This window comes from Nannobrachium achirus (genome assembly GCF_963921795.1).
Source record: "Nannobrachium achirus genome assembly, chromosome: 6".
NCBI lineage: Eukaryota > Metazoa > Chordata > Actinopteri > Myctophiformes > Myctophidae > Nannobrachium > Nannobrachium achirus.
The window spans coordinates 27,464,797-27,608,975 of record NC_137815.1 but is presented as its reverse complement, the minus strand read 5'-3'; the positions used below and the strand labels follow the sequence as shown (position 1 = coordinate 27,608,975).

Below are 144,179 nucleotides of genomic sequence, written 5' to 3'. Positions count from 1 at the left end.
CCAACAAAGGGTCAAACTCTTTTTTCTGCTATACCACCAAAATGTGGAAAGCCTTACCGAAGGTCATAAAGGAGTGTGGATCACAAGCATCCTTTAAAATTGCCCTGAAAAATCACTTACAGGCAGCAGCCGTTCGCAACTGGTAAAAAACTAACCTAGCCCAACCCTACCCTCCCCTGCCCCTTCTTTGTATATACTGTTTGTTTAGACTTACTGTTTTCTTTTTTCTTTTTCTTTACATATCTACTGCATAGTACTGTGTTCTATTTGTCTGTCATTCAATGTTATATGAGATACTTCAATGGTTTCCAGTGGAAATAAGCTTAGTCTTTTCATGGATCTCCTTTTAGTAGACCTTGTACCAGTGAACTGTACCGTCATGAAACTGTACCTTTTCCTATGCAAACTTCTAATAAAGTCTTCAATCAATCAATCAATCAAACAGACGAACAAGCAGCCCCACGGGTTAAAAATGGAAGATTAGTAGTAGCCTACAGTACTTAGCTTTATAACATCCATGTCCGCTGCGCTGATTGCTGTCACAGAGTGATATTATAATCAACGAACGGCCGTTTCTAGGCGAATCTCCGACGGTATTGATTGAGATCATTTTGTTAAAGAAAGCTCATTACCGTATGCAACTCTCTTTCTTTCTCTGCTGCTGTTCTGGGTAAGACACCTCATATACTTCGCAGTACAAGGGTGTCACACCTAAAATAGCAGACCTACAAGCTCACGTGTCGTGGATGCGACACGCTGTGAGCTTGTAGGTCTGCTATTTTAGGTCTGTTTTTAAAACATTTTGGCAAAAAATTGCATAATCCTGGATTATATTAATATAATATAATATAATGTCATATAATAATACAAACCAGGGAGGGACTTTGTTGTTTTTTCAGGTCAAGGACCCCTTAGCTCAGAGAGAGATCAAGCAGGGACCCTCACTGTAGGCTAGGTATTATAGCCTACTGTAGGCTATTATATAAAACTGTATCACACAAATATTTGGCAGCCCCCCTGTAATAATCCTGAGGATTGAAGACATGTACTAATAATGACATAGGCCTACTATTCAGTATGATTAGTTATCAAACAATTCTACAATAGCCAGCAACGTTGTGTTCTCCCAGAATACTATATGTTGGGTTGTTAGACAGAGCCTAGTAGTGAAACAATAAATTGCCTTGAATTTAAATATAATGCATTTTTAGTAGCACGTTTTGTGAAATTAATGTGGGATGTCGGCTTGAATCGTGGTGAATCGTGAATCGTATCGCATCGTATCGTGAACAGGGGTGAATCGTGATACATCGTATCGTCAGGATTTCAATGTATCGCAAATATATCCTATCGCTGGCAGTGTATCGAGATGCGTATCGTATCGCCACAGTGATGGAGATTCACACCCCTAGTCCGTAGCATAAACAAAGCTAACTATCGCCCAAACGGTTCGATGGATTCATGTGCAGTTAATTGTCATCCACTCCGTGGCACGGAGTGCGTGTTGATCGTGCACGATCTACTCTACTGGATGTTACTTGAGATGGATATGCTGTGACTACTTTTAAAAGGTAAGAAAAACTAAAAAGCATTGGCAGTGAGTGAGTTAAAATGAACCCGATCCACTCTCCTCGACCAGACTGCAGCCATTTCTTAAAATGCCCTGAAAAAACCCGGATATTTTTAGCTGGTGGTGTGCCCAAGGTCGAACTGGTGACATTTTCATATTTTCCAGAAGCTTACACAAACTTGTTTTACAGAGAAATGCAAAAGTCACTGCAAAGTAATCATCTCATACTTGCTAGCATTTTTTGGCGTACTTCTGTGGTTATTGTTTTTGTGGGGGAGGTTGATTGTCTTGGCTAGATCTCATTTCCTCACTGTCAGGCAGAAACCTCATATCTCCACAAGTTTCAAATTTACACATTATTTCGTAAAGTAAAGCCCTGTGTCATCATACAAGACTATCGCACAAAACTAGTGAAAATGGCAGATCTACAAGCACACAGCGCCTCGCGTTGCGATGGGTTGTGTGCTTGCAGGTCAGCTATTTTCACTAGCTTAAATCATTTTTAAAATGATAAATACAAAAAGAATGGTTTTGGACATACAAGGTTTCCACCCGACAACAACGATTTGTAAAAGAAGTTTCCAATCTCAGGGTGACTTCCTACTATCCAAATAAAGGTGATATCCAAGAGGCCCGGCGGGGGGTGAATTAGTACATTAGTACATGATCTCCATTACAAGCTGTTCGCAGCACGCAGCCAGACTCATGCTCCCATCCCCAAACAAGACGTGTTTGGTAACATGAACGCAGCATGCCACCCCATGCATCTCATTTCAACAGATAGCACACATGCTGATGAGAGGAGAGGGCGGCTTAGGGCAATACCACAATATAGAAATACTCTGCTACAAGTAAAGTGACATTCAGAGGGCTCTATTTTGATTGTCTTGAAGTTCCAGCTCTTATGCCTTAACTTAAAGGCCTGTCCATACTGTCTCCGACCACCAAACTATTTGTTGGAAAGGTCTGGTTCAATTACAAAATGACGTCACTCGCATCTTCTGAAAAGCATTAGCCCAAATTAGAGTTTGGAAAGCTGTGCGTCGGAAATTCTGGACCCGACAAAAAGTTTGTGGTCGGACACAGTATGGACAGGCCTTTAAGTTAAGGCATAAGAGCTGGTACTTAAGACAATCAAAATAGAGCCCTCAATATACTCATACATAAGAGCAACGAGGAGCAACCCCAACCCTTTTTCATCAACAGCAGCACCTCTGCAGCATCCAAATCAGCGTCAGACGAGTGAGTCTAAATTTTTTCCAATAATAACAATTAACACGCCGTAAGGGCGAGAAGCGACCGTTAGGTCGCAAACAACAACCCGTCACTGAGCCAATCAGTGACGGGGTGTATTAGTGTGACTCACGGACTCACAGACATGTGCTGGATGTTTTCATACTAACTGCGACCTGACGGTCACAACAACACGTTTGGCTACAAGCAACTACCATCTAGTGCAGAGGTCTTCAACGTTTTCAGCCAAGGTCCCCTTAGCTTAGAGAGAGATGAAGCAGGGACCCCCACAACCTTTTCATATAGTTTCATCGTTTGACAGCACAATCATCAGTGTATTTTGGATTCATGTCAATTTGTGTTTTCAGATATTTAACCACTTGAACCATCATTAATTAATAAACTTGACCTTTCACTCTGTACTTAGTCTGCTTTTTCCCCTCTACACCAAAACTCTTTGCCAAAAATTATCGATCTACAAGCTCACAACAAATCGCAGCACAATGTTAAAAATGTGTCAATCTTTCGAAATTAGCTGATGTACAAGCCCACAACATGTTTGATTTTTTTTTAAGTACTTGACATTTGACAATTACAACATATTTTCAGATAGGAGACATTGAAAAACTTTTCAAATTTCAAGGTCTCCCCTTAACTCTGACAGTTTACAAATGAACCGGGTTCATTTGGTTCCATGTGTACACTGTCAAAGTTACACACTTGTATGGGTCAAATTAGACCCCCCCTAAAGGACTTTGAGAACCACTACCCTAGAGCAACTCTGTTTTCAATATACTGATATCATTTATTACCTTCATAACAACTTAGTACAAGCGATGGCAGAAACAGTATGATGAGAATGACATTTCCTGGAGTCACAAGGACAGGTGTGAAGCGTGACAAACAGGGTTCACAGGGACCCACCCCCCCAGGGTTTTTTTTTTAGTACTGCGGACAAACAGAAGGACAACTCTGCAGGAATTAATGGACACAGCCAAATAACCCAGAGTCCTAAAGACCTTGAGTCACGCACATGCACGCACGCACACTCGCGCACACACCTCCCACCAAGAGGCTGTCCTAAATTAAGGGCCATTCACACACCAAGCACGGTAGCAAGAACTAGAACGATAATTAAGTTCACACTGAAGAACGACAAAGCCTATAATACCTGAGGTAATGGCATTACCTCATTACCTCAAACAGAAATTGCTTCTAAAGAAAGAAAAGTACTTCTAAATAAGGGGTACTCTAAGATGGCTCAGGGGCCCCTCAGCAAAATACCAAAAGTCCAAGGGCCACAAGCTAAAGATGACGGCCCTATTTTGGACATTTAAACAATGATTTTGTAACACACTGCATGAGTAGTCTAACAATTAAGGAAACAGAAAACAGCCACATTTCTTTCGATAAGGCCAAACCTCATTGAACAAAAAGATTGTCATGGAATGATTAATGATGAAATGATGACGTTTTTTCTTTTGGAACCAACAAAATAGCAAAAAAAAAAAAGAAAGTATTTTATAAAACAAGACAAAAAATTGTTTCCTAGCGGTATTGGAACAACTTAAAAATGACATCAGAAATTATTTGTCCACACCAAAAGTAGACAAAAGAATCCTTTATTGCTATGACCATGACCGGCCGCATAGACATGCACATGCCACAGGGGCCGCATGCGGTCCATGGGACACAGGTTGAATAGCGCTGTTCTAAATGGTAAAGGCCCTGCATTTATATAGCTCCTTTTTCCCCAATTAAAACTCCAAATGTATTTCACATTCACACACAAACATGAGTGGAGGAAACGACGCAAGGAACCAACCTGCTCATCGAGATGGCAGGGGTTTAGTGTCTTGCTCAAGGACACTTCAACACGCAGCCGGGAGGAGACACGGGGATCGAACCAGGAACTCTACCTCCTGAGCCACTGCCTTCCTTCTCTCATAGACATCATTGGTACGGTATTGAACAGTCTGGAGGAAAAACTCCCTATAAATTCTGTCAATATGTATGCAAATTGCTCCAATATATTGTCCGAACACCAATGACCCCAAGCCTCTTTACCCGTGACGTACAAAATTAGCCAGTTAATGTAATGACTTTCGACACAACCCTAATTCCATTGATGTCTCTCTCTCTCTCTCTCTCTCTCCTTTTGTGTGTGCGTGTGTGAGTGCTTGTGTGCGTTTTTCTTTGGCAGCCGGCTGCACAGTGTGCCCTGTCGATGCCAAATATTGTGAAACAGAATTTTTAAATGATGTTACAGCGCGCGTATCTCCCTTGGCACCGGAGGCGTGCACTTCCACCCTGGTGTACAAAATAGGTCAGTTGGCCTCGTTTTAACGCTAAAGTGCTGAGTGCAGCCGTAATTGATAGGCTGGAGACGCCGGAGAACACACTCCTCTCCTCCTGCTCATAAAGTGGAAGCGTGTAACTACGCCTCATCGTATGTCTGTGCCGCGCGCCGAACACAGCCGATCCACAAGCCCACAACGCGTCGCGTCCGCGACACGTTGTGGGCTTGTGGATCGGCTGTGTCCGGCGGCGAGCGACCTGGTCCAGTCATACGGCGAGGCATAAATCAGGCATTTACCCCCTCTGGGAGGCTTGGAGTACAGGCGAGATTCGAGATATATGGCCCCAGGAAGCTGCACCACCGGGGAAGTTTAATGAACCTGCCCGGCCCCGTCTTATCAGAAAATAGTTTATGATAATATTTTTTAGGGAGATATACTGCGGAGCAGTGCTTCTTAACCTTGAATTTTAAGTAGCCAGTTTGAAATGATTTTTTTGGGGGTGTGTATGTAGGCTACCAGTGAAAGTTTAGTGGACTGATTTGAACCCAGCAATGCGCTGACACTCTTTGCACATTAATTGCTTATTTGGGTTGTTAAACCTGAAATCTAGAAGCTCTCTAATGGTTTTGCATTTTCTAACACCTCTGGCAGCCTAATGGGTGTGAACAATACGGCATGCGTGCGGTTGCTCTAAATCAGTGTTTCTCAAATGGGGGTACGTACCCCTAGGGGTACGCAGGGGTACTGCAGGGGGCACTTGAGGAAAACTAGAAAATGGAAATATGTATTTTACTGTTTTACTGGTTAATGGTGAAACATTGGTAGTTTGTGTGCTCATCTGTAAATGTCTCTAAACCAAATGACATCAATAACTTGACTAGTAGTAACAGTTACTGAATAGAAAGCAATGTTTATTTTTCCATTATGCTGTATTATTTTGAATGTATTGGCATTGGAACTGGCCTTTTGATGTCAATGTTGATGTAGTCAGGGGAAGGGGATACTTGGCTTCGGAAATCAGTATAAGGGGGTACTGCAGCCAAAACAGATTGAGAACCACGGCTCTAAATCATCTGCAGCCGCCAACAACTGGTGGCCCGGGATTCTTTTTTTTTTTTTTAATGAGCAAAAATAGCAGATCTACAAGCTCAATAGATCGGCTATTTTTGCTACTTTTGTGTGACAGGATGACGAAAGTAGGACTTTAATTACAAACTAGAAATACTGTTCCTTCGAAACAGTGTGGGCTCGCTTCCATCCAAAAAATAATAGTAAAAGGTGTCAAGGTCCCAGGCAATGCTCTCTTTCATTTTACTGACGGGCCCAGGCAGTGCTCTCTTTCATTTTACTGACGGGCCCAGTCCGGCCTGTTCGAAGTGGAGCGGTGAACCTGAGCAGCTATACCCTGTGTATGTATGTATGTACAGTACTGTACCTTACTGTACTGTACTCTACTGTACTGTACTTGACTGTACACTACTGTACCTTACTGTACTGTATCTTACTGTACTGTACTCTACTGCACTTTACTGTACTTTACTGTACACTACTGTACCTTATTGTAATGTACTGTACTTTACTGTACCTTACTGTACTGTACTGTACTTTACTGTACCTTACTGAACTGTACTTTACTGTACTCTGCTGTACCTTACTGTACTGTACTCTGCTGTACCATACTGTACTGTATTGTACTTTACTGTACCTTACTGTACTGTACTTTAATGTACTCTACTGTACCTTACTATACCTTACTGTACTGTACTTTAATGTACTCTACTGTACCTTACTGTACTTTAATGTACTCTACTGTACCTTACTGTACTGTACTCTGCTGTACCGTACTGTACTTTAATGTACTCTACTGTACCTTACTATACCTTACTGTACTGTACTTTAATGTACTCTACTGTACCTTACTGTACTGTACTTTAATGTACTCTACTGTACCTTACTGTACTTTAATGTACTCTACTGTACCTTACTGTACTGTACTTTAACTCATCCACTGCATATGACGAGTTTGACGAGCTATAGTTATGGGTCCACTCTGCTTATGACGAGTATGACGAGTTATCAATTAGCTTTAATTACTATAAAACAAAAAAGTATGATCGCCGATTCGCCGTCCATAGCGCTCTATGGAACGGCCCTATTCACAAAAAAACGGATTCAGATCTTCCAGAACGGAAATAGGGGGGCGGGACAACGACGCCTGTATCCTGTCTGCCGAAATCCCATCCTGTTTAATGTTATGCAACGGCCACGCTGGACTCGATAGGTTTCGCTTTGGGAAATGGCAGGCTGTTGGGTTTTGTAGCTTACACTGACTGGATCGTATTGTGAATGGAATTGGTGAACCATCGCGCAATGGATTCGCACGCGCGCCCACGTTGAAGGTAGGCAAAATCCTGGCGGTGTGGACCCTCAGAAGGGGTCTTAAAATGGGGGTGTTAATGTACTCTACTGTACCTTACTGTACTTTAATGTACTCTACTGCACCTTACTGTACTGTACTCTGCTGTACCGTACTGTACTGTATTGTACTTTACTGTACTGTACTTTAATGTACTCTACTGTACCTTACTATACCTTACTGTACTGTACTTTAATGTACTCTACTGTAATGTACTCTACTGTACCTTACTGTACTGTACTTTAATGTACTCTACTGTACCTTACTTTACCTTACTGTACTGTACTCTACTGTACCTGACTACCTTACTGTACCTTACTGTACTGTACTTTTATGTACTCTACTGTACTCGACTGTACCTTATTGAAAAGCCTGTCAACTGATCTCCCTGACAACCAACAACCACCAACACAATAGCTGACTGTCCCCTCAGGCCACTGGGACCTACAGTAAAGTCCTTAAATTCTATAGCCTGAAGGGACAGTCGGCCATTCTACTGGTTGCCGCTGGTTGCCAGGGACATATCACAACCAATCAGGATGCTAAAACGTTCTTCTTTTCTAGGTTAAATTTCTCTAAAACTACAAAACATTTCAAAAAGAAAAATACAAGCACACGTGTCCTCTGTAAGCTGAACACATAACCATTTGAATGGTGTTGAAAGGTGTAAGCGTGTAGGAGATGAATCGCGCCAAAGTTTTGAGGAGATACTGACTGACTGACTGATAGATAAATAAATAATGAAGATAACATACGTGTGCTCGCCTTCCAGGCGAGCCCACAATAAAGTTGAAATACAGCGATAAGGTGTTTTGGCCCTCTGGAGTGAGTGTGGAAATATAGCGGCCCTCTCCATCATCAAAGTTGCTCACCCCTGCCCTGCCCTGAATGATATTAGAAACGTTTCCTTTGTACTACGGTATATAGGTTTACGCCTAGAGATCGATAAAGAACCGACGGTCCTTGGTTATCGTCTTCCAGTTTTGACTTTGCGCTAAGCTACACTTCCGGGCAATCCAGTCAATTCCGAGCATTCATGAAAGAAGGACAGTGCTGCAACTTGTAAGAGGAAGGACGCTACAGTCAGTGTGTCCAAATGTTGATACAGCAGCACTCTATTTATGCCTGTGACTGTAACCAATGCCAACGGAGAGCATCATTTTCCAAAACGTGGGACTAGTTAAAAATAGACGAGATCTACAAAACACTCTGAATCACGCGTCTCTGATGTCCACTGAAAGGTGAATTTCTGAGCAAATTTGATTTTTTACCGGCCTCGTTAGCAGACTAGAAATCTATCCATTTACAAAAGCTTTTATAGTGTGTGTTACCTTATTCCATTTAGTGTACTGCTACTTATATTGCCACTTTAACGGTTATGGAGTTGTCCATCAGACAAAATGAAAGAAAAACATCCATAGGTAAGAATAGGCCTATTATGATTGTGTAGATTGTGTAGAATTATGGCTATAACGTGCTGCTGTTTATTGTACTTTATATGGGTTTGTTTTCTTCCAGTATTCCACATAGTGGTTTGGGTTTGTGCCTCTGTGGTTTGGGAGTTGTGACTGTGCCAAATTAAAACAGGGAGTACTGCACCGCATATGTTTTAAAAGCTGTCACCTGCTTGCAGATGCACAGTGAAATGTTTTTCTTTCTTTTTTCTGTAGCATTGCTATTTGTGGTAAATACTCTCACTTTGTATTCACAGTTGAATTATTATGGACCGAAACAAAATTTTCCAATTTTTGTGTTCTTTTTCAGTCATAACCTTTGACTGTACTACTTTTAATAACCTGCTAATAAAGTATTTAATCAGATCGATCAATCAATCGATAAAACGATCAATCAATCGATAAATCGCTCAATCAATCGCTCAATCAATCAATCAATCAATCAATCAATCCTTCCTCTGCAGCCTATATTGCACACCACAAAGCTTCTGTCCGAATGTCTATATCACATAAGCTGCATTTCAGGTTTGTCAAAAAACAGAAATACTCCAGTAAAATACCTCTAAACTGTACTTAAAGGGGAAACCACACATTTTCAATATTGAACTATGTCATTAATGTACTTTATAGGAGATTAATGACATAGTTCAATATTGAAAATGGGTGGTTTTCCCCTTTAAGTATAGCCTGGTTCAGACCCTGAATCACACCCCTTTAACATTTTGTTTTGGCAATTCAGGGAGTCTGGTGTTGCTTTCACTGAAGAGGTTTTCCTCGTTTGGAAATCCGTACGGCGAATCAGCGTTGTGAATCAGCGTCTTGTGATCACCTGTACGTGGAAATAAGCTTAGTCTTTTCTAGGATCTCCTTTTAGTAGACCTTGTACCAGTGAACTGTACCGTCATGAAACTGTACCTTTTCCTATGCAAACTTCTAATAAAGTCTTCAATCAATCAATCAAAGCGTGGGTGGGGATTTCCCAGAACTCATGTGCAATTCGCAGCCGCCGGACAGAACCGCACACATCGCGTTGCGGTAAAATGCGGTAAATTGCAGTAAAATGCGATCGAATCGATCTCGCTATGAAACATCAGTAGCAGACATGTTATGTTGTGTTTGAATACTAATTCGTTGTCCTCCTATTCCTGCTGTTTCTTTGGTTAGCAAGTAGCACTAGCAAGCAACAGGCTAGCCACTAGCCAGCCCACACATAACAACACTACGTCATCTGCTTTGCTACTGTTGTGTTGGTCAGACGGTGAACCAATCGCAGAAGACTGCCTCTTTGGCAACGCCCATCCCAGAAATTGCCTTAGATGAAAGCAGTTTCAGACTGAATAATGGAGTGAAACGAAATGTCAATTCAGGCTGAGTGTCAGGCTACTTTAATTACCTTACTTGAATAAATGTATTTAGTGACTTGAAACAAGTAATCAAACAAGTTGACATTATTTATAGACCAGTGAACGAGTGTAAATGTCATTCTTTTGTTTTGTTTTCCCCTCGTCTGCATAATGAGGTTAATCTGAACACTTCTGACAGCCACAAGGGCTTTTATTGCTGAGAGAGAGAGAGAGAGAGAGAGAGAGAGAGAGAGAGAGAGAGAGAGAGAGAAGCTAAACGTGTGACAACAAATCTTGCATGTATGCAAGGAAATGGTAGTGGTGGAAAAAGTACTCACATCTTTTAGTATCAATAGCCTACTGCAATGTAGAAACACTTTGACTATTACAAATAAAGGTCAGTCAGTTCAAAAGTATGGGTTTCAAAATGTACTTAAAGTACAACAAAATTGAAAGTAGTATGCAGAATGTCCTTGTTTTTCTGAAAACTTGAGTTAGGATTTGGAATTGGAAGGCCTCCCATGTCCATGTCCGAGGTCCCATGTTCGTGTCCTACCCCAGATTCCTTTTTTTTTTTTTTTTTCTTTTTTTTTTTTTTACTACTTAGGTGCACTCATAGAGCCTGCCTGCTTGCTCAGGGGAGAAAGAAACAAGATTGTGTCAAAGGTTGTGTCCAACCAAGACACAGGATCTAAATGTGTCAGTAGAAGAGCACTGAGACCAAATACAACCACCCTCAGTATGTTGTATTAACATATACTAAACCATACAGATTGGACACATCATTCAAACAAACTTACATAATAGAGCTTTAAGTAAACATCTCAGTATTTGTTCTACCACTGTTGGAGAGCTACTAAATCAACATTAGGAGACACAGACTGTAGCTCCTTCCTCTTATTAGAAGTGGCAGAAGACAGTGACCTTGCTAAAGTTTTCTCATTTTCTTCAATAAAGTCTCAGAATTGTACAGGTTTTCGGCCATTAAATCTTTCTCTGGCCAACCTGCGTATTTCTTCTGGACATAAGCCGCTCCTGTATGAACAATTGATCTTGTACGTAACGTGGCCTTGGTCTGATGCGTATCAAGCTTCTTGAAATGAATGAGACAGATCGGAGAGTCACTTGATCCAAAGCACTTTACGACGGGTGTCATCTTCAAACATTTATCACACACTGAGGGGCGGAGGCAACCAGGAAAATCTCGATAGTCCAAGGTCCCATTTGTCTGAGTAAGGTTAGGGTTAGGGTTAGCATTCACCAGCACTAGCAGGTTAGCATTTACCAGCGTCGGCAGGTTAGCATTCACCAGCCTCGGACTAATGGGACGCCGGACTAATGACACATCGGAACAATGCTACGCGCCCGCGGCAATGGGGGGGTCATGGACCTAATGCATATCACACTGTCCTTGACATTAAAAAGATTTGGTATGCTCATATCTACGTTATGCAGGGATGCAGAGAATGTTAGAGAGGCAGGGGCTGACATTTCTAAACAGGCCTTTTGGTGAAAACATCGAAAATAGCAGACCTGCAAGCGTCCACGCGTCACGTTGCGACGTGTTGTGAGCTTGGAGGTCGGCAATTTTCTGTGCTTGATACTACACTGAACTAAGCATAATCAAGTCAATACTGGAGATGTGGTGTACAGCATGGATTTCTACACAGAGAGGGCAAGTCTTTCAACATAAGATGCTGCATTCAAGTTCAGGAGATTTTGGACATGGAAGGCAATCGTCTTGAATGCTGCCTTCAGGTATGGCATGGAAAGAGGGCATTTGCATTTCTTCACCATAGTGAAAACGGCATTCATGGTCTGGAGAGGGCAGAGAGCTTTTTTACAGACGGATAAAAGGGCAGGGGCTCAAGCCCCCTCTGATGTCCATGTGTGCACGTGCCCGACGCTATGATATCGGAGGAGCAGGGGATCAAACCGGGAAATGTCCCAGTTCCCAGCTTGTGTAATGTACCTCCTGCCGCCCCATGAAGATTGCCCGGAGATGAGCTGCTTGCTGAGCCATATAGCAGTGCTGAGCCTCTCATTTATTTCACATTTTCTTCACTGTGTACACTCTGTACATAATATACTGTACCTGTAAAGGTTTCCTATTCCCTGTCTTAGTGGAAACCTTGTATGTCCAAATACAGCTAGGTTTCAGGAAAAGGGGGTGAAAAGAACCTTGTTCATTACGATAAATCCAATGTAGTTATTTAGTCACAAGCTCTCGTTATTTAATACTTTTCATTTCATTGGCTAGATACGTTTAAGGAAACCCCAGACACTCTTAACCACTTTCACTTTAATTAAAAATGTTTCCGAGATAGTAGATATACAAGCTAACAATGCAACTCATCGCAATGTGTTGTGAGCTTGTAGATCAGCTATTTTCACTACTTTTGTTAGACACTCTTGTACCTCAAAGTAGGGCATCCATTTTCCATGCGGAAAAAAAACAAACATAAAAAGGTGAATTATGGATTGGAGATACAAGATTTCTGCCCGACAGCAACTGTATCCAATATCAACCAGGCATCACAGGATGGAGCTGCCAGCCACACAGACAGAGGAGAGGAAAAAAAAGAAAAGAAATCCAATCTTTAGCTTTCAATAGTAAGTTACTATGTGTGCACTATGTGTGAACAAAGCTACACAAATCACATTGTGGTGTTCAGTGCTGAAGCAGCACTATACCGAGACTGGCTGCCCGTGTTCAAGACCTAATGCAGTGGTTCTCAACCAATGCATTGTATAGAGCATATATGTCAAACTCAAGGCCCGGGGGCCAAATCAGGCCCGTGAATGAATTATCTTTGGCCCGCGGGATGATGTTTAATTGCTATTACAACTGACTCGCTGTTATATTGCACGCACCACAATAATACTACAAGACCCACATTGGCGCGTATCGAGGGCCTGCCAGCGCAGAGTACATGTTCACGGATGTAAAGGGCAAACCTGTGTGTCTTCTGTGTGGATTTGATTTACTTTCTCATTTTACTATATGAAAGCAGTGATTGGTGAGGATCATAGGGCAGCAAACGGATATTTCATTTCCGTTTTGAATGCATTCAGTTTCATGTTTGCATTTATTAAGGGACATATTTGATTTTTGATGGAAAATTCCTTTTTTGCTGTTTGCCTGTTGAAAAACGTTTTCACTTGAAATTACTGACAGAGCCATAAGAAAATATTGCAACTGATTTTATTATTTATGTTTTACTTTATTCATTTAATGATTAATGTTAGTGCAATAATATTTTATTGGAATATACGTATTGGAATGATTGCACATATTGCAATCATAGTATTGGAATGATTGCACATATTGAACCGGGACCTAACACATAGGCTGTTAGGTCCTGGTTCAATATGTGCAATCATTCCAATACGTTTTAAATTAACATTGAAACTGTCTGGCCCTCGACTGTACAATTTCTTAAAATGTTGGCCCACTGTGTATTTGAGTGACATCCCTGGTACAGTATACAGTATAGACACCCTCGTTCGCGAGGGCCACTCCGACCCACTTGCACACATAAATGATATTTTCTTTTATTGAGCGACAATGAAATGATGAGTCATTCGTTGATGTGTGAGTGGCAGACTATGATCCTCTTTCTGGTTACATGGGGTACAATGGGGGGGATGGTGGCTCTGGGGGTTCATTTGCACGCTAGGGGTCATCAGGCCTGACCTCCCCATCGCTGGGTTTACAAGACAGGCCGTCACTGGTCCAGATACGCCTCCCTCCACCGATACCCAGCAGCCCACGGGAGAGGCCAAAGCTCACACACACATGGCCAGAGGAATCCGTTGCATTTCAACACCGGTTCACAAAGTGGGGTCCTTAACTCTCCTACTGCCAGATTATTTTTTTATTTATTGGGTCTGGTGCCATCAAAAAGCGGCTTACCTTTGCGACGTTATAGTAGACAGACAGACATTTATTTATTTATTTATTTATTTTTTGATTGTGCAATAGTGCACTTTGGTCTGCCAGGCAGCAGAGGGCGGCGTCATGGGAGAATGAATGTGAATTTGCCTGTTATGTGTTGCCGTACATTCAGACCAGTCACTGGCCACAGAGCCTTACAGCCAGAGGAAATCAACAAGGAAGTGAATTGGTCTCCGTTGATGTTAACGCATAATGGATTTTTTACACCATCACCGCGGAAAATGTGTTTACAGTACACGACGGCGCGACCCCTCATCAGCTTCAACAAGGTAAACGAACGAACGAACGAACGTGAACGAACGCCGTATTGGCGCGGAGGTCTCTTGAGAATTGGGGCGAACAGGAACGTCCAAAGCAGTATAAGAGTTAAGGGGGTTCCAGGGGGTCCCCAGCTCTTATTGGTGCGTAGTTAGTCAGTAAAAAGAACACCACAGAATTTGTGGAGATTGGCATTGCATAAAAATGGGGTCTATTGCCTAATGCAGATCAAACTGGGGGTCCTTGAAATTCAGAAGGTCGAGAATCACTGCATTACAAGAGTCTTAGCATGTCCTTCTCCACCACAACAGGGTCCTCTAATGGCCCATATCTCTTGACCACCTGCCCCTCTCTATCGATGAGAAACTTGGTGAAGTTCCATTTGATGTTGTTTCCCAACAACCAGGTCCCCTTGCCCTTGGGCTGTGCCTTCATCCACTTCCAGAGAGGGTGGGCGTCGTCTCCGTTCACATCGGTCTTGCTGAAGAGGTCGAACTCTGCGTTGTACCCTTTGGCAAACTCTTTGATCTCGGCTTCAGAGCCCGGTTCCTGTCCTCCAAACTGGTTGCAGGGGAAAGCCAGGATGCGTAAACCTTCCTCAGCGTACGAGGCGTGCATTCCCGCCAGCTGAGTGTAGTTCACTTTGGTCTTGCCTCATTTAGAGGCCACATTAGTGATGATACAAACCAAGCCTTTGTATTTCTCTAGGGACACTTCATTGCCATCTATGTCCTTAGCAGAAAACCCATAGATGGACTCTCCTGCTTGCGCATTCTCTCCTACTTGCACATGCTCTCCTGCTTTCGGACTCGTTGCGCTGTTCCCCATGGTTCCCAGCTCCTAAAACAAGCGTTGTTGGTTTCAATAGAACTTAGTACTTCGAGGCCAGTCAACGTCAGCACTATGACCTCATATACTGATGACATCTGTGTCCCATAAAAGGGACACAGAGACAGATGACATCAAAGTAAGGAATCCCCATAAATGGGAAGTTGTGGAAATACTGATATATTGGGAGAACTGCTAATAATGGCCGACTTCCACACCAGGCACAGCAACCCTGCGGGTCAAACGCCTGTTGTACCCATGCTCAGAGTGCTTATTAAAGTACTATTAAAGCCTACTTGGAGGCCCATCTATGATGTCAGTTCAATGTATGACATCAGGGCACTCCATATGGGGATTGGACCGGCCACAGCTCTCCACTTAGTTCTGGGAAGCCATTCGGTTGGGGTACAATCTCCTGTATGTGTTAAACAGAAAGTCAGGTTTGGCACGTCTTCCCCCTTTCAGTCTTCTCCTGTGTTTATTCCTACTTCATGTTTAAGGCAGTAGCACTAATGGTTCCGCTCTTGGCGCAATCTGTCTTAAGAGATTCGGTTCTTGGTAGCACACACGGAAAATGTGAAGTCTATATAGACTTCAAAAACACATCGCGACACATTGAGAGCTTACTGTAGATCGGCTGATGTGGTTATCGGTATTACAGAACAGATTTTGTAATATAATCAAAATCATTAACTACAAGTAACTAAGGTTTTCAAATAATTGTCGTGGTACAATATTTGCCTCTGAGATGTAATGGATGTAGAAGTAAAAGTACTGAAAATTGGAAATATTCTGGTAAATGCTGGGGGCACACGGACAGACATGCAGAGCACAGAACGCCGCACCCATTATTATTATATAATTATATTATTATTATTATATATTCATCTTCCTTTTTGCATCAGTATTTGCTTTATTTTTTGGGGGGGAAGTAATACATATCTCCCTGCCGAATACACATTCCCTTCTTTATTCCAATGGCCATTATTTCATCACGAGCATCTCCGCTGTTAAAGTATCTCTGGCCTATTCTCACACACAGATCGCCATCGTCAAGGTAGCGAGCAGGCTCCTTGACGTATTCCCTGTAGGGGACGTAGTGCCTTTTGAACGCTTCATAAGCTGCCTCGGGGTCGCTTTCGTCGACTGTTCCGCACATGGAGATCGCGACCTGCGGGGGTGGCGATTGGGGTTCACCTGTAGATGCTGCTGTGTCCTTCGGCGGCGAGATGCTCGCATCTGCAACGTTCAGTTGGGTCTGCTCCTCCTCCATGTCCTTGCACCGCTCCCACCACCTTTCGAGGTTTCGAGGTTCCTGAGCGAACACCTTCACGTCGGTCAGCCACTTCTTCAGTATCTCATTCTCTGCACTCTCGATTAAGGAGTCCAGCTGTGGGACGATCTCCTTTAACTCGTCCTCCATGTTCCTTTGCAGCGGCATGGAGGTGACGTGCCAGAGTTGAACGATGAGAACACATGAGCCTGTTGTACTTATGGAGGCCAGTCTATATGATGACATCAGGGATGACCATATATGGGGATTTGTGGATTTATTTCACACCAGGCCACCCCCTTATGCCTCTGCAACACACACGCCGAGTTAGAAGTCAATAGATAGGACAGTTCTCGAGATATGCAGGGAAAACACAGAAATGCACAGGCATGCTCATAGGCCTATATGGCCATATTGGTCGGATTGGTGGTTCTGAACAACCACCTATTCCAGCCGGGTACCGCGCTCTCTCAGGCCCTCGCAGATGTATGAGCAGAGTTTGAAGTCGGTTGGATCGGCGGGTCCGGACAATGGGATCTCCATATATATGCCTTTATATGGGCATATCGTTCGGATCTGCGTTTTCTGAAAAAAATACAATCCAACCGACCCCTTGAGTCATCAGCAATGTGCACGTCAGGTTTTAAGTTGGTCGCTCCAGGCGGTTCTCGATATACACAAACTACAGTACGGACGCATGCACACAAGCACAGATGGACCGTCTTTTTGCACATTTATAGTAGGATAGACCAGGCCGACACCCGTTGCCAACAAGGGCGAAGTTTTCTTGGTCGATAGATGACCAGGTGATGTGCCAAAGCATGCTTGCTAAACGGAATAGGGAAACTCTTGAGATGTTGTGCTTCAGGTAACCATCCAGTTTTGTGCTGACCCCATTGATGGGGTCTCAAAAAACAAAATCCCTCATAATATGGGGCCGTGGTGTAAAAAAGTTTGAGAACTCCTGCTCTGTGATTTAGGTCGTGACCAGGCTTTGCTCTTCGGAGACGAGTAAAGGCTGCGAACGAGGCTAGGTCCATCCATCGCATAGTTTAATGTGAAAGTGGCTGCATGATTCATTCTAGGACTTTCATACTAGGAAAATGTTTAAAAAGATATCAATTTATAACAGAGCTTTGCCACATAATTTGCAATTTTTGTCTATCATGCAATTTGTGTCTATCATGTGTTCTATTTCATCCCTCCTGACCGCCAGAGGCGGTGCTTTAAGCACTGAATATTCCCCCTCGCGCATGCGTAGTTCGAGTGTTTATACCAAAAAAGTCACCTGTGACCCCCGTATGACCCGGTAGTGGTCTATATGTATCGGGGACCATCAGGGAATCAGTCCCTTTTCTTTTCTCGCATGCGAAGTTGTAACTTTGCGTTATGCTTATGCTTAGAGGATTAAGCTGCATTTCTATATAAATAAATCTACTTTTTGAAAGTTAAGTTGCTAGTAGTTCCGCGGCCATATACATTGGCCGGAGTAGCGAAGCGTTCGCCCTCCGGGGACTGCAACTTTATCAACAACAAACAAAGCGTCCACGCTATGGCGTTCTCAACTCCTCTCGCCGGTAAGGAAGGGTCTTCTTCTCCGGCCAGAAGGTAAGGTTATTAGCGGTGCTATCCGCATTTAAGACGACGCTCGGTTGAGTTCAGTCTGACTTTGATAGTTGTCCACCTATGTTGGTAAAAGCCGCGTCCGCGCCGCTTCCCTCCAATGTAAGGTTGTTTGGTCCATCGTAAACGGTTCCGTTATCGTGGCGTTATTATTATAAAGGATAAAAGTGTTTTTCCTTTTTTTCCTCATACACGCTGTTTATAGCGATTGATTTTCGTTGTTTTTTGGTCCCCGCTGGTGACAACGGCGAGCGTTAACGCTCCACGCTCCCAGCGTGAGGGTTTAGCCTAGCTAGTAGCTACTGCTCATTTAGTTTCACTCTTGTTAAAGGCTTGTGCCTAATAGCTATTATTATAGCAGCTTTTGTTTGTTGTTTCCCCTGCTGGGTTGGCAGCTAAGTGCTCCCTCAGCTAAGGGCGTTTGATTTAATTAATAACCAGCTAGTAGCGTGGCGAATCTTTTTCCCCAATCTAGTTTCTTTTTTCGTTAACCTTACAGGGGCATAGGCAGCTACGCGCTCCCAGCCCTAGTTTACAGCTGTTACGGTATAGCTAATTTTCTGAAGTTTATTGTTTAATTCAGAATATATATTTTTATAATCTTTGTTGATATTTCTGGTTATATTAGCCTCTGCTGGTGCAGTCGGCGTGAGCGCCCACTCCCCCCAGCTTAAGGCTTCTGCTGTAGCTAGCTTTCTGTAGAACTAGCTACTAGTATATTTTTCCTAATTTAAGAATTTATATTTCTAATTACAACCTTCTGGTTATATTAGCCTCTGCTGGTGCAGGCAGCGTGAGCGCTCCCTCCCCCCAGTAAGTTGTCTTCAGACAAAACCAACGACCTCTGCTGGAGCAGGCAGCGTGAGCGCTCCCTCCCCCCAGTATACGGTCTGAAGCAGCAACTGATAGCGCTTGCGCTCAGTGCTTAGCTGGTGTAGTAGAACTTGTGCTGCTGCAATGGAGTGCTCAGCCTCTCACCTGTGCACCAACTGTCAGGCCTCTCTTCATCCTGCCCTAAGTGCCTTGGCACTCAACATCTGAAGGAGGCACTTACTGATAAAGCCTGCATGAACTGCGGCTACATGACGCGGGCACTGAGGGTTGCCAGGCTGGCAGAAGTAGATGGCGAAGGTGAACTCTCAGCAGGTCAGTCAACTTCACGCCAGACTAGGCAGGCTAAGCGGCGAGTGGAGGCGGCCGCTGCTAGTGCTAATGCCGGCCCCCCTCCCAAGAAGAAGACAAAAGACTGAGCGAAAATTAACCTCGAAGGTTGATCTGCTGACCGCTGAATTGGCCGAGATGAAGGCAATGCTTATGGCTCACCGGCCTGTGTCCCCATCAGAGCAAGCTCAGGTTCCCGGTCTACAAATGCCACACCTTGTCCCAGAGGATGATACGCTCTCCCTGACGGCATCAGACACGCACTTCGGGGAATACCACGGAGGGGCGGGGTACCACGGAGAGGCGGAAGATGAGGAGGATGCGTCCTCTCGAACCTCAGATCCGGGCTCCCATTCCTCAGGTCGGGGCTCGCTGGGTGCAACGGAGAATTGCTCTATGCGCGAGATTCTGCGCATGGCCTTAGAGCGCCTAAATGTCCCTATACCGCAGCAGGCTGATTCAGCTCCTGCTAGCGCCTTCTTCAGGCGCAGGCCACCCCCTACAGCCTTTACCGTTCCTCATTCAGAGGACTTCCTGAGGGAGCTGCATGCCAGCTGGGCAGATACTAAGGCTGGCGCCCGCATGTCTGCTGATGCTCGCACCCTGGCTGCTATGCACAATGCCGCAGCAGTGGGTTTGGATCGAATGCCGGCGGTTGAGCCGTGCATTGCATCCCTCGTATTACCCCCCGAGGAGTGTCTGGGCCAGGACACAAGGTGCCCTCGTCCCCAGTACAGGCTCACCGACGATTTGCTCATCAGAGCTTATGACACAGGGTGTCGTGCCGGGCGTATAGGCAACTCCCTCTCTCACCTGATGCTTGCCCTCTCAGCCAGTCTACGTGAGGGCAAAGAGGGGGTAGACGACAAGACAGAAGGAGACAACATCTCCCTCTGTGATGCGGCCCTGGAGGCATTTGGTCACATGTCCCGGGAGGTTGGACGGATGATGTCCCATCTCGTCCAGGCTCGACGCCAGGTGTGGATATCCCAAGCGCCGATCAGAGAGAAGTCGAAGAAGACTCTACGTGCTCTCCCAGTGGAGCCTGGAACCGTGTTTGGCTCACATGCCCAAGAGGCATTGGATAGGACAATCCAGGCGGGGCAGACAAGTCAACAGCTCGCAAGCCTGCGACGCATGCCTCCCCCCAGCAGAGCTCCCCCCGGTAGGGGTAGGGGCTTTTGTTTTTTGAGACCACAAACTTACACACCACCAACTCAGGCCAGAGGCCAGCGCCGCTACCAGCAGCCTGCACAGTTCCGGGACTTTCGGTTCTCTGCCCCCGCGCCCCCTGGGCCATCTAGGCAGTTTCAGACCCCGGACCCTGGACGACCCCCCCCCTCCAGGGCCCCTAGGGGTCGAGGGGCTACTAGATACTGAAGCCACGGGGCCGGACGTCGGATATTTTTCACATCAGCAGCTCAGGTACTGGGCTGCTCAAGCTTCGGACCTGTGGGTGGTTTCCACTCTAACCCACGGGTACAAGCTCCAATTCCGACGCCGGCCCCCCACAGCCAGCCGGGTCAAAATGACTACCATCGGCGACCCGGCAAAAGCCATCATTCTGGACCAGGAGCTATCCGCCCTCCTGGACAAGGGCGCCATAGAGCCCGTAGACCCCCTCTTAAAACCTCGGGGGTTCTACTCAACATATTTTCTTGTTCCAAAGAAAACTGGCGGATTCCGTCCTGTGTTAGATCTCAGGGGACTAAACCAATACCTAAAGGTCATGCCATTCCACATGCTGACCCCGGTGGACGTAGTCCGGTCAATTTCCCACGGGGAGTGGTTCACGTCCGTGGACTTAAAGGACGCTTATTTTCACGTCCCAATTGCTCCTCAACACCGCCATTTCCTCCGGTTCGCCTATCGGGGACGACACTGGCAGTTCAGAGTACTACCGTTCGGGCTCTCCCTCTCCCCAAGGGTCTTCACCAGATGCGTGGCAGCAGCACTGGCACCGTTGCAGGCCCAGGGAATGAAGGTCCTGCCATATTTGGACGACTGGTTGATATGTGCACCATCCAGGGCACAAGTCGCCGAGCAGACCAGACGTCTTCTGTCCCACGCATCCCGTCTAGGATTAAAGGTAAATCTGCAAAAGAGTTGTCTAAATCCAATGCAAACTGCGACATTTATTGGCCTGGCCTTGCACTCAGGAAGTATGACAGCCCGTCCGTCCGCCCGCCGGGTGGACGACATTCTGGGACTTCTGCCCATTTTTCAGAGAGGCAGGTGTCTGCCATATCTCTCGTTCCTCAGCCTTCTAGGCAAACTAACATCCGTTGCGGCTGTTGTTCCGCTTGGCTTGCTGCGGTTGCGCCCCTTGCAGAGGTGGCTCAACAGTTTACATCTGGATGCCGAGCGGCACAAACACAAGAAGGTCATGGTGTCCCGACGGTGTCTCCTTGCCCTAGCTCCATGGAGGGACAGGGCTTACATTTCGAAGGGCGTCCCTATGGGGTCCCTTCCGTCCCGCAGGGAGAACGTGTCCACCGATGCCTGCCCCTTGGGCTGGGGTGCGGTGTGGCAGAGAAGGATAGCTCACGGACAGTGGTCTGCGAAAGACAGTACCGACCACATCAACGTGCTGGAGCTGCGAGCTGTGTATTTGGCCCTGCAGCATTTCCTGCCATTCCTCAGAGGCAAGCACGTTCTGGTACGTTCAGACAACACCTCGGCCGTGTGTCACATAAACCACCAAGGTGGGACCAAGTCGGCACGGCTCCTGGAGGTGGCCACGGAGCTCTTGATGTGGGCAGCCCCACACCTGGCCAGCCTACGGGCAATACATGTGCCAGGGGACCGAAACCAGGTGGCAGACTTCCTCTCCCGTCAGAAGCCTCCTCCGGGAGAGTGGCGCCTCCATTCGGAGGTGGTGCAGTCCATCTGGGACCACTTCGGCAGGGCGGAGGTGGACCTGTTCGCCTCGGAGGCGTCAGCCCACTGCCCATTGTGGTTCTCCCTAGCGGAGACAACCAGTCCCCTGGGCCAGGACGCACTGGCTCACCCATGGCCGGATGCGCTTCTTTACGCATTTCCACCTCTTCCTCTAATACAGTTAGTTCTCCAGAGGGTTCTTCAGGAAGGTCACAGAGTTCTCTTGATAGCACCTTTCTGGCCGGGGAGGATTTGGTTTCCACTGCTCCACAGGCTCAGCCGTGGGATGCCATGGTGCCTCCCCGACAGGCGAGACCTACTGTCTCAGTTAGGGGGTCAGATCTGGCACCCCAACCCTCAATTCCTCAAGCTTTGTGCTTGGCTGCTGCAGGGCCCGAACCGCTCCTGAGCAGCTGTACAGGCTCCGTTCAGGAGACAATCTTGAACGCAAGAGCCCCTTCTACTAGGGCACAGTACAGCAATCGCTGGAAGCTCTTTTCCAACTGGTGCAAGGTCCGCAGCGAAGATCCAGTACGCTGCTCTATTCCGATAGTCTTGCGCTTTCTACAATCGCTTCTTGGTAAGGGCCGGTCCCCGTCGACCTTAAGAGTTTATTTAGCGGCCATATCTCTCAATCATGTGAGAGTTGATAATGCCACAGTAGGGAGCCACTGGATGGTGTCTGAGTTTCTCAAGGGGGCTCGGAGGCTGAACCCCCCAAGAGCCCCAAGAGCTCCAGCATGGGACCTTAATTTGGTATTAGATGCCCTATGTGGGCCTCCATTTGAGCCCTTGGCCAGGGCACTGCTGAAGTGGCTGTCTTGTAAGACGGCCTTCCTCCTGGCCATAACGTCAGCAAAGCGTGTCGGGGAGCTCCATGCCCTCTCCGTGAGTGGGTCATGTCTGAGGTGGAACGCAGACGGCTCAGGCGTCACCCTCTGGCCAAATATTGCGTTCATCCCCAAGGTGCTTTCAACTGCACACCTTAACCAGCCTATACGGCTGGCTCAGTTTATCCCTCCAACAGGAGAGCTTACAGGCAGGACGGAACTATTGTGTCCGGTGCGGGCCCTTAGGGCCTATGTTTTGGCTACTAAGAGCATTAGGCGCTCTGAGCAGCTGTTCGTTTGCCACGGTGGCCCAAAGAGGGGTTGTGCGCTGTCAAAACAGCGCCTCTCCCACTGGATTGTGGACACGATCAGCCATGCCTATGCGGCAAGCGACCAGCCCGTACCATCGGGTATTCGCTGCCACGACACAAGGAAGGTCTCCACATCGTTGGCTGCCCTGAGGGGCGTGCCACTGGAGGAGATCTGTGCCGCTGCCTCTTGGGCGGCGCCAGGTACATTCATGAGATACTACAAGGTTAACGTTGCCACCCCACATCCATTGGGTGTGGTCCTTCGCCCGGAGTCCTCCCATTCTACCCACTGAGGTTTGTATTGTGGATTCTTCGTGACTCTGTTGGTATACGTCATTCAGTGCTTAAAGCACCGCCTCTGGCGGTCAGGAGGGATGAAATAGAACGAAAGTTACGTATGTAACTACGGTTCTATGAATCCCGAATGACCGCCAGAGTTCTGGGTCACTCAGAATCCTCGCATTCTCGCGAGAAAATTCTGTAGGGACTGATTCCCTGATGGTCCCCGATACATATAGACCACTACCGGGTCATACGGGGGTCACAGGTGACTTTTTTGGTATAAACACTCGAACTACGCATGCGCGAGGGGGAATATTCAGTGCTTAAAGCACCGCCTCTGGCGGTCATTCGGGATTCATAGAACCGTAGTTACATACGTAACTTTCGTTTTAGAGCTAAATATGACAGCTTCACTTATGTTTGTAGATAGACCGATTTGAGTTAAAAATGTTCGCTTAAAATAAATATAATATATATTCAAAGATTTGCACACATTTTAAAGATATTTCAGAAATAGCAGATCTACAACTCATAGTCGGTGCTGCACTATTAAGCTTGTAAGTCTGTTATTTTTGAAAAGCCAAAGTATTAAATAATGGTTAAAATGGTTCAAATCTAAAGTAACACATGCTTTCCAGGTCTTAAAGGGTTAATGTGAAAGTGGCTGCATGATTCATACTAGGATTTTCATAGTAGGGAAATATTTCAAAGATATCAATTAATACCAGAGCTTTGACACATAATTTGCAAATGTGTTTTAGAGATGCATGTTATATAATGGATGTAATAAAGTCTGGGGGGGAAAAGCCCTTTGGTTATAAATGTCCCTAAATGGGCAAATATGACAGCTTCACTTATGTCTGTAGTTAGACCATTTTCGGCGTGCGCCACTGGTGCACAACAAAGTATGAATAAGGCTGAAGTCTGCCATCCACGGCTTGGCTCTGGGAAGCTTTACCTGTAGCTTCAACCTATATCAGTCTTCACGCACACCGCATGAATGATTGGTAGCTACTCTGCCCTACAAAGGCAGAGTGCAGAAACAAAATTTTTGGAAAAAATTGAGTTAAGGTCTTTGCACACTGCTGTGTTTTTCGGGCCGAATATCGGAGTGAATTTCGGAGTGCGTGAATACAAAAATGAACCTCACGTTATGTCAATCACGTTTGCACACTGCCGCCCGTTTCGTATTTATTTTCGGACCAGGGTTGATTTTTCCCGATTTTCGCAGTTGTCGCACTGAGTCCCTTGCTCTCTCTCTCTTTCCTCTCTCTCTCCCTGGCCTACGGCTTTCGGATTTCCAAAACGCAACGAAAACACGCAGTGCAGTGTGCAACCACCTTTAGAATGAAAAAATGAACTCCTTGATGGCTGTTTTATCTTGTGATAAAGTTTCAGAGTGAAATTTTGTTTAGTTTTAGAGAAAAAGCATTATAAAAATTGCAATAACTACAAAACATGTACCAAAATCAAGGCAGAACGCAGTAAGTGTAGTTACTGCGTTCTGCCTTGGGAATGGGAACACTTTTTTTTCTCCCCCATTTCGCGCCGTAGCCTGCATCCCCGCAAAACTGTCCTTGAGCATACCGTAAATAACCTACTACACATCCATCAAGAAAGATGTCACTATCCAGGGGACAGATAATGGTGGAACTGGCATTAAAGAGAAAATATCCAGGTAGGTTTAACATGACATTATTTCATTTAGTTATATTTTAGAACCAATCAATCACATCACATAATGCTCGAATGGTGTTTTACAATACCTGTTAGTGATGATCTGCTCCATGAAAGCTGTGGCATAATCCTGTGTAGCCTTTAATGCAGTGGTTTTCAAACATTTTCATTAATTCAACTCGGAGAGTGTACAAATAGAACCAAATGGACCCTAACGGGTCCATTTGGTTCTATTTGGTTGAATTGGTACTATTTGGTTCTATTTGTACACACTCTGAGTTACAGACCCAGGGTCCATTTGGTTCCTAACTATCATTTAGCTCGGGACCCCCTGGAACTCCCTTAAGGACCCTGGGGGTCCCCCGACCCCACTATGAGAAACAATGCATTAACGTGTTCATTGATCGGCCGATGCCGTCATCTTTGTTGTTTGTCCACTTGTTAATTAAGTTAATCCAGCTGGTGGAGAAGATTAGGCTATATGCCAAAATCTCGAAGGGTTTCATTTTATGATCACACAAAAAAACAAGCAGCAAGAATGATCTCTGTTGGTGTTGATTTGTCTGCTGCTGTTGTCCATGATGATACAAAAGTGTGTGTTAAATCAATGGTTCACAAAGTGCGGTCCGGGGACCCTCAGCTGTCCTTGAGGCTGTTCCAGGGGGTCCCCAGCGAACTGATTGATAGTTAGGAACCAAAACGGACCCTTATGGGTCTGTAACTCTGAGAGTGTACAAAACATGGTCCATTAACTTTCAGAGTTAAATTGGGGTCTCAGAGATAGAAATCCATTAAATGGGGGTCTGTAGCCTAAAGCCCCTGACACACGTAGCAATTTGTTCAACCAGCAACGACCAGAGGCGTCAATTGGGTATGGCCAGGTATGGCAGTTGCCATGCCTTGGCTAAAGGGGGAAAAAATAAGATGTACCTAAAATAAATTCATGCCTGTTGATAAGGTATGGCAACAAAAGGCACATGAAGGCACATTTACTAGTCTGTTGGCTAGTAAATGTCAAGTCCTTGACATGAAAAAGTTCTGTAACTCCAAGAGTGTACAAATGAAACCAAATGGACCCGTATATGCATACTGTGGGTCCTTGATATTAAAAAGTTTGTGAACCACTGTTATGTGACCTCTATAGTCAAACATTCACATTAATCTCTCTCTCTCTCTTTCCCTGGTCAGAATTTAATGGGAGGTAGATTGGGTCTCCCAGACTGTGAAGGGCTCGTCTGCCTTCAAATGAAACAGTTCTCCACACCTCTATTACACTAATGAATTAACAATATGCTCCTGCACCAATTAGGGCTTTTCAAGCCACTTGGTAGCCTGAGCGGGAGGTAATGGAGGATTATTATGATCCCATTCTGGTTGAATGGAACTCGCCATGTTGTGAAATGAGAATATTAGCAGGATTAATCCGTGCACAGCAGCCCGCCTCGCTCCGAGCCACAGTCATTAAATAAATTGGATCAAACAACTGCTATTAGAGCTACAGTATTGTGTTAGGAAAGAAAAGTAATGAAGTATATTTAGGCCTACTCAAGTATAGTAACCTATTATTTTACTTTACTGGCGTTTCCATTTTTACTACTCCAACACGTGGCAAATATTGTACTTTTTCTCCATTACAATTATTTATCAGCTTTAGTTACTAGTTACTTTGCAGATTTGGATAATTAAGACAAAACATAATACACTAACCAACTAAGCTCTAGTTCAAAAATTTGAAAATAGCTTTGCGACGCGTTGTGAGCTTGTACGTCTGCTATTTTCAAAGGATTTCATATTTGGAAACTTTGTGAAATGGGACATTCTGCGCAATTAGTACTTTTACTCGAGTAGTAGTACATTTTGAATACCGGTATTCGGCACATTGTGGTACTTTTACTTTAAGTACAAAATGTGAGTACTCCTTCCACCACTGGCCATTTAGCACTGAAGCAGAGACGTCCCCAATAACGTCTGTGGTAGTCCTGCAGAAACTATAACGTATTTTCTTAGATTGAATACTCGAGAATCATGTGTTTTCAACATGGTTGCACACTTGAGAGTAGGGATGGGACTATATGAAAATGTCATATCACGATTATTGTGACCAGAGAAATCGCGATTTACGATATTATCGCGATAATCAATATATCCCCAACATCCATTATCCTGTGGCGGAACATTTGCCAAAAAATAGCAGATTTACAAGCTCACAACGCGCCGCGTTGCGACGCGTTGTGAGCTTGTAGATCGGCAATTTTTTGGCAAAGATATTTGGTAGAGAGTGAAAAAGAAGACTGTATCAAGTATGGATATTAAAAGTAAGTTTTACCAATATGGTTTAAATGGTACCCGATATGCAGCTCGGTAAATAAAAGGTGAATTGATCCCAGTGCATGAACGGAGGACGATATCACGATAAATTAAATGTCCACGATACGATTATCGTGAGTGTTTTTTCATCACGATAAACGATAATATCGCGTATCGTCCCATCCATACTTGAGAGGTGCACTGAACAAGGCCGATCTGCAAGCTCACACCACGTCACACAACACAGCAGCGGGTACAGCAGCACCAGAAGCCTGAACGGGATGAGTCTCGCTGAGAACACCGAGGCTGAATAATTCATTTCTTGCCTGTCAGTCGGGAGGCCACACATTTCAATTGAAACGTGTGAAACATATCTATAAGGCCGCCTCGGCACCTGGGAAGCAGTGTTGCCATGTCCCACTTTGGGCTAGTTTTTTTCTGTAGTCGCTTATTTTGGGCTTGTTTGTTCCTACTGTTGTTTAAACCAGTGGTTATCAAACATTATGTCAAGGACCACCCCCCAAATTAATATGTGTTTGTCCTCATAAAAAACGAAGTTGTCCTTTAAGAAGGTGACGCTATAATCGTCGCTTCTTTTGGGCTTGTTTTCATAAATCTGGCAACACGGCCTGGGAGTGGGCAGACGGCATGCGTTTTAGAGATGAGATTGAAAATGTATTTTTTTTCCTTCCACAAGAACATGAAAGATGTGAAAATAAAATGTGAAATATGCATATGCCTACATTCTTTAATTGAATTGACATGCAGTGTCCCAATAGATCCACCCATGCACAAACATGTGCTCCAATTAAGGACGGCGTAAATAAAGATCAATCAAACCATTATTGAATTCATAAGTCTGTTTCACACTCCACATTTTTTTTATAATAAGGATGCAATTTGTGAAAAAGAACAGAGGGGGAATGTCGGACGGAAAATACATAGGGAAAGTACTTTTTATTCTTGACATAAACAGCGTTGAAATGCAACAAACAGATCGATGGGCCTTTATTGATCCCGAGGGAAATTCAGTTGTCAGTTGTCAAACCAGTGAAGTAGTAGTAGTTCCGAATTTATTGAAACGACACCCCCTTGAGATGCAGCATCCCATCGAGGGGGTCCCATAAACTCATGCTCAATAAGACAATAAGACAAGTTCATACAAAGTAAACTTACTGTGAACAGATATATTCATACACAGATAGCTTGCTCACCCTCTCCCCCCCTGCATCACCAACCATCAAGTGTTAAACAACAAAAGAGAAAGTAGGATACAAGTTAAAGAATAAAGATAGGTCAAATCAAATACATCAGCATATCGTCGTTGTCGGGTGGAAACCTCGTATCTCCAAGTGTCAAATGTGTACATTCTTTCGCAAAGTAAAGCCCTGCTTCATCATACAAGGCCGTCGCATAAAAGTAGTGAAAACAGCAGATATACAAGCACACAACGCCTCGCACCGCTTGTAGATCGGCTGTTTTCACTAGTTTAAATCATTTTTAAAATGATAAATGCAAAACGAACGGTTTTGGACATACAAGGTTTTCACCCGACAACGACGATATATATATTATCAATGTACATCAGTGAATGACCTATAAGTACAGGCAATTTAAAAAAAAACATGAACAAGTTGCATCAAGAGGGAAACAGGCTATAAGGAAGTCCCGAAGCGACAGAAGCTTTCAACTACTACAAATAAAAAACTGCTGAACTGAACAGCTTTGACTGTCTTTCAGAGAATTCCAGCATTCCTCTTTTCCAATTTAATCAAGTGGGACACTTTCTATCTGTAGTATCAGAGCGCTGACAATGACTTTCATCAGATAGGAGAGGAGGAGGGGAATGTGAGGAGTGTATAAAACATTAACCCTTTAGCTCAGTGTTAGCTGTGGGAGGGTGGGGTTGAGCATGTGGGCTGATGCATGATGAATGATGATATGTGAAGCGCTCTGCAGGCTTGGAGAACACGGGAGGGAAAGGTGAGAACAGGGATGCATATTATTCACCGCTGTAGGGCAGAAATCGCCAATCATTTCTTTTTCTTTTCTTTTTTTGCGTAAATTAATGGCCTGCTGTACTTGTTCATACTACCGTTTCACTTAAAAGTATCAACGATAGCAGATCTGCAATCCGCAATTCTTTTCTTTTACATCTTGAAAAATAACAGTTTAGTCAGGAACACTCACGTCAGTTAATTTTGGAGTTAATGGGCTCCGCGTTCGGAGATGTTCCCTGAATGTTGTGCATGCTTCTTGAGCATGCTAAGCAAAACCAGGGAACGCTAAGCAATATACCCCCCATAGGGATACAATAGCATTACAATAGCAATATATTGACTGAAATTCAGTCCCCCATGATGCAACGGGTGCAAGCGGCACGGAAGCAATGGCGGCGCGCAGCAACAGCAGCGCGCCCGGCGCGTTTAACAATTTATATTAATACGCTGCTCTTATTAGTAATAGTTTATGCCTCAAAATGTGCGCGTGAATACAGCCTGACCAAGCTGGAGAACGGTTACTGGAATATCTCGCCAAAACTCCACTCTATGGACCGGGATACAACAGCAGCCACCAACAAACAGTTCGGCTACGGTTCCATGGCTACATTCATCCACCTTTTGCGTTGTGCGTGGCGACCGATCATCGCAAAAGGAAACGGCGGAGATTACTGTGGTAAAATCATCACTATATGCCTCCTGCTGTCGGGCGACGTCCATCCATGCCCAGGCCCTACACCGGGGCCCCTCTTCACTGTGGCTAGCGAGGCTAACGAGGCTAACAATGTGGCTAACAACAACAACAGCCACCGGCAAACGCCGCCAGCTCGGCTCCAGACGCCCCTGCAATCACAACAAGCGGCCACCGAGCTGTTAGCTTGGCTCCATCTACCTCCACCAGTGTTCCGATGGCTGCTCGGTCTCGACCTGATGACAACAACGGCGACAAGCGGTCCAACGTTACCACCAGCTCCCGAGGCTGTGGCCACCGAGCCTAGAAGTCTCATAAAAGGAGCTAGACCGCTGGACATCGGCCCCGCTATACCACCAACGCCTGGAGCTGTGGCCACCGTGCCTAGAGGCCCCGGGCAGCGGGACACCGGCCCGAGGACATCGCAGGATCCCGAGGCTGACTACACCGAGCCCAGAAGTCTCTTGGAAGGAGCTGGGCCGCTGGACATCGGCCCCGCTATACCACCAACACCTGGGGCTGTGGCCACCGTGCCTAGAGGCCCCGGGCAGCGGGACACCGGCCCGAGGACATCACAGGCTCCCGAGGCTGACTACACCGAGCCCAGAAGTCTCTTGGAAGGAGCTGGGCCGCTGGACATCGGCCCCGCTATACCACCAACACCTGGGGCTGTGGCCACCGTGCCTAGAGGCCCCGGGCAGCGGGACACCGGCCCGAGGACATCGCAGGCTCCTGAGGCTGACTACACCGAGCCCAGAAGTCTCTTGGAAGGAGCTGGGCCGCTGGACATCGGCCCCGCTATACCACCAACACCTGGGGCTGTGGCCGCCGTGCCTAGAGGCCCCAGGAAGCGGGACAGAGGCCCAAGGACATCGCAGGCTCCCGAGGCTGTGGCCGTCGTGCCTAGAAGTCTCATTAAAGGAGCTGGGCCGTCATCTGGGACATCATCATCATCATCATCATCAGCTGGGGTGGCCACCGTGTCTAGAAGTCTCTGCACCGGAGCTAGGCCGGTGGCCACCAGCAAGAATAATCCAGCTCTGGACAATGACACAACACGGTCCCCCCCTCACCCGCAACCCCCAAAGCCACCTATGGCTAAGGTAAAATACAGAAACCCAGTTTTTAAAAAACACAGAAAATGTAAATTGTTTCTTAAAACACTAAACCAAGCTAAAATTGTGTGGGACCCCTTATGTAAACCCAAAGGTTTGTTCTGTGGCCATCTAAACATCCAAAGTATGGTAAATAAGCACAGTGAACTAGAAAATCTGCTTGTAAACTCTAACATTGACTGTTTAGGACTGACGGAAACATGGTTAAAGCGGTCATCCCCAGATGCCTTAGTGAGCATGCCTGGTTACAAGGTGTTCAGAAGGGACAGAGTAACTGGGAAGGGTGGGGGGGCCTTGCTTTATATCAAGAACACCTTACAATGTAAGCAAATTGTATGGCCCACTGAGATCCAGGCCGAATATGTAGGTGTAGAAATTACACTATCCACAGAGATGAAGTTCACTCTAATTTGCTTATACCGTCAGCCATCAGCTAAAGTAGAAGTATACGACCAGCTAAAGACCATCCTCACGGCGTGTGATTTTAATCAAGAAGTAATACTAATTGGTGATACAAATGTTAACTGGGACGATAAAAAAATAAGAAAAAATCTTAAACTAGTAACAGACCACTATAATTTGACCCAATTAATAGAGCAACCTACAAGAATAACCAGTCACTCAGCAACCAAGATAGATTTACTGTTTTCAAATAAAGTGGAAAGAATCGCTAAAACATTTAACTTCGTGACAGGTCTCTCTGATCACAACATCATATTCTTTTCCAGAAAACTCTCAAAACAGGCGTTCAGCAAAGCTCAGTCCCAGCCTATAGTCAAAACAATCCCAAAACATCTGCAACATAGCCTTGAGGTCGCCATACAAGGGCTTGAGTGGGATGATTTACACTCATGTGATGATGTTGAGACCGGATGTAATATCCTTCTTTCCAAAATTGGCAGAGTAATGGAATCTTTCACCAGAGGTGGTAACCAGAGGAAAGGGAGAAAAATTACTCTACCTTGGGTCGATAAAAAATGCAGAGATCAAATGAAAACCAGAGATTTACTGCTTAAAAAGGCATTAAAATCTGGCCTGACAACGGACAGACAGCTATTCACACATGCTAGAAACAAAGTCACAAATTTCTTAAGGAAGGCTAAAGCTGGATTTTATATCTCCATCATAGAGAGTGCCAGAGGAAATGGGAAAAAAGTTTGGGAATACATAAATAAACTGACAGGGAAATACTATAAGCAGGATAATAACAACTTAGAACTTAAAATAGATAATGTCCTGGTGAAAGATCCCCACACGCTTGCTAGCAACCTAATGCTGTTTTTTCTAAACTCTGTGTATGAAATCACACAATTGTTCAGACCCTCTAAGTTTGTTCCACGCCCTGTTCAAAATGATCTCCCCATTTTTAATTTGGAGGAAGTCACAGAAAACGAGGTGACAAACATTGTCAGATCACTAAAAGCATCCAAAGCTAAAGATGCACATGGGCTTGACACAAACTTTCTTAAAACAAATATTGACTCTCTGGTGGCACCAATCACACATCTGGTAAATCTGTCCATAAGAAAATGCACTGTCCCAACTCAGTGGAAAGCTGCTGTTATAACACCTATTTTCAAATCTGGCTCAAAAACGGACATATCAAACTATAGACCCATAAGCATCTTACCTGTTATATCAAAAGTGGCTGAAAAGTGGATTGTAAAGTCTATTGTTAAACATCTAGACAAAGGCTACACCCCTCTGCATCCTATGCAGTTTGGGTTTCGAGCCTTCCACTCCACCGAGTCAGCAAATTGTTTATTCATTGAAAAGTTAAAGTGTGCTTTGAACAAAGCCCCATGCGCAATGGCAGTATTTTTGGATTTCAAGAAAGCATTTGACTCTGTCAGCCATCAGGTCCTCTTGTCCAAACTAACACATTTCAACTTGTCCCCAGAGGCCATCAAATGGTTTACATCATACCTATCAAATAGAGAACAGTGTGTTAGTATAAATGGCATCAAGTCTCCTTATCACACTTGCTCGGTTGGTGTCCCCCAGGGATCAATAGTAGGACCAATTCTGTTTTCTCTGTTTATAAACGATCTACCTGATGTATGTAAAGATGTACATATTCAGATGTACGCAGATGATGCTGTTATACTGACTCATGGAAAGAGCTATGCAGAGGTGTCAACGGTTTTAACTTCTGTTCTGACCAGCGTTCAGGACTGGCTTACAGACTCATGCCTGCTCCTGAATGCAAAAAAGACGGTCTGCATGGCTTTTTCCAAAAGACCAGTTGTGATGGAATCATCAAATGTGTTTCTGGGTGGAGAGGAACTTGAACTTGTGTCAGAGTTCAAGTACCTCGGGGTCATGTTAGACTCAACCCTAACCTTTAAAAAACATGTAAAAAAAGGTTACAAACACAATCAAGTTCAACCTTCAGAACTTTAAACAAATCATACCTTTTTTGGCAGTTAGTGCTGCTAAATCGTATCTCCAATGCATGATCCTATCACACATTGAGTACTGTTTCACAAACTGGTCTTGCGCAGGTATAACGACTCTCAAACCCATTGAACAGCTATATAAGAGTGCGCTTAAGGTATTCGATAGGAAACCCCACTCATATCACCATTGTAATATTCTTCAGAGGTACCGTTTTTTGAGTTTCGCTAATTTTAAGGTTTTTAAACAGGTCAGTATCATATATAAGACCTTAAATGGTCTATGCCCACCTCCCCTAAAGGAATTCATAAAAAGGAAGCCTGATAGAGGACTCAATACTAGAGCAATCACTAGAGGGGATTGCGAAGTACCGTACCGGGTAACCGCTTTTGGAAAAAACACCCTTTCAGTGCAGGGATGTTCAATCTGGAATGACCTACCTCTAACAATAAGAGACTGTTTGTCATTTCCATCCTTCAAGTTCAATCTAAAAAAATGGTTAGTTGACAATCAAACCTGTGACCATGTATAGTTCTAAGAGTACAGCTCATGCCATGTACGTATATTTTTAACTATCCTTTTTTAATGTAGGGTACTGTTAGTAATATGTGTTGTTTTGTTGTTTTTTCTTGGTTCAGGAAAAATAGTATTTGTATGTATGTTCTTAGGCGCCCTCTCCTAATGTAGGGTTACTGTTTGTTGGTATGTATTTTTGTCTTCATGTGGGGACTACGGATGAAATTTAGCATTCTTGCTAATTCCGGCTTATTTACATTGCATTCATGTAGTGTTCATTAATATGCATTGTCCCGTCTAAATAAACAAATAAAGTAAAGTAAAGTACATGTAACTTAGTCAAAGTCACAATATTTGAGCTTAACAACATTGACATGTAACTTAATCACAATCAGACAATCACAAGTATTTGAGCTTAGCCAGACTGTTCGTGCAAAGGTAGCAGTGTGCCACAGAGAGCTCTTTCAGTCTGGCTTGGAGGATACATTATTGATCCACACAGGGGAGGGAGGAAGTGCTGGATTCTGGCTATTACTGTGTATGTCAACAAGAATGGATTGAAGAAGGGATCAAAGCTCTGATGAGAGACAGTCCTCTGTGACTCTCAGTGGTGGAAGAAGTACTCTGAATAATCACTTATAGTGATGTGTCGTTCATGAGTGAACAAATCAGAAAGGCTGCTCTTGAAAGTTTCGTTTAAATCCCTGAAATGTGTCTTTCGTGCTTTCGTTCATACCCCCCGCCTCCTCCCCCAATAGCCCCCGGCACACAGGACGCGACGGCTGGCTCTACTCGCAAGGTAATACAACCGCTCCCACGATAGTGTTTTCACTGGACGATCACGCTGAACATGAACTAAATGATTCGTTCACTGAAATGAACGGGATTGCCCATCACTAATCACTTACTCCAATAGACCCCCAGGTGTGGTTATAATATGAAAATGTGTGTTCCCTGTGTATTTGTGGTTTCTTCCTGAAAGCTGAACTGAGTCAAAAGGCCCAACTGAAACACACTGATATAATGACATCATAAAATCATCACCTCCCCTTATTACCATGCACCAACATCTGTGTGGCTAACTTCAGCTGGGCCACCACCCACCTGACAACCAGGCATACTTAATGAACAGGTGGGTGTGGCCACATAAAAACATAATTTTAACACTTTCTCTACACTTTTTTAAAGAGTATAATCAAGTATAATCATAATAACTGATGATTATGTTGTAGGGGGGAAAGATCACGGCACAAAGTAACCTTGAACCTTGTAGATCGGATATCTTTTTGGCAAATGTTCAGGCATGCTGGGGTTCGTACAGTACTTGAGTAAATGTACTTAAGTTATACCTTCCACCATTTGCCTCTGGGATTCTGAAAAGTGTCTTCCAGGCTCAGTTCACTGGGTGTATATTGACTACTAGATTACGCTAAGCTCAGGAATATGGCTTTCAAAGTAGGTTAAGTGGTTCTGGCCCGACGTGCGTGACAGGTTGCAGGAAGTATCGGATGGCAAAGAGAATATAGTAGACATTAAGTCCACCCAGACTGATTTAGAAGGAAATCAATGTGAGCTCTTTCTTCATTATGCTAATGCGGTAGATCAGCCATTACCGAGCTGTGGGCCCGCGAGGATACTGGCCCCCAAATAATTGGCAAGATTTTAAGGATGATATAACGTTAATATGAAAATATAATGTGAAATAAATAAATACATTTCATGTTTCTCTTTTCTTTTTTACCTTGAAAAAAATTATAATATTCTACTATGTGTGTCAAGCCGAAACACAATCGATTGATTGATCATTAGAATAAACATGCCCATGGGTGGGTCGCGATGCTTTCATGATGTGCAAGTGGGTCCTGATCCCAAAAAGGTTTGGGAACTGCTGCAATAGATGCATACTGTGTTCTAAAAATACAACTAATTTAAAAATTACATAAATGTTTCTATAGTGTCTGCCGAGTGAGACCAAATTTGAACTTGAACATGCATGATCAATCAATTTAACCACGTGAACCCTATTCTTGACATCTCATAAGCAAACATTCAGGGAAATAACAGATCTACAAGTTCCTGAGCTTGTAACTGGAACACTATAACACTGAAGATGATAAATGGGTTTTCTGATTGATTTTTCAACCCACCTGAAAAAGTACTTTCTGTTTATTAAAGAGCTACCGAAGAGTTACTGAAAAAAACAACAACTCTATAACAATGATTACTATCAGAATACATTGCTTTAATCTTATAACATTTAGAATTTGATGTATGTGTTTACCTTGCTTATTGCAAGTTGCTCCTGATAAGAGTGCCAAATATGCCTAAGTTGTAAATTGGTGGCCTTACTGGCCTACAGTTTCCACTTTCCAGACAACCTCTAAAAATCAATGCACTCAGAGCTATAGCCACAACAGAGAAGATTGATTGCTTTTTATCGATACCGATATCTGTACTACTACCACCCTTCAATCAATCGGTTTGTAGGCAAAGTAGGGCATAGTTCACACACAGTGTAGTAATGGATGAGCACTTTGGCTACTGATGGACCACACGTTGAAATCCGGAATTGCCAAAACCAAGGAAGAAATGCAGTGGTGGTGGAATACTAATAATTATTTTAGTTAAGTAAAAGTATCAATACTGCAACGTAAAAAATACTCTGTTAGGCTGCACCCACACCAAAGTACCTATGAGGGTGGATTCACCATTACCAGTAAAGTAAAAATACCTAAAAATTGTACTTGAGCAGTAAAATCTAGCCTAAATCTGATGTATTTCTCAAATCTGATCTTTTGGCCCAAATGTTCACATTGCATTTGCAAGTGACCAGATCTGATCTGTGTGTTCAGACTGATTTTATCAACATCAACCCAAAGTCGCCTGTGTCAACATATCTGCTTTGGTTACCGTGGTAACAACGTTGGCGTCATGAATTTTCTCTCTCTGTTTTTCAAAATTTTCCTCTGACTTTGCAGATAGGACCTTCTGAACCCATTTTCTGCCATGCCGTGAGATATGTCTTCATATATTGCCTTAATTGTTCCTGTACATTTCTATGAGACATCGCCCAAAGTGCTAGGAGACGTTGAATTTCTCCCTCTCCCTTTTTTCTGTAGTGTAAAACTTATGCTGAACTATTGTTTTATCTTCATAACACGCTCAAAATGCAATTCTTGCACGCTGTAATGACATCAGTGGCGCTTGGGTCAAGCTGCAAGTGACGTTTTGGACAGTTTCATAATATGTGACTTGGCTCTTTAGATCAGGTTCAGGGTTTCCTGCAGCAATTTACAGGCCAGGCGCCCCGCCCGGCCAGAAAACCCCCCCGCCCCCCCAAGGGTATTAAAAAAAAAAAAAAAAAAAAAACTTTTTTTTTTTTTTTTTTTTTTTTTATATTTTTTTTTTCAAAAAAACTTTTTGGACCTCCAACAATGTACTAGGCATGATCGCGATCGCGAAATTGCATGAACTATTGTTTTATTTTCATAACACGCTCAAAATGCAATTCTTGCACTCTGTAATGACATCAGTGGCGCTTGGGTCAAGCTGCAAGTGACGTTTTGGACAGTTTCATATGTGACTTGGCTCGTTAGATCAGCTTACTGCGTTCAGACTGAGACACGTCTTTAGAAATCTGATTTGAATCAGATTTGAAACCACCTCTGGATGGGGTTTCCAAAAATCGGATTTCATGTGACCTGCATGTGACCTGTCTGCATTTAGACTAATATAAGCAAATCGTATTCCAAACTTGATGTGACACACAGATCTGATTCAGGCTGGTAGTGTAAATCAGGCCTAAATGTACTACTACACCACTGGAGAAATAATTAATAGAAGATGAGTGAAAAGCAAGGCTTGGAGGGCTTTTTGAAGCAAATGTTGACAGAGGGCCAACTCTGGTAGCCTGCTATGCGCTAAACCACAGAATTCTTAAAAGGATCCCTGGGTAATGAACCTTATATGCCTTAAAACATTAAAAACGAAACAGTTAAACACTAAACAGTGCCCAAATTTAGAGATGACTGACATCACTGATACGTCTGGATACTCCAACATTACTTCTGAGACTCCTACATTCAATCCCTCATACTGTATACTACTCTTCATACCCCATAACCCAAACTCTGCACATAATTCGGAGCACATATGTTCGAACGGGCAAGGACTAGTTACCGTAATTGCCGGACTATAAGCCGCAGCTTTTTTCCCATGTTTTGAACCTTGCGGCTTATACAACGGTGCGGCTTATCTATAGATTTTAAAGCTAACGGCCACCAGGGGTGCTCTATATGACTATAAGTCATACTACCGGACTGTAAGCCGGCCTGTATATGTACAGTGTACACTGTACACATTTGTTTTTTGTTCTAAATTTAGCCAGTGGCTTTTAGTCCGGTGCAGCTTATAGTCCGGCAATTACGGTCGTCATAATTTAGTGTGTAAGACTTCTGGACCATTCGCCCACCAAAGTGTCCTAAAGATTCTAGGCAGTGGGAAATTAACAGCACGGGGGGTGTTGTGTCAATTAGCGTCCAAGCCATAGGAGCAGATGGGAAAGCTATGTCAAATGAACAGGTAAAGGACTAGAGGCACAAAGTATTTCTATTGCAGTATTGATACTTTTACTTAAAGGAGCTATTGTCAACTTTTTCTTGAAAAACTAAAAAAATAAAAATGTTTCAAAAATGTTTCAAAAATATTTTATAAAAAAGGATTAAGTTTCATTATGTGTTTCTATTCAAAAATGACCACAAAAAGTACAAAATAATGGTAAAATAATCATTTTGGTCATTGTCGGGCCGACTTTGTTTACATCGGATGTAAACATTTTGGGCCCGACAATGACCAAAATGATTATTTTACCATTATTTTATACTTTTTGTGGTCATTTTTGAATAGAAACACATATGAAACGTAATCTTTTTTTATAAAATATTTCCGAAACATTTTTATTTTAGTGTCTGTTTTTCAAAAGTTGACTATAGCTCCCACCACTGCTGGCTACACATCAGTCTTCTCTTCTTCTCTGTTTGAATAATGTTTACTTTGCCATAGATCAGTCTGTCTCCTCTTCTCTGGTCCAGTCATTTTGGCTACAGATCAGTCTTGTTCATCTCTGGTCCATTAATGCTGCTGCTACAGATCAGCACAACAGGCAGGCAGCCCAGCTATCAACTGGTTTTAGCTGGTGCTCGGCAGGCACGGTGCCTGCCCGCCACTGCAGAGGCTGGGTCCAACGTGTTATAACCCATTTAGGCCTAGAATTATTGAATCCTTTAACCAGTGAAAAATAGCAGATATACAAGCTCACAGCGCGGCACCGAGTGCCGCGCTGCGAGCTTGTAGATCATGAAAAGGTGTGCAAATCTTTGAATATATGTATTTTCAAAGCGAACGTTTGTAACTCAAATTTTGCTTCTGGGGGGTCCCTGGAACTAAATATTTTGAGTTGGGGGTCCGTGGTCAAATAAATATCCTTTTGGGGCTCCTTCACATGAAAACGTTTTAGAACCACTGACATAGTAGTTTCTCAAGAACAGACTAACTGAGCTCCAGTTAAGTGAAAATTACCTTTTCTTTGACGATGGCTGGCCAGATGGCTGACATAGAAACATAGGTTTTTCAAAAAACCTTAGAAGGATTCAAAAGACACGGGTCAAAATTCGAGGTATGTGTAGGTACCGTATGTGTTCGAGAAATGTGTTTTGCAAACATCGGCCTCATGGTGGCGCTAGAACAGGGCCATTTGAAAAATGTGGGGCAGAGGTTATGAATTGGCATCCAAGGAGTGTGTGTGCTCATTTTGGCAGCGACCGGGCCAAAGGTGCCGGAGATTAGCTGGTAACAAACTTGGAGGACGGACGGACAGGGGCGAAAACATACTCTCCCCCTGCCTTCGGCTAGTGGAGACAATTTGTACAAAAGGACACCAATGTAAACCCTCGGGTTTAAATCCTAATAGTAGTACCCAGTGAAGAATAGGAGAATAAGAGAAGATTTATTTCTAAAATAGCTGAACTACAAGCTACAAACAACGTTATGTGCTTATAGATCAGATATTAAAAAAAGAAATAATAATAAACAGGGTTTCAGTGTCTGGTCCTCATTCTGCTGGGGACCCTTCTGGTACCTTCTCAAGGACCCCTGGGGGTCCCCGGGCCACAGTTTGAGAACCATTGCCTTCCACAGACAGTAACACATGCTGTAACTGCATGCATGAATGCAAGAATAGTTGCAGACTTCAGCAAAACATGCATGGGACCGCCGGGGGCATTAAGCCATTAAGCCTTTATAACTGGCACATCAGTATTAAATATACAGCGAGGCATACTGTCAGGGCAGTCATTGTGACTTAACATCAGAAGGTAATTAAAGTCCATGTATTTTATGTCCATGTAATGTCACCCAGCGGTCAGGGGGTGACATTCGATCAAGAAATGTTGCACATTTATAACGCTTTTTTTTTTAAAGGTGGATTTTCAGGGCAGGGGCACCTGATAGCTGGAGCGGTTAGGGAGCGTGTACCACATAGGCTCGGGTAACTGACAGCGACTCCCGGTTCGATTATTTGCGGCACGCCACTCCCCGCCTCTCTCTCTCTCCCTTTTTCTCGTCTCTCTAGTCTACTCTACACCAGTGGTTCTCAAACCTTTTCATGCCAAAGACCCCCACATTGACACTTATTAGCATGCGGACCCCCATTTTCAAAGACCCCTGGTAGTCCCCAGACCCCACTTTGAGAACCAGTAAATGGTAAATGGTGCATTTATATAGCGCTTTTCTCCAAGGCGCTTTACATAGATTGTGCATTACATTCACCCATTCACACACACATTCATACACCGGTGGCAGAGGAAACCATGCAAGGCACCAACCTACTCACCGGGAGCAACTAGGGGATCAGAATCTTGCTCAAGGACCCTTCGACATTAACTCAGGAGGAGCCCGGATTCGAACTGGAAACCCTTCGTGCTCTAATAATGGTTTATCTACCCCTGAGCTATGCCGCCCCATCACCCCAACCAGTAATCTACACTGTGACTATTAAAAAAGCCAGAACTACTGCCCAGTTAATAGACTGAGAGGACCCATTCTACCACATCAAAAGTCAATGAAATACCTTAAATGACATCAGTGGTGGTAAAATGGGTCATAAATTAAGACGTTGGCTGTCTGAATGATTAATTCGGGTTGTCGGGCAGCCAGAGACCTCTTATTAATCTCCATATTTTAACTTTGTTTTTTCGTAAAGGAATGCCCTACTTCATCATACAAGAGTGTCGCACAAAAGTAGTGAAAATAGCCAATCTACAAGCTTGCGGTGAGCTTGTAGATCAGCTATTTTCACTATGTTCTATCTCTTTTTTTAATAATGATTAATAAAGGAACAGTTTTGGAGATACAAGGTTTCTGCCCGTCAGCAACGAAGTCTATTTAATTCCCTGAAGATATTTAAGCAGTAAAGCACTAATGAGCAGCAAGCCAGCTGTTTTATGCAAAATACCTAAATCCCAGCAGGGTGCTGCTAGGGATCACCCCAAAGGGCTTCATTTGATGATAACATGGTTTTACTTACGATTAAAGCAAGCATATTACTGTGGCTCACAAGTTTGCACTTCCACTAACAGATAGCAAACAGAGGCAGAGCAGTGATATTCTAGAAATGAATCATATACCCTGAAGAGCATTTATTATATCAGGCCCAAATATTACTTCTACATTTAATATATCTTTGCATCATGGCTAACAGCAGCGCGGCTCCTTCCTTTCTTCAATGTCTCCAGCACCACGGTCAGCTCCTCAACTAGGCCTGTCAAAATGATTACATCGTCGTCTAAGGCATGGGTTCCCAAACCTTTTTGTCTCAGGGCACCCCATAAATATAAATATATTTTTAATCCGAGGCACCCCTACATTATAATTTTCACTCCCCGCACCTTATATTTATAGCATATCATCGTTGTCGGGTGGAAACCATGTATCGCATCGCGAGGCGTTGTGTGCTTGTAGATCGGCTGTTTTCACTAGTTTTGTGCGACAGTCTTGTATGATGCTTTACCAAAAGACGTACACATTTGAAACTTGGAGATACAAGGTTTCTGCCCGACAGTGACGATATTTTAGTGATTATTTTGCGAGGAAAGCGTTGAGATAATAGCCATTTTGGTTAGAAATTACTGAAAATAACTTTGTACTTCAAGTTTAAAATTATACTGAATATTTTTTCAAGTGTCCAAATTCCAAATATTATCAAATGATCTCGCGGCACCCCTGGACTGCCGTCGCGGCACCCCAGGGTGCCCCGTCACCCACTTTGAAAAACCCCAGGTCTAAGGGCTATTATTTTGTCATAATCGTCATAATCGTTTCCATGTTGAAAAAATGTTAATATATTTTCAAACATTTTCAAAAATGGTGCAGGAAATAGCAGATCTAGAGGCTCACAACGCGTTGCATCGCGACACGTTGTGAGCTTGTCGATCATGTTCCTTTTTAAGTATAAAGTTGTCAAATATTTCTATAGGCTATATTTGTGTCATATCTACCATGTGCAACTTCAAGGCCTACAAGCCAAACAGAAATGTACTTGTCAATGACAAAAACACAATTAAAACGTTAATCGCAATTATCTGAGTGAACATTTATCGTTGTGTAAAATGGGTGACGGCACCCCGTCGTTGATACCTTTCATTGGTTTACTTTCAAAGCCTTTCAAATATACTGTAGCAAAAATAGCCGATCTACAAGCTCACAACAGATTTTTGCTACTTTTGTCTGACACTGTTGTAAGTTGAAATATGGAGATCCAAGGTTTCCACCTGACAGCAACGTTATGTAATGGATAATGAACAGGGTGATTATAGACTCCCATGTGACGCAGACGAGTCTAATTACACTGAAGGGCTTTATTATTTTTCAGTAAATTACAGGCTGACTGTTCCTATCCTGTTCATTACACGGATACTCACAAATAAGTCCATTATATGGCAGGTCTGTGCAGTACAACAACACTAACTCCCGTTGGAAGTGATGATCAAAGTGTGTGCGTGCGTGCGTGCGTGTGTGCGCGTGCGTGCGTGCGCGCGCGTGCGTGCGTGCGTGCGTGCGTGCGTGCGTGCGTGCGTGCGTGCGTGCGTGCGTGCGTGCGTGCGTGCGTGTGTGTGTGTGTGTGTGTGTTTGTGCATGCGAGCTGTACTTGTACTGTACTATATTTCTATTGTAACTATTGTGACTATACTTGTACTGTTCTCCATTTTTGTCTAATAAAATAATCAATCAATCAATCTTGCACTATTTACTATTATTGTTGCTGCTATTAATTTGCCTGTATCTCTCTCTCTATCCCCCCAACATGGTCAAGGCAGATGGCCACCCACCCTACTGTAGGTCTGCCTGACGTTTCTTCCACTTAACTCTTTTACTGCCACAGAATTGAACAAAAAGCTCCATCCACTGCCAGCTAAATTGAGAATTGTCGCTCATCTTTGAAGGCCTACTGGAGAAATTTGGTTTCGACTATAAAGACAACAATTATATGGCAACGTAGAATAGAATGTCTACTTTGCAACAGAAAAAGATTTCGAGCTTTTATCTTGTTCTGTTCATTAGCTAGAAGCTGCAGAATGTGGCCTAAAAACAGCTCTTTGAGAACATAAAGCTGAGAAAAATGCATTTTTGTGAAGAATACATTTTCAGGCAGAAATCTCTCTTTAGCCTTTTATTGTTGGCTTCAGTAACATCACACCTATGATCAGTGGTTGTTTACAAACAAATTCAAAAAAATAAAAACAAGAAAAAGTGTCTTTTTACACACTTTTAGTGTGTAAGAGAAGTAAGAGCAGTAGTAAGAGCAGTGCAGAACATTGACACAGTGACATGAGCTTCAGCCTGAATCCTGCTTCAGCTTTCAGGGTTCTCTTTATCTCACTGTGACACTACATGTCTACAGAGTGTATATGTGTGTGTGCGTGCGTGCGTGCGTGCGTGCGTGCGTGCGTGCGTGTGTGTCATTCAGCCTGCACAGGGCCTGGGGCTCCATTCTGTTTCACTCCAGCCAGGCTCCTCCGGAAGGGCTCCACCGGGTCTGCTGAACTCGTACACGAGCCCATGGTCGATCTGTAAATTATACAAATACATAATTACTATAAAATACATGAAAAATAGTACACCTTCAAGCTCACAACGCGTCACAGCAGAATGCGTGACGCCCTCTCTCTCACACACACACACACACACACACACACACACACACACACACACACACATCCTTGTGTGACTCGTACACGAGCCCATGGTCGATCTGTAAATTATACAAATACATAATTACTATAAAATACATGAAAAATAGTACACCTTCAAGCTCACAACGCGTCACAGCAGAATGCGTGGAGGTTGGGGGCCTACTATTTTCATCAAAAGGCCGTTTTAGAAATGTCAACCCCTGCCTCTCTAACATTCTATGCACTTCCTGCTTACCACACAAATATATATATATATATATATATATATATATATATAGTAATTATGTAAAAACAGCATTCATGGTCTGGAGAGGGCACTTTTTACAGATGGATAAAAGGGCAGGGGCTCAAGCCCCCTTTGATGTCTATGTGAGCATGTGCATGGTGCTAAGTCTGATTTACAGAAAAAAGTTTGTTTTTTCTTTACCTATCCTTGTCCTTGGACGACCACGATGTGGAAATGAAGAAGTAGGCTCATCATCATCGTCGACTCATCATCTAAAATCATAGCCAGGAAAATATCAAATAGTTTATATCTAAACAAATCAATTTACAATTTTGACATTTAGCAAATGACTTACAATAAGTTCATATATAACATAAAATGCAGTTATAGTAAATAGTTACCATGCATTTACTGTCACAGTGAAATTCCCTTTATACCCTGTATACCTATATAAAATGTCACAATGCAACATAGCTCTGTTTACACAAAGCTGTACTCCCTCCAACTATGTTCCCCATTTTCAACAGTTTTTATTTGTAACACTTGCTTTGGCAATGTAAACGTATGTTTTCTCATGCCAATAAAGCTCCTTTGAATTGAACTGAAAAGCTACATCATCAGCTACTGATGATGATGATGATGATGACGATAAAAAGAAACCTCTCCCTCTCTCTCACACACACACGCATCGTACGCACGCACACACAAACTAAGCCAATAAATCCTAAATTCCCATCAAATAATCTTAGTAGGCTGTGCAGTGCACGTACACTACACGCGGTACGTGCACGCGCGTGATAGGAACTCCACGTGTGTCCTGAGTAGCGACAAAAACAAACAAAGCACGTGGATCCTAACTGCTTGGATCAAGTTACTGATCCGGTCCGGATACGGAAACATTTCTTGCATGTATGTGTACGTGTAAATAGCCGGATGCAGTAGGCGGGCTCTAGACCGGATCCCAATGTCGGAGTGGCAACACGTCGCAATGGAAAACCGTTACCCACTGACCATCCCCCCATCCCAGGCTTCCAGTTCCACACGGATGCTCTGTTATCACACAGTATACAACTATATACAGTATACAACTATACAATACATACATGCACTGGATTGGAAGTCTTACTTTGGACAGTAGAATCGTGGCCTCTGTTCTCCGAGGGGTCTCTACGCGGAAGCCATTCTTCATTGGCCAAATCGCCCAGTTTGTCCGTCTTTTCGCGGCGGTACATGGGTCTCTGCTGCTGCGGCGATGTGAGCCCCCGGGCGGGGGGATCCATCCTACACGGGGGTCGAGCTCCGTCGGGATCGGTTTCCACAATATCACGAGGCTCTTGATCCATTTTTGGACCCCGGTTCTTCGCGACTGGCACCATCTTAGTCTGGGATCGCTTCCAATTTCGGGCTTTTGATCCGGTCGGGAGCGGATGACGTCCTACGTTCTTCAATCTTTTTATCTTCAATAACAATGGCTACAGTGATCTTTTTCTCTTCTTCATCATCATTATCATCATCATCATCGTCATCATCACGACCACCACCACCATGGGCGCTGGTCCTGGGTCACCAACACGGGTAGGTTGTGTAATCCTAATTCTAACAAAGTTTATTTCTATCGGTCAGGGGGGGTTGGGTCGCACTTCGGCGGAATGATACCAGCAAGTTGAGGCTGAGTTGGCCTAATACATCTCAATATTCTAGTACTGCTAAATACTACTACCTACTACAATTACTATACTACTAATACTATAAAACAACTGATTTCCGACAAAATGATCGCTTTTACCAACGTTTCTCTCTCTCTTTCTCTACTAACAGCCCGATGCATAAAACAATATAGTCCCTCAATGCTGCTAGCAGCTAGCAGTGGCGTCAGTTCAGAACAAGCTAAGGTATGGCAACATGACTGGTGTCTGGTGAAGACACCAGTCATGTTGCCATACCTTAGCAACAGGCACGATGAAAAGTACATTTTTATTATTTCCCCCTGTCAAGGTATGGCAGCTGCATACCCCTGCCATACCCAATTGACGCCCCTGGCAGCTAGTCGCTCTGGGCAGGCGGAGCCAGGACAGTCTGTTTACTTTTTTTTTTATGAAAGGTTTCCGGCTGTCCTCAAAATGACACAGACGACCAATTATGCATTCAAAAGTTGCGCAAGGACGACTTTTATCATAATCCATAAAAAACATCAAACGAACGAACGGGCGTATTGGCACAGACGTCCCTGGAGGATTGGGGCGAACAGGAACGTTCAAAGCAGTATAAGAGTTAAGGGGGAGTTGCCACTCTCCCTTAAGCGCCCCCGCCGCCCCTTATCTTTTCTGAGCAGGAGTCACGCCTCTCCTGCAAACGGACATGCATTAATGCCAAAAAACCCCAAGTTCACACCTCGCCAATGTGTCTCAACAGGGTGTTTTAACAAAGACACGAGCCTGTATGCATATCACTAGACCTGTATAGTAGGTGTTGAGCGACGTGTGCGTGACGTCTCTAAATAAGAGACCCCCCCAAACATTGAATCACCAATGCACCACTGGTCTCTGCACTACATGTAAAGTGTCTTGAGACAACTTGGTGTGATTTGACACTTTAATAAAATTGAATTGAATTGAATTGCATTAGTTGCAAACTGCTGTTGCTGCGCACTGGAAAACAGCCGATCCGTCATAACTCACAACGCAAGCTTGTGCAGTAGATCTTCTATTTTTCGGCATTAGGCTTGTGGTCTTTTTTTTTCTTTTTTTTTTTTTAATGGCATTCATAATATCACAGTCATAAAATCTTTATGTCCTCACGAGTGTAGTTAATCAGTGTGTGTGTGTGTGTGTGTGTGTGTGTGTGTGTGTGTGTGTGTGTGTGTGTGTGCGTGCGTGCGTGCGTGCGTGCGTGCGTGCGTGCGTGCGTGCGTGCGTGCGTGCGTGCGTGCGTGCGTGCGTGTGCATATACATGCGTGATAGACAGGAAGGGGTAAATGGTCTCATTTACAGGGTGTGGTGTTGGGGACCGTCCTCATGACAGTGACATGGCTTCACATTCTCTGGAGCTTTTTGTCTAAAGGTCACCGCCGGGAAGCCATTTCACACTGACATTTACACATGCTGCGGGGTCACAGAGAGGACATGACATCAGTGGTGGATATAAATGGCACCCCGTTGCATAGTTTAATTAGTGCACCCCGTTTGTTCAGTAGGCCTGGGTGATTGTAAAAGCGATATATATATATATATATATATACCGTTTGTTTGAGGTACCAGTAAGATTGGGGTTGGAGCGCTTGTTTTAGTTCACCTTATGGGCAGTCCCTGGAAGAAGTCATGCCCATGTCTCAGTGGTATAAGCATTTGACTGCATTGGTCCCACGTCTCATTGTTCCTCCATTGTTCCCATTAGTCCCACGATGGTGAATGCTAACCTGGTCAATGCTACTATGCCTAAACCTAACCCTAACCTCAGTAAAACTATGCCTAAACCTAACCCTAACCCTAACCTCAGTAAAACCATGCCTAAACCTAACCCTAATCCTAACCCTAACCTCGGTCAAATTATTCCTATAGTTCCCCGAAGGAGGCACCGCCTGCTCCACCTTGTGCCCAAAAAACGAGCGCTCCTGGTCTCAATCTTACTGAATCTCAAAAAAACTGTGACATATATATATTTTGGACCAATTACCTCCATATCATAACGATAATATCATATTATGACCATACTATCGATGTCCTTTCTTTTCCTGTTTTACCAATATTAGTCTCGCAAGGGAAATGCACGCACGCACGCACGCACGCACGCACGCACGCACGCACGCACGCACACACACACACACACACACACACACACACACACACACACACACACACACACACACACACACACACACACACACACACACACACACACACACACACACACACACACACTCGTGCGCAGGTCAGCTGTGTTAGCTGTGGGACACCATTGTCCACCGAAGCATACAACAGGCACTAGTTGAGCCATGTCGACAAGAGCGCCCAGTCATAAAGTGATGATTTCAAAGCACTAAAAATGGCTCAAACACAGACAAAAGAGCGATACACAGCATTTAACATTAAATGAAAACCTGTGCAACGCGAAACATCCAGACAGCGACCGTCCTTTATTTCACTGCCGGGTCCTTGTGTTGAAACATGCATACATGTGAAACCACGGTCCCATACATTACCACTCGAATTGAAAAGTTATATGAGGAGGCAGCCTGTACAAGACAAAAGCTTACTCATCAAAACTGGTTACAAAACTATAACCACTGAAGCATGGACAGGACTTCACAATGAACAGACGATTTACACTCTCGTACTCGGAGATAACAAACACTTAATGTTGTGTGACCATGTGAGTACATCATATACATATATACACGCATGTATACTATGCCACTGAATAAATCCCCCAGCTGACATACCAGCTCTCTATTTCAGCCTCACCTGTGCTTATACTGTACCACACTCTGGGACAGAAATGAACACGCTTCTATTCATGCATGGCACATTTACTGTATGCGCTTGAAGCTCTGTGTGTGTGTGTGTGTGTGTGTGTGTGTGTGTGTGTGTGTGTGTGTGTGTGTGTGTGTGTGTGTGTGTGTGTGTGGTGGTGTGTGGTGGTGTATGTGTGCATGTGTACAGTATGTGCGCGTGCCCGGACAAATTTCACCCTACTTGAAGTTCACTGCCATAAACACACACACACACACACACACACACACACACACACACACACACACACACACACACACACACACACACACACACACACACACACACACACACACACACACACACACACTCACTAGTTGCCATAGCTACAGTGCTAGATTGGCTCAGCCACTTCCCACCAGCACAAGGACATGGACACAACTCAGTCAGCTGACACTGGGACTGCAGATCTGACACTGTTCTGATAGTGTAGGGCAGATGTTCCCAAACTTATTTTGTCTCAGGGCACCACATGAATATTTTTTGAATCCGAGGTACCCCTACATTATAATTTTCACTCCCAGCACCTTATATTTATAGCATATCGTCGTTGTCGGGTGGAAACCTTGTATGTCCAAAACCGTTCGTTTTGTATTTATCATCTACAAAATGTACTAAACTAGTGAAAACAGCAGATCTACAAGCACACAATGCCTCGTAGATCGGCTGTTTTCACTAGTTTTGTGCGACAGTCTTGTATGATGAAGCAGGGCTTTGCTTTACCAAAAGACGTACACATTTGAAACTTAGAGATACGAGGTTTCTGCCCGACAGGGATGATATTTTAGTGATTATGTTGCAAGGAAAACGTTGAGATAATAGCCATTTTGGTTAGAACTGACTGAAAATAACTTTGTACTTCAAGTTTAAAATGATACTGAATATGTCTTCAAGTGTCCAAATAAATTCCATTTATTATCAAATGATCTCGCGGCACCCCTGGACTGCCGTCGCGGCACCCCAGGGTGCCCCATCACCCACTTTGAAAACCCCTGGTGTAGGGAACAGAGAGAGAGATGTGTGTCAGATGGTCCATTTTGTGTGTAGGGTCGGGATCTTTTTAACCGTGTTGGAGATCCTCTATTTTTTGAGAACTTTGATAAAGTCTGAACATAAAATATCAGTACATTTGCTTTGGATATTGGGATTTGGGTTACAATATTATTAGAAGTGATAGAAACAGATATGGGGGAGCAGTGGCCTTTTATGTACAAGATCATATTCCAATAAAAAGGAGACAAGATCTTGATTTGCCAGATGTAGAAGCCACCTGGATTCAAGTTCACCTGCCACATCTAAAGCCATTACTAATGTGCTGCTGCTACAGACCACCTACCTCTGATGCAGCATATCTTTAAAAAGTATGTACATCTACAATAAATATGAACAACTCAGGTGTATTGTCTTCAACTTGCACAGATCATCTTTTTACTAATTCAGAAGATAAATGCACAAAGGTTGTCTCAATGCCAATTGGATTCAGTGATCATAATACGATTGCTACTGTATGGCAAGAAAAGTGAAAGTCCCCAAAGTGGGACCTAAAATTATTTATAAAAGACTCTATAAACATTTCCGTGATGATACCTTCATTGAAGACTTGCACAACATAAAGTGGGACAGTGTATTTGAGTCTACGAATACTGAAGCTGCTCTACATGAATTTATGAAGTTATTTTCATTTGTCTGTGATAAACATGCACCCATCAAGAAGCTCACAGTCAGATCTGTCAAAGCCCCATGTCATGCAGATTTCTAAATGGGTCACTGAAAATAGATTGAAACTTAATAGTTCCAAAACCAAATGTCTTGTCATCTGCTCAAATCATGCTCAGAGAAAAGAACACAGATTAAGTGTTTCTTTGCATGGAGTTCCTGTACAAGTTAAAGAGGCCAACTTGCTGGGGGTCACAATAGATGAGAGACTTTCTTGGGCCACTCACATTAATAACATAGTAATAAAAATGAGCAGAAGTATATCAATTATAAGAAGGAGTGCCTATTTTCTAACTAACACAACTATTAAGCAAGTTATACAATCCCTTGTCTTGTCACATCTTGACTATTGCCCAGCAATCTGGTCAAATGCATCTAAACAAGAATTAAATAAAATCCAGCTTACCCAAAATAGAGCTGCAAGACTAGCGCTGCACTGCTCATTTAGGACTAGCATGTAGCTTGATTCTGTTCTTTAAAAATATATATACTTTACAAAAGCCTGTTTATCTGTATTCAGAGTTATTGCTTGCTAGTGATAGCCATAACTATGTCACCAGGCAAGCCCTGAGAGGTGCTTTCACCTATCAACTTAAGCCCAAAAGTGATGCTTTAAAAAAATGGTTATGTATAGAGCAATAGAGTATTGGAACATACTTATTTAGTTTTAATTCACAGCAAACATACCACACGTTCAGAATCCATATATGGCCAAGACAGCCCAAATCTGTGTGGCTGGTTGTACAGACAGGGATCTCCATGTATGGGCATAAAAGGGATTGTATGCCATAGACGTCATAGCACTTTCACATAACAGTACATGGATCTCCATATATGGGTACCAGGGGTCTCCATATATGGGTAACTGGTTCGATATACATCACTGGCCAGATGGCCAAGACATGGTGCGACCTTACATGTCGCCCTGAGGCGTCTTACTAGTACTGTTAGTAAAATGTTGAACACAGGCAATTGAAACACAATTGTTTGTAGTGTGGATTGGAATTGTTACTTTTACTAGTAAAGTAAAGGCTTCCACCGATGCTCATACTCATACTCGAGAAAAAAGTAGAGATATTAAGCTATAAAAGTGAGAGGTAGCAGCTATCCTATACTGTACATTCACCTGCCTGATTCATTGAGCAATATTCCTGCTTCACCGCCTGCGAGAGTGCTTTATTGGTAGCATCTGAACTACTCAGCTCAATGTCCATTTCCACAGCATTCATCTAGAAAACAGCACCTCGGCAAGTATTAAATCAGCTCTGAACTACATCTGGCAATGTTGTGGATCAATAAACTATTAACCGGAGTTTCGAGTTATTTAGAGGGATACTGTGGCACTTCAACTAAGACATGAACCCTCTATGCTGCATTATGGCGTGGTGTTTCCCATAGGCAACAAACAACCTTTATAGGCCGGAATAAGAAATATATACATACTAAGACGCCTCAGGGCGACAAGCGACCATCTGACCAGTATCGGACCAGTTACCCATATATGGAGACTCCTGGTACCCATATAAGGAGATCCATGTACTGTATATGGAGATATGCTGCGAGAGCCCAAACATGCTTACTCAGTTATTCGTTATGTGAAAGTCCTATGACGTCTATGACATCTGACATCATCATACATACAATCCCTTTTATGCCCATACATGGAGATGTCTGTAGAACCAGCCATACATATATGGGCTGTCTTGGCCATCTGTCTTGGCCATATATGGATTCTGTTAGTGTGGTATGTGGCCGATGTGGCCTCCATATATGGGCATTCCCATATGAAGTCCTGTTAGATATGGGCTTAATATTGATGACATCGGGGAACTCCATACATGTGCATAAAAGGAATTCTGTTAGTGTGGTTCCCCTGACATCACAGTGAAGTCAAAGCATTATGTCAGAGTGGCAAACCCATTCTGTTAGAATGACTGACTGACTGACTGACTGACTGCCTGACAGACATGAGGCGGAGGTTTTGATACTAACTGCTCCCTTCGGTCACAATCACCAGACATGGTCGTGTCCGATAGAATGAGACTGTCCATAGTATCTCCGAAATGTTCGGGGAGTTGCGATTCCCGAACTCTCATTTGGTGCTTTTCAGAAGTATGCGTGGCCACATAAAAACATAACTTTAACACTTTCTGTACACTTTTTTGAAAAAAATCTTCCTCCAAATACGATCATAATACCTGATGATTATGTTGTGGGGGGGAGGAGGGGGGGGGGGTCATGAAAAAGGTTGAGAATCACTGCATTATCACTACTCCTATTACATTAAAGTATTAACGGGAAATCCCAGCCACCACTTATATCATCCACTTCACTGTATGTCATCATCCCTATTCAATCTCACCAGATCCATATGAAGAAAGAAATAGGGAAAAAGGGAGATGGAAAATTATGCAATCATTGCAACGTTAACATGTTTATTGGAATGGAATTGCTAAAGCCAACGGAGCAGGTTTACTTAGTAGACTTACTCTGAAATCACCCAATTCCTGAAAACATGCCGTTTCCTATTAGACTATATGAATAACTAGAAAAAAGTGCCCCTAGGTGCATAGGTCTCCGACATGCATGTTATTGTGGGCCAGCACCAGCAATGTTCAGAATCCATTAAATCAGCACTAATACATCATCCACTCAATGTCCTCTCTATTAAGTTCTCTTGGAAATAACGCAATGTTGCGAAGTTAAAACACGGGGGGTATTTCCCATTTATTTCATCAGATACATAATTATTTTCCACAGAATGTCTCTCGTGGCCTTGGCAGCAGTGGCACAGCATGGGTAGAGCGGCCGCTTGGGAAACTGAAGGTTAAATCCCCGGATCCTGTCAAGTGTCATTAAGCAAAACACCGAACCCAATGAGCAGGCTTGTGCCGTGCATGGTTTCCTCCACTATCGGCACATGAATGTGTGTGAATGATTGAACATGCACGTGCACACATAGACATCAAAGGGGGATTGAGCCCCTGCCCTTTTATCCATCTATAAAAAGTGCCCTTTCCAGACCATGAAAGCAGTTTTTTCCTATGGTGAAAGAAATACAAACGCCCTCTTTCCATGCCAGGCAGCATACAAGAGAATTGCTTTGTCCAAACACTCTTATGTTGAAAGAATTGCCATTTCTGTGTAGAAATCCATGCCGTTACGCCACATCAGTATTGACTTGATTATGCTTAGTTCAGTGTGGTATCAAGCACCAAAAATAGAGAAATAACCGACCTCCAAGCTCACAACGTGTCGTAGATTGGATGTCTGCTATTTTTGATATTTTCACCAAAACGGCAAATTTAGAACTTTCAGCCACTGCCTCTCGAACATTCTCTGCACGTCCCTGTGGGTGAATGTAAATTCACATTGTAAAGCACTTTAGATAAAGGCGCTACTGTATATACAGTAAATGCACCATTTACCATTTATTACCTCATAAAAAGCTAAGAGGCGCCAGCTGAGTACTTAGCAGTTGAAAAACACCATCTGTTAGATAAATTAAATCATTAGTAATGCTTCTATTAACCACATGAAGCCTGGTGTCCTTATTATGGGCACGTCATAATAGGCAAACGTTCAAAGCAACTCTCCTATCAACATATACTGTACTCAGTAGATCAACTATTTTTGGCAAACATATTTTCTGTGTAGGGGAAAAAAGCAGGGGGGCCAAGTAGGGTTGGGATCTGTTTGTGCACATTTGCATGCTTTTTGTTCCTCTCTTGTAAAGTGCAACCACACTCGTGAGTAGTTTTGCTGCTGCGTTAACGTTAGCTCCGTCTGTCTCGAAGGACGCTAGCATTCTGATCCTCGTTCAGCGGGCGTAGAGTCTGCTCTGAGTGGGCGTATACACCTCACTCACACATGTAGCGAGACGTCACCACAGTGACCAGTCGCTTGCAATGCTCACAGCTGGGCCAAATGAACGCTCATGAGAAATTCCAGGAACCGTTATAGGAAACGGTCATAAAAATGTGATGAATGTGACGGTTCTTCAATTTCGCAAATGGGTACCTGAAAGAACCGGTTCCGGATCCCAACCCTAGGGCCAAGTACAGACCCCTGGGGGACAACAGTCAATGACGTCGTACATTACATTATATAGAGTTTAAGTGGTAAGTTGCATTGCGAGGCGTTGTGAGCATGTAGATCTGCTATTTTGACAATTTCTGCCTCTAATATTTGACAATTTTAACAATGTTTGACCAGAGGTACTAAAAAGGTCTTTAAAGTCCTTAAATTGTCACTTTAGAAATGTGCAGATACCCTGAATACACTTATACTGTATATTTGTCTGTTTACTGTTGAGTGAGAAAACAATGTTAACATTCAGCTAAACATCTGGGGACCCCAACAAAATAATTTGGGGACCCCTGTGGGGGTCCCGACCCACAGGTTGAGAACCATTGCAATAGAGTTCCATTTCCCCAGACTGAGGTATTTTGAGTTCATCATACACGCGCACACGCACATGCACAAGCACACGCACACATACACACCGTTCATAAATCAAGTCAAACTCTGGCTTATCTTGCCCAAGGGCTAGAGCTGGTTCTTAAATAGAAGTGTGTAACCCAGGGCATGCTAATGAGCACATTGAGCAGCCATCATGGTGGAACAAAGTCATAATCAGGGACGTGCAGAGAATGTTAGAGTGGCAAGGGCTGACATTTCTAAAAGGGCCTTTTGGTGGAAATATCGAAAATAGCAGACCTCCAAGCTCACAACGTGTCGCGCTGCGACGCATTGTGAGCTTGGAGGTCGGCTATTTTCGGTGCTTGATACCACACCGAAGTGACTGAACTAAAGCCCTTTGCACACAGGCGCGTTTATCCGCACGGATAAAACGGACAAGTTTATTTTTTTAAAAGAAAACAATGATTCTCTACGACCTCATGCACACCGTATCCGAATTAGCCGTGCGACGAGGGGCTGCGGCAGTGTGTTTTTTCTCTCGATCGAACTCAGTTCGATTCGTGCATCTTGTCGCATACGGTAAAAAACTCATCACTCCGACACCTTTTGGGATCCGCAGCGCCGATTCCGCACAGCATTGCACACCAAATCCAATGCGTTTTATTCATGCAGCAAACGAAAAAAAACGCAACTGCCCTGTGTGCAAAGGGCTTAAGCATAATCAAGACAATTCTGAAGATGTGGCGCACGGCAAGTATTTCTACGCAGAGAGGGCAATTCTTTCAACATAAGATGCTGCATTCAAGTGCAGGAGAGTTTGGATAAGGCAATTCTCTTGAATGCTGCCTTCAGGTATGGCATGGAAAGAGGAGCATTTGCATTTCTTTCACCATAGTATAAACTGCATTCATGGTCTGGTTAGAGGGCACTTTTTACAGATGGGTAAAGGGACAGGGGCCCAAGTCCCCTTTGATGAGGACAGATACTCCCAGGTAAATATTTTTCGACTACAAGTGAAAGTTTCTCACTTTCAAACTTCCCAATGTATGAATGAATGAACCATTGTAAAGCGCTTTGAGCACTTGGAAAAGTGCTATAAAAATGCAATTCATAGTATAAACTTGTATTGAGTTAAAGTGCTACTAAAAATACACAAATTAAAAAGTACAAATTACATAGTAGAATTTCTTTAAACATTGCTGTATTGAAATGGTAAACAAATTCACAGGGACATTATTTTTTACAAGCTCACAAAATATTTTTAGATGGGGATCCGTGGACAAATATACATCTGGGGGGCCTTGACATGAAAAAGTGCCCTGGGGAACACCCGTTACTGCCTACCACTGCTGACTAGGCTGTTAATATCCAGCAGCCAGTATAGAACCTTTTCTCACAGTCTGCAATAGGGGCAATAGACAAGTTGACTCCTCCGAAGGGACTGTTCTCAGTCAGTCACAAAGGAGAATATCATGGCTGTTCGGCGGAAACCTTATATCTCCATATTTCTACCCCCAACATGGTCGCAGAGAGAAGAAACTCGAGCTTAATCAAGCTTACGGGATGAGTAAAGATCACCACGATACGATTATTGTGAGAGTTCTTTATCATGTGCGATTCTAACGATTATCGTCTCATCCCTATGATAGAGCACTTTCCTTTCAGTGACAAGATCATGGGTTCGATCCCACGCACCGCCAACTCAGCAAGTTATGCGGTAAGTACTGGGAGCTGATTGTAGGCGTTGTGCTCCACGAATCCATCTCCCAGGGGTCTCTAGTTCACTGCAAAACGGGGATAGGCTCTGGCTGATACCGACAATCTAACTAATTATTTCACCATCTGTCAGAAAAGATGACAGCCAACAATCCCATTCTCTTTCAGAGCCAAACTCCCTCATCATTAGACCTGCGGTCCGGGCTCAAGAAATAACGAGCGCCGTCGGGTTGACACGCGACCCTGTTCAGTGGTGGAGAATGCTGGATTTCAACATTTCATTCTAGAACCACGTTACAAAGTGTCAAGCAGATCACATTTGAGCGCAAGTGCGTTGATGCGGTGTATGAGCACGTGAAGGCAAGAGTCACTGAAGGGTTGAGCCATGCAGAATTTATTGCCTCAGCTGTAAAAGTCTGCTCCTCAGAGCACAGATCTCCCCCAGGCCGGGTTGCCTACCCAGGGCCCACAACTTTGGAAGGCAGTCATAGCCACTTAACTCATGGGATGCCCACGAGGTGTCTACACGCCAATCTCTTTGATGTCTCTGGAGGCCCACGACGCGTTGACGTGTTTACTGTATTTACAGTATTAACTTTAAATCTCACCGTTAGGTTGGGGCTGCGCCTGGATGTAGCCCATTAGCCGATAGTTGCTTCGAGTCGACGCTGAGAGCATCGCGCGGCCGTTTTTCTCCGTATACTCCAATGCATTTCCCCATCTTTAACGCCCTTTATCTCTGATGTTTGTTTTATGGCTAAAACTGTGGCGGGGTGCGGCAAAATGTCCAAATTTTGATCGGCAATGAACAGCTATGATCAACACTGGTCTATACAGAAAGTTACACAATAACATCCTGTCTGCGCTCATGTGACCAAGTGACGTCATGACGCATGCATTGACGCAGCAGGGCCGGATTCAATACGATGGTGGTGGGCCTGGGCAGCGAGAGGGGATAAATAAATCCAGGGGCACCCGATGTGTTAAAAGTCTTAACTTTTCAAATAATTTTTAACCCTCTAAGGCCCACGGTTGTAATATTACAACGTTTGTATTTTATCCAAAAAAAGGTTTAAATCATTTTATTTTAGCTCCCCCTACCACCTAAACACCACCATTGGATTCTATTGTTTAGTATTACAATGCCATTGGCCACAATATTTGCATATAAATACCCCCCACAGGGGCTGACATTCACACCCGCCACACCCGCTGAAATTCCAGAGTTTTGACGAACAACATCTCACTTTTTCATGGAAGCTATACCTCAAAAAAACATAAGTAAAATGCCTGTACTATTCTTTTTGGTGATCATTAGAATGTCTAGAACATGTACATATGTTATTATTTTGAAAAATATCCCCCATATGTAAATTAGAGCATGATTTATGATTTTTGATTTATGGCTATAAAATCTTACAAAAACATTTTTTTGAAAAAAACATTACATTTTCCTCTTAATAGGACTCCTACAACACCATCTGATTTTTTTCAATTTTTTATTTCAAGTATTTCTTAATGCGGGCCTTAGAGGGTTAAGGAAGAATATGAAACTGTCAATGACTGTGTTAGGGAATAAACCCTAAGTTTATCTAATTTGTTACACTTCAGTCAGTGCTGTAAAAAAATATGTTTTGAATATTGAAAATCGAATCGAATAGTGACCTTAACATTGAATCGTCGATTAGGCGTATCGTGATACCACTAGTAATAGTAATTATTAAATATTATATTACTATATTTACGTTATAAGCAAAAAGATGATGTGCCTCATGCAAACAGAAATATAATTTGTATTTATGCAGTATCAAGTTCAATGCCAAAAACACGATTAAATCATTAAATTCATTAAAGCATCATAAATTGTCAAGTAGAGTATTTCATGAGGCTGACTGCCCTGTGTGAGGGGGTGCAAATTTGCACACACCGATTCTAAACAATAACACTCATCAACACTTAATCTCTGACGTGGGTTGACTCTCTCACTTCCTCAGGCAGCGAAGTTAACACTCTGCTAGGTGTCATGTACCACCACCATGCACCAGGCAATAATTAGAACCCACTTCCCAGTTCCCACTATAGCCCACTCACTGACTTTTCATTTAGACCACCAGGATATAGTTATAAAACATGATAATAGATTCTATTGTGTTATAACCACAATTATAATCTATTATAGTGTATTTTAATTATCATATTAATACATTAATACTTTATAATGTATTATAATCACAGTTATAATCCATTACACTGATTTATAATTAGGATAGTTGTAATACAAATTTATTTTGTATTATAATCACAGTTAAAAGGGTCAATTTGTTTCTTACCGATAGGGGTACTTTTTTGTAATGGAAAATGTAGATATTTTTATGTGGTGCGGTGTGGTGTGGTGTAGTGTGGTGTGGTGTGGTGCTAAAACTGCAGTCGAAAAGGGGCCTATGTCTACCACACAGGGGTGTCGCACCAAATTCTGAGCCCTGGGTTCAAGGATTCACTGTGGGCCCCCTATATGTTCTAACCCATTTAGATTGGGAACACATTATTATTACGCATTATTTTGTGTTTTAACTAACAATAGCAGATATACAAGCTCACAGCGCGGCACAGAAGCTTGTATATCTATTATTTTTGAATAATCTTGAAAACTTGTGCAAGTCTTTGTCAGTGGTGCTCAAAACCTTTCATGTGAATGACCCCCAGAATGATATGTATTTGGCCACGGACCCGCATCTAAAAATATTTAGTTCCAGGGATCCCCCCAGAAGCAACATTTTAGTTACAAATCTTCGCTTAAAAAAATACATATATTCAAAGATTTGCACACATTTTCACGACTTTTCAAAAATAGCAGATCTACAAGCTCACAGCGCGGCACCGCTGGCAAATAAAAGTAGGCAACAGATGATTACAATATAATAAAATGAATCAAGAAGGAAATGGTCTATGATACAAGTAAAGGGGGGAGGAGGGATTATGTAATACAATGGTTCTCAATGTGGTGTCTGGGGACCAGAAGGGGTCCATATGTACCCTTATGGGTCTGCAATTCTGAGAGGGTACAAATGCTACCAAATGAACCCTTACTAGCTGGTCCATAGATTTGGGTCCCAAACACATTTTCACTTGTTGAGAAAAGGTTGAGAATCAATGCTGTAAGATATTTTATGAAAAATGTAATGCATTGCCAGAGGGCACTGTCTAACCATAATGTATGACTGATGACCTGCTCTGAGTCTACGAATGGATAAAGTTAATTAAACGTTGGCTCTGATGCTCTCACATCACATTGGAACCGTTGCTATTTTTGGCACAAGGAGAACATTAAATATCTGGGCATTAAAACAGGGGTTATTGAAAAGAGCTGTGCATTATGAAAAGGAATTAGCATTATGTTTATTCAGCATGAAAATATCACAGCAATTAAATTACATTTTAAAATTATATATAGAAAGAGAGAGAGAGAGAGAGAGAGAGAGAGAGGGAGGGAGAGAGAAATATTATATTTTCGCTATTGTCATTATACCTGTAGATTGTTTTAAAATAATTGTTCCATAATTGAGGCAAAAGTCATATCGCAAAAATGTGTCTTGCAAGAATCGGCCTAATGGTGGCGCTAGAAGATGGCCATGTGAGAAATGAGGGGTGGTGGTTGTGGTTTGGCAGCCAAGGAGTGTGTGTGCAAAGCTTGGCATGGATCGGGGCAACGGTGGCGGAGATATGAGGGCAAAAGTGTGACGTGACAGACTGACAGACAGACAGACTGACATCCGGTGGAGGTTTTGATAGTAACTGCGACCTGATGGTTGCAACTACTTTATCAGATACACCACTGGTTCCCAAAAAGTGGGTCAGGCCCATTTGTGGGTCACGGATGAATTTTTCTGGGTCTCTTTTTTCAACATTTTTCAATTGAATTTCAGGGTTAGGGTAACGCTAAAAGAAGTATTGAAAATAGCCAATCTAAAAGCTCACAACGTGGTGGGAAGCGACTCGTTGTGAGCTTGTAGGTCTGCTATTTTTACTAGTTAGGGTCCCAGTGAGACATTTAAGTTCTCTTTTGGGGTCATGGGCTAAAAGGTTTGGGAGCAGCAATGATACGCGATGCATCAGTTGTATTCCTACTCATTCTAGTCCATGTCTCATATCTCATATCCAAGATCATTGAAGACTTTGCTGTGGCCAAGACCAGAAAAGTCCACTTCTATGGGGGTGAGTCAGTCAACCACCTGTTATTTGATTATGCATAGGATGTGTGTGCGTGCGTGTGTGTGTGTGTGCGTGCGTGCGTTGGCGCTGTCCCCGGTACTGAATGGAGCAGAGAAGAGGAGAGATAGAAAGACACTTTGCCTTGCGTGCTTTTCTTGTTGTTAAGGTTTTCAATAAATGTAGTGGAGTAAAAGTACAATATTTGGATCCAAGATGTAGTGGAGTAGAAGTAGAAGTATTTGAAATCGGAAATACTCAAGTAAAGGCCAAATACCACAAAATGACTTATGGTAAGTAAATGTACTTAGTTACTTTACACCACTCCAAAAATTCTACCAAATAAAATAAAGTTTTGAGGAAAGAAGGAGAGAAAGACATGCTATCTTTGGTTTTATGTAGGAGTTGATATTTTATGAGGGATTAGAGGAAGCAGCTGCTGGCTAAGCACCGGCCCTGACCTAAACTCCCTATAAACAGATAAAAGGATACTTATACTGTATCCTCAATAAACATTTAATCACATATAACCTTGTACAGTAGAGATGCTTGCAGAGCATTGCAAACAGCATGTTTTTAATGCTAGACATTCGCAATATACATTCACAGGCCAATATTGTACAACACAGCAAGTACCGTAACTTCCTCCCCTCGTGATGTCATCACTGCGAACATCCATTCTGCTACGGTACAGTCCTCCGTTTTAAAACTTCAATTTCCATGTAATTATATATGAAAAAATTAAACTCATGTTGCTGTTTTGATATCGACTAGTATGTAAATATCAGAAGAGTGGCCCCGTATCTGTTACCCTGCCGTTAATTGCCGTAACGATTAAATAGGGAGACGGAAAAAGGGTACTACTATTACTCTAAATTTAGAACACGTAAAATAAGCTTTTTAATGGAAGATCATCACCACAGGCAGTGGACTTAATAAGAAGGGCTCCAGTCGATATCTCACTGTGGATTTTATGACTGCATGGTAGATAGCCTACAGACTCAATTCAGTCAATCGGCAAGAACAAAAGGCATGATGGAACAGGCATACTGCACAGCTTTTGACAGTCTGTGATGAAAGACAGGCTTGGCCACATGCCACAAAGTCTTCAAAAAGGTTTGACACGCCACTTTCATGCCCCAGTGGCTGCCGCTACACCTTGCCAGGTTGAGTGGCTATCCACTTGCATAATGTAATCTCTACTTTAGTAGTAAGTTGTCAGCCCAATTTGTATGTGAAAACTCCATTTCGCCTTCTGACCTCCAAATAGCATACCCGAACATCTGAGTATGTTTTGGGCTTGTCAGCTTTTTTGGGCTTGTCAGCTTAAGACTGAGCTGGATTGAGGAGATGAATAAAACTTCATTTCACTTCAATTCCGTCAATTTAAGATATAGCAAAACTAGAAGCAGTGCTCTTCCGAGCAGAGATCTCCGCCTGGTCAGGTGGCGCTATAATAGGCAAATGTGAAATGTCATCTCTTACGGCCTGTCATGATTTGAGGTTTTACATAAGAAAGGTTTGAAAAGGTTTTGAAATGAAAGGTTTTACACTGATCAGTGAAGTTATTGGTAAAAACACGAATCGGCCAGTTATATAGCACCACCATGAGTGGGAATGTGGGTGTCCATAAAACTTTACGGAAATCGCACTCTGTGTTCATGATTTGAGGCATTTTGTTCAAAAGGAAGCACTCTTGCAAACTTTGAAAGCCAATCTTAGCAAGTCAGGATGGAATATGAAAAATCGGAAAGACCCGTTTCGTTTAATAACTATAAAGATACTGTGTACCGATTTGCGAGATGTTTTGACAAAATCTGTAGGAGTACTGTCCAAAAATGTATTTAGCACAAATCCGCCTGATAACAGGCCTATTGGGCAAAACAATTGGGGGCAGAGGTTCTGCTCTGGCACTCAGGGAGTGTGCTTCGCTGCTATCGTGCCAACGGTGCCAGAGATTAGCTGTCCACAAACACGCGGAAGGACACACACGGGGACAGACACGCAGACGGACGGACATGGGGCGAAATCGGCCTGGCGGAGACAACAGAAGCAGATCTACAAGCTCACAATCTATGCATGGACGGATGGACAACATTATGCCTCCGCCAACGACCGCATAGGCCGGTAGAAGCCGGCCGTGTCAGGCTTAGCACCGCTGTACTTCATAAATCACTGTGCCGCTGAAATGGCCCAGGCTTTTACCATCATTGAACACCTCTTAAATGCACCCTGTCCCATCATATTTCAAACTCTCCAGAATCATCCCTGTGGCCGTGAAAACATCTGCCAGCATACTCCTGCCTCAATGATTTCAGTCCATCTTACTTCTGTTGCTGTAAAAATATTTTTCCCATTCTTTTCAGACCTCGAATTCTCCTCGTCTCTGCATCCGTTCAAATTTGCATACCGAGCTGGCTGTTCTGCGGAGGATGCGGTCATCTTTGCACTCCATCAATCACTAGAACACCTGGACTATAAGAACACGTCTGCATGCATATTTTCCTCTGTTTTCAGTACTAAACAGCCCCCTCAGCCCCCTCAAACTTAGAAAAGAAACACTGCACAATGACTCTTCCATCTGTCTCTGGATATAGAGCTGCATGTTAAATGGACGTCAAAGGGTGATGTTGAACAACCACAGTGAACAATCAAGCATCCGATTCCGCCCCCTCTCACTGGTGCCCATCAAGACTGTGTCCTCTCTCCATGGCTCTTCGTGCATCCAAATGCACAAATTACACCATAATAACTGGACTCATTACCAAAAATTACAAGACCCAGCTCCACACACCATGATTATCACAGGCAGGCAAAGAAAATGACTCATGGCGTCTGAAATACAATAAAGTGCCTATTCACATCAACCGCAATCGCATCACATAAAGTGTTTCCAATTCCTTGGAACTCGCGTCAATAAGTCCCTCGGCTGGAATACTCACGCAGTCCACCTCATCAGCAGCAAACGCATGCAAGCTGTATTTCATGGCTGTTCTTCACAGCCATCATTCAGAGGATTCTCTCACCATCCATCACTGTTTGGTACAGTAATATGGGCCCTCACTCACAACACAACATGAAGCACATTATAAACGGAGCATCCACACTCGTTAAGAGTCAGCCCCATACAGTGGTTTGACCCATTATTGCGAAAAGACCTCCAAAAGACCTCCATATGACGTCAGAGTAGGACCCGACCCCGAAAAGACCTCCGAAAAGACGTCCGGCCGGCCTAATGTACCGGTCGGCCGAATGTACCGGCCGGCCGGCCTAATATAGTTCATGGCCGGCAGAATCTACCGGCCGGCCGGCCTAATGTACCGGTCGGCCGAATGTACCGGCCGGCCGTCTGAATTTACTAGCGACCGTCCGAGGTACTACCGGCCGGCCGGCCGGATATACCGGCCGGCCGCGGCCAACGGCCGGCCGGACTTTGGCACTCGCCCTTACTGCATTATTGGCCATTATTTGACTTTTCTTGACAATATCTGATCTGCAAATATGTAGGCAATGTGGTCTAGGACACCCACTGTTTGGGTCTGTTTCCCAAACAGTGGGTAGGGACCCTTTTGTGGGTCACAGACACATTTTTTCTGGGTCACGACTCAAGTATAAATCCCATATCCCCCCAGTAGAATCCCTCTATATCCAACGGATGATTAAACATCTCAACATCATAATATCTGACCCTTTTTTTTTTTTTACTATGGAGTCCACATATGGTACCGCAGCGCCTCAAAGGCCATAAAAACAAGGCTCCAAACAGCACACAATAAACTGGTTAGGCTATACTGCTTAACCTTCCATCTCGGGCTCGTCTTACTCTTAACGTTGATCATTTTTAAAGTTTGGGATGGCTCATGGTAGCTGACAAAGTACAGCATCTGTCCTATGCAAACTTCTAATATAGTATTATTCAATCAATCAATCAATCAATCAATCAATCAATCAATCAATCAATCAATTCTCATTCAGGCTGGCATCTAGTCTAGCTACTGCCCTCAGGGAAGTGCTGCAGAACCATGCACATCCCTTGCTTTTGGGCTAATACATTAATAGAACGGGTACACATTATTGTGTATCATTATTTTACGCTTTAACTATTGAAAAATAGCAGATATACAGGCTCACAGTGCGGCACCAAGTGCCGCGCTGCGAGCTTGTAGATCTGCTATTTTTTTTTTATCGTGAAAATTAGAATTTTGACCCGATTCTATAAGTGTCTTTTGAATCCTTCTAAGATTTTTTGAAAAACCTGTGTTTCTATGTCAGCGATCTGGCTAGCCATCGTCAAAGAAAAGGTCCTTTTCACTTAACTGGAGCTCAGTTAGTCTGTTCTTGAGAGACTAGCAGACTACTATGTCAGTGGTTCTCAAACCTTTTCACGTGAAGGACCCCCAAAAGGATATGTATTTGGCCACGGACCCCCATCTCAAAATATTTAGTTCCAGGGACCACCCAGAAGCAAAATGTGAGTTACAAACGTTCGCTTTGAAAATACATATATTCAAAGATTTGCACACATTTTCACGACTTTCTCAAAAATAGCAGATCTACAAGCTTGTACATGTATATCTGCTATTTTTCACTGGTTAAAGCATTCAATAATCTTAGGCCTAAATGGGTTAAGTCCCCCCTCAGCTACGATAATGTTAAACAATTTACAGATAAATGGTGCATTATATAGCTCTCTTATCCAAGGCACTTTATATAGATTGTGCATTACATTCACCCATTCACACACAAAGTATTTTGTGAAAGTAGGAAGTATTTTGTCAGGTGGCCTACATGGGTATCTTAGTGGTGTAGTATATCTTGTACACCAGGCCCATTGCAAGATGCTGTACTCTGTCAGCTAACCTTCAGATACTGTATATGCAAAGTGTCAAAACAGGAGGTATAGCCAGAAAATAAACAAATGAATAGACACAGGACAATTTGCATTAACAATTAGCCAAATCTATTTTAAATCTATTTAATATGTTAAGTGTTATATCTCTATATTCTGAAGGTAATGATTGCAAAATAGTGTTTGTTCAGTAAGTCTCCCTTCTCCATGTCTCTCAAGCTAAACCAGATATGTGTGATGTTTTTGGGGACGGGTCTCCATTCCGACACATCCCCATTCCCATCACCAGGTTAGCATTCACCAGCGTCGGCAGGTTAGCTACTCAGCAGGTTAGCATTCACCAGCGTTGGCAGGTTAGCTACTCACCGCTTAGCATTCAGCAGCATTAGTTGCACTGAGGTTAGGGTTAGGGTTAGGGTTAATGTTAGGTTTAGGTGGTCGGCATGCCGACGTGTAACCGATGTTTTTAACCATCATTTTATATTTTCTGGCCATCTATTTGACAGGCAGTCTGTCAATCTAACGCCATCAGATTATGGCTGGGAGGCGGTTACTGACAAGTGACAACCCACTCAACTTCCCTTCCCTCCAGGATGTTTGTTTAGACCAGTAGTTCTCAACCTGTGGGTCAGGACCCAGGGGGCTAGCTTTGTGTAACATTGTTACTCAACAGTAAACAAACCAACATACAGTTTAAGTGTGTATAGAAGTGTATAGAAGGTATCTGCCCATTTCTAAAGTGACAATTTAAGGACTTTTAAGACCTTTTTCAATACCTCTAATACATAAACCTCTAAACATTGGCCAAATTGTCAAATATTATAAGCAGAAATTGTGAAAATAGCCGATCTACATGCATGTAGATCTGCCATTTTCACAATAGAACCGTGTTAAACAAAATGTAATGCCTCAACTCTTCCAACTCAAAGTAGTGCTCGTCAAGGTGGTGGTGGGGGGACGGGGGACGTGGGGGGTGGTGGTCACCAGTTCAACTATGATTATTTTGGGGGTCGTGGCCTGAAAGGGTTGAGAACCACTGGTTTAGACCAGTAACACACACTGAAGTTTTGAAAGCACTTTCACAAATCTGCACAAAGACGTCAAAGGGTGCAAATTATCTCAACCCATGTCTACTGCATCTTAGTGCATGTAAAATTGCTTCACCGCTTGCCCACATCTTAATTCACCTCAGGCACAATTCCTGAAATACGTAAAGATGCACAAGTTATACCACTACAAAAAGGTGGTGATCAGTCTGATTTAAACAACTATCGGCCAATATCAAAATTGAGCTGCTGTCTAGCCAAGATCCTAGAATCTCTAGTCAGTTCCCAGCTACTCATTCAGGCCAACAATCAACAATCAGGTTGCAGACCACGTTACAAACAACATACTAGACCAGATCTTCTAGATAATTACCAACACTGTGCTGATATTTTCATTGATCTCTCAAAAGCGTTAGATATCTCTCTGTCAGATGGTTCTCAAATTGTTGTACACAAGAACACAGGCTGTTGTTGCTGATGATTTTAAATCCAGTTTTCTACAGGGTTACATTTTAGGTCCTCCTTTATTCATTATCTGGGCATTTGGCTAGATGCCAAGCTCTCATTTAAGGTCCATGTGGAGCACCTAACCAAAAACTAAAACAAACAGATTGGTTTCCTCTACAGAAACAGGTATTGTTTTTCTCTTGCCAGTAGAAAGACTATATTGTTCACTTCAATCTGTAATAATTTCTGTCTTTGATTATGGTGATGTGCTGTACCTGCATGTTTTACTCTCCACACTGAAGCCTCTTGAGGCAGTGTATCACATTGGTTACGCTCCAAAAAAGTTTATTACTCGTCAACGTTTCGATCAATGGATCTTCATCAGGACAAAACTTTTGTCCTGATGAAGATCCATTGATCGAAACATTGACGAGTAATAAACTTTTTTGGAGCGTAACCAGTGTGCAGACTCTACTTGTCCTTCATGATTCTGCTTGTCTAGCACCTGGGCCACGGATGTGCGTGTACTATTCTTTTCAGTGTATCACATTGACCTGCGATTTATCACTTGCAGTTCGTAGAGAGCAACATTGTATTTTATTTATTTATTCATAAGGCCTTGTGTGGTAAGCTTCCTTTGTACCTATCCTTGCTTTTAGATCCAAAAGTCACTGGACATTCAACACGTTCACAGGCACACAATATACTATACCAGTCCACGTATGAACAGTGAGCAAGGAAAGACTGCCTTCGTTTATTATGCTCCACACAAATGGGACAAACTTCAGGACTCTCTGAAACTGGTTTTGGTCTCAATCGAGAAATTGGTGTGATGACAAGAAGAAATTGGCAGACAAAATTGGAACTGGAACACTGGTCAAATGCAATCTGATAAATGGGTACTCTCTCCTGATTGGCTGAAATTGGCAACCCGCCTGAAATTGTATTTTCTGTTTATTAAAGAGCTGAGGAGAACAATCACTCTAAAGCAATGATAATGATGAAAATATCACTTACCCTACCTTTAATAATATGACAAATTGACAAATAAAGCATCATAATTTCTCTTATGCCCCCCCTCCCCCCACCACATCATAATTTGTATAGTGTGCCGTGTGTGTGTGTGTGTGTGTGTGTGTGTGTGTGTGTGTGTGTCTGCCTGCCTGCCTGCCTGCCTGCCTGCCTGCCTGCCTGCCCGCCCGCCCGCCCGCCCGTCCGTCCGTCCGTCCGTCCGTCCGTCCGTCCGTCCGTCCGTCCGTCCGTCCGTCCGTCCGTCCGTGTGTGTGTCAGGGCTAATCTTGAAAACCACCAGACCAATAAGGGTCAAATGTCCTGTGCAGTGTGCACACTGACAGTAGGCCAGTAAATCCCCCTATTTTCTTGTTGTGTGTGTGTCTCATATAAACAGTCCCACCATCCCTATAACATCCCTATTCTGCAGTGATGGAAAAAGTGCTCAAATGTTTTACTCAAGTAAAAGTATCAATACTGCAATGTACAAACACTCAGTCACAACTCACAACTAAAAGTCCGGAATTGAAAATGTACTTGAGTAAAAGTATGAATGTACTTAAAGTAACAAAAGTAAAAGTCCCAAATGTTTGAAAATAGCAGATCTAAAGCACACAGCGCATCGCATCGCGGCACGTTGTGAGCTTATAGATTATTACAGTACTGTACAGTACTTGAGTAAATTACTGACAGACACACACACACACACACACACACACACACACACACACACACACACACACACACACACACACACACACACACACACACACACATTATTGGTGCAACAATTGCACCAACAATTATTGGTGCAAGTCCACTGAGGTGTAAAAGTATAGTTGGGTAGAGAAATCAATTTGGGCCAAACCATTAGCATGGAACACTGGCTCTGAATGTTGATTGAATTTAATTCCCAGAATGAATTATATAAAGAACATTGTATGAAAGAGGAACAATAAAAAAGGGCCACGCCAACAATCCCAAGACGTAGTTAACCAATAATGATTTGTAATCCACCAAGTCCAGTGACACAGCCTACTGTGTCACAGCCTATACTGTAAGAGATTGTAATCACAATTGATCTTCAGAAAACAGACAATGCCTTGAGTATGTACCAGGGGTTGACACTAAGGTCTGAGAGGCACTTGCCCGTTGGGCAAGTACAGGTCATGTTCTACTTGCCCACTTGCCCGAAAAGAGTAAAGTTTGAATTGCCGTTCAATTTAACACTTTAAAAATTCACAGTGAACAGTGAAAACAGCACATTATAGGTGAACAGTGCTTTTACTTTACATTCCAAAGACCAGAAGACTTTGGCCATGCACGTTCAGGTGTTTAGACAGATATCTGGTGTTGTGTTTATAGAAGGTTGCGTCCCCTTTCAAACTAGCACTTGCCCGGTCGGGCAACCTGAAAGCAAACTTCACCTGCCCGAAGGTTTTATTTACCTGCCGGGGGCAGGTGGGCAGGCCTTAGTGTCAATGCCTGTGTACTGACGTTTGCTTGAAAGTTGGGGAAAATGGAAGACACTGGGGTATGGGCACTGATGATGTGGAGGAGAAAACACACCCAAAGCGTCCCCAGCGGGAATCAAACACTGTAATATACATAACACCTTTGGAGAACAGGAGAAGACTTTTCTAATGGCGCTATATGTACAGTACAGCCAACAACTCGTACAGTACCTCCCACTTCCAGTGTAGTGTACAAACAGAAATATAGTGTTGTTCTTCTTCACTTCATAGTGTTCTCATTCTCTTCATCTAATTTCACAGGCTACATCAATATTATTTTGGTGTCAAATTAAGCCAGAGTCTTACCACTGGTACTGCATGTATTAACACATTAAGATCCAAGGGTAAAAATGCAACTGTCATGTTGAGAATGTGATTACATGATGCCATCAAATGTCTTGGATGAACATGGACAATGGAGCTCAGATGGAGGTGTGTGTGTGTGGGGGGGGGGGGGGGGGCTTTAAACCCAGGTCAAGTGGTTTCACAAACTTCGTCACCCTAAGCTATCAATGCATGCATATATGTCATGTCAATGCATGTAAAAAAAAACATGGCTAGGCTTAGCCATAGGCTTGATAGAGTAGCAAAATTCGGCCTCCTAGAGAGATTTGCCAGGAGGATTCAGGAATAGATGTAGATCGGCTATTTTCACTAATTCTTAAACATTTCATGGAATTTCTTTTTTCTTCAATTTCTTCATGAAATTACTGAAAAATGTGTTTTTTTTTTTGTTTTGTTTATATTTTGAAATAATAATAATAATTGAAAATCTAAAAATGTAAGAAACAAAAAACAAAGAGACCCATAAAAATGTGTCTGCGACCCACAAATGGGTCCCAACTCCCAACCCACTGTTTGGGTACAGTATCCCAACTAAAGTTGACATAATGATTCTACAGGATGATGACAGCATCCCTACAGTGCAGCCTGCAGGGCATCGTCATTAGGCTACCAGCCCAGATGTTTCCTAATTGCAAGTGGTTTAACTTGATGTCCCCATATATCCTTTAATGGAGCAGCCTAGCAGTGGCAGCAGGGTTTAGAGACAAAGATAAACGATGCTCTTTCGCCGGTTCAAAAGAAGCTACAGAATATAACTTACCTACCTAACAAAAGCAGCTTCACTTCCCTCGCCGCCTTGTCGCCGTCCTCGCGGAGGTTCTTGTCGATCATCTTGGATCTCTCGACGGCGGCTTTATCCTCGGCGCTCACCGTGCAGCCCATGGTTGACGGTTCCAATCCAACAGCAGCACAACAGGGCACAGGCGGCGCGCAAAACGCTGCTGCTGCTGCTGCTGATGATGATGATGATGACCGACCGTTCCCTTGTGACAGGCAGCCCGGATGCCAAAAAACAATATGCAGCCAGTCAGTCCAAATAAGATAAACCAAATGCACCTCTGGGGGAAATCCGTGACACTGACAGTGACACAGACAATAGTAAAATGTTTTAAGACCAGACCTCACCTCCTGAAGTCAACCTGCTGTCGGAGTGTCCAATAATTCGGCTATATTCGAGCTTGAATGTCATTTGACTCAAACTATAGCCTACACCGATCGAATTCGAAATCAAACCGATCGGAGGTCCATTTGGTAATCCCACCACTCAGAGTCGCATCCATTCAAAGAAGATCCATCCTGATCCCGCTCTCTCTTCCAACTGTTCTTTCCACAGGACAGGCTGCTAATGAATGTGTTGCTGTATACTGGACTGTGCTCCTCTGTGCTCAATTAGATAATCTGGCACTTCTGGGCATGCTTATGAAGATTGAAGCCTATAGGCTATTGACAGAGTGGTAGCCTAGGCTACAGTTGGACACAATTAGACGCGTCGCTATTTTCCAAAGAATGGGCATGTCATTAAGTGTTACTGTTACTTAAACCAGTTATGTGTGGACAGTTCACTCTGCGGACTGCAGCGGGCGCTGTGCCAGCCTCATTCCTCTGCATTATGGGAAATGTATGCTTTTAGTTTTAGATTATTACGAACGGAACATCATTGTGGACCTAATACTTCACTTGGATCTAGCAAGTAGGCTGTGTAATTGTGTGTAGCTAGCTATACAATAGGTCACTTTTTACAATTAGGCCTACACTAGAACATGACTTGTGTGTGTCATTTGTCAGTGTGGTTGATTGGAGTAGACATAGCTCTGGCAGTAGACCAGTAGACTCTATCCCTGCGTGCCAAATGCCAATACAGCTGATCAACATTGCCCCCAAGTGGCCAAAGATAGCTATTGTGCTCAAAGTGTGCCAACAAGTCTCAAAACAGCGGATCTGAATTTAAAATCCAATTGATTATTCTATTAGGCCTACAGATGGACAATTACACACTCTGATGCCTTTCCACATAATTTGTAGAAATGACTGTAAGCTTTGTGATCGGGCCAGGCACAAGTAGAAGAAACAACCAACTGTCATACCTTTATCTCCAAATGGAGTATTGTAGCCTACAAAACAAATAAAAATCGTCTGAAAAAAAAAAAAAAATGTGTAAAGAATACAAACAAGTAAAAGTGACTGAAATACAGGATCATCAATTGGATCATGACGCAACTCCTCATAGGCCTCAACCTAGCCCTGAATACATGACTCTCATATGCATATGAGAGTCATGTATTCAGGGCTAGGTCTCAACCATGCTTTGGCATGGGTATGGCACCTATGCTCATGGGCAAATGGCCTGGCACGTCATGGTTGATAGACGCATTTGGCATGACATCCCATGTTTTGGCTGTCTGTCTCAACGTCTGCCTGACATGAACTCTTTTTTTTTTTTTTTTAGCTTCCAGAGCTGTTTGGCATGACATCCCATGTTTTGGCTTTCTGTCTCGACGTCTGCCTGACATGAACTCTTTTTTTTTTTTTTTTAGCTTCCAGAGCTGTTCTGCCATGTATTTAAAGGACAACTTTAGTGTTTTACAACAAGGGTTCATATTTTAGATTGTAATTAAAGAATATAAAAGATGAGTGTTAAAATTATTTAATTTACTTCTTTCTATTGTTTTAGAGATTCTTATTTCAGTGGTTTGGGGCATGTGTACAATTGGCTAAATATGTCATTTTACACAGAATACTGTAAGCCCATTCCCAAGATGCAACGAAACCTTTCGTGGTTGGATGTGACTTATGGGGGCTAGAAGTGTTACTGTAAATAGCAATAATGAAACTGCTGTCTTATTGTGTCTAAAAGACATATTTAGCCACTTGTACGCATGCCCCCATGCATACGCATGATTGACTGCTGTCAATCAGTGGACTAACCAGTGGGAGAAGGATGGGTGGTGGGAAACGCCCATACTGCTACATTTAAAAGCTTGAAATGTATTTCTCAGACATATCAGTTCTCTATTAAAATGACTTTAAAATATTGAAAGAAATAGCAATTTCAGCACAAAGACCTTTTAAGTTATTTTAGCTCACAACCTTGTCCTCATCTAACCTATGCATTTAAACCGGGCCAATGAAGAAAACATGCTCTCTATACTGTGGCTCTGGGCATATCATTCTGGGTCTCATTAAGTAGCACAAAGAACCCGGCCAATAACTTTATGACATAATTATGATGTGACAGTACACACCCTTGGGTCCTCATGCTGTTGACTATAAATATTGGCTCATTAATGGGGGGAGGATTCGGTGGGTACATCAAACAAGATAAGTTAGAAATGACATAGGGGTGCCTGCTGGCCTACCGGTCCAGGCGCATATCACATAGGCTCTGATGACTGCCGCGTGTCGCAGATTCGAATCCCGTTCAAGACCATTGCTGCATGTCTCTCCCCATCTCTCTCCCCATTTCCTGTCAGTCTAACTGTCCTATCAATAAAGGCATATAAAATCTCCAAAACAAATCTTAACAAAATAAAATGACACAAAGCTCATGGCTCATGCAAAGTAGAAGGATCTATTAATCACAATAAATGCACAGCACTGTATCCGCAAGTTTCCAGCGTCCCATCGTGCATTGTGCAGAAGGTGGGCGGCAGTTCCGGCATCGCAGCCAAGCCAGTGTGATCTACAAGCTCACAATAGTTGCATCTGCGTCGCAAAGTGAGCTTGTATGTCAGCTGTTCTCCGGATGTGTACCACACATAATTCTACAGTAAATTAGATTCCCACGGAAACAGGTGGATACCTACTAGCTACTGATTCGTTATGACGTTAAACATCACAGCACCTTGATTGATTGATTGAAGACTTTATTAGAAGTTTGCTTAGGAAAAGGTACAGTTTCATAACGGTACAGTTCACTGGTACAAGGTCTACTAAAAGGAGATCCTAGAAAAGACTAAGCTTATTTCCATAGGAAACCATTGAAGTATCTCATATAACATTGAATGACAGACGGATAGAACACAGTACTATGCAGTAGATATAGTCAGGAAAAAAGGGTGAAAAAAAGCCATAGGTAGGGCTGGGCTATGTTTGTTTTTACCATTTGCAAACGGCTGCTGCTTCTTTGAAGTCACATTGCTTCTTTGAAGTCATTATTTCAAAGAATTACTACTTGGATTATTTTGTTAACTTGCTTTTCTTTATTATACATGTAATTTCACAACAATAATAGAAACAAACTTTCCATGACAGCATAATGACATTGGATGACATGAAGAATGTGTGAAGTTATGTCACCCTGGCAGACCTTGTTGGCTTGTATTTCCGCAGAGATGTTTCATGTTAATGTAATTACAGTCACGACGAGCACTTAGAACTGGTGCACCAGAGCACTTCAACTGCAAATTAACTCACTGTGTTTTATCGGCCAGGACATTAATAGCTTGTAAAAGTATGCATTGGCAAGTGTTGCAAGAGAGCTATACTCTCTACACTACAGTGTGAATGTGAGATACAGTATACAGTTAGGTAATTGTGTAATAAGGCCAATCCTGTGTCAATATTGCGGCTGGACCTCCAGAAGGCATTTGACACCGTCAATCATTCTATTCTGATTGATAAACTCATAGCTATTGGTCTTGACAGCACAGCAGCGAGATGGATGCACTCTTACTTGGTGGGGAGGGAACAGATGGTGGAAGTCAACGGAACCCTATACTAGGACCACTGTTGTTCTTAATATACGTAAACGACATGTCATCTGCTTGTGACTGCAATCTGTTTCTGTTCGCGGATGACTCGGCTCTCCTAGTCTCAGGCAGAGACATATTGCAGGTTGAAAAGGCCCGTTACTGTGAACTAAACATGATCTGCACCTGGCTCAATGACAACAGACTCTCAATTCACCAAGGTAAAACTGAATGTATCCTCTTCATATCTAACCAGAAACTTTTCCAAGTTGAGACACTGTGATAGAAAGAAAAAAACACATCTGCTACCTGGGTTGCATCCTGGAGGCTAACCTATCCAGTGAAAAAATGACTACCAAGGTAATCAATAAAGTCAACCAACAAATGTGTTTCTTGCAAAGGGTTGCCCCGCTGATCAGTATTACATCTCGAAAGACACTAGGAGGTGCTCTTATTGGGCCCATCGATGATTACGGAGTCCTTGTCTGGTATCACGATGCCCCAGCTGCCTTAAAGTTAAAGCTCCAAACAGCCCAGAACAAACTCATTTGTAATTAGGGTCGTGCTTGGCCTTCCTCCTCTGGCCCACCTCACCGATCATCACCACGAAAGCGTGGGGTGGCTCAAAGTAGCTGACAGAGTACAGCATCTTGCAATGGGCCTGGTGTACAAGATACGCTACACCTCCAAGATGCCCATGTACCTGACAAACTACTTCCTAAAGGTCAAGGATGTTCACAATCACAACACCAGAGGCAGCTCCACTAATCATCATCAACGTAGATTTAACACTAAACAAGGCTCTAACTCGTTCTCCTGCTATACCATCAACATGTGGAACGCCCTTCCACAAGCCTTAAAGGAGAGCAAATCCCTAGCCTCCTTCAAAATCGGTATGAAAAGTCACCTTCAGGCGGCTGCTACCCGTGACTTGTAAATAGACTAAGCCCCCATGCTTCCCCCACCCTTTTTTTCTGCCTTTGTATTTGATGTTATGCTTTTTCTGCTTTTGAAATTGATATTATCCTAGATAAAGTACTATGTTCTATCCGTCTGTCTTTCAATGTTATATGAGATACTTAAAGTGTGGTTCCTGTGGAAATAAGCCTCAGCTTTCCAGGATCTCCTTTTAGTTGATCTTGTACCAGTGATTTGTACTGTCATGAAACTGTACTTGTTTTCTATTGCAAACTTCTAATTCTTCAATCAATCAATCAATCAATGCAGACATACACAAGTAATAGCCTACTCTGAAACGTATATTGTCGCTGTCAACCTGTACAGGTTGTTTACCTTGTCATTTGTCAACACTCAGAAAAGTAGCGACTTGCTGTGAGCTTACACATCTAGAACAGAGTAGATTTGTTCTTGAAATATATTTTTTTGGCCTTGGGCTTGGCCTTGCTTTCTTTTTTGACAAGCTTTTCCTTGGCCTGACATTCTCCCTTGGCTCGCCTTTCTTGCTCTTTTGTGATCTCAACCGCTGGGCATTTGTAGAGTCTGTTGATCCTAAGAATGTCTAGATGTCAGACATGCCCTTCCTCTGTCCTATCTGGACGGATGCACTGGGTGGGTGGCCTACCGGTAGATGCAGGGAGGTCGACCAGTAGTGTGGTGACCTTAGTAGTGGACATTAACAAAGTACATTTACTTGAGTAGTAGCTATACTGTACTTATTCATTGAGTATCTGTACTTTTGGATACTTTCACTCCACTATTTCAAAGACAAAAGTTTCTCACAATGCGAAACATGTAGGCTAGATCGGCAGAATTATGACGTGCCTATACCGGTATGTTTATGCGGTTTGCCTAGTTTCTACTTCAGATTTTTTTTCTTTTAGTTTCCTAAAAAAAATCTTATTTCATCTGATTTTAAAAAGTTAAAACAAAAGGAAAAAGAAAAGAAAAAAAAGTTGGTACATTTTTCAAAAGTACATTTGTGTGTGTGTGTGTGTGTGTGTGTGTGTGTGTGTGTGTGTGTGTGTGTGTGTGTGTGTGTGTGTGTGTGGGTGGGTGCGTGCACGCATGCGTGTGTGTGTGTGTGTGTGTGTGTGTGTGTGTGTGTGTGTGCATATTCTCCAAAAGGTATATTTGAATATTGTGCCATTATTTAATTATTAAAGGTAGGGTAAGTGATTTCACTTAAGTTTCAGATTCAGTTTTCATGCAGGTGACAGGCGGGGGCCTTCCTCCAATCATGATCAAGTGGGGACAGGCCTTGGTGCACTTAAGGCCCCACTCGACCATGATTGGAGGAAGCCCCACTCTATCCTGATTGGAGGAAAACGTGTCACCCAACATTTTGAAACTGCTTTTTTCTCCTCACAGGAGATAAAAGTCCAAATATGGACCAAACACTCTATAGTAACTAGTACTGCCAGAACATAGACCCATTTTGTTATTGTTTGAATTAAATGAAATCACTTACCCTACCTTTAACAATAACAAAGCAAATTATATTGTTGATGTGTTTTGGAGTGACCTTACAAGTAAAGAAATGATGGTGGGAGGGGTAACAAAAGAATAGCAGACACAAGTGTAAAAACATCTACAATTGTTTTATTGCCAAACTAAAACTGTCCCTGCTATTTATTTACACTTTACAAGCAGCATATGCATCACAAATATAAATGGTTTACATTTATATACATTATTTATATAAAGCCAACTCTTACCGTCCTACAATACATAACATTTTTTTTACTCATAGTCCGGTCATCCCCATAGTTATATAAACCTCTGAAGAACTTTAATAAAATAGTGTTGATTCGGATACATAAAAAGGTATGTTTGATATAATTGGTTCTAGTATTAAAACTGCTCTACTAGTTCAGTTACAAAGATAGGCATTTCAAAGTTTTAGGTAGTAAGTTGCAGTTTTGGCACAATCCCAGACAGTGAATGATAACGCTTAATGTATAGCCTAGGCTTACTCTGTTGTACATCGATATTGCACCCATAAATTGGCCGATATCTATAAGTTGAAGCTTATAGATCGGTTATTTCGTAGCACAAATAGCCATTTTGTTGCATGCTGAAAAGAACAGACCTACAGGCTCTCAACGCGCCGCAATGCAAAGTAGAGACAGACCATTATAAAGGTTATTATATAGGTCTGCCATTATTTAACTTTTTTGACAATATCGGTATCGACAATAATGCAGCCGACATTGTCACCAGTTCTAACCATTTTCAAAATTGTAAAAAATGAAAAAAAGAAAAAGAAAATAGCAAATAGTCTGTTGATCCTAGTTCTACAAGCTGACAAGTTGTGATCTTGTAGATCGGTTATTTTAAAATGTTGGGCTTATCCAAATTTTACAAATCGATTAGAATTGATCCTTTTTGATCAGAGACATCTAAATCTAGCATCGGTCGGGCTCTAATGCAAAGCGTTGAGAGTTCAGGCTTAAATTATTCCTTTCCATCATAAATCCACTGAATACAAGGGTGGGAAGCAAGGGACCGAGTCTGATAAACACACAAAACATTTCTTTGTTTACATTAAAAGTGAAACAACATGATTATGAAATAAAAGAACAGGGAGACAAAAAAAGAAAACATTTAGTAAAAAGATGCATTGGTTTACACTTGACACATGACATTTGTACTATTTTGGCCGGTCTATGACCTCGTTGTGCTTATTCGTGTCTACTACGTCTTGTTCAGCATGGTCACTAAACCAGTGTTTCCCAAAGTGGGGTCTGGGGACCCCCAGGGGTCCCTGAGTGGTCCCCAACGAAATGAGGAACAGTTTAACCACTTTAATCCTACTTTATAATTCGGCTATTTGAGAAATCGTCAGTCTACAAGCTCCCAATACGACACAATTGAGCTTGTGAAATATTTGAAATAATTTTGGAAAATGTTAACCTAACAAATGTCCTCCGATGGGGGTCCGTGGCCAAATAGATATCAATTTGGGGGTCCTTGACATAACGTTGGAGAACCACTGGCCTAAACGACCAAGAGCTGTCCGTAATGTGTGAGTGTGGCAAACAGTGTTCTGCAGTTCATCGGCTGTGCAGTTTATGTTTTTAACCCATTTAGGCCTAGAATTATTTAATTATTTAGCTATTGAGATCTGCTATTTTTGAAAAAGTTGTGAAAATATGTATTTTTAAAGCGAACGTTTGTATCCCAAATTTTGCTTCTGGGTGGTCCCTGGAACTAAATATTTTGAGTTGGGGGTCCGTGGCCAAATACATGTCATTTTGGGGGTCCTTCTTATGAAAAAGTTTGAGAACCACTGACATGGTAGTCTCTCAAGAACAGACTAACTGAGCTCCAGTTAAGTGAAAAGGACCTTTTCTTTGACGATGGCTAGCCAGATTGCTGACATAGAAACATAGTTTTTTCAAAAAATCTTAGAAGGATTCGAAAGACACTTATAGAATCAGGTCAAAATTATAATTTTCACGTTTTTTCAAAAATAGCAGATCTACAAGCTCGCAGCGCGGCACTTGGTGCCGCGCTGTGAGCTTGTATATCTGCTATTTTTCAATAGTTAAAGCATAAAATAATGATCCGCAATAATGTGTACCCGTTCTAAATGGGTTGCATCTCAAGTACAAATCACCACAGTACGACACTGCACGGCAAAAACACTGCACTGCACGATGTCATCATGCACAGTATTACAATAATATCGTCACGTGTATTAAGCTCTAAGACATCCAATATCACATTCACAGACAGCGTCACAGACAGTTCACCATGGCAACGCCTAGAACACCGACTGGACTAGAACACAATATACTTCAAAAGCGTAGCATTAATTCATTATTAATTAATTCACACCAATAAGGAGCAGTGAACTGCTAGGGAAAACTGAGATCACGAGGATCACAGGTTGTTACTGGTGTCACATTAGTGTCAAATCATAAAATTATTTTGGCTATATTTCTCACATTTTCCTAATAATCTTAATAGTTATTATATCATAAAATGACAAACACAAACACACATAAAAAAGTATCATAACAAACCATTAATCAAAGATCGTATATACTGTAGTTAAATATTCTGTTCATTGGCATATTTCGCTTGTGGTTGAAATTAAAAACATAGATATAGTAGTTAAATAAATATAAACTTCTATTATTTATTTTTTTCTCCAGTATGTGTGCGTGCTGCTCCATATGTTAAAGGCACCAGGGTTGAAGTAGAAAGTTGGATGATATGTGGATTCACATGTTCTGTACATGACACGTAACTTTGGTAAAAGAAAACACCACAGGTGCATTGCATTCTATGCCAGCATTACGTTAAAGCAATTATCCTGTGTTACATACTACTGATAGACAGATAGTGTGCTGTATGCCGGTTGGGGTTCAATTTGTAAAAACAGGGGGGGATCTTCTCAACCACTTAAGCCCAAGACAAATAGCTAAAATAGCCCATCTAAAAGTTCACAACGAGTCGCGATGTGACAAAATGTGAGCACTTTTAACGAGTCTTGACCAAAATGTTAGCAAATTTGCTATAATCGGGACGCCAGCGTTAATGTGGTAAAGTATCAAACACACAGACCCCTCCTGACTGTAGCCTAGGCCTACTACAGACGTCCCACCAACACACAGCAGCACTAGCTCTGGTCCATAGCGTTAGCAAGTTCTCCCAAACGCTATGCAAGGGACTACGAATTGTCACATTGGTGGGTTTATTTTGTCAACTTCAGAAGACAATATAGTAAAACACAAGGACTATACCATAATACTTTACTTAAAGGTCAGGTCTATAATGTTGCATTATAAGCTCAACGGAACAGCACAATAACTACTTAGTAGGTTATAAAGTGTCTTCTAAAAAATACACTAAAATCCACTTTTTTCTTTGGCCATAAAATAAAATATATCCATTCCATTCACTCAAAGCTGCCATCTTCAGGTCAATAGAAAATGTTCTGAATGAATGAATGAAAGATTCTCAGTTCTGAGGCTCACCTACAACCGTCTTTGTTTATGTGAACTGTCCACTAAAGTACAGTAGACATAGTAAACCCGACCAATGAGGAAAAAACACAGTCCCAGGCAGAGAAAAGCCGCTAACGCTATGGACCAGAGCTACATCAGCACCCTATGCTACACAGTCACATCCTGACTGTCAGTTTAACTCAGTGTCAACATTTACCTTTATAAGTCTTATAAGTCCAGTTAAACTGACAATTAGGATCACGCTGAGTAGCGCAGGAACACCGCACATTAAAAACTATGAATTATTCAGTCATATATCGTCGTCGTCGGACAGAAACCTCGTATCTCCAAGTTTCAAATGTGTACGTTCTTTCGCAAATTAAAGCCCTGCTTCATCGCACAAGGCCGTCGCACAAAAGTAGTGAAAACAGCAGATCTACAAGCACACAACGCCTCGCTGTGCGAGGCGTTGTGTGCTTGTAGATCGGCTGTTTTCATTAGTTTAGTTCATTTTTTAAATGATAAATACAAAACGAACGGTCTTTGGACATACAAGGTTTCCACCCGACAACGACGATATAGTATGTATGTATGCTGATGTATTCCTGTCATCAGTTTTACATAATATTATATTGATGAGTTCAACCTACAGTACTAGCTGCAGTTAATGTGTAAAATGGCACATTGAAATCCATGGTTTTGATATAGATAAATAAATAGGAAGCAACAGGAGATGGGTGGATCAGGTTGACCGCTATAAGAGATGTAGCATCAATGGCTACAGGATAGACCTCTTTTAGCCTATCGTGGACAGATTGGACACACTGCTAAGTAATGCTAAGTCACAACAACTTTGTTTTAAAAACACCCTGCTTAATCACCGTTATTCCAAAAGAAGCATAAATCCATACTTGGCTATATAGACAAGAGAACGTGACATCACATCATTGAAAGTATAATAGCTGAAAACCTCCCAAGATGGCGCCACCCATCCATTGAACTCAATGGAGTTACGTTCGTAACTCCATTGAGGTCGTTTGTTCTAAATAGAAAAGGATTTCGATTTTCTTATAGAGTCATTAAGATAGTGGTTCTCAAAGTGGGGTCCGGGGACAACCAGGGGTCCCTGGGAAGGGTTCAAGGGGGTCCCCAGCAAAAAATAGGAACAGTTGTCAACACTTAAGCCCTATTTGATTTTTTGGGCAAAGAAATAGCCTATCTACTGTAGGTAGCCCCCAATGCGGTATGTTACAATGCTGTGAGCTTGTAGATCTGCTTTTTTTTATGTTGACTAATGTTGACAAAACCTCTCTTATGGGGGGACCCTGGAACACAATCTTTTCAAATGGGAGTCCACGCCCACATAAATATAGATGTGGGGGTCCGTGACATGAACATGTTTGAGAACCACTGTTTATGAAACGTGTTTTTGTTCAAATATGTGTCGCGGTTGTAGCGGGGCGGTATATCGAACAGGATCTCTAGCCCAGTGTGATTCAGGTCCGTATGGTTTGTGTAGTGTGCTCTGCAGTAGTCATCGTCACCCATCCCTATAAGTCTACCCAGACACATACGTATGAGAAGAAGAACAGCGGCCTCTAGTGGCCACCCACAGAACTGCCACCCCCTGTTGTCCAGTCGATGATGATGAAGCTCAGGCTCATCACCATGAAGGAGACGCCCAGCGCAGCGAAACAGGAAGCCTGTGCATTAGAGAAAAACAGAAAGCAGTTCCCTCTTTTAAAACATGGCTGACAGAAATTACCAATCTGTTGCAAATGGCAGAGATAAGATGTGATGTTTCTCTTAAAACGACAGTGTTTGACAGAATGCGGAAAGCATTTCTCTCTCGCCTATTAGACAATGTATGTACATGTGTATTATCATTTTTACTTTTTATTTTTTAATTGTGATCTATTGCAGTGTTTCTCAAATGGGGGTAGGTGTACCCCTAGGGGTACGCAGAGAAAAATAGAAGTAGGCCTATAAATCACTGTTATGTTTAATGATGAGAAACATGTTGTGAGCCTTATAGTTGCTAATCCAAATTAAGGTACCAGGCAACTGGGATGTGTTTGAATGATGTTTGAATGTAAGTCATTGACATGAAAACTGGACTGAAATGTTATGGCCACAGTGTGGCCATAACATAAATCTGTTAATCTGTTAATAAATCTGTTCAGGAGGCACCGTTTGAAACTCTTACTCCCTATCTTATTTGTGATGGTTTTATGGTTTTAATTGCAGTTTTATAAGGAAAACTATTTTGTCGGGTTAAGGGGGTACTTGGATGCAAAAATCTGGGAAAGGGGGTACTCAAGCCAAAAAAGTTTGGGAACCCCTGATCTATTGCAATAATTTGCTATTTCTTTATGTACTATCTGTTTATATCCTTGAAGTGTATTATGATTCTTACATTTTTATTCTCTTTTTTGTGTAAAAGAGTTTAACATGAAACTAAAAGTTTCATTTTACACACAGTTAAATTGTTGTTAAACAGCTGCATCACTTAATTTACAATTAGTCTACACAATTAATAAATGTTATTTTGTTCAATATGTACCTGTTATCTCTCCTATGGCAGTGGTTCTCAAACTTTCAAATTTGAAGGTCTCCCATTAACTCTGACAGTGTACAAATGGAACCAAATGAACCTTGTTTGGGTCAATTTAGACACCCATAAAGGAACCCACAGAGTCCCTGGAGTCCACTTTGAGAACCACTGTCCTATGGTATGAATACAGCATGGAATTGGGGACCAAATCTTATCCAACGATAAAAAAATATATTATTTTTGGGGGGTCTGAGTGGCTTCATCTCACCAAATGGTGGTCCGTGGCTCAAATGGAAAATAAATAATGGACCTTGATATGAAAAAAAGGTTGAAAACCACTGATCCAGACGTTTATGGAGTGCAGTGCACATGTTAAGGCAAGGGTGAAATGCTCACCACTATCTTGGGTGTGGACGTCATGGGTTCTTCATCTTTAGGAACGATACGGATGTAGAACACAGCTGGGAAGATGAAGATGAGGCAAGGGGCAGATGTTGCACCTGTTCAGAGAAGGAGAGAATTTAACTACTTAATCTGATACATTAAAAAAAAAAAAATCATTAGCATTTAAGAATTTTCTGTTAAAAGATTTGATATTGTTACAGTTTAAAATTCATTTTTTATCACTTCCAATTTCACATGTTTATTATCTACATAAATTCACCACATACAACAAAATGACATTTATTAACACACAAACAAATGTTTCCAACATGCTAGCCAATATAATGAAACTATATTTATTTTTTTTGAATTTATTTAGAATCCCAACCTCACACAGATATGCATTTGTGAATGTTGCTATCAAGACCTAAACATGTATCAGAATATAGAACGACGAATTTAACAACGACAACAAAAACACTTACACTCCCTTTAAATTATTGTAACTTCTTGAAAATGTTCGCCTATCATAACAGGGCAAAAATAGGGGCACCAGGTTGAAAGCATTATTCAAAACAGGCACACATTGTTGTTAGAGTTCAAACGCGGAGCTGAGGTCACAACAACAGCTGTCTGCTCTACTGACAGTGTGTATGTGTGAGTGTGTGTGTCAAGAGTGTACGCAATACATATTTTTTTGTACCGGTATGTGTGTGTGCGGGAGTGTGCATGTGCATATGTGTATCCACGCGTGCGATGCGTGAAAGCAAAAGTCCTATTGCTGCTGGGAACAGTTCCGTGAACTGTGTGGAACAACAATATTTACTCTGTCCATGTGTTTACCGGGCTGACGCAACACATGCTTTTTTAGTTTTCCTTTTAAAGACAAGGTCAGAGGTAGGAGAAAGTAAAAGAACCCAGCCACAACCAGGCACCCTCAACCGGGTGTTGGGCAATAGCTTATAATATTACAAGGGATTAATATAGAAGCCAAAAATCCTTTTTAGCAGATCTTGTATTGCACTGCACTTCCCTGTATTTTCCTTTGCAAACTGTTCATAATAAAGTATCAAACAACCTCTTGCAACACATTGAGAGCTTGTTTGATTGATTGATTGATTGATTGATTGATTGAATTCGTTATTTCGGTTATCATTTTAAGATTAGAGCATTTGAAGTGGTCAACGTAGCAATATGTTCATGAAGCACCTTCCATATAACCCCATGGTAAAAAGCCTCAAACTATGATTTCATCACAGGGTTGCCAGTATGTAAACAGCAGGAACACATACTAAAACATGATTTTCTTTAATCCACAAGCCCAAAGAAGCAGCAGTTGGGATGCGGTACTAACCGATGATGCCGAAGATGCCCAGGATGTTGGGAGCGAAGATGACCAGCATGTTGATAAAGCTGAGCAGGATGAAGGCGATGACGACGTGCCTCAGCCAGTTGAAGCTCTTGCCCGGGAACAGCATGTGCTGGATGGCTCTGCGCACCTGCACACGCAACATGAACAAGATCATCAGCGCACTTCATTTACACTTTACAATTCCTGAATTTGGCCCGCTTTTATCGGAAATAAAGAGTAAGCGCTAGTCAATAAACAACAAGGTACATACAGTCTAGTGCAGAGAAAAACATTGTAGTGCCTCAAAGAAACTAGGATACCAGCTAAACAAGGAATCTATCAAAATAAAATAAATTACATTTGTAGTCGAGCAAAACAAATCTAAATAACACAAGCAGGGGAACAAGTAACACAGATTGATCTGCATGGTATACAGCAGGGTTCCCCAATTAGTTTTCCCCAAGGGCCGAATCATGTCTAGGGTACCAAGCCGAGGGCCACAGCATTGCAGGGGACGACGGTGGCGCTCCGGCTACTCCAGCGACAGTTCAGATATGGTCGTTGTCGGGTGAAAATCTTTTATGTCCAAAACAGTTTATCATTTTAAAAACGATTTAAACTACTGCAAACAGCCGATCTACAAGCACACAACGCCTCGCACCGCGAGGCGTTGTGTGCTTGTAGATCTGCTGTTTTCACTACTTTTGTGAGACAGCTTTGAATGATGAAGCAGGGCTTTACTTTGCGAAAGAACGTACACATTTGGAGATACAAGGTTTCCACCTGACAACGACGATATACTAGTGTTGTTGCTGCTCTTATACCACCATTATTACTGGGGTTGGTGTGGGCCAGACAGTAGCCCCCCGTGGGCCGCAAATGGCCCACGGGCCGCCTATTGGGGAACCCTGGTATACAGTATCTATACTCGACAACTCAAAATGGCAGAGGCGACGTGTAACTTACAGGGAACAGCACGATGGGGACAGTGAGTGTGACGGCGGTGAGGACGGCCACTCTCACACACAGGATCAGAGTGTCGTAAGGGTCGATGCGACTGTACGTGTGCAGGAGTTCAGGCTCCACCTTGCCTACGGGGATGGAGAGAGACAAGACATATTTATCTGTGGAACCCAATATGTTATGCCTCAACTCCCACAATTCACCCTTTGTTAGCCTTCTGGTTGGTCCCTGACTGACCAACCAGCAGGCTCTATCTGCCTTGTCCCGCCCTGGTTCCGCCTTTTCTATGTTGCATTTGCTAAAACATCATTTTTGGAGAAATAAAAACATTTAAAAACATGCTGAGTCACTATACTGCCACTGAGCTGCTCCATTTTACTGAAACCAAGTTTGAAATTAGAATTGAATACACAGAAGAACAATACGAAGCAACTGAATTACAATGGTAGTGGATGGAGTGTCCCACTGAATGTCCCACCAAGACAAAGCAACCAATGGCTGTGAAGAGGGGCGGGACAACGGGCGGGACTTGACAAAGGGTGAATTCCAAGTGCTTATCAATAATATGATTATTTCCGGGCGTCACGGTCTGAAAAGGTTGAGAACCACTGCCTTAAATGGTATTTTCTGAACACTGTAAAGCAGTGGTTCTCAAACATTTTGATTTCAGTTGTTGAGTTTGATATACATTAGTACCCTATTGCACAAACTCTTAAGAAAATTTGAAAGTGAAAGTGGTTATTTCTGTTAGTGGGTTTCATCAATATTGAACCAATGAAAAGTATTGCCAGGAATATTAACCCTGTGAGCTTTGATTAAAACAACAACTACATTGGATCCATTGGAACACACGTTCTGACAGGTCCCCATGTCCTGAAAAGGTAACGGTTGAGGACATGCTAAGGTTTCCTCCCGGCAGCAAAGATATGCATTTGTGTCAGTAAAAATGTCAATCAATCACTGACCCATTGAGAAGGAGAGATATTGCGCTTTGACCAGTAGTGTTCTACACATGCCATGCAAATAAGGTTACTTTTGTATGGGGGATGTAAGAAATTCTTTATTGTTTATTTGAAAAAAAATCCAGGATAAGAATCCAGATTTTAGTTTTGGATGCCTATTAATGTCGTATGTTAAGTTGGCTGTTCAGTGTTCACCAAGGATCTTTTTTTGTTTTAGGAGAATCTTATAGAGAAGGCATGGCAGTTGCGTTGGAGAACGATGTATTTCATAACTGACAGCCAGGACAATCAATATGTTTATGTATTCTATGTGTGGTGTATCTTGGTGTATCTGCATTTTGTAAGTGTCTTGTAAGCCTGTGTGGGCTGGGCATCTTGGTGCAAGACACAATAATATATAAATAAACCAGTAAGACTCCCTAATCGGGAGATAAGCGACCGTAGGTACCAGGAGTACCAGGAGTACCGGCCCCGGCTCTCCCGGTCGCTGCTAGCCCGAGTTACGGCATTTTATGTGAGCTGCAGTGGCAGGGGGTCCTCCACTGGGGGCGCCACCACTTTTGCATCCGTTCTGGAGCACCAGGAGTGGGTGGTCCCCGGGAATGCCCCGTGAGCAGCTCCGTTGGGGTGGTCATTTGGTAATTTTTGCACATGTGCTCATTTTTTACACTTGGGGGTCCCCGAGGGAGTTGGGGGTCCCTGGAGCTCCGGGGGTCCTTGGAGGTTGTAGTTTGGCAGGTAAGGAGTGTGTGTGCAAAATCTGGCATGGATCGGGGCAACGGTTGCGGAGATATGAGCAGGGCAAAAGTGTGACGTGTGACGTGTGTGACGGACGGACGGACGGACAGACGGACACCTCGAGCAGCTTTCTGTAGTAAGTGCGACCTACGGTCGCAAAAACATCTATCTATAGTATTATTTCGTTTTTAAACAATATAGATTCACCACTAGAGGGAGCAAGGACCTTTTATTTAGACAGCAACACAAGCCATTGTTTCATTATTTGCTAAATCTAAAGAACAAGGAAACAAGGAACTGCATAATATGCAATATGACTCATTTTAGAAAGCCATGGTTTATTTTATGCTACAGTGTTATGTAAATAAGAATAATTATAGTAATAGTTTATACTGTTGTTTGGAGGTGATGTGAAACCACATAAATTCACCACAAGAGGGAGCAAGGACCCTGTATTTATAAAGAAACACAAACCAAAGAATAATGTCCTGGAACTACATATATAACCTCATTATACTGTAGATATTGTGGCTGTTGGGGCGATGGGGGGATATGTTTTCAAGAAATGGAAATGGAAAAAAATAACAACCAATTTATCCAATACAGTTATTATTTAGTCACAAGCTCTTATAAATACCTTTTTGTTAAATATTTATAACACCCACTGACAAACCTAATCACTTTCACTTACCCTTTCACAGTGAAACAGAAATACTTTGTGGAAACTTTCAACCTACTGTCCCTATTTTGACATTATAGGTGAATATTTTACCAAATTCCCCCAGAATAGTCAAAATAGCCGATCTACAAGCACACAACGTGTCACACCACCACGGCACAACGTGAGTTTGTAGATACAGTAAAGGCCAGGGGTGACGTGCTCTTACCATAGAAGGTCAGGTAACCAAAGAGGGCGGCCAGGAAGTACATGGTGTACATGACAAGGATGGAGATATTAGACACCTGTTGCATCCTCTTCTGAGTGGGGCTGGAATGACACCACAGATTGGACGGTTAGGGGAATTCTGCTCCGCCATGCAGGGAGCCGAGCCGAGGCGGCCGTCACATACCGGTATACATCATATCGTAGTTGTCGGGCGGAAAACTTGTATCTCCAAAACCGTTCGTTTTGCATTTATCATTTGAAAAATTATCTGTAATGATCTGGTACCACAGTGCCACATTGTAAATGAAGCGTGTCTTACTTGCGGAGTTCAGTGTAGATGGGTAGCACCTCTGGATGGCACACAAATGCAAAGGCCAGGATGGGAACGGTGTACGCCGTCTGTAATGACATGCCCATTGCACAACCATACGTCATGTATCATTAGATGAGACAAGACTGTAACAAGCTGTCTGTTTGTATGTGAAGTACAGTATGTCATTCTGTTTGTAACTAATGACACACTACACTGTATCGTCAAATCACAACACAAGTCCATGAAACTTCACATGCACATTTTCGGATGGATTCAAGGATAAGACTGATTGGTTACCTTTGAAAGATTGTAAGTATTTCTATTCCATCATTATGTTTCCTTGGTGACATAAGATTACAATGTGAATAGTTTGGCATTTGGTTGCTCCAGTAGTATGTCTGAAGCTGGGTTCAAACCTGGATGGTTCGAGCGGCACGATTACATACAAAGTCAATGGAAAGACGAGAGGACGTGTGACCGGGCGCGATGCGAACGGGCGCGGCGCGAACGGGGCGGCGCGAACGGCGCAAAAGGTCGCCTCGTATCTTCGCCCCACTTGGAAAAATCCAACTGAAGCGACCTTTGCTTCACCCCCACTCCACCCATCGCGTCCTGACAGCCAATCAGCGTTGATGTTGTCCAGAGACACGGAAATGTTTTTGGTGTTTGGTGTTGGGACTCCCTTTTTTTACAGGTGTTTTGCCTTGATTCCAACGGGTTCCAATGATTTTTTTTACCAACGCGGACCTGCGCGACCAAAGTGAAGCAATAGAAGCGAATAGCTTCAGGTTTGAACCCAGTTTGAGGGGTGGTCTGAGCTGGCACATGCCACCCCTGGAATCTGAGGTGCCAGCCCATCGCACAGTTTATGTGTTCGGAGTGTTCCCTGGTGCTCTCGGTTACAACAATGGAAACAAGTCATGTTATGTCTACCTATAACTCTTAAAAATGTTGGGTCAAATGTTCAACCCTTTTGCTGGGTTGACACTGTTGGGTCAAAGGTTGGGTCAGTTTGACCAAACATTGGATTAAAAATACTTAAAATTAGTAAACCATCTGTTGGGCTATGGATGGCCCGCCCACATCATCAGATAAAATGCATTGAGTTCATAACCCAAGTGTTGGTACAGGCTTTTGAATTCGAGTTTACCCAACACATGGTTCACTGCATTGCACCAACTTGGGTTAAAATAGACCCGCCCTCTCTGTCTATCAACACATTGGTTTGTGAATTGCACCACTATTGGGTTAAACTAAGTGGGTGGGCAGTTACCCAGCATGCAACTGTGCTCCCATACAGATATTTTTTACAAACTTTTCCATTATTTTATGGTTTTAGATAGAGAAAACAACATTGTATTGTAGATGATCGCAGTGGATGTAGCCCAGTCATAATCCCTAATTAAAAAATATATAAAAAAACATAGTTGCTTACAGAAACAGAAACCATGACTAAGATGGTCCAGACTGACACATACAAACAGGTTTGCTGTTCTTTTAATGTGAAGCACCACATAATCTGTTGTGTTCAAAGTTGTGATATATTGCCACGACTAAATGCACAATTTACTCCGCATGCATTCTTCCTTGAGTAGATTAAGCATGAAAAATGTCATTGAAGAAAATGCTGTAAAAAAATGAATAGATTTAATGTGAATGGGCGTACAATCCCAACAACAAGGTCACTTTTAAGCCATTTTTGGGTGTTAGATTCCAACCCATCAGCAGTATCACATTAACCCAACAGCAAAGTCACTTTTAACCCATTACTTGGTTGTACAATCCCAACCCAACATGCTGGGTCACAGCCTTAACCCAACCCTGTTGGTCTGCAATAACCCATGTTGGGCTGGTCCAAAACAGTGTTACGTGTTGGGTTACATAAATAACCAACTTGGGTTGTTTTTGACCCAACAATTTTAAGAGTGTATGAGTTCATGGCGAACATGTCTATCTATTAGTTCATAATGTCTACCTGTGAGTTCATGGGGAACATGTCTATCTATTAGTTCATAATGTCTACCTGTGAGTTCATGGGGAACATGTCTATCTATTAGTTCATAATGTCTACCTATCAGTTCATGGTGAACATGTCTATCTATTAGTTCATAATGTCTACCTGTGAGTTCATGGGGAACATGTCTATCTATTAGTTCATAATGTCTACCTATCAGTTCATGGTGAACATGTCTATCTGTTAGTTCATAATGTCTACCTGTGAGTTCATGGGGAACATGTCTATCTATTAGTTCATAATGTCTACCTGTGAGTTCATGGTGAACAGGCGCGGCCCGCAGTCGAAATCATCCTCAGCCTCGTGTACCAGGCCGTTGTGGGCGATGGCGGAGGTGTTCAGGTGGAGGTGTGCGGCCGTGGTGCTGTTATGCGTGTACTCCTCGAATGGACAGGGGATCTGGAACTTCTTGTAGATGACCTGCACAGAGACATGGACATTGTGACGGGGGGGGAAGCCAGCAGGGGGACAGGGGGTATCAGAGCCCACACCTCTCCGACCTCTTTGTTACAGACATACACGTGAGAGGGGAATGGCAGGGTTAGTTAACCACCTCAAACACTTAAACCCTTGAGACTTGTTAACTGGACACCATGGGTTGTCTCTGTACTTGAGCCGCTGTTTTCTGACTACACCAAGAGCCCTATTTTCATCCATGCCTTCACCCCTTATCCCTAAAACTCTTTGAGTTTTTTACTATTTAAAAAAACTTTTTTTTAAAATACTTCAAATAGCCCGTCTACAAGCTCACAATGTGTCCATGTTGATCGGCTAGTTAAACTATTTTAGCATGTTTTTCAAAATAGTTAAAAAAAGGCAAAGATGTTTAGGGTAAGGCATGGACAAAAATAGGGCCCTAATATGTCTTTGCCAAAAATCGATAAGACCAAACCTGCCTACCGAGATGTGTCTGGCAGGCAGGTTTCTGAACTATCCACAGCCCACCACAGAGTGAGTAGACAGAAATTGTGGCTTCTTATAATGAGGACCAATTATATGACGATAGGTTGAACATACTGTAGGTGAAGTGCTCCTCGAACCACCTATGTCCTAGTTTATAATTTGTCGTAAGGCCTCCCACAGTGAAAACAAGCAACAAGCTTATAATGATATGCCCAAAAATATCGATGCCAGGTTGAAAGTGGATAATGAGCAGGCATGGGGGGGAAGTCAGTGAAAACAAACGGCAGCTATTGGAGATCGGCATCACAGGAAGAGGCAGACTAACTCATGGAAAAGGGTGCTTTAATGCTAAAGCCTAATTCACATGCCGTAGTATAATGGTGTAGCTTGCCGAAAACAAATTGATTTTCAAGCTAAGGATGCATCGCGATGCAACACGTTCGCTTGGAGAAATCGTTTTGTATTCCCTCTCCGGCAAGTTCACACCGCTGCGCGATGTAGCAAATTAAGCCAAAAAGGAGGTGAGCGAGGGTGGCTCAGAAAATAAACATTTCACGCCAGATTAGTGTGAGTCAGTCTAAGCACTTCGGTTTCCCTCCCCGTCTCCCTTTGATGTTCCTATAAGCAGCTCTAACATTCCTCTATCAACCCCAGCACGAATGCCACATACTGCTGCAAACAGAGCCGTGTGGTGGGATTAAACCCATTTAGGCCTAGAATTATTGAATGCTTTAACCAGTGAAAAATAGCAGATATACAAGCTCACAGCGCGGCACCGAGTGCCGCGCTGCGAGCTTGTAGATCTGCTATTTTTGAAAAAGTTGTGAAAATGTGTGCAAATCTTTGAATATATGTATTTTCAAAGCGAAGGTTTGTAACTCAAATTTTGCTTCTGGGTGGTCCCTGGAACTAAATATTTTGAGATGGGGGTCCGTGGCCAAATAAATATAATTTTGGGGGTCCTTCACATGAAAAGGTTTGAGAACCACTGACATAGTAGTCTCTCAAGAACAGACTAACTGAGCTCCATTTAAGTGAAAAGGACCTTTTCTTTGACGATGGCTAGCCAGATTGCTGACATAGAAACATTTTTTCAAAGAAAATCTTAGAAGGATTCAAAAGACACTTATAGAATCGGGTCAAAATTCAAATTTTCACGATTTTTTAAAAATAGCAGATCTACAAGCTCGCAGCGCGGCACTCAGTGCCACGCTGTGAGCTTGTATATCTGCTATTTTTCAATAGTTAAAGCATAAAATAATGATACACAATAATGTGTACCCGTTCTAAATGGGTTAAAAAGTGATGCCAAATCAGACAAGTCAGCAAAAATATACCCCATACAGAGTGCAGAGTGCCGTGACAAATGGCTGCCCGCCTGCCAGGAGTACGGCCATGCACCATGCACTCACTGCAGTGAGGAAATGCCCCGCTATGCTTGGTTACACGCCGGTGTCGCGCTACTGGTGGTGGACAGAAACTAAGTACATTTACATTAAATGCTGTACTTAATTAGTTATTTTGAGTATCTGTACTTTGCATTAGCAGTGGTGGAAAAAGTACTCGAATGTTTTACTTGCAATGTAGAAATACACTGTTACAAGTAATAGTCCGGAATTCCAAATGTACTTGATTACAAGTACAAAATGTTTGAAAATAGCCGATCTACAAGCTAGATTGGCTATTATCAAATAGCTTTGGTAAAAATAGGGCTTAAGTGGATTAATGTATGCTTCATAATAAATCATTTATATCTGCAAAGTAACTAGTAACTAAAGTTTTCAAATAAATGTAGTGGAGTACAATATTTGGATCTGAGATGTAGTGGAGTAGAGGTAAAAGTAAATTACTCAAGTAGAAATACCTCATGTGCCTGAAAAAAATGGGACAGGTCCATGTTGATGAGATGAGTGTAGACATGCTGTGTACCGATTTGCGTGATTTTAGGGCAAAAATTGTAGGAAAATGTGTTTTGCAAGAATCGGCCTAATGGTGGCGCTAGAAGAGGGCCATGTGAGAATTGATGGGAGGAGGTTGTAGTTTGGCAGGCAAGGAGTGTGTGTGGAAAACTTCACATGGATAGGGGCAACGATGGCGGAGATATGAGCAGGGCAAAAGTGTGACGTGACAGACAGACTGACGGACTGACAAACAGCCGGTGGAGGTTTTGATAGTAAATGCGACCTGACGGCCGCAATTACAGTACATCAGTAAATGTACTTAGTTACTTTCCACCACTATACATGTGTACATTATTTATAAATTTGATTATGAAAGCTCATGACTTTCACAGTTTCACTCTATTGCAACTATTGCACACTTGAACTTCTGACTTCCACTGCATCGCTAGGAAAGAGGAGCCGTGGGAGCCAAACTTTACAAGAAATACACGATGAATAATTCCTGCCCACCACTGCGGACAGAGGGGGCGATGCCGTAGCGTTCACACAGCCACTTACTGCGGAGAGGAAGAAGACCATGCAGCTGAGGGAGAAGCCACTGGTGTAGCCCAGGTAACCTGTAGACAGGGAACGGATGGCAGCCTTTCAAAATCAAGCCCAGTTTGAAGTGGAGCGGTGCATTTCATTTGAGCAGTTCATTTCATTAGGCTATATATACCCTGTGTGTGTGTGTGTGTGTGTGTGTGTGTGTGTGTGTGTGTGTGTGTGTGTGTGTGTGTGTGTGTGTGTGTGTGTGTGTGTGCGTGTGCGTGTGCGTGTGTGTGTGTGAGTGTGAGTGAGAGAAACCAGGGGTCTCCGGTAAACCTTTGGCTACTTCAAAAATAGCAGATATACAAGCTCATAGCGTTTGTACTTAAAATATTAAAAATCATTAATATTTTGAATGATACATCTTCTCTTCTGGGGGGTCCACGGCAGAAAATATTTTCAGGGGTCTGAGGCCAAATACATATCAATTTGTGGGTCCTTGACATGAAAAGGTTTGAGAAACACTGCTTTGGGACCTAGATTTAGGTGACATGAGAACAGGGAGGGGATGGTTGGTAGCCTACTCACCAAGCTGCTTCATCAGAGCCAGAGGCAGGATGATGCTGGCAGAGACCATGATGACCAGGTAGTTGCCGTTCAGATACCACTCCAATGGACCACTGCAATGGAAGGCAAAAAGTCAAGCTCATATCTCATATTATTCTAATCTAGGGCATACATGGGCAACTGGCGGCCCGGGGGCCACATGCCGCCCCCACCTTCACTAAATGCGGCCCGCAGGTTAATACCGGAATACTGATATATTATTGATTTCAGCTGTTACAATTCCAAACATAACCTGCTTTAATTCCTTCTATATAGTATAGTATAGTAGTATTAAAATGTATTTTTTTATGCCCAATGTATTTGTATTTAAGTTTATAAAGTTAACATGAGTATATAACTAAATGTGTTTGAAATTAAATCAAAATGTTACATTTCAGGATCCCAATTAAAAAATAACAAAAAAATTATTCAGGATTCCAATTCAAAAGATGACAAAGTAGAACGTAGCAATATGCAATGTAGCCCTCTGGAGTGAAGGTGGGAATATAGTGGCCCTCGCCATCATCAAAGTTGCCCATCCCTGTTCTAGGCTCGCACATAATGAGAAATATTTCAAGCCTTTACTGAAGGAGCCAGTCTGTCTTGTCTGCCTTTGGCCGGGTGTGGTAAGGTTCACAGGTGCAACAAGCCAGTTGATTGTTGGCATGGTATATGGGCCCATGGGAAGATCATGTGTTTTTTACTGTTACATGTTATATGCATAAACTATGCTGTGATTAATTGTTATCATAATACATGGGAACATCACCCAACAACAGTTTAAGTTTGGTAAACATTTGATTATTGAACGAGTCAAAAATAATAATTAACCACTTTCAACCTGGCATCCCTATTTTGGGCATGTAACACTAGAGCTAGATTTCCCACACATTAGAAGAATTTCAAAAGAATAAAACAGGGCTTGGGTATTAATAAGTGACTAACCCATTTAGAACGGGTACACATTATTGTGTATCATTATTTTATGCTTTAACTATTGAAAAATAGCAGATATACAAGCTCACAGCGCGGCACAGAGTGCCTCACTGCGAGCTTATAGATCTGCTATTTTTGAAAAATCTTGAAAATTAGAATTTTGACCCGATTCTATAAGTGTCTTTTGAATCTTTCTAAGACTTTTTGAAAAACCTATGTTTCTATGTCAGCAATCTGGTTAGCCATCGTCAAAGAAAAGGTCCTTTTCACTTAACTGGAGCTCAGTTAGTCTGTTCTTGAGAGACTACTATGTCAGTGGTTCTCAAGCCTTTTCATGTGAAGTACCCCCAAAATGAAATGTATTTGGCCACGGACCCCCATCTCAAAATATTTAGTTCCAGGGACCCTCCAGAAGCAAAATTTTAGTTACAAACATTCGCTTTGAAATATATATTCAAAGATTTGCACACATTTTCACGACTTAAAAAAAAAAATAGCAGATCTACAAGCTTGTATATCTGCTATTTTTCACTGGTTAAAGCATTCAATAATTCTAGGCCTAAATAGGTAAGTGATTAATATCCAGCCTTGTAAACTGACCACAGAAAATCTTTGTTGCATAAGGCTAAGCGTTACTGGATAAGGATACATTTTTTGGTTGCATAAGTCTGATGATTTGTGTGACGGCCCAGAGGCACAGCGAGAGTGACGGTGACATATACATGTGCATGACACCGACACTGTCAGTGACTCTTATGTCACACTACCCACCTCGCCAACCCAAACAACATCAAGTAGAGGCTAAGCAGCAGCCATAAGTTTAACCCATCCAGACAGCACTGTCATATCCACATCACACCCACCCAAACATGGCCCTCTTGAAGCCATTGGCCTCACAGAGGTTAAGCAGAGGTGTGACAGAGTGTGTGAGTACAGCCAGTGGTGTAAAGTGACTGGTACATTCACAAGTACATTTACTCAAGTACTGTACTTAAAGGAGCTATAGTCAACCTTTTCTTAAAAAACGGATGCTAAAATACAAATAAAGTTCGAAAATATTTTATAAAGAAATAAGCTTCATATATGTGTTTCTATTCAAAAATGACCACAAAAAGCGTAAAATAATGATAAAATAATAATTTTGGCCATTGTCAGACCGACACTTTGTTTACATTCTAGTCTATAGACTAGGATGTAAACAAAGTGTCGGCCCTACAATGAAAAAGTTGACTATAGCTCCTTTAAGTAAAATGTTTTAGCTATTTTTACTTTACTGGAGTATTTCCAGTTTTCAGTACTCTACTCCACTACATCTCTGAGGAAAATATTGTACTTTTACTCCACAACTAATTATATGAAAACCTTAGTTACTAGTTAGATTCTGATTATTATTACAAAACACACTAACCACTTCAGCTCTATATATATTTCAGACATTTGAAAATAGCATTGCTATTGCGTTGCGAGATGTTGTGAGCATGTAGATCTGCTATTTTCACAATTTCTGCCTCTAATATTTGACAATTTGGCCAATGTTTAATTTGTCATTTTAGAGGTCTTCAAAAGTCCTTAAATTGTCACTTTAGAAATGTGCAGACGCCCTCTATAAAATTAAACTTTATGTTTGTTTACTGTTGAGTGAGAAAATAATGCTGCACATTAAGTTAATCATCTGGGGACCCCCTCCCCTCAAATCATTTGGGCACCCCCCTGAGGGTCCCAAACCACAGGTCGAGAACCAGTGTTTATAACACAGAGCATTCAGAGAGGTTCTGGAGGAGTGACAGAGCATGTGAGTAGCAGAACCTCTGTGCTTAGAAAACAATCACAGGCCGTGTTCCAGGGTTTGTATCTAATCTGCTATTTGTGAACCACAACAGGGAACACAATGTCCTGATGCGATCAGGTAGGGTCCAGGGATTAGTATTGCTACAATTGTATCATAATGCACCGAGTGCCGCGCTGCGAGCTTGTAGAGCTGCTATTTTTGAAAAATCGTGAAAATTAGAATTTTGACCCGATTCTATAAGTGTCTTTTGAATCATTCTAAGGTTTTTTGGAAAAAAACTATTTTTCTATGTCAGCAATCTGGCCAGCCATCGTCAAAGAAAAAGGTCTGGAGCTCAGTTAGTCTGTTCTTGAGAGACTACTATGTCAGTGGTTCTCAAACTTTTCATGTCAAGGACCCCCAAAATGATATGTATTTTGCCACGGACCCCCATCTCAAAATATTTTGTTCCAGGGACCCCCCAGAAGCAAAATTTGAGTTACAAACGTTTGCTTTAAAAATAAATGTATTCAAAGATTTGCACACATTTTCATGACTTTAAAAAAATCTACAAGCTCACAGCGCGGCACTCGGTGCCGCGCTGTGAGCTTGCATATCTGCTATTTTTCAATAGTTAAAGCATTCAATAATTTTAGGCCTAAATGGGTTAAAAGCTAATGTTAATACTTTTCATTGTTTCAGTACCAGTAAGACTCCCTAAATCCCTAAGACTCCCTAACTCCCTAAGCGACCGTCAGGTTGCATACACAAACTTTAGAAGGCAATGGTAGCCAATCAGACAGGAGGGAATATGGGAAATGGGACAGATCCATGTTGATGACATGACTGTAGAGATACTGTGTACCGCTTTGCGTGATTTTGGGGCCAAATCTGTAGGAGCAGTGTCCAAAAATGTGTTTTGCAAGAATCGGCCACATGGTGGCGCTAGAAGAGGGCCATGTGAGAAATGAGGGGCAAAAGTGTGACAGACAGACAGACTGACTGACAGACAGAATGACAGACTGACGCAGCCGGTGGAAGGTTTTGATAGTAACTGCGACCTGATGGTCGCAATTCATAAACCCACACACTTACCACTTTCAATTCACTTTCTGTTTTTTATAGCAAAAAAAGTTACAGATCTACAAGTTTGTGATGCATCGTGGGCTTGCAGATGAGCTTTTTCAGCAACTTTTGTGCGACCCTTTGGTACGACGAAGTAGGACGACGTGTGTGTAATGATGTCTTCAGCAACTGCATGCTTTGCAGAGCAGAGGCACTGGCATTGTGTGTTTAGCCTATGAGGTTTAAACCCGCTCACTGGACTCATGTTGTCTCTGTAAACCTGGGCTATCGGAGGCTGGTTGTGACATAATAGCCCCGGGGGTTACCATGTTTTATTCTTAACCCTCTCAACATGACCGCCTCGCGGAGTTCCGACAAGATGGCGACCGAGTAGGACGCGTTTGTTGAGCTCTGTGGAGGTGCATAGTTTTCACATTTTTTAAGCCCATTTTTTACTGCCTTTATAGTTCTTTTGAGACTTTAAACGCCCAAAACACTGGTGAGCGTCTGTTTTTGCAGTTGTTTCGTGTTTCATGCCGAATACGATTAACACGAGGTCGAGGAGTACCAGGTCTCCGACCGCAAACGCCGACAACATGGCCGGCGCAATGCAGGGCGACGCTGACGCTCCGGTTACAAAGAGCATGCTGCGCGAGGTCCTCAAGGAATCACTGAAAGAGTTTATGGATGGTTTTATTCAACCCATGATGCTTGGCTTGGAGAAGAAATTACTGAAGAAGATTGATGACTTCGGAAAGGAGCTGCGTCCTGCAGTCGCCACGCTGAACACGACCGTGGCTGAACAGGGGGAGGCCATTGAGAACTTTGGTTCCTCCATGGACAGTTTGCAGATGTGTATCACTGAATTGGAGAGAAGATGTGCTAATCTGGAGGAGAAGCTCGTCATAGCAGAAGACCGGAGTCGTAGGAACAACATAAGAGTGATTGGGATCTCTCCTGGGCTAGAAAAGGCTGACCCAGTGGCCTTTATCCAGTCTTTTTTGCAGAAAACATTCCCCGACGAGTTTCCCGACTCCCCCCCGGAGGTGGATCGTGCTCATCGGACCGGCAATCCACGTTCTGATAAGCCAAGGGCTTTCCTGGCAAGGATCCATTTTTTCCGGGTAAAGGAACGCATACTCCAGCTCTCCAGGAAAGCAGGCCAACTGACATACAATGGCAAAAAGGTGTATATTTTCCCCGACTGGTCTGCTGAAACATCAAAGAGAAGGGCAGCTTTCGGGCCAGTAAAGGAATTCCTACGTTCCATCACCGCGGAAGGGGTTAAATACGGAATAAGGCACCCGAGCAAATTCTGGATAACCGTGGATGAGGCGACTTCTACTTTCAACTCACCCAAGGAAGCTCTGGCCTTTTGCAAGGATAAGTTCAAGACTCCAGGTGCTGCGGACGAGACTCTAGCTACGCAGGATGATGAGACGACAGTTACAGAGAACTAACTTTTACCAGGGACACTTTTGCTTTCGTGATCGCGTGCTTTCAAACACATTCTGCCGATGTGATATCCTTTTGCCTTTAATGGACTGTTGGTAAGCTGGCTGGGACTTTGGAGATGACTTTTACGCAGCGTCTTTCTTTCCTCACTCTCTCCTCCTCCTCCTCCCCAAAGGGTGAGTTGTTAATGTAAGCCTACTTATTGTTTTGGACTCATCATCTGACTTGACGTTGTGTTTTCAAGTGTTTCGTTTCATAATACCTATTTTATTTGTTTTATTTTTTAACAAGATCTGTAAGCAGATGGGTGTTACTCGTTTTAATTTAGGTTACCGCAAGGAGAGAGGATTTAGGGCTGCTAAAGCTATAAGCATAATTCACTGTCTTTTTTGTTTGAATATAATGGACATTGTTCTTGTTATTATTGTATTCCTTTTCTTTGCTCTTATTGAGCGTTGTGCTGCTTACTATATAGGTCTAGAGGGTTTTATCTCTCTCTGTTAGGCTTTGTCTAACGTGTTCCGTGTCGCGGTTCGGACGGAGCCTGCTCTCTCTATCGTCTTCCCTCTATGTCTCTCTATCTATCTCGGCTTTCCCTCTCTCTCTCTCTCTCTCTCTCTCTCTCTCTCTCTCTCTCTCTCTCTCTGGCTCTCTCTCTCGCTGTGTGTGTGTGTGTGTGTGTGTGTGTCTTTCTCTCTCTCTCTCTCTCTCTCTCTCTCTCTCTTTCTGTTAGGTAATGGCGGCTATGTTGGTTGTTAGTTTATGGTTCGTTTATGCCGCCTAAAACGCTACTTTTTCGGGTAGGAGGGCGAGACTGGGCTTTGGCCTTTGTATTGAGTAATGTAGCCTACTGTTTAAGGTGAAACAGATATAAATAATATGGTCTAAATTGTGAAGGCTCCGCGGTTCCAGAGACCACTCGCTCTCCCGCCCTTTCTCTATGTCTCTCTACCTATCTCTGCTTCTCCTCTCTCTCTCTCTCTCTCTCTCTCTCTCTCTCTCTCTCCCTGGCTCATTGACTCGTTCTTTTTTTTCCTTTTTTTTCTAATCTCAATAGCTGGCGGATGTACGATCTCGTGGCGCGTTGGCTCTACGTGCTTGTGGATCCGCTGTCTGGGGGGGGGGGGGGGGGGGGTAGTTATTTACCTACTTTACTTGTTAAAATGTTAATTTACTTGTTAAAATGTTAATTTCTTGATGGGGGGAGAGGGGAGCTCTGTATTGGGATATTTATTTTGTAGTCGTGATTGGGTAGGTTCACTGTTTGAAGTATGGTAGTTTACTGTTTAAGACGGAAACAGACTTAACTAATATGATTGACATTTATCTAAGTTTGCACTGGCCTTTTGGGCATGTACAGGGAGCTGTATATGGCGCAGTATGCATTATGTGTGCTGTGTTGTATATGGTTTCCTGATCATACATAACTGTGTTTTATGTAAATACTTATGTATACAGACTTTTCTTTTCTTTCCTTTTTTTCCCCCTTCTAATTAGTAATTGTGGTTTGTATGCATGGATGCATGGGGGGGCTGTATGTGGCGCAGTATGCATTAACACTGTGTGTGCTTTGCTGCATATGGCCCCCCGGATGTGCTTTTAATTTCTATTTCTAACTACATATGTAAGTGCATATATTTTTATATCATATACACTGATTTCCTTTTTTATTTATTTTTATTATTAATATTATATTAGTGCCTTGTCGTGGTGACAGCCTTATTTCCACTTATCTGTCACAAGTGTTTGGTTATTTGCATTAGCGTGGCTTATAGGGCTTTATCACATTCTAAGTGGGCCTAATGCTGGACTGATTATTATTATTACAGTTGTTATAGTCCCCTCAATTTTTTTTTTCCCCCTTTATTCTTTTCTTTTTTCTCTCCCCCTTCTTTACTAGAAATGTTAACATACCATTCTCATTTATTTAAGTGATATGAAGTGGGGAGATTGATCATAATTTGAGCTGATGGAATGTTTAAGAGCTATTCAGCCACAAGAAGGCACTTTTTTGTTGTTGTTGTTTTTACTTTGGTGATCTGTTATATATTTACATAACCACCAGAGGGCAATGTATGGTTACTTTTGGGCAGTTACTTGTTTGCACTCTCTGACAGAGTGAAATGAAGGTTGACTAATAGGTTGATGGGGTGGGGAACTGTTTTTGTGCACTCTGATGCTAATGGGGTTTTCCCCCTCAAGCTTCAATGTTATGTGTTTTTTTATGTTCGTTTGATGTTGCTTTTTCCTTTCTGTTCCTTTTGGGGTTGTTTTGTTTTTCTGTTGGGAAGGTTTGTTGTGAGGGACCAACTAGGAAATTCTAAAATGTTCTACTGTGCTTGCTGTGCGTATGGTTTGAACCACAATTATGACAGAATATAAATTTCTAAGTTTCAATGTAAGGGGAGCGAATATACCGCATAAGCGAACCAGCATTTTGGGGGTTTTGCGATCTAAATCAATTGACTTTGCATTTATACAGGAGTCTCATCTTTTAAAAGAGCATTCCAACCGATTGGCTAATAAACATTATCGTGTTTTAGCCTTTTCAGCTGCTTCTTCCAAAACCAAGGGAGTAGCCATATTGGCTAGACGTAACCTTAGGTTGGATTCTTTGGGTGATTGGTCTGACAGTGACGGGAGGATAGCTGTTGCTAAAATCCGCTTGGAGGGTAAAATGCTAGCACTAGTCTCTGTGTATGCTCCAAATGTTTTAGACAAAGAGTTTTACAAATTACTAACTAAAACCTTATTGGAACTGACGGATTTCAAAATCATTGTTGGTGCTGACTTCAATGCAACATGGCAACATAACCTAGATAGATCCACTGGGGTAGAAAGCAGAGAACAAGCACTAGCGTCTGCAGAACTACGTGCTTGGGCAAACTCAACTGGCTTACTCGACATCTGGCGTTTAATGAACCCAACGGTTAGAGATTTTTCTTTTCTGTCGGGTAGGCATGCTTCATTCTCTAGGATCGATTACGTTTTTGCCCCTGTTAGCTTGTTTCATAAAATTGCCAAGGTAGAGTTGCTCCCAATGTCACTCTCGGATCACAAGGCGGTGCTGTGTGTTGCTTCACTGAAACAGGTTATAGATAGAGCTCCTAGATGGCGGTTTAACACCACACTGCTGCGCGATGCGGCATTTGTAGCTCAGTTTCAAACTGGTTTGCGTGAATTTATAAATATCAATACAGGCTCAGTTGAGGATCCCAGAATTCTTTGGGATGCAATTAAAGGCTTTATCAGGAGTAATACAACCCTCTATGCGTCCACTCAGAGAAAATTAAGGACAGCCAAACTGGTGGAATTGGAATCTCGGTTTTCTACTTTGGATAATTCTCTCCAAAATAACTTTGATGTTAGTACAGCAACTCAGAGGGAGCTAGTTAAGAAAGAAATTAACTCCATTCTCAAGCGCCGCTCAGAATTTCAAATGAAACGCACAAGGCAAAACTACTATTTTAATAGTGCAAGACCCAGTCACTTACTGGCTTTACGTCTTAGATCCAATGAGCATTTTGCTGATATTGTTAGTGTCAAATCAACAACGGGAGCCATGGTTACAGAACCCAAAGAGGTCAATGCCACGTTTCGTGTTTTTTATGATGAGCTCTACACCTCCGAGGTCATTCACGATGATGCAGTATGCAATAATTTTTTATCCAACATACAGTTACCAACCCTTAGCGAGGCGGATGCGGAAGCCTTAGATAGACCGCTCCATCTGGCGGAATTACAGGAAGCTGTGCTCGCAATGCGTAGGGGCAAGTCGCCTGGTTTGGATGGGATACCCCCTGAACTTTATGCCATCTTTTGGGAAGATCTAGGTCAGCTGATGCTAGACATGTTTCGATATGCAATTGAAAGTGGCTCTTTCTCCAGGGATGTGAATGTAGCTATTATATCATTATTGTTGAAGAAGAACAAGGATCCCACAGATTGCGCAAGCTATAGACCGCTTTCACTTTTGAATTCTGATCTAAAAGTTTTTGCTAAGGTGCTTGCGCGTCGCTTGCAGGGTTTTATGACCACCTTAGTACACTGTGATCAGACAGGTTTCATAGGAACTAGACTAGCCTCTGATAATGCTAGACGACTATTGCATATCATCGATAGGGCTAAGGAGCTGAGGACCCCCGCCGCAGTGTTGTCGCTCGATGCGTTGAAGGCATTTGATCGTCTGGAATGGTCTTACCTGTGGGCTGTACTAGATAAAATGGGATTTGGTGCTTCATTCATACATTTTGTTAAAGTACTTTATTCTAATCCGTCAGCGATGGTCCTAACCGGTAAGATCTGTTCGCCGCTATTCACGATTGGCAGATCTTCGAGGCAGGGTTGTCCCCTTAGTCCTCTCCTTTTCGCACTTTCACTCGAACCCTTGGCTCAGACAGTGCGTCAGTCTGCAGATATTACTCCTGTTTCGATTAACAACACACAGCATCGCATTTCCCTATATGCTGACGATATTCTACTGTTCATTGAGAATGCACCACAGTCAATTACTCATGTCCTTCAAATCTTTGATCAGTTCAGTTCCATTTCCGGCTACAAAATTAATTGGACGAAGTCAGCCCTTCTACCTCTAAATGATCAGATGAGATCTGCTATCCTGCCGCCCATAATCCCAGTAGTAAGCCAATTCAAATATCTTGGCATAGATATTTTCCCCTCTCTTCAGGCTATTGTTAAGAACAACTATGGTGACACTCTAAATAAGATTTGTCTTGATTTAGATAGATGGTCATCTTTGCCCAACTCTCTCCAAGCTCGAGTTTCAATCATAAAGATGAATGTTCTTCCTAGGGTTAACTTTGTAAGCTCTATGCTCCCTTTGCCACCACCGCCGCAATACTGGAATAAGCTTCACTCTTCGATATCTAAGTTTGTGTGGAAAGGGAAACGCCCTCGTCTTAAACTTTCTCTATTACAGCGTGCTAGAGATGATGGCGGCCTTTCATTGCCCAACTTTAAATTTTATTATTGGGCCTTCACGCTCCGCCCCCTTTTAAACTGGTTTAACCCAGCAAATAAGGTTTCTTGGAGAGAGCTTGAGGAGAGTTTAGTGCAGCCTGTTGAATTGAGAGATCTTATCTATTCAAACATAACTACACATCAATGCAAAGTTCGCTTTGGACCTATCATTTCTCATTTAGTGGCAGTATGGAGAGCAGCTGAAAAGATGTGTAAGATTGATTGTAAATGGAACTTATTTTCCCCAGTGTTCAATAATCAAAGACTTTTAATCGAGGATCGCCCCATTCGCTTTCCAAGGTGGAGGGCTAAGGGGATTCGTACATTAGGGGACTTATTTGATAGAAATGGTTTACGACCTTTTCGAGATTTGTGTGACATCTTCAATCTGCCTGGAAATACCCTTTTTTTCTACTTCCAACTGAGATTGTCCATGAGGACCTATGGGGTCCCATGGCAAGCTCCCCTTAGATTGCACCCCTTCCATGAGTTTATCTGTGATGGTAACAGAACAAGAGGTTTGGTTTCCACCCTCTATGGTTTTTTATTAGACTGTAGTTATGGGCCCCTATCTGTTGATACTGTTTGGAGGAATGATGTACCAAATTTGGACCCTGACTTTTGTTGGGACACAGTGTGGTCTAACATTAGGCTATCTTCTAGAAATCCAGACCATCAACAAATTCATTTAAATTTTGTTCATCGGACTTATTTAACTCCCCGCAGACTATGTGCTATGAGGATTTTGAATAATCCCAACTGCACTCTCTGTGCCTCAAATAGTATTGGTACCTTCCTTCACATGGTTTGGGAATGCCCAAATGTGTCGTCATTCTGGAATATGGTTGCCTCAAAACTTTCAACTATTTTTAGTATTAATATCATATCTTCTCCTTCTTTATTTTTATTAAATGACGTCTCACAGTTGCAACTAAACAATATACGCAAGCGCATCTTCTTTGCTGGATTAACGGCGGCGAAGAAGATGGTAGCTACGCGGTGGAAACCTCCTCATACGTTAACGTTTCGCCAGTGGGCCTTAACCTTTCTAGATATAGTATATTTAGAGCAGTCGATAGCAAGGTTACACGGAGCAAAAGAAGAAAACATTAATATGTGGTCGGACATTGCAGATAAGCTTAAGGCTATGATTCAAGAAATCACTATATAGTGGTAACAGCCTAGCACAGGCATGCACTATTGTACATTCCGTGTTGGTCCGGGGAAAGGGGGTGGGTGGGTTTTCTTTTCCTTTTCTGGTTTTGCTATTGTTTGTGTTTGTCTGTTAATTGCATTTTTCTTTTGATTAATGTTTTACTTTTTCTTGTTCTATTCATATGTATGTCTCTAATTTTATGTTATGGAAAATAAAAATAATTGATAACAAAAAAAAACATGACCGCCTCGCTACTGGAGCCATTGATCCACTTGACCTGAGCAGGGCTCAAGTGCACTGGGGGATGTGGGGGGGTGGATGGGGTGCAGAGGGCATGTCCCTTGACAGCAGAGGAAGTCCCATGTCCTTTGTAGGAGCCATTGGTCAGATGGTCAAGATGATCGGTTTTCATTAGGGCCATGGTGGAAGGTAACTAAGTATATTTACTTGAAGAGATATTTCACTTTCACTTTTTTTTTTTTTTTTGCTCATTTTCTTTTTCCACTCAGGATTTTGTGAATACCCCAGACGGTTTTTAAGTTGCTCGATTTAGTATTTAGATATTTGATATTCATTTTTTTTTCTACATTTTTATCCCACTTTCTCACCCAGTGCCAACTACCTAACCTGTAGTCCTGGTTTCCGCTCTCCCCCTGCCGCGCCAGGGGAATTGGGGGAGCACCTGGCTGGCTAGGGGGAGGTAGTATAGAAACCAGGACTACTGCATGTTTTTGTGAGGGCATATACCCTAGGAGACACGGGGAGAACATGCAAACTCCACACAGAAAGGCCCTATCGCCAACCCCACCTAGGGTGTGGGCGCTGATGACGCGGAGGGAGGAACACGCCCCAGCGCCCACAGCGTCCCCCGGAGGGAATCGAACCCAGGACCTTCTAGCTGTGAGGCAAAGCGCTAATCACTGCCCCAGATATTTGATGTTCATTTTAGCAGACATGCCCCCCTTAAAAACTGTCCAGGGTGCTCCCAAAATGTGAAATATCCCTTTAAGTACTGTTCTTAAAAGACCACGTACGTCAACCATTTTCAACCTATATTCATGTCCTCACTACTGCACAATATAATGTGGCACCAATTTTTGGCTACTCGCTCTGTCGGTAATTACAAAGTTGATCCCAATAAATCTAAATATAAAAATATTAATAGCAATAGGGGATTATCCCATATTCCAGTGTCCCACCTGACACTGGGAGGTCATGAAGGGTTCAATCCCCGGCCAAGTCATACCAAACATCACCATGTTTGACGATCACTGTCAGTTGACATGACACATGAGAGCATTTGCATTTCATTTTGGTGGAGCAAAAAACAAACAAGAGACATTTGTATCAAACAGGTGTGAATGGCTAATCCAAGGAATCCAGAGGGGGAAATAACACGGTCTATGGTTCAAGAGTTATATCGTCACCATGAGGCCGATTATAAAAAAGTTGGGATAGAGGTTCTTCCTTGGCCTAGTGTGTGTGTCTGCAAAGTTTCATGCCAATCACTATAGCAGTGCCCGAAGTTAGCTTCTCACAGACAGACAGATTCACAGACAGACCACATTCTGGCCTGGTGGAGATAGAAAATGGTACCCAATGCAATAGTGTCATGTCCAGGGGGTGTCCTTGTACATCAAGGTTCCTCAATAGGCGGCCCGCGGGCCATTTGCAGCCCACAGGGGACTACTGTCTGGCCCACACCAACCCCAGTAATAATGGTGGTATAAGAGCAGCAAAAACACTAGAAGCAGTGCTCTTCCGAGCACAGGTCTCCACCAGGCCGTGCATCCTGGTGGTGCTACTGTATAATAGGCCAATGTAAAAAGGGTGGCATATGTTCTTCACCTTAGAGACCTTTCATGGCAATCGGACGCTGCATGCATGATTTGAAGCATTGTGTTCCAAAAAATGTATTTTGCTAAAGTCTACCTGCTGGTGGCGCTATAACAGGCCAATGTGAAAAGGGTAGCATTTGTTTCTTGACATAGTGGGAATATGTGTGGCAAATTTCACGGTAATTGCAAGCTGCGTTGATGATTTGAGGCATTTTGTTCAAAAACTGAGTAATCCTGCAAACTTTGGAAGCTAATATTAGCCAATCAGGATGGAATATGAAATATCAGAAGGATCAGACTTGATCACATGACTATAGAGATACTGTGTACTGATTTGTGTTATTTTTGGAGAAAATCTGAAGGAGTAATATCCAAAAATGTGTTTTACATAAGTCGGCCCAAAGGTGGCGCTATAAAAGGCTGATGTGAAAAATGCAGGGCAATGGTTTATCCTTGGCCTCTAGGGAGTGCGCTTACAAAGTTTGAAACTGATCGGTGGAGTTATAGGTAAAACCACAAATCGGCCTGTTATAGCGCCACCATGAGGCTGATTTAAAAAATTTGAAGTGGCATTTCTTCCTCGACCTAGTGGGAACGTGTGTGCGCGATTTCATGATAATTGCACTTTGCGTTTGGAATTTGAGGCATTTTGTTCAAAATGGCTCAATCCTACAAACTTTGGAAGCCAATCTTAGCCGATCAGGATGGAATATGCAAAATCGGACACATCCGTGTCGATCACATGACTGTCGAGATAATGCCTACCGATTTGTAGGATTTTTGGACGAAATCTGTAAGAGTAGTGCACAGAAATGTGTTTTGCGGACATCGGCCACTAGGTGGCGCTAGAAAAGGCCCATTTGAAAAATTTAGGGCAGAGGTTCTAGAATGGCATCCAGGGAATGTGTGTGCTCACTTTGGCAGCGACCGGGCCAACGGCGACTGAGATTAGGTGCACACAAACTGCGAGGACACACGGACGCACGCACGCACGCACGGACGGACGGACGGACACACGGACGGACGGACACACGGACGGACGAAGGGGAAAACATACTCTCCCCCATGCCTTCGGCTGGTGGAGACAACTAGTATATCGTCGTTGTCGGGTGGAAATCTCGTATCTCCAAATTTGTACGTTCTTTCGCAAATCATACAAGGCCGTCGCATAAAAGTAGTGAAAACAGCAGATCTACAAGCACACAACGCCTCGCATCGCGAGGCGTTGTGTGCTTGTAGATCGGCTGTTTTCACTAGTTTAAATCATTTTTAAAATGATAAATGCAAAACAAACGGTTTTGGACATACAAGATTTTCACCCGACAACTACGATATCTGAACTGTCGCTGGAGTAGCAGCATAGGCGATTTTAAGGGGTGTCCTAGGGTGCACGTGCACCCCCTGGCCGCCAGGCGGCCATTTTGATTTTTTTGATCATAATAAACACGCAATATGATTAAGAAGAAGAACATCTCAAATTCGCCTTTTTTGACCCTTTGAAGCACCCATAGCATGACTTCTAAACCAATCACAGCAAATGGGGGGCGGGAGGTAATAGGACTACTGGTTTCTCAACCAATCACAGTGACTGTCTGAACGTCTCTGACAGCACCGCTGAAAAACAAACGGCAGATGATGACACCTGCAGATTTATCTAAATAACAGAATTAAACAGTTGTTTCACAGTGGAATATGCTACCTGGGGTTAACTACAGACATCCATAGGACATGTGGATAGCTTTTACATTTACCATACGTGAACTAAAGTTTTCGGCGCTGCTCAAAGAGGCTGGATTACACGATGTGTTCTGTGCCTCCAAGGAATAACACTTTCTTCTGGGCACCTCAATATAACATTGGATATTTTCTTGTCATTTTCTTAAGGTAAGACATGGCTTTATTTAACTATCTGTTCACTGTGGAGTTAGCCAGCCTGTTTTCTTCTCCTCCGTGTGTGTGTGTGTGTGTGTGTGTGTGTGTGTGTGTGTGTGTGTGTGTGTGTGTGTGTGTGTGTGTGTGTGTGTGTGCGCGCGCGCGCGAGCGAGCGCGCATGCTTGCTTCACTTGCTTGTAAATATTGGTAGCTGCTGGTTATGGATCTTTGGTGGTGTGGTTGTGCCACACCACCAATGTAAATGACTGCTTGATTGCTTGATGAATGATGATTAACTTGATGTTTGGCTTTATATGTCCTGGCTGTGCTGCCTCTGTCTGCAAAATAAGTAAATAAATCCTATAGACATATGCTCATGGTGTCTAGAAAAAGAAGCACCTGTTTTACACTTTTTTTGTTTATATTGTGTTACATTTGGGTACAAAATTAACTGCAGAAATCCGCTAAAACAACATTACAAAACCGCTAAGCGCGCGCGCGAGCGTCGTGCACGCGCGCTGCGCGCGCGTGCATGGGGTAATAGAGGTCGTGCACCCCCTGCTGGAAGAGGCTAGAATCGCCTATGAGTAGCAGGAACACCACCGTCGTCCCCTGCAAGTGGCCCTCGGCTTGGTACCCTAGACATGATTCTGCCCTTGGGGAAAACTAATTGGGGAACCCTGTTGTACACCATGTGCCATACCAGCGTCATGTCCACGAGGTGAACTTGTACATCAAGCTGCCTCACACTAAGGAAACAGGAGATAGGCTTCTGACCTATGGGCCACATGGCCTGTGAACTACTGGTTCCCGTGGCTACATACTTATTTACAATAAACACTGTTTGCCATACCTGATAGATAACACTGAAATGACACTCATCTCACTGCAGCTGTCATGCATCCTCGTGCATTTACCACGCAAAGATGTGTCACTAGACACACTGACGTTCAAATCATTTGTGTTTTGTTGCGATACTTAACCACTTAACCCAGTTGACCCAGGTCCCCTGAGGGATCTATACTTTAATGTAGGTCTAAATCATAAAAATAAATTGTTGCCTAAATCTCATTCTCGCCGAAAAGAGCCAAACCGCAAGCTCACAAAGACCTTGCGTTGAGACACGTGGAGCATGTAGATCTGCTATTTTAGCTGAATGTTCATCCCGAATCGGGACAGTAGGGTTCAACTGATTCAAACAAACCAGTGTAATATGTTCCTTACTTTCCGCCCCAAATAAGCATGAAGTTTAAAATAGGGTTACAGTAAGTAAGACAAATCGATTTAGTTGATTATACATACATATCGTCGTTGTCGGGTGGAAACCTTGTATCTCCAAGTTTCAAATTTGTATGTTTCTTTCGCAAAGTATAGCCCTACTTCATCATACAAGGCCGTCGCACAAAAGCAGTGAAAACAGCAGATCTACAAGCACACAACGCCTCGCGGTGCGAGGCGTTGTGTGCTTGTAGATCTGCTGTTTTCACTAGTTTAAATCATTTTTAAAATGGTAAATGCAAAACGAACGGTTTTGGACATACAAGGTTTTCACCCGACAACGACGATATACATATTTTCTGAGAAGAATAGAACATAACCAATAGTTGCAGCCCTACAGGCCTGTAATGGCTATAAGACCCCACCATGCTTGACATGAGCCCACGTCCCCTCCTCCCCCTCACGGTCCAGAGTGAGAGGTCTAATCTATCTGCCATCCACACCACCATCACAGACTATTTAAAGGACATAAACACAGTTGTCTCCTCCTGTTCTGGAACTCTGACGCCACAGAGGGGTCGGAAACCCCGGAGGCATTTTTTACTTACTCTGTTATGTAATTTTTTTGAATATGTTAAATACAATACAACGTGTACAACTGGAGTGGTTGTATTTGGTGTCCCTGTTCTAATGGCATTTTTGACAGGTTCTATTAGCTCGGTGGTAAAAATGTTAGCACTTGTGTAGGAGACCGGTGTTCAAATCCAAGGCTGAGCAGGAAAGTTACATACAGATTTAAGTGAAAATAGCAACATGCATAGCAGTGCATGTAGAAATGCACTGCTACAAGTAAAATCCCTAGGTATTTAACTTTGACAAGACGAAAAGTACAAATATATTGGCATCAAATGTACCTTAAGCAGCAACAGTAACTGGAAACAGTAAAAGTAGCCATTATCCTTATGCAGAATGTCCATTTCAGAATCATATATATCATGTTATTGAACTTTAATTATCATTAACCACTTAAGCCCTCTTTTATATTAAATATTATTATAATCAATAATCTATTAATCTACCGGTATATCAATATTAATAGAATGTGTAAAGTATCTAGTAACTAAAACAGTCAAATAAATGTGTCCCAATCTCACTGAGAGCCAGTCATCTCGGAAAGTACAGCTTTAGACAGGGACTGAAAATACCTTTTTTTTTTTTTTTCTCTCACTAAAATGTGATGTCAGGCTACATTTCACTTAAACGCCAGAGCTTAACTCTGCATGTAAATAAGACTTTTTTTAATTAATGTGAGAGATCGTCAGGTCATTTGCAGGTTAGAAATTTATTTAGAACTTGAATATCTCATCAGCATGGCATCATTCTATAAGCCATATCTTCAAAACTGTTGGGTCAATCTCCACAACCAATATATCATTTTGTAGCTATGATCCCCAGCTTTCAAATGAAATGAAAACATGAAAATGAATAAAAATCCAATGACTGGCTCCCAGCCAAATTGGGACACAAATGTAGTGGAGTAAAAAAGTACTCTGAGATGTTAGTAGTAGAAGTATGAAGTCTTGAATAGACATTACCTCAACTAAAGTAAAAGTACCTCCAAATTGTACCTATACTTGTGTACTTGAGTAAAGGTACTTAGTTAATTTCCACCCGTGGTGGCTGGCTTCTGTAGAACAGTGTGTCTGTGACCACGTCACCAGGCTACAGGCTGTTATACTTGACCTCTGAGGTTGGCGCCCGCATCTCATCAGCTGCTGCTGTCATTTAAGCATACACACGTGTGTGTGTGTGTGTGTGTGTGTGTGTGTGTGTGTGTGTGTGTGTGTGTGTGTGTGTGTGTTGTGTGTGTGTGTGTGTGTGTGTGTGTGTGTGTGTGTGCGTGCGTGCATGCCCATAGCGTGTGTGCGTGTGTGTGTGAGAATGAGCCATGTGTGAGTTTGTCCGCTTAGCACCCTGCATAGTCAAAAACGAATGGCATGCCTTTAACTTAACCACAAATATACATTTCTTTCAGGACCTCTACTTTTTTTCAATAGCTACAGTGTGACAGAAAGACGCAGGAAAGGTCAGCAAACAGTCCAGCCGACCAGGAAGTCAAACGGGCGACACAAAAAAGGCATTTTGCGGCCACGTGGTATGCAATGCACCCTAACTATTCAGCCATCAGGCAGTGGTGGAAAAGGTACTCACATTTTGTGAGTACTACTGCAATGTAGATGCACTCTGTTACAAGTAAAAGTCCGGAATTCAAAATGTACTTAGGTAAAGGTATGAAAGTGTTGGCATCAAAATGTACTTAAAGTACCAAAAGTAAAAGTTCAAAATGTTTGAAAATAGCAGATCTACAAGCTCACGACACGTCGCGATGTGACACGTTGTGAGCTTGTAGATCGGCTATTTTCAAATAGACTAGGTATGAAATGGGGCTAAAGTGGTTTATGTATGTTCTATAATATTATCATTTATATCTGCAAAGTAACTAGTAACTAAAGTTTTCAAATAATTGTAGTGGAGTAAAAGTACAATATTTGGATCTGAGATGTAGTGGAGTAGAAGTAAAAGTATTGTAAATTGGAAGTACTCAAGTACAAGTACAAATACGTCAAAGTGTACATAAGTGCAGTACTTAAGTAAATGTACTTAGTTCATTAACACCACTGCCATCAGGTCACACCGACCTACAAGTGATTTGCTCTATCTAGTGTATAAGTGTTTCCTAAACGTTGCCAACATGCCTGGGTGGGTAGTACTGGGAGGGGGTTGGGTGGGGGGGCAATGCTGCCATATGAGCCTGCCAACTCCAGGCCCGAGGGCTTGTTTTTAGATTTGGCCAGGTGAGTTAGGCTGGATCCACGTCAGCCTTGCGCACCACCCCGGGCACATCATGGCTCTGACATCTACGGTTAAATCCAGAGTTATAGTTGTATGTCTTTGTGGAGTGGAACACATTCCCTGATACTTTCCAAAACCCCTCCTTTTCCTCAGCCAATAACCAGCCACCAACGTAGTCACACCCCCTAGCTTTGGATTCATGGGTGATGACAACAAGGTTTCCGCTAGGCATTTTTATGGTGGCCCAACGTGACTGACAAGATTGTATTTCTCCGGCCGAAATGTTACATTGTTCGGCCGTAATTGTGCGTGTTTGCAGATAAGCGCGTGTGCACCTAACCACTGATGGCGATCACCTCTGCGCAGTTTCTTTGCATCTCGTTCAACCTTTAGTAGCCTACATATTAGCTTCCTTTTTTTGTTGATGTCATGTTTACTGTTGCGTGATGCCAAGGAAGTGACTTGCGTGCAATGTTTCAATAACTTCTTCCATGATCACTTTGATCCGATCATATGCTAGATTTTGTTTGACAATTTGGATATTGAAAGGTCATGCTTAATGTGTTTTCATTCATATTTTTATCCTGAGCGATGCAAATAAATGATTTACTGATAAACCCTACTGCTCCCTATCGGAGCTGTGGTCAAAAAATTTAAAGTATCAATTATATCATCAGATTACAGTACGAAAACGGGTAGTAATTCTCCTTAAAAAAAGACCTGATATTATCATACCAAAATATAATCTCCACAATATCGATATCGAGGTATTCGGTCAAAAATATTGAGATATTTGATTATGTACATATCAACCCAGCCCTACCATCATATGACGGTGTCACGTGGCGACGGCAACCTATCTACAAACTTGTAGATCTGCTATTTTTTAACCAAAAGGGGGAAAATAATAATAATAATGCCCAATATAGGGAGAGCAGGTGTAGAGAGTGTTATTACAGTGGAAGGACAGTACTCACTCGCTGGGGTCCACCTTCAGGAAGGCTTGGATGACCAGTGGTAACTCTGACTTCACAATGTACAGGTAGCTGGACATGGCTGGAACAGAAAAAGCAGTGCATGTAAGCGTGTATCCAAACATACTCAAACACAGGTGACCATGCTGTCATGTTTACAGGGACCATTAGGGGAATGTGTGTGTGTGTGTGTGTGTGTGTGTGTGTGTGTGTGTGTGTGTGTGTGTGTGTGTGTGTGTGTGTGTGTGTGTGTGTGTGTGTGTGCGTGCGTGCGTGCGTGCGTGCGTGCGTGCGTGCATGCGTGCGTGCGTGTGTGTGTGTGCAAATCTGCAGCTAGAACTGCAGATTCACTCCCAGTTTTCCACCGTAATCTGAAGACTCGCCTCTTCAGACTCCACTTGACCTAAACATGCAGACTTATGCTATGGTTAAAATCCAATTTTGATGTACAGGTTCATTGCTTACCTGGTGTCCTATAGTTTCAATGTACAGATTTGTATTTTGATAGTATATTGTTTGAGACTGATGCTAGGTTCTTGTTTTACCTGATCGTAGAGGCACTACACTGTCGCTCCGCATTTGATGTATGTGTTAACCTTGCTTATTGGATAAGAACATCTGCTAAATGCCTAAATGGTCAAAAGTAAATTAAATTGTCCAAGTACACACAGTCATGCACGTCCAAAAGAGAATCTAAACAGGTGCAAGTAAATACATTTCCAGTAGGAATAGTGGCCAAGGCTCATGCAGGGCTTGTGTTGTGCCTCACACTGAGAGATGGCCTTCATTGTCACTGGGGGCAATGCCGCGAATACTACTCTATTATGTACTGCAGTGTACACAGTATTATTTATAACCATTTATTAAAACAAAATCATCTCGTAGGTAAGTGATATATACAACCCGACGGGGCAGGTCATAACTCACTGTATGAGATTATGTCCTGTGAAATCCATTCGTAATCATTAGCCTCCACTTAGCTGTTTGTGACCTCGCCATGGAAGAGGCTGAAAAGGCTAATAAAACGTAGTCGTTGCTGTCATGTGGAAAACTTGTATGTCCAAAACTTAAAAGTTACTTTTCAGGAAACAGAACCTGTGTTCCAAAGGATCCACTAAAACCCACTTAACCAAACTTTCTTTAACTTTCACAAAACTCAGAGAGATCTTGTAGATCTGTTATTTTTGCTACTTCTGCAAGACGCCCGCGTGCGATGAAGTAGGGCATTCATTATACAAAAAGAAATGTTGAATATGGAGATACAAGGTTTCTGGATGTCTGCAGATAGGTAAGGTAGGAGACATGTTGGGGCAGTGGTGGCCTAAAGGTCAGAGGAACGTTTGTAGCGGAAAGGTTCCTGGTTCGATCCCCCAGACTGGCAGGAACAATCAGGGTGGGGAAGTGAAAGACCACCACTCATTCCAAACCCCAACCGCACTGAAGTGTCCTTGAGCAATGCACTGAACCCCAAACTGCTCCAGTGGAACTGCTCAGAGGTCAACAGTATAACTAAGACTCACCCTTGTAGACAATATGCCTTCCGGTTGGTTCCAAGATATCTAGCGGAAGTGCTGCGGTTAACGGAAGTTACGTTAGGGGAAAACCGGGGAAGCCCACTTCTGGGGAAGCTCACATGGCGGAAGTTGAACGCTTTCTGCCTAATATTGTCACCAGGCTTTTCTCTTCGCAGATGAGTAAAGCCTGGCTACGCGAGGCTAACTAAGACTGTGGTTGTACCGGTCAGCTCCCAGGTTTTAATGTGTGCATGTGCTGCTGTCAAATAATTAGTAAAAATTGCAATATTTTCATATGAGATGTAGTGTGGGAGTAGAAGGATAAAGTATCAAGTAAGTAAAAGTACAGTGCCACAAAATCTTACTTAAATTCAGTACTTGAGCAAATGTCCTTAGTTACTTTCCACCACTGGCAGATGGTCTCAGTAAGACACCGCCTTCACACGTGTTGTTTTCACTGAGTGCCAGGAATTCTCACTAATGCCACACACTCCAAATCCTCAGTGTTGATGGAACTTTGAGAGGGTAAAAATGGACCCAAAAGCGTTGGTTTGGGTCCCACTGAGGCGGCTGCATCTTGCCCCACTTTACACTCTCAAATAGAAGGAAATGTGCTGCGTCCCCGAGCACACACTGACATCATGACGCAAGTGTTAGACGCAGTACAGGGAGTGTACTTTTTTTTTCTTCTTCTTCTTTTTTTTTTTGAATACAAGTTCAATAGCTCTATGTTTAAGAATAAAATAAGGTGGTGGCTCCTCCGAATAAATATGTTAATGTGCAAACTACGCAGTAGTAGCTACCGTACGTAGTAGTAGCTGGCTCTGCAGACTAATTTTATTCTTATATGTTAATCTTTTTGTACTGCACAAACATGGACGTGCATAACACTTCCTTTTCAGTCATTTCTAAGGTGTTTGTTCAGAGAGATTGAAAGAATTTGTAGCAAAAAAAGTAGCAAAAATAGCCGATCTACAAAGTGAAAACACAGCCTGAAAAGTAACAGTTTTGGACACATGAGGTTTCCACCCGACAGCAACGAATACCTTGTATTTATAGATTGTATGAGTTTCACTGCAAAGGAAGAACACCTGCAGCCAGAGACGGTGGCTGTATTATTACTCACCTCCAATGTTCTGAAGGGTGATCGCGATGCCAGCAGCCATTTTTCCTGGTGTCCCAAAGGCCCTGTAGCCCAGCTCTTCATAAGCTCTGATTCCTGGAGGCAGGTGGCAAAACAGCAACATATGCACAACATAGTGGTAGATGTTAATGTATAGTGATCTCCATAGGTACATGAAAATGTAAATGTGAACTAATTATGAGCTAGCGTAATATATTGGAATATCTTTCTATATGCTCTGCTACTCCCCCCTAACCAGTGGCACTCACACACACACACACACACACACACACACACACACACGCACACGCACACGCAATCGCACACGCACACGCACACGCACTCGCACACGCACACGCACACGCACAAGCACACACTAGAGGGTGTTAAAGGAGTAGTTCACCCCCCAAATGTTTTTTTTTCTATTGATTACTCACGCCATGGAGACTTGAGTTAAATAATATTGTTTTGCATTTGTCGCATTCCAAAGACAATTTTATTATACTACATTTAACCCAATTGATTCCGAATGGGGACCCAAATGCAACCTATTGGGGTAAATTTACTATAATCAATGTATTGTCTTAGGAATGCGACAAATACTGAAAAATATCATTGAACTCAAGTCTCCACGGGGTGAGTAATCAATAGAAAAAAAGTCATTTTGGGGGTGAACTACTACTCTAAGGAGTCATCCAATGTGTGTTTATGTATGCAGTTTTGTCAATACAAACATCAATGAATAAATGAATTAATCAATCAATCAGGCAAATTGAACTGGAGTCATTCTTATGATCGCTTTAAAATGGCAAACCCAGATGACTTGATACTGTAGGTGTTGCAACGTGAAGCGGCTGGCATAGGCGTTGAGGCGTGAGTCATATAGAACAGCTTACCCACAATGCCTGAGGCTTTGAGCAGCAGGTGAATGGAGTAGGAGGAGAGGCCGGCCACAGCGGTCAGTAGAAACCTGCCAGGACATAAAGAAAGGAAAAACATGAACCAAACATGCTGTGACACAGCAAATCATACATATCGTCGTTGTCGGATGAAAACCTTATATGTCCAAAACCGTTTGTTTTGTATTTATCGTTTGTAAAATGATTTAAACTAGTGAAAACAGCGGTGCGAGGCGTTGTGTGCTTGTAGATCTGCTGTTTTCACTACTTTTGTGCGACGGCCTTGTATGATGAAGCAGGGCTTTGCTTTGCAAAAAAATGTACAAATTTGAAACTTGGAGATACGAGGTTTCCACCCGACAACGACGATATATGGTTGGGTTTTGTACCATTATAAAACCACATCTGAAGCCTTCTTTTTTTAATAATTCATATTATGGGAATAGGAAGGTTCCTGGTTCGATCCCCGGCCACCCCTATGTTAGTGTCAAAGTGTCCTTGAGCAAGACACTGAACCACTGCTCCCGATGAGGAGGTTGGTGCCTGGCATGGTCTCCTCTGGGAGTGAACACTACTGAATGAGAGAATCCTCAATGTGATTCTGAGAATAAAGCTTTGAATTCAATTGAATAGAATAATTAGCAATTAGAGTGAAGTCCTTCATTGTTTCCACTTTCATTGAAATCTCTTCCATTTCCATGAAATCCCGCTATAGGCAATGTCAATGCCAAGCTTTCTCAACGCTTGGTCAACAAGTGCATGGCAACCATGTGTGCTCGGAAACACTGATCTACAAGTTGAGACACAGTGAGAGTGGCAACGCTGAAAGGATGCATCAGAAATACAGATCTACAACAGATCTACAGTGAATGTGATGGCGATGAAAGAGCAGGAGAGGAAGGGGGGAACGTGGTGAGACAAAGACAAAAGACGCAATGCACTTCTAGACAAAAGGTCATTCAATACCCCATTAGCTGCTAATTGATTCAACTCATATAAAGCTCATAGACCCATTATTATGCTACGTTGTGCGATTGTGTTGTGTGCTGGAAATAGTGCATCAGTTAATTTTAACAACATCCAGCCCCTTTAACGCATTAGGAAAGAACTTGGTTCTGCTGGGGGTTTCACAGGGAGAGGCCATACAGTATAAGCTGTAGTCTTTAGAGTGGTATTAAAACAAGTGATCATAGAAACTAATCCTAAAGTCTTTATGTTCCACCTAATATGTATTAATAAAGGGATTACTTCTTTATGAAGCCTGGCACAGTCCACTATACACAAGGTCAACGGCGTCGGCGCCGTTACTCAATGTCCAGCCACGGCGAAAAGAAACTTCAAAGCTCACACACTTGGTCAGCAAGCCTTTACATTTCTTGGCAAGGCCAATGTATTAAAGCCCAGTCATAGTTGCAGTGTCTGCGTAGCTGCGAGGGTAACTATGAAGACAGTAGAGATGTGCCGATTGATCAGTGAATGCCTCTATCGGCTTTGATCGGTATCGGCTTTGCCTCTATCAGCTTTGCTGATCTACAAGTTAGATCAGCTATTTTCACAATATTTATCTGTGGGACTGACTGTAACCTGACTGTAACCTCAGCTTCAAACAAGTCAGCATTTGTTTTTGTTTTTTAGGTTTCTTTAGAACTTTGATTATATTGTGTTTTCTCTAGATAGATATCCATTTACATTGTTATATTGCTGTTAATGTACTGACCTATTATCTTGTTTATTATTGTGATGTTGTATCTGCTTATTGTAAGTCGCTTTGGATTAAAAGCGTCTGCTAAATGCCTAAACTGTAAACTGTAAACTGTAAACTTCAACTCCTACAAGTTGAATTGGATACTAAAGGACCTCAGCCTGCAATCTCCTAATGTTTATACTTAATATACAATGTCAATGTTTTGTAAGAAGAATCATTAAATATATAAATGCTGCTACAGTAACACAATAAATAGAAGCATTTATGGATTTGACGCTGTGACTGGGAATATCGGTATCGGCAGATACTGATTCCAGTTGATAGGTGATCGGTATAACCTGACTGCGCCAGATGATAGTAGCAGTGCGTCCGCTCTGCCTACTAGCATCTGGTACTGCTCCGGCACACTCGATGTAAGGGGCGGGCCATTTTTTGAATTGCTAAGCAGGTGATTGGATGGGGCCGTCTGTCTATCACAGTCTGGAGTGCCAAATCCAACCACTCATATTGGCTTGTCTGCATGACGTTACACCCAGAATCCGCCTCCTGGGTTTCCACGTGGTCTGCAATCAGACTCTATTGGCTCAGAGCCGCTCAGAGCCCGCCCGTAGCTGCCGCTGATTGGTCCGGCCCGGGGCTTTACGAGTGTTATCAACTCTCTACCCAGAGAACTCAGACGGTAAAGTAGGGCGCTACGCACTACTGCCACCATCTGACGGAAGTCAGGCTATGATCGGTATCGGCCCCAAAAAAACGCAATCGGAGCATCTCTAGCAGACAGTGGCATGGTTGTGATTATTACTACCATTTACAATTTAGGCATTTAGCAGACGCTCTTTATTGAGAGCAGCTTATAACAAGCAAGGTAAACACATCAAATCTGGAGTGACAGTTTAGTGCCTCAGTATAGGATCACAGGTAAACAAAGAACCTAGCATCAGTCTAAACAATATACTATCAAAATAATAATCTGACTGAACCTAGGAATTACATCTTAACCTTCGCATAAGTCTGCATGGTTGTCAAGACTAGGTCAAGTGCTACAGGCTAAGGTGAAGTCTGAAGATTAAATTATGGCAGAAATTGGGAGTGAATCTAGGCAAGGATAGGCATAAATAAGATTTGAGCTTCAGCCTAAGCCTTTTCGATCAACCAGAAAGAATTGTTGTATTACAGTGTGAAATGTTTTGTGATAATGTTGATGAGGATCGAAATAAACAAAACTAAACTAAACAGGGGTTCCTTGGCCCTAATGCAAATCAAACTGGGGATCCTCAAAATGAAAACGCTGTTTTGAACATTTACATCATATGACGCTGCTACGTGCAGTAAGTGCAAGTATAATAATGAGCAATAAGCAACTATAATTTGGAAGCTCAATACCGAGATAACACATAGTTGACATCATGAACCAGGGAAAGGCGATCATGAGGGGATATCAAAAATTCCTCCCGGTTATGAGGGTCAGTAATCCTACTCGTACACTGTGAAGTCCTCAGTGTTATAGCGAGTCTAACCCAAATGACCCAAATGGAGCTCCTGAGGGAGGACTTGTGTAGGTGATAAAAGGACATTTCCCATAACCCTTTCAACCCCAAGAGTGGAGAGTGTGGTCCTTCTATACAGAGGCAGTGGACACTGGGTCACACAGCACTGGGCGGCCTGGTCAGCATTCCTAGAAGGTCGGTCAGAGGGGGATCCCATTCCCAACCCCACAGCCTTTCCCAGACCTCTCTTGCCGCTGAACGGACCAGGGCCCGACGCTTTACAGCCCAGGATCCTTGCAAACGTAGGTGGGACAGAGGACATTGGGAACGCAACCCTCCAAACATGTCCTGAGTTTTAACCCATTAAGACCTAAGGCTGATACAAATGTCTTCAAAACCCTAACGGTTTTCTGAAAAACTCCTGTTTCTATGTGAGTGTTTTTCTTTTCTTTTTTCATGTCAAGGACCCCCGAAATGACATGTATTTGGCCGCCAACCACATTTCAAAATATTTTGTTCCAGGGACCCGCCAGAAGCAAAGATTTGAGTTCAAATCTATTGCTTTAAAAAAAGATATGTATTAAAAGATTTGCTAAATCACTTTGTGCCGCACTATGAGCTTGTAGATCTGCTATTTTTTAACAGCCAAAGTATAAAATAATGCTTTTCAGATAGGCTAATGGGTTAAGAGATGCAAAACATTCTTTTGTATCTATGAAATATCACAGGGTGGGTGTGTGTACGCCCTTCCAGTCCCACTGAATCACAGAGAGATTGCTGTTCAATGGGTCCTGACTTGCAGAATATTCTGCAAGGCACTGACGTTCGCATTAGAAGGTTATTGCCTTGCCTCGTTGGAAATCAGCTGAATAAGCTTAGTGCCATGAGCCCTAGTCATTGTGTGCCCTTACATATGAGGGCCACATGCATATTACATACAGTATTACTTTTTTTTTCCTATAATTTTTATCCCACGATTTTGTAACCCATTTTCACCCAGTGCCGATTGCCTATGTAATCCTGGGCTCTGTTCTCCCTCTGCCGCGCCTGGGGAGACAACAGACTGACCTCATGCTTCCTTCTATGCATGAGGAGTCCAAGTTGCTTCTTTTCACCTGACAGTGGGGATTTCCCTGGTTTGGACGTAGCGTGTGGAAGGAACACGTTATTCCAACCAGTTCCTTTCCCCTCCATCAGGCGCCCCAGCTGGCCAGGGGGAGGCATTGACCAGGATTACTGCATGTTTTTGTGAGGGTATCAACCCTAGGAGACACGGGGAGAACATGCAAAATCCACACAGAAAGGCCCTATCGCCAACCCCACCTAGGGTGTGGGCGCTGATGACGTGGAGGGAGGAACACGCCCCCAGTGCCCACAGTGTCCCCCAGCGGGAATCGAACCCAGAACCTTCTAGCTGTGAGGCGAAGCGCTAACCACTGCGCCACCGTGAAATCTGAAAATATTTTGTGCCAGAGATACAGAGATATACATACAAGATTTGTTTCGAACATATTCCAAGTTTTTCAAAAACAAAATAAATGTATAGCCCTATGGCTGGGTTTAAAGTAATAAAACTGATTTTGCTGGGGACCCCCTTGTATGTGTGATCGTGCGGCCACAGAGTCGGGTCTTTTGCGCTTTGTTTCCGACTACTTGTTCCTCTCGCAAAATGTGGCAACATTGATGCCCATGGTACAGGATGTGTCATGTTACTAGCACCACTTATCACCTAGCCCTTCCCCTGAGTGGGACTTAATCGCTCCATCAAGGCACTTCACTCCATAGCAGCAGCTGGGAAAGAATTCTTATAGGACGTCACGGTGCCTCTTATAGGACGTCACGGTGCTACAATAAAGGTTGTTTCTATTTTCAACTCTCCTCTGACCATTGTATTTAACATATTCCACCCTGTGGTTGTTTAGTAGTTAGCAGTAAGCATGCCTACTGCTCATGCTGTAGCCCCTACATGGGCAACTGGCGGCCCGGGGGCCACATGCGGCCCCCTCCTTCACTTAATGCGGCCCTCAGCTGGTTAATATCAAAAGAATCATATATTATTGATTTCAGCTGTTCCAATTCCAAACATACAAATATGACTAGGTTGAATTTACTCAAGTCTATTAGTAGCTTAATGACTAGTATAGTAATATTCAAATGTTAGTATTTTTTATGTCCAACATATTTGTATTTACGTTCTTAAAGTTAACATAAGTATAACTAAATGCATTTGAAATTAAGGTTAGATTTCAGGATTCCAATTCAAAAGAAGCAAAAATAGCAGATCTACAAGCTCAAAACATGTCGCGCTGCGACGCGTTTTGAGCTTGTAGATCGGCTATTTCTGCTTCTTTTGTATGAGATAGCAATATGCAATGTGGCCCTCTGAAGTGAAGGTGGAAATATAGTGGCCCTCTCCATCATCAAAGTTGCCCACCCCTGCTGTAGCCCCTCAGTAGTCTTGCATAGCCAGAGGCTCAGATATCTCCACCAACTGTATGTCTGCCTAACGATCGCCAGTTTACGTGCTATGAGTGTTTGACTTACAAGAAGAGGAGGATGCCAGTGTTGGCCATGGCGTAGGCTAATCCCAGGATACCACTGCCCATAATAGCATTGCCCAGGTTGAACACAGACATGCCGAAAGAGGTTTTGCCCTCAAACTGGAAAAGAAAAAAAAGAAAATGATAAGACATAAGACACAAATCTTAAAAAGCACATAAACCCAAACAGTCAGTCATCTTTTTGTGAACGGTGATTTTCTGTATGAATAATACTGGTCACTCACGTCCGTGAAGCGAATGGGCTTCTTTCCATCGGCACTGGGTAAGAACTCGTCGCACTCCATCAATCCATCGGGGTCATCGAATCTGGAGAACACATGGAAAAGTGTTGTTACTACCTACTTGGACAACTCCATCCATGGAAGCCCTCAAAACAACACGGCTGACACTATAACCAGGCCTGATGGCATCGACCCTACTCTAGCATTTTAGAGATTTTTACTCATAACACAACTTTGGCCATTCGTGAGACTATTTTCAAATAGTTTGCAGTGTTGTTTTTGACAGCAAATTCTGATTTAGTTTTAGTCATAGTCTTTTGAATAAAATGTAATTTATTTGTAGTCATAATTTAGTCACCTGAAAAGTTTTAGTTTTAGTCTAGTTTTAGTTGATTGAATATCATAAGATTTTAGGCGACTAAATCTACAGTTGATTTAGTCGACTAAAATGTATTTTGGCTGGCCTTGATGGCATCGTAATGACTGATTGTACACGTGGTTGCGTGCTGAAAATAGCTGATCTACAAGCTTACAACGCGCTGCGTTTGCGTCTTTGCAACGCGTTGTGAGCTTATAGATCAGCTATTTTCAGCACTCAACACCGGAGAGCAAACAAACATAAAATGACTCTCTTCCCCACTATAGTCCCTCCCCAACATTTTAGTCTAGTTTTTATTTTGTTGACGAAATTGTCAATATATTTACTTAGTCTTAGTTTTAGTCATCACAGCTTAGTTTTTATTTAGTCTTTATTTAGTTGTCTAAATAAAAGCATTTTTCGTCATAGTTTTAGTCGACAAAATCAACACTGATAGTTTGACAATGGGACAATGCACCCATGCATTGACGTAAAAAAAAAAAAAAGTGAAACTCAAGGTCAGAGAGATCAGGGGCCTGTGACCTCCCGGGGCCTCTGAGTCTGAACCTCCAGGGGCCCCTGGACCCCAGTGTCCACTGTGAAGTGTGTCATGTTTGACCTTTGACCAGACCCCTGGCCACTGTCCATAATCCACCCCTGTGCATAAATACGCAACCCGTATCTTCTATGTCCTACCACTTGTCAACCAGCAGTGGTCCTACAAGCCTACAGGATCAAGTCTCAATAGAAGAGCAGGTAGACCAAGTATAACCACCACATTTGTGTTGCTTATATTGTATCAACATAATCTACCATACAGATTGGTCAAAATCATTTTGTTTAAACAGATTATTAAAACAACAAACAGTTTGGTATGTATTTTGCCACGGATCCCCATAAACTCAGAGGGCCGTATTGTGTGCAGTGTCTAATGCCTTAGTTATGACAAATCTTAATAGGCATGCTTTATTATTTTGAAAAAATAAGTATTTCCAAATAATACAACATTTCCTAATTAGATTAGTCATAAGGCATAAGATGCCATGCAAAATAGGTGCCCAGAGAATGTACACTGTCAGAGTCATAGACCTGTAATGGCTCCCCCTGGAACCTAACCCTAATACAATAAATGATGGCAGATTACATTTAGGATGCAGAGAACCCGTTGTTGAGATCTTTAGAAACATACCTGACTGTTTGAGTGCCATTGCTGTATGGCAAGAAAGTATCCGGTCGAGCATGGGTTGAGTCAAAGACAAAAAACGTGCAGTTAGAAAACACAAACATCAGAAGTCATTACTGTACGTCATGCTAACATCTGTCATCCCGCTCATTATTATCGAAAACATGAACGTTCATCACAAGAAAGCCAAACACAAACAGGGGTAAACGATTAGCTTGATATAATACATTGCAAATATAATTATGAATCATCTAAATCTGCAAATTAACTAGTAAAGAAAGCTGTCAAATAAATTAAGTTAAACAGTACTATATTAGAATCCGAGATGTACTGGAGTGCTGGAGAAGGAGTATTACGTTTCAAGAACTGGAAATACTCAGGTAAAATAAAAGCACCTAAAAGTTGTACTTTGTACTGCACTTTCCACCAGTGGTTATGGCAGTGATAGCGTTGAATAAATAATGATCCACTGAAGTGCAGTGAATACCAACTGATGATGACACAGACACTGACGGTCTGTGTGACAATCATGGCAACATGCTACATGCAAGCTACAGTACGCATGCTGGGTTAACCTGTATCTGTGTCCTGTTAGACTTGAACCGCTTTAATAAAAAAATAGCAAAAGGTCTTTGAATATTTTTGACCAGATTCTATAAATCTCTTCTAAATCCTTCTAAGGATTTTGAAAAACGTATGTTTCTGTTAGTTGTTCAAACTCAAAGATTTGAGTTACAAAGGTTTGCTTTGAAAATGACAAAAGATTTGCACACAAGATTTTTCAAAAATAGCAAATCTACAAGCTTGCAGTGCGGCACTCGGTTGCCACGCTATGATCTTGTATATCTGCTATTTTTCAATAGCTAAAGTATAAAATAATTCCAGGTCTTAATGGGTTAAAATGCCACTGCCTGTATGTACTGTAGTGTGTTTGTTGTCATGGTTACACTCACTGATCGTCCTCCGGCAGCATCTTCATTGGTACGCTCATACAGTCGTCCACTGAATCTTGTCTCTTCCCATTGGTCAAGATGCTCATTTCTGATTGGGCGGGCTCCATGGTCGCAGCTGTCAGTCACACAGATCTTTCCTTCCAGTCTTGTGTATCTCTAGGGTGAGAGAGAGTAGGGGGCTGTCACCATCATGAAATTATAGCTGACCATTCATTGTCATGCAAATTATATTTCTCATTATGTTTGCCTTTTTTTTTTTTTTTTGGCAAAGCATATTACTGTAATATGCAAAGAAATGACTGACAGTGATTGTCAGTGAAAATAATCAATATAAATAATGAACAACCAATGGCCAAAATGTATATCACGGCATACTTTGTAACGGATGGTAACGGTATATATCATGGTATATAGATTAGTCCTCATCGTTTCAATATAACTGCTTCAGAAGAGGTACGGCATTGCCATGGCAACTGCAGAGCTGCTCTTATGGTATTGTGCAAAACTGCAATACAAAATCAAAACAACAAAATCAAAGTAAAAAATAAAAACGGATTTGAGTGCAACAGCAAAAAAAGCAAAGATACTATCTTGTTGTTTATACCGCACATCCCTAACATAAATCTTCAGATACTTTCACTGGTTTCATTTATCCTCGACATTGACAAAAAGCACACAATGCATCATGCACATATCTTCGCAGTGTAGTGCCATACTGTGACTTTGCTCATCTGAATCATAATAAATGTGCAGCTATGATAGCTGTAGTATTGTAGTATTTACACAGTCACTGCCCTACACCGTAGTAGTGCTCAACATCAGCAAGAGTACACATGTTACCAACACGAATCTGTATGTTGGAATATTAAGGGTGAGCGATAAAATAGCAGCCAGGAGAATGAGACTTGCATGTCACTGCCAAAGACACCAGGAGCTGCCAGCCAGTAAACTGGTGCTGTGGGAACCAACACATGGGCACCGGTCACGAGGACGTCCCGCACTAACATACGTGGATGTACTCAAGAAAGACGTAGGAGCGCAAAGCACCAACGAGCTGGCAGGATGTATAGAGAACCGGTATGACTGGAGGCGAGGGCTCGTCTGAGGACGACCTAGAGAGATACAATGCATAATGCACATATCTTTGCAGTGTAGTGCCATACTGTGACTTTGCTCATCTGAATCACAATAAATGTGCAGCTATGATGTCTAGAGACATCATATCTGTAGTATCGTAGTATTTACACAGTCACTCCCCCTACACCCTAGCTGTGAACTCTCTCACTGAGCAGAGATAAAGCACAGGATGACATGACAACGTTGTCGTTTGCCAGAACTTCATTACCAAGTAAAGCAAACAAGTCCGACTGCACACGTGTCAAAGGTCAAGGTCTATTTGAAGTGTGATGACTTTTGTTTTGGTCGTTGACAATTACATTTCAGTTTGACTTTTAGGCTTTGAAGTTGCACATGGTAGATATGACACATAATCTAAATATACAAAGAAATTACTTAACATATTTGACAACTTTATGCTTAAAAAAGAACATTGATAGTGGAAATAGCCGATCTACATGCTCACAACGCGTCGCGATGCGACGCGACGCGTTGTGAGCTTGTAGATCTGCTATTTCCACTATTTTTGCCTTTTTTTAAAAATATATACACATATTTAACATTTTTCAACATGGAAACGATTATGACGATTATGAAAAATAATCACGATTATTTCAAAAAATCACGATTAGACGATTATGTAATAATTGTGACAGCCCTAGGCACAAGCCTACAGACCAGTGGTGGACACGGTACTCAAGCCCAGTACTTAACTGTAGATCACTCCTGGTCAAATATTGCTCAAGCACCAGCGGAAATTGCCATGTCAAACTTGTACTTGATTTAACCCATTAAGACCTGAGTCCGATTCTACGAATGCCCTCTAACTCAGCAGATCTCACACTTTAAAGTTTCAAAATGTTCAAGTGACGCACTGTGAACTTGTAGATCTGCTATTTTTTAATAGTCAACACAAAAATCAAAAATGACACAGATGCTTTTCCGGTTTTCATAATGTGAGTAAAAATACGTTAGTATTAAAATGCACATGCTTTTAAAATACTTCCGTATTCAAAAGTACAAATTCTATTCTATTAATATCACTGCATGACTAGAAAGCAACTCTGATCTACAAGCTCACAACGTGTTGCGAGCTACAATATTTAAAGTCGTTGGTATGACTCAGCAGGGATTGAACCCACACCTCCCAGTCTATGGGCAACCACTCTAACCCTAAGGCCACTGAGCTGTGTGTGAGGTCACAGGCACACGCTTCCAAAAAACACATAGGCCTACTGAAGTACAGTACAGAGATGCCTGACTATCTCTGTACTGTACCCTAGGTCTGTGGTTCTCAACCTGTGGGTCGGGACCCCCACGGGGGTCCCAAAATTATTTTGGGGGGTCCCTAGATGATTAGCTTAATGTGCTTGATTAGCTTAAAAAGGGCTTTTTAATACCTCTAAAATGACAAATTAAACATTGGCCAAATTGTCAAATATTAGAGGCAGAAATTGTGAAAATAGCCGATCGCATGTAGATCTGCTATTTTCACAATAGAACCGTAGTATACAAAATGTAATGCCTCAACTCTTGCTCGTCAGGGTGTGTGTGTGTGTGTGTGTGTGTTGGGGGTCTTGCCAAAAGGTCATAACCTTCCAAAAATAAATAAATGAAAACAATCACATATTCCCCCACCCCCCAAAAAAACAAAAAATAAACTGGAAAGCCTCCCAACAAATCATCTGTGAATCAAACAGAACTAGGTGATAAAACAAAGCAAGGACAAGTCCCTCATAACAAGGAACCCCCGAATTACAGAGAAAGTTCTGGTTTGTAAAACAGTAATTAGGTTAATGCTATAATGATACGTCCCAGCAGGGACTTCCCCTAATGAACAGCAGGGAGGGGTTTGAAGATGACATGGTGCGCAGGTACGCTAAGGAATGAAGGACAAAAGATTTAGGTCAGTGTTTCACAAACATAGTGGATGGTGGGTGGCCAGTAACTGTCCCATTTATATTATGTATTGATTTATGAAAATAAAAAGAATTAAACATTTCTGAACATTTCGAAAATGTTCAGAAATAGAGAACTAAACAGATCTGCAAGCTCACAATGTGTCATAATTTGTGACATGTTGTGAGTTGTAGATTGGCTGCTTTCAATATTTTTAATAGGACTTAAAGGAGTAGTTCACCCTCAAAATTACTTTTATTTCCCTATCAATTACTCACCCCATGGAGACTTAACTCTTTTAGTGCCACCCGTTCACCACTAGAGGGTGCCCCAGGTGCCAGAGAAAATCCCATAGAGATATGCTGGTATATGCAGAAGCCCTGCAGCCATGACTTGCCTGGACACTTTCCTTTGTGCATGTACAGGAAGAGGATGAAGTTAGCTTGAAGTTAGCTATTGGCTACCAAGCATTTTAGAAGCCTTATTTTCGTCAACTTAGCCATGATTAACCCTTGCACACCTCATGCATGGGAAAAAAACAGAGAAGAATGAGCTCTAAAAAATCCAATGCAATCCTGGATTGCATTGGGGTGGATTTGTGCAGTTTGTTCACAGCTTTCAAACAAAAAAAAACGATTGGAAATCCGTTCAGGCATTCTTGAGATAATAGCCATTATGTTTTACACTGTTGTGAGCTTGGAGGTCTGCTACCTGAGTTGTATGGGGGTTGTATGGGGGTGGAACATGCAAAATCGCGATTGAAATCATGTTCACTAGATTTGATGGGGTCCAAAAAAAATTTTTTTTTTTTAAATTTCAAAAAAAAAAAATTTTTTTTTTTTTTTTTTTTTTTTTAAACGAATTTATTCGGTTTTGGCATTCCTTAATACGTTTTAAAAAACCGAACTTTTTCGGTTTTGGCACTTGTTACATAAAAAAAAAAAAAAAAAAAAAAAAAAGATTTGTCGCATTCCTAAGACTATAATTTGATTATATAACCAGTAAGATGCCCTAAGGGCGAGAAGCGCCAAAACAACAGAGATCCCTGATATGGTCTTAATATTGATGACATCAGGGATATGGATCTCCCTGGGTCTGAAATAAAGATTGAATTGAATATGGACATAAAAGGGACAAGGACGGAATTAATTTGCAAGTGTGACAACCACACTGGTTAATCATGAGACTGACACAATATGTCCATATATGGGCATTCTCAGATATGAGCTTAATATTGAAGACATCAGGGATCTTGGCCATATTATATATGGAGCGTGACATGAGGGGTGACGGACGAAAAAAAAAGGCATTTGTGCCTCCATCCGGAATCAATGGGGGTACAAATATTATTGAATTCAAGTCGCCATGGGGTGAGTAATAGATAGAAAAAAGAAAGTCATGTTGAGGGTGAACTACTCCTTTAAATGATTAATTCATAATGCATTTTTGTACGTTTGGGTCCAGTTAGACAATACCAAATGTATCTTTTAGGTCTGGAGGTGAAACAACTTAACAGCTGATTAAGACATCAAAACATTAAAGACATCTCTTTTGTAAAGCATCAATTCACTGTCCACCCCGGTGACAATGATGACCACTTTACCATTTCCCAGTGTGATCTCAGAGCCATACAGTACTGAGTGGTGAAGAACAAAGGTGTATTGTGATGCGTTTCCGGGGAGAAGACTGCCGCTATTCAGACAGCTAGAGAGGGTAACACATCCCCACTACAGCTTTAAAAAGAAATCAGACTGCTATAAATCAGACCCACTATATGGTACGGGAAGACAAGACAAGGGTCTGTCATCGTTATGACACTCCCTATGAAGAGAGGGAGTTATCAAAGCCATAGTCTCTGGACACAGACTGTTGCCACTTTTCAGATGCTTACAGGAATACATACAGGAAGCGACGGAAAGGCGAAGAAATGCATGTTCTGCTGTAAATCAACTTAGTCCACGCATATAGCTTGCTGCTTGGCAGAAATGAAAATTCAAAAATATAAATGAAACGACAAATAGATGACAACTTCCATTCGCGGCTTTCAGGGGGCGTAGTTAGATAGCATTTGAAGACTTTTGGAATAGTCACAATACTATAGGTATCAGGTGCAATGGTGCCTGTAAGTTCTCACCGTGGGGTTCAGGCTGGGGACCCCCAGGGGTACTTGAGGGGGTTCCAAGGGGTCCCCCCAGCTAAGAGATTGATTGTTAGGAACCAAGTGAAGTGGACCCCTAAGGGGTACAGTACTTGTTTCAAGTTAACCGCTGTGTTCAAAGTTAAACACTAATCATGGCAGGCTTACACATCTATTGACAAGAGTTTCAGACTGTGTTGGAGGTGTGTGCTGTGTATTTAAATGATTAAGGGTAAAAACCTGGCCAAAACATTCACATGCAGCTCAAAACGGGACATGCAGGTAAGATAAATCATTCAGTAACATCTAAAGATAACTACAGTATCACTAACATCAGAGTTAATGTCTCTTAAGCTACTCTAAGTACCACACAGCCTAAATACGTGCCTGCTGCACTGTCCAATATAATTAGCGATCATGGATACTCTTCCATTTTTACAGTTAACATAATGAATCAGTAGGGCTGACACAAACTTGGCGCTTGGGGTGGCGCAGAGAAAATGTACCAGTCCACCCACGTGGAGCATAGGGGTTAGAATGTAGCCGACTGCGCCGAGCATCTATGCGAACGAGTTTGGGGGAGGGATGGCATTATTGGTGACTCACGTTTTCAATTTATAAGTAGGGAATAGTAGTGTTGTAAAGAGACAAGTAGGTGGTGGTAATGCAGATATGTTAGCAGTAACAACAACGGATTATTTGGCATAATGACTAAAGGGCCATTCACACTGAGAACTATAACTATAACCATAACTATAAAAATATAGTTTTAAAAATTGTCAAAAAAAATTCAAGTGAATAGCAGTGTTCATGCCTAATGAAAAAAAACATCACAAGGATGCAACTGGGACGTATCATCAGTGATGTAGCCTGGGGTCGACGGGTGTTTCGGGTCTCGCAACATCATACACCCTCGCCCAGGTGACCCAGCCGGGGTTGATCAAGTCCCGACTTACGTCCCAGTAGCTATCCACGATCAGTCCTATTAGGGAAAGACAGGGTCACTCAATGTGCTGCACCGGAACTACTCTGCCGGGATTGGGGGTACTATTCTGGCGCGTGGAAGAACTAGGCTCTATGGGTTGACTCCTGGCCGGGCTCCTCCTACGTCTCACCAGGTCCTCTCCTGCTCTCACCAGGTTCAGAACCTGTGCGTTGCACCAGACCCCAATCCAAACATTCCATTCAGCCGCTGCAGTTGAATGGCCCTCCTAAAGGCCTCACCGTGGATTTGTTGGGCTTCTTCCTCACGGAAGACACAGGCTGGGGCGCTAACCCAACCTGCTCCCGGGTGCCGTCTACATTCCGGCCGTCAACCGAGTCTCCGGTGGTCACCAAACTATTCCTGGTTGTCACATAGTCTATTCCTATGAGCCACTATAAATAGAACTAATAATGAAAAGAAAACATCACAAGGATGCAACTGGGACGTATCATCAGTGATGTAGCCTGGGGTCGACGGGTGTTTCGGGTCTCGCAACATCATACTATTATTACAAAAAATACAATGGAGAACAATATAGTTATACACAAACATAGTGGATGAATTATTTTAGATGCAGCCCTGCTGTTTACATATCAGGAACAACCAGTTTATGGAATTAAAGGAGCAGAACGTTCCTTCCAGGTTCTAATGTTTATGGTGATTAGATGCCCGTAGTGAAAGACCACCTTAAAACAATACTCATCATGTTGTTCAAGTACATTTTAGACATATATTGCCATGACCTGTCATGTCATCAAGTGACATTCTGGAATTGCTCGATTGAATTAGTAGATTAGTAAATTCATAAATTAAAGCCTTGAAGTGTAATTATTGTGTTAATTACTTTGTTAAATATAGGCTATCTACCGGTATATTCCAAATTGCTATGTCCATTAGCACTTCTATAAGCTATAAGAACAATGCGGGTCACCTTACACTCTACTGACATGAGTCCAGTGTGGGACACTGTGTTGAGCAACAGATTTGGCATGTATGCCCAAGAGAGTGATAATGTGGGACTGTGTCCCTTTCTGGGTCACTGGACTTGAATGACATCTAATGCCTGACCAGATGTGAGAGTGGCAAAACCACTGAATTTACATACTACTGCCAGGTTTTTTATGCATATTCGTAACATTATGCTATGTTGTATATGTTACAGCACTGGTTCCCAAACACTGGGCCGGGACCCTATTTGTGGGTCCCGTACACATTTTTATGTAAAAACTTTTCAAAAAGCATTCCAAGATTTTCATGAATTAAAAGAAGAAATGCAATGATTTGTCTAGGTAATATTAATATTATTTCATTAATAAATAAAAGAAAAATGTAAGAGATTCCAATTAGAAAACAAATGTTTAATTAGTAGTGAAAATAGCCGATCTACAAGCTCACAACGCGGTGCGAAGTGACACGTTGTGAGCTTGTAGATCTGCTGTTTCCACTAGTTTGTGTCCCGGGCAAACGTCTTCATTTCTCTTTTGGATCTCGAGCTAAAAGGTTTGGGAACCTCTGTGTTACAGTATGATTGGATAACTGATAAGGCCCTTTTGCCAACCCCACCTAGGGTATGGGAAATGATGACACGGGGAAGAGAACACGCCCCATACAGCACCAACAGCGTCCCCAGCGGGAATTGAACCCAGGACCTTCAAGCTGCGAGGCGTTTATGCTTTCTTAATCTGCTATTGAACTAATATGCTAATAGTTACTCGCATCATCAGGAGCGTTTGCCAAAAACTGCAGATCGGCGACGAGTTGTGAGATTGTAGATCAGCTATTTTTGGCAAAGTTGGTGTAGCAGAAAAAAGAGTGTACCAAGTGCAGTTGCAACTCAGGTCCGTTTGACCAAGAATAGAGGGGTTTAAGTGGTTAATCTTCTGTCACTTAGAGCAGTGGTTCTCAACCTGTGGGTCGGGACCCCCCCAAATTATTATCAGGTCCCCTGATGATTAACTTCTTGTGCAACATTGTTTTCTCACTCAACAGTAAACAATCCAACATAAGGTTTTAAGTGTATAGAGGGTACATGCCTATTTCTAAAGTGACAATTTAAGGACTTTAAATACCTCTAAAATGACAAATGAAACATTGGCCGAACAGTCAAATATTAGAGGCAGAAATTGTGAAAATTGCTCACAACGCCTCGCAACGCAAGGCGTTGTGAGCATGTAGATCTGCTATTTTCACAATATAACCATGTTATACAAAATGTGATGCCTCAACTCTCAGTGCTCGTCAGGGTGGGGGGATCCCCAGTTATAATATGGTTATTTTGGGGGCCTGAAAAGGTTGAACCACTGACTTAGAGGTGGTTAGCAGCAGCACAAGGCACGTGGCGTGGGGACAGGGGTGGTGGTGGTGGTGGTGGTGGTAGCAGGGTGGTGGCCCGTGGTGGCCTGGGCACATGAAAAAGAGAGCGTGCCCAGTCCAGTGTGTCCAGAACAGGCACGAGGTTCAGCCAAGAGAGCAAGAGAGAGCCTGGCAGTGCCAGTTTATCCACCCACGTGCCCACAGTGCATGAGGGACATGTGGTTGTGTCCTGTGATAGTGTGACAGGCACTTGACCCAAACATTCTCTCCACCGTGGCCCACAGTAGCTATGAACGCTTTCACTCTGTTAAGTCAACATGTCACACACACAAAAGTGTTGTTTGCTTGTTGAAATCTTGCACAAAGGATGAACTTTTAGACTGTCTGGGTTATAATGAAAGGCTATATAGCGCCTTTCTTACCAATGTTACTTACGAAGTGCTTCACAAAATGAAAATAAAAATAAAAACAGTTAAGTATTTGGCTAGTTAGCGGTAGGGATGCAATGATTATAGAATTTGGTGGTAAAATGTCCCGATGAGGATGTTGTGCACAAATGTATTCCATAACACAAAGTATAAAATCATAAGAGTATTTATAAAATATAGGTTTTATTATATTTCCCCATATGATTTCTTTGTTGAAAAAAGAAGGCTGAGGCAGAAAAGCGGGGCAAAGAAGGTAAAAGAATGCATAAAGAGACAATAAATAGCGACGGTCCAAAAGCGAGAGGTATGATTGTGCTGTCGGTTAAATGGTTTTGGGAATTGGGCCGTGGGTCTGTGCTAACATAGCTGCAGTGTAGCAGCGGGATACAGTACACAGGGCGTGATTAACTTCTCAGGGAGTGGCTAACTTCTAAATTGTATATAAGGATGTAGTAACAATTAACACGTCTATGGTAAGCATGATGTTTTGAATTGCGGTCAATAGCTAAATCTGCTAAACGCTGCAACCCTATAGTCAGAAGAAGGGGTAATAATTGCTCTGGAATCAACATTTGCTATTTCTATAGCCTCTTTGTGAGCAAACATTTCAAGCCAAACAAACTAAAAAGTCATGAGTCAACTTGGATGTAGTGATGTTAATGTAAGGACACGCTTACCAAATACAGGTTGTCATCGATTCAAAACCTCACTATAGTGTAGCAGGGTAGCCTTAGTTAACATCCAAAAATGAACTCAAGTCAACCTGTACCTATAAGGCTTAGAATTAGATCAATGACACTCATGTCATTGTCATTGCTCAATGACCAGATTTTGAAATAGAATGACAGACAGATAGATAGATAGACCTTTATTGATCCCACGGGGGAATTCAGTTGTCAATATCAGTATGTACATAGGTTATTTGAGTCAAACAGAAACTAACAAATTACACATTTATCGGTAACTACTTAAACCCTATATAGATACTGTACTTAGTTGACCGAGTTCCCCTAGGGCTCTATACTAGGTCTGTCCTTCCCCCCCCCCCCCCTCCATCAGAAAATAGTTTATCTACAAGCTCACAACGCGGTGCAAAGGGATGCTTTGTGAGCATGTAGACAGCTATTTTTGCCAAATGTTCTCCACAGGAACGGGGATGGTTTCTTTCCAGAAATGTTAAAAGATATAAAAACGGTCAAATGTGAGGTCCCTTCCAAGCATAACTCAGAATTGGAACACGTTAATTTGATAAGGCAGCTCCACCTCTTGCTGTTACTTAAAGCCCAAATTACTATTGCTATTGTTATACCTTGGGCATGTCATTATAGGCAAAAAGTTCAAAGTGGGTAAAAAAATATTTCAAAACATTTCAGAAATGTTCAAAAAGATTGTTCTACTTTAAAAAAGAAAATCCAATAATAAAAATATGCCTACCAGATCTACAAGCCCTACATTTTCTTTATTCATTGTATGGTTAAATAATCAAATCAATGTTGAAGAAAAAAAGAGCCATGATTGAGTGTCCGCCTTCACTCGATTACGTTTTTTTATCGGAAACACTCAGCTGACGCTTCGTGTTTCCCAACGCCTCTCAGCCAGTGTATAATACCCCAGTAACCACTCGCCTCTTGTGGCTTATTATTGCTTTAGTATTTTCTCCAACGCAGTGAGTTTTAAGCCAAATTCACATTTTGCAATATGAATGTGTTGAAAATAACTCTTGTTCTGCTAGCAACAGTTATAATAAGCAAATGTGTATTCAGAATTTCTAATAAAACCACAATTATAATGAGTTGCTAATGTGCATTTATTTATTTAAAGAAAGAAAAAAGAAAAAGAAACAGGCCAGCAAGTGTTTGTGATGAGCCATGTGCATTTCCAAAGCAAGACTAATGAAAACAACATTTTCAAGGTTTTAAAGGAAATACACCTTTTTTCACATGTTATTATATTATTTAAAAATATTTGTGTATTGCCCAGTTATTTGCAATTGCAATATACTAACAGCCCAGCAGTGGGCCCCGGACCACAGGTTGGGGATCGCTATCATGGCCAATCAGTTCAATACAAAGGATGACACTGATGACAGCCTGGCGAAACGTGACTGCTATTCCTGCCTCATGCTGTGATGCAGCACAGTGGGAGGTCCCCGCAGGGCACAGCACGCCTGTGGGTCTACGCACATGCATGCGTGTAAACTGTAAACATGTAATAGAAGGTGAAAAGCAGAGACAAAGAACAGCACAGGATCAAACTGCAGCTGAGGGGGGAACCACCCCTTATAAACTCGCTGGAAACTGTGGCACGGTGGTTCTCGACCTTGTTCATTTCGCAGAGCCCCAGTTTTATATGCATTAGGATTACGCCACGGACCCCCATTTGATACATTTTAAATCTCTGGGACTCCAAACTCTACTGTAAAATCCTCAATTTGTTACGGGACTTGTTACAGTCCCATAAGGGTCCATTATTCGGTTCCTAACTATCAATCGTGTAGCCGAGGACACCCTCATACCCAGTAAATGACCCCTGGGGGTCCCTGGACCCCACGTTGAGAACCAGTGCCATAGTATGCCATAGTACACCTGAGTGTACTATTCTATTGATTCCGGTAGAATCAAAAGTGTCTTTTGTAAGGAACAAATGTGAGTAAGGAAAAACAGAAAACATAAATAATGAAATAGCCTACAAATCAATATGAGCAATTTTATATCCCACTAGAAGAGTAACTTAACCTGTCTGCAATATCAAATGTAAATTTCCTCCCCCAAAAGTCCCATATTCCACTGCCTTGAACTGCACTGAAAACAGTCAAGAGGCTAACATTTGTTGGCATGTGTGCCAATATTTTTGTTGTTAGTCTGTCAGTGTAGCTACTGTACAGCGTGTTTATAGAAGAAACAAATCAGATCACATGAGAAGCGACAGCATTTCCAAAGGTTGCAGGTGACATGAGATATCTGCCACATAACATGGAACTTTGGCTCTCATTTTGCAATGACATTTCCCCACTGTAGTGATAACATACCGTATCAGCCTATTAATAAAACAATTTGAGCTGAACTGACACTTTAGTTTCCCTTCCGTTGGGACAGATGCATTAGTTCACTCCTTGTCTGTGTCATTGACACTGAAAAGTAATACATAGTTGTCTAGGAAAATAGCCCATCTACGAGGTCGCAACGTGTCGTGGACTGTGATGCCTCGTTTTGTGAGCTTGTAGATCAGCTAATTTCGGCGTCTGGCACAGCCTTACCGGGCTGCCAAACCCACTACCAGTCGGAGATTCCAACAGTGGCAGAAACAATGACATCAACAAAGGCAGAGAGACACCGACCTTCCGAAGACTTAAATAAAACGCGTAAATAGAACACAGAGGCACATGGCAAGGTCAGGTCCAACCTCCATGCTTATTTGCAGCCCTGCGGGGGGCAGGGGAGGGGGCGGAATGATAATAATAAACTCTGCAGTACTTGACACTTAACACTGCCCCGACTCTAATGCTACAGTACAGATATATTCACACTCAGACCTGTACTTCTGACAGATGACCACAGCTGGCTGTTTCCCCCGTGTTTCCCATGCTAGCTAGAGGGCCCCATCTAGCCACCCATCCACCCAGGGACGTGCTGGCCATTGGGAAAAGCGGGACAACTCCCGAACGGCCGGTTCATTCCCGGCCGGTCCAGGCCGGCCATTAGGAAAAAATTACAAATAAAATGTCGGCCTTCGTTCCATTTTTGCCAACAAAGTAAATCGTCACTGTCGGGCAGAAACCTTGTATCTCCAAGTTTCAAATGTGTAATTTTTTTCACAAAGCAAAGCCCTGCTTCATCATGTCGCACAAAAGTAGTGAAAACAGCAGATCACACAACGCCTCGCACCGTGAGGCGTTGTGTGCTTGTAGATCGGCTGTTTTCACTAGTTTAGTTATTTTTTTAAATGATAAATACAAAACAAACGGTTTTGGACATACAAGGTTTCCACCCGACAACGACGAAATATAACTCATGTAATTGGCCCACTGGCTTGTCAATTGTCATGATCTGAAATGGCAAATCTTTGAGTAGCAGCAGCGCTATAGAGAGAGATCTCTCTCTATAGCGCGCAATGAGGGCCTCTCCAACTCTTTTTCCCTGGCTGAATCAGGGGCCCAGCACGTCCCTGCATCCACCTGTCCCCGATCCCCTCCTGGTCAGCTGGCTTTGATCTGCCCCTAGTTGGGGGTCAATGACTCCTTCTCTTGCTTATCTAACCCGTAGCCCAACACCCTTGTGAACCTGACATGATGCCCTTCCCTTGTAGGGTAGTGTTGGTGTTTAGATAGAGGCCAAAGTCAAAAACGTAGCACCACCCACCCGCCCACACACACACAAACACGGTTACACATCATCTTTCTTGGTACTCTCGGTGCATGCCTGAGCCACATGTGGAGCGATCACACTCATGTAAAGCATCCCTCTCAACAGTGCCACTCCCATCTGTTGCACATTGCACAGTGGAAGAATCCATGCGCTTGACACAATGTATTTATCCCTATAAAGGGTCCGAATGCATTGATACTGTACTTCTGATTGATTGAATACATTACAAGTTTGCAAAGACAGGGTACAGGGAAGTACAAGGTCTGCTAAAAGGACGTTGGCTTATGGCCTATGGCTTGTTTCCATTTCGGTCCTGTGATCAATTCATCAAAACACACAATACTATGCTAAAAGAATGTTGAATGAAATGTTTAGACTCAATCAAATATCAATCAGATACTGTATCACTCCTCAGCATACTTGCTTATAACACTTCTTAAATTACGAATTCCAATGGTTTCTGTTATATATCATTAATGATGCATGCAGTACATGCAATACAAACATTCTAATAAATAAAATGTGCTTTCATGCAACTCTGGCCAATTCAAAACACACCAACATAACCATTTCCCCACAGATCAAAAATCAAATGAACAAATCCAAGCCATGGAGAAGAAGCTGCCGCTTGCTCTATTTTAGTAGGCCAAAGGCATCATTAATCATTATGCATAAGAAACGTGCTTAGTTCCAGTAAGCTCCAAAATAGACTAATGGCTAAAATGGTTTGCTCTATTTGCAGTTCTTTCAAAAATTGCTTATATTAAGTGTATAGACCTAATAGATGTCCTATCAAATAAAGAGGATTAGGCCAATGTTTCTCAACGCCTGGTCCAGGGAACCAACTGGACCCCCTCAAATGGAACCTTCCATTTGCACCCTCTCAGAGTTAAACACTGAGTATTTTACAGTATAATGGGGTTCCAGTGGTTTAAACAATGATTTATCATGGGGTCCGTATAGCCTAATGCATGATGTCAAACTGGGGGTCCTAGAAATGACAAAGGTTGCAATTCACTTGAGCAACCCATATCATCAATGATGCCTGCCACACACACACACACACACACACACACACACACACACACACACACACACACACACACACACACACACACACACACACCAGTGAAGAACAATGAACATGACAACTGACTCCTTCCGACTCGACTCCAAGGCACATGGTGGTCTAGAGACTGGAGGTGGTCACATCTGTGCTTGGCGCCCAGGGGGTATCCATTGATTTCCCCCCAACAGGAAACAATCGATCCCGTCATAGATCATAGACCGAAAATAGTTCGACAGTTATAATGATAGCCATTCAACACTCGCGTCGTTTTCCGTTTTCTTATCGCTTGTGTGGTGTCTTCATTCAAAACGCACGTTGACTATCATGTTTCAAAGATACAGGCAGGCTATGCTTCTTTATGCTCCTTCCCCGGAATAATCGCAAGAAAAACGTGATAGAAAAACAGATCATAATAATAAATAGGCTAAAACATATCACACACGGCATATGTAATCACGTTGCTGTGGAGAAAAACATCACAGTTGCCCAAAGCGCAACATGTATTCAGGTCTTACCTAACGTCTCGTGGGTTCTCCGCTGGCTTCTTCAGATTAATTCCACCGGGTTTAGTGGCAAATAATAACTTGCTGATATAAAAAAAAAAAAAATCTTTTCCTTGAATCACGACCTCCTTGCGTCCATAGATTCCTCTGCGGTGTGCTTTACAATCTAAATACTTGTAGATGTATGTATCTTTGCGCGCAGTGTGCGCACACGGATCAGCCTGGCTCTCTCAACCTCAGGGGGGAAAGTGTGAGTGTAGACTGAATGTGTGTGTGAGGACTGAGGGAGAAATGGTCGTATTGAGCAGCTCTCAAGTCTCTCCAGCTGAAGTGTGGGGGTCGTTTATTTTTTTTAGATCCGCCTCCTCTGAACCAGTGGTGGAAAAAGTACTCACACACTTCTTACATAGTAAAGTAAAAGTATCAATACTGCAATGTAGAAATGTTGCTCTGTCAAGTTTTCAAATGTATAAAAATATTTTGAAAATCTACAATCTGTAAATCTACAAGCTCACAGATCTGCTATTTTCAAATGGCCAAAATGTATTGGGCTTAAGTGGTTATTGTATGTTTTGTAATAATTATCAAAATCTACAAAGTAACTAACTAAAGCTTTGAAATAAATGTAGGCTACTACAATCTTTCGATCCGATATGTAGTGGAGTACAAGTAAAAGTATTGGAAATTAGAAATAAAAGTACAAATAGGCTAACTCCAAATTGTACTTAAAGGAGTAGGCCTATGCGAAAGCCTGGTGACGCGAGGTTAGGCCTACTTCAACCCCAAAATGACTTTTTTTCTATTGATTAGTCACATGGAGACTTGAGTTCAATATTTTTTTTTTTTTTTTTTTGTCGTATTCCTAAGACAAAAAAAAATGTATTATAGTACATTTACCCCCATTGATTCTGGATGGGGATGCATGGAGCCTGGATGGGGACCCAAATAAGGCCCTGGATGGGGACCCAAATGCATTTGGGTCAGAATCAATGGGGGTAAATTTAGGGTCAAGGGTCAAGTAAATTTACCCATTGGGTCCCCATCCAGAGTAACAGCTTCTAAAGTAATTCTCAACCTGTTGAATTTGAAGACAACCGAAAAACAAACTAATTTGGGTCCTGCATGCTTAACCTTCCTTCTCGGGCTCATCTCACCACTAAAAGGAGTGTAAATCCCTACCTTCCTTTAAAAATCACTCTGAAAAGCCACTTACAGGTGGCTACTCGAAAATGGTAACAGTAAACGTAGCCTAACCTTACCTCCCCCTTGACCCTTCTAGTGTAAATACCATTTATTTTTGTCATTGTGTTTTTCACAACTTTTATTTTTATTTATTTTTTAGTCATTCAATGTTAAATGAGTTAAAAAAGGATCTACATTTTTTAGTTGACCTTTTACCAGTGAACTGTACTGTCATGAAACTGTACCTTTTCATATGCAAACTTCTAATACATTCTTCAATCAATCAATGAGTCAATCAAGACAAAAACCCTGTTTGATCTGCCACTATATACTCCATGGCTCTCAAATTAACTTAAAAGACCACAAATGTAAACAACCCATTGTGCTTTCTTTAAATCAGATTGATTGATTGAATTTGAATACTTTATCAGTTTGCAAAGGAAAAGCATGGGACAGGACAGAACTTGCTTTTCCTGTGCGAACTGATAAAGTATTCAATCAATGATTTAATCACACGCACGCACGCACGCACGCACGCACGCACGCACGCACACACACACACACACACACACACACACACACACACACACACACACACACACACACACACACACACAAATAAATGAGTACAAAAGGACCCCAAAACAAGCCATATAGTGCTTTCTTGGGTTTAAATCCTATC

General features: G+C 42.5%; 3 protein-coding genes across 3 annotated transcripts in view; all 3 read right to left on the bottom strand.

Annotated features, from left to right (window-relative positions):
- Positions 1-71,558, bottom strand: part of LOC308286556 (guanine nucleotide-binding protein G(i) subunit alpha-2-like) — a gene marked incomplete at both ends in the record, with an annotated part of 127,245 nt that extends 55,687 nt beyond the window's left edge. The window contains one exon of the mRNA XM_080727606.1: positions 71,441-71,558. Within this exon, the coding sequence (XP_080583732.1) occupies positions 71,441-71,558 (118 nt within the window). The remainder of the gene's footprint in view (positions 1-71,440) is intronic.
- Positions 14,806-15,150, bottom strand: LOC308286331 (phospholipid hydroperoxide glutathione peroxidase-like; the record flags this gene model as incomplete). Its single annotated transcript, XM_080727329.1, has 1 exon — positions 14,806-15,150. One exon carries the CDS (start codon positions 15,148-15,150, stop codon positions 14,806-14,808), a length of 345 nt encoding a protein of 114 aa, XP_080583455.1.
- Positions 71,559-81,755: 10,197 nt separating the features above from the next.
- Positions 81,756-142,586, bottom strand: slc38a3b (solute carrier family 38 member 3b). The gene is made up of 17 exons (XM_080727473.1): positions 142,328-142,586; positions 127,502-127,657; positions 126,555-126,575; positions 125,011-125,092; positions 124,770-124,885; positions 119,031-119,104; positions 118,138-118,230; positions 115,501-115,579; positions 95,365-95,456; positions 94,807-94,865; positions 91,694-91,864; positions 89,437-89,516; positions 89,119-89,219; positions 86,535-86,659; positions 85,572-85,716; positions 84,230-84,333; positions 81,756-82,982 (listed from the first exon to the last, which is right to left on the bottom strand). Exons 2-17 carry the CDS (start codon positions 127,606-127,608, stop codon positions 82,878-82,880), a joined length of 1,554 nt encoding a protein of 517 aa, XP_080583599.1. The 5' UTR covers positions 127,609-127,657; positions 142,328-142,586; the 3' UTR covers positions 81,756-82,877.
- Between the last annotated feature and the right edge of the window lie 1,593 nt (positions 142,587-144,179).

What these genes read in the sequence shown, in the direction of transcription:
- slc38a3b (XM_080727473.1), bottom strand. Translation starts at nt 127,608, where the DNA reads ATGGAGCCCGCCCAATCAGAAATGAGCATCTTGACCAATGGGAAGAGA. An exon ending in GGCTCTGATGAAGCAGCTTG is followed by an intron (nt 94,866 to 95,364) that starts GTGAGTAGGCTA and finishes CCCTGTCTACAG; the next exon opens with GTTACCTGGGCTACACCAGT. An exon ending in TGGTTACCTGACCTTCTATG is followed by an intron (nt 86,660 to 89,118) that starts GTAAGAGCACGT and finishes CCATCCCCGTAG; the next exon opens with GCAAGGTGGAGCCTGAACTC.